The sequence below is a fragment of the Manduca sexta genome, chromosome 8, assembly GCF_014839805.1.
Source record: "Manduca sexta isolate Smith_Timp_Sample1 chromosome 8, JHU_Msex_v1.0, whole genome shotgun sequence".
Taxonomy (NCBI): Eukaryota; Metazoa; Arthropoda; class Insecta; order Lepidoptera; family Sphingidae; genus Manduca; species Manduca sexta.
Window position 1 is genome coordinate 1,430,239 of NC_051122.1, and position 122,341 is coordinate 1,552,579.

The 122,341-nt window shown below is 35.6% G+C and overlaps 4 protein-coding genes and 3 non-coding genes across 7 annotated transcripts; 3 read left to right on the top strand and 4 right to left on the bottom strand.

Moving 5' to 3' along the window:
* Positions 1 to 11,365: 11,365 nt before the first annotated feature.
* Positions 11,366 to 32,287, bottom strand: LOC115451984 (clavesin-1). Its single transcript, XM_030180411.2, has 6 exons — positions 31,845 to 32,287; positions 22,378 to 22,546; positions 16,141 to 16,235; positions 13,712 to 13,856; positions 12,979 to 13,172; positions 11,366 to 12,680 (listed from the first exon to the last, which is right to left on the bottom strand). The coding sequence occupies exons 2-6, from the start codon at positions 22,523 to 22,525 to the stop codon at positions 12,381 to 12,383; spliced, it is 882 nt and encodes a 293-aa protein (XP_030036271.2). The 5' UTR covers positions 22,526 to 22,546; positions 31,845 to 32,287; the 3' UTR covers positions 11,366 to 12,380.
* Positions 32,288 to 53,102: 20,815 nt separating this feature from the next.
* On the top strand, positions 53,103 to 71,818 carry LOC115448323 (clavesin-1). Its single transcript, XM_030175730.2, has 7 exons — positions 53,103 to 53,354; positions 62,708 to 62,864; positions 64,868 to 64,962; positions 65,244 to 65,388; positions 67,156 to 67,349; positions 70,612 to 70,763; positions 71,228 to 71,818. The coding sequence occupies exons 1-7, from the start codon at positions 53,349 to 53,351 to the stop codon at positions 71,370 to 71,372; spliced, it is 894 nt and encodes a 297-aa protein (XP_030031590.2). The 5' UTR covers positions 53,103 to 53,348; the 3' UTR covers positions 71,373 to 71,818.
* On the bottom strand, positions 64,089 to 64,205 carry LOC115448324. The gene has a single exon (XR_003939093.2). It is a non-coding gene; the product is annotated as a U5 spliceosomal RNA (small nuclear RNA).
* LOC115448325 lies at positions 69,344 to 69,460 on the bottom strand. Its single transcript, XR_003939094.1, has one exon. It is a non-coding gene; the product is annotated as a U5 spliceosomal RNA (small nuclear RNA).
* A 4,068-nt stretch (positions 71,819 to 75,886) lies between the features above and the next one.
* Positions 75,887 to 88,634, top strand: LOC115448322 (alpha-tocopherol transfer protein). Its single transcript, XM_030175728.2, has 6 exons — positions 75,887 to 76,026; positions 83,428 to 83,581; positions 85,815 to 85,909; positions 87,076 to 87,217; positions 87,817 to 88,010; positions 88,215 to 88,634. The coding sequence occupies exons 2-6, from the start codon at positions 83,440 to 83,442 to the stop codon at positions 88,509 to 88,511; spliced, it is 870 nt and encodes a 289-aa protein (XP_030031588.1). The 5' UTR covers positions 75,887 to 76,026; positions 83,428 to 83,439; the 3' UTR covers positions 88,512 to 88,634.
* A 1,559-nt stretch (positions 88,635 to 90,193) lies between these two features.
* Positions 90,194 to 119,325, bottom strand: LOC115448317 (neuroendocrine convertase 1). Its single transcript, XM_037436487.1, has 15 exons — positions 118,990 to 119,325; positions 98,737 to 98,838; positions 98,178 to 98,363; positions 97,947 to 98,093; positions 96,975 to 97,076; positions 96,764 to 96,881; positions 94,965 to 95,083; positions 94,708 to 94,787; positions 94,393 to 94,525; positions 94,160 to 94,260; positions 93,962 to 94,054; positions 93,745 to 93,867; positions 92,842 to 92,999; positions 91,462 to 91,595; positions 90,194 to 90,644 (listed from the first exon to the last, which is right to left on the bottom strand). Exons 1-15 carry the CDS (start codon positions 119,197 to 119,199, stop codon positions 90,327 to 90,329), a joined length of 2,124 nt encoding a protein of 707 aa, XP_037292384.1. The 5' UTR covers positions 119,200 to 119,325; the 3' UTR covers positions 90,194 to 90,326.
* On the top strand, positions 103,600 to 103,716 carry LOC115448326. The gene has a single exon (XR_003939095.2). It is a non-coding gene; the product is annotated as a U5 spliceosomal RNA (small nuclear RNA).
* Positions 119,326 to 122,341: the final 3,016 nt, after the last annotated feature.

A 122,341-nucleotide genomic window follows, 5' to 3' on the forward strand; every position in this document is an offset into this window, starting at 1 on the left:
TTGGTAGACTTCACACACCCTCAAAATTCCTATAGAGAACTTGTCAGGTATGCAGGTTTCCTCACGATGTTTTCCTTTTTCCTTCACTTTGATAATTTTGCAGTTACGAAGGACGGAAAGATCTGCTGCTGTATTGAAAATCAATTTAGATAGCTTTGTTAACACCTAATTATATAAACTTACAGTTTTTATTTTAAATGCGAAAGTATGAGATGTTAATTATTAATTATTTTGATAAATATTTTATACACATATGTAGTTGTGAGCCACACATTAGAATTAATAACATTTCTTTTACGTAGGTTAAGTGATTAATAATTTTTAGTTTTCTAAACTATTTTTTTTGCTTTTGAACCGATTTCAAAAAAGGAGGAGGTTCTCAATTCGATTCTACTTTTTTTTGTGTTAGTAAAAATGAGTATACTTTTACATCATTTTAAGTCTTCTGATATGTCTCCGAAGTCAAGGGTCCAACAACAATACAATTTATATGGGATCACACGGGAAGCACCAGCTTCCGAATAAAAAAAGCAACATCACAATCACCCAGTCAAAAGATTTGATGTAACAAACATTTAAAAAAATGCAATCTAATTGAGAACCTCCTCATTTTTGAAGTTGGTTAATAACAAGCCCGCATTCATGCTTAGAAATTAGGGTCTATAATAGTTTCCAATATGTTCCGTAATTTAGTACCCACAGCGATGGGAAGATTAGTTGCTTAAACCCGGGGCGTAATTACTTGTAATTTATCAGTGGTCCGCGATCTCCTACAGGACCATTTGCAGAACCGTATAGGTTACTAAGTTTTAAATAATTGACAGACTTAATGATATTTTATGTTTACGCGAATGTAAGGCATTAAAATTTTTTTTTCGGATTTTATCGTGGTTTTTATGTGTTTTGGGACATTCTAAGGGCATTGTTCTTTTTTATGTTTTTTTTACAGTAATTGATTTCTTTAATATGCAATATTCGCAATAAAAACGAGCAAATCATGATATGGAAAAAATATGATGTTTTGCTATATCACAGTAGATTAAGTTCATCACATGAGCGCAATACTTTTGTATGGAAATCTTCTAAATATCGCTCCTTATAATCTTAGAACTTTTTGGATTGAATAGAATGTTCAATGACGAGAGATGATTACCGGCAGTCAGGCAATATCGATCACGAGGTAGTGACGCGCGCCATATTCATGCTGACGAGCATTCGCCGCACGAGCTATTTGGGGTATGATATTCTATAGAGCGAGAACGTCAAGCTATCCGCGTCTGCAATTCTTTGCATCCGGTAAGTAAAGCAAAGCACAAGTAAAATGTTGACCAGGCGGAGTTCTAGTGTTTGTAGCAACCCTAGTACTCGCCCTGCATTTTTTTTTTAAATCAAAAACGTAAGTTTTTCTTAGACCCGAAAACATACACGAACAAAATTAACTGAAGTAGGTAGATCATAAAAACTACGTCAAATTCGTAGTAAATTACTACCTGCTCACCCCTTCAATACACAGGCGTAATATTATAGACGCACGAATTACCAGAGTACCTACCAGTGGCGAAGGGTGATTTTTTTCAAAAGTAAGCCGAGGCAAAAAAAAATCCTTAGTGAACCAATTTAACAGAAAACATGAACTAAGACAAACGTTACTAAACCTAAAAGGGAAGCCGGTAGGAATCGAGTTGTATGCACGCTTCGCCACTGGTACCTACACATTTCGAGTTCCTATTTTATTTGTCTTAAACAGATATTATGAATTCCGAAACCAAACACACCCGGCGAAGTTAAGGTTTGATAAGAGGGAAGGAGGGGGGGTTACCTCCAAGTGTATTGTTCCGGCTACATGACATTCGCGAAGGGATCATATGTGATGTGCTTGTGGGCTCTCGAGTAGGGATGGGGAAATTCCAGAAATTGTAGTGATGATTAAAGTTTCACATTTATGACTTTATAGGAATTTTAAAGGTGTATGCAGTCAATGATCCTGTAAAATATTGGTCGGTGTAATATGATATAGACTGTTATAGGTTAAAAACTATATTTTATTTGGAATTTACACATGATAACTCTATATTGATTTAATGCTCTTTTATGTATAAGGTAATTAAGAATTTAAAGGCGTGTGAAGTCAGTATCCCATAAAATATTGCATAATATAATCCATTATTAATAATAACATTTGTAATATAGTCTGGTGGCATATATTAATATAAAAACAAAGTAAAGTCCACAACACTTTATTATAGCGAACGTACAATGTAAGTAGGTACAATACACTATGCGATTGTTACAATGCAACGGACGGAACCTATTCGCGCGTTGCGTAGCTGCGGGCCGACTGACGAGCCGCGGCGACTGAGCGCGCCGCGGCTCGGGCGATCGCGGCGCGTGCGGCGCGGGTCGCGGGGACTGCCGAGCGAGGGTTCGGGAGGTGTCGGGACTGTTCGGGCGCTTACGGCGGCACGCTACAAGTACATTCGACTCGGCTTCGCGCCGAATGTCCTTGAGCGCGCTACAATCTCCCCCTCTAGTTCAAACATAGCGCCCTCGCGTTTGGACTAGCCACTAAACCTTCCGCGGCCTACCGCGACGTCGCTTTCCCCTAACAGGCGCAATCACGGGACCGACATACGGCGAGAGGTGCGAGGAGTGGTACTTGCCAATATCTTCGCCGGTGAGGCTTTCCAGACGGTACGTGGTAGGACTCGTCACGCTCTTTATCCTGTACGGCCCATCTCTGCGGGGCACAAATTTAGAGGAGTGACCCCGATCCGTATCGTTCAAGCCTTGCGTCTTCAGTAATACGAAGTCGCCCGCCTTGTAATCTGGCGCAGGGCGGCGACCTTGGTCGGCATGCAACTTTTGAGCTGCTTGCGCCTTCTCATGGACGTCACGCGCTTCCACGAGGACGCAGGATAGTCTCTTCAGATATGGTGTTATAGCGGTGTGGGCTATCTCGCTACTTATTATTGCCCTCATGTCGTCGAGAACATCGGCCGGAGCTCGGAGTTCGCGGCCAAAAGTCAAATATGCGGGCGAGTGACCGGTACTTGCCGTGACGGCGGAATTCATCGCGAACCGTATTGCCGCAATATGTTCATCCCAGGATGCATGATCCTGGCCAACGAGTATGGCGAGCTGAGGCTTCAAATCTCGGTTCTTACGTTCGATGGGGTTAGCTTCCGGGTGGTACAGCGGTGTCAAGTCTTGTTTGATGCCTAGTGCGTGGCATGCCTGCTGCATCACTTCGCTCACAAACTGAACCCCGTTGTCGCTAATCATGCGTCGTGGGACGCCATAGCGTAGAAAAACCTCTTGGGTGAGCGTCTTCGCGGCGTCTGCGCTCGTGGCAGCTTTCAGCGCGAACAACTCCACCCAGCGGGAGCATACGTCTTCAACTATAAGGATCCAGCGGTTACCGCTGGTTGTCTGAGGAAGTGGTCCGAACAGATCTACAGACATCACCTCGAAACGACGACTCATTGCAGGAGTCTGCAGGAGACCAGCGGGCTTTCGATTGTCGACCTTATATCTTTGACAGTCGACACAGCCTCTTACGTGGGCAGCAATCTGCGCTTTCATCCCTGGCCAAAAGTACCTGGTGCTTAAACGCATGTAGGTGCGATCAACACCTAAGTGACCAGCTGTCGGTGCATTATGGAAGTCCAGTAATACCTTCTCTCGCTCGTGCTGTGGGACAACCAAACAGGCGCTCTCTTCTCCATCCGCCTCGGGGCCGTATCGGTATAGCACACCATCGGACAAGACGTAGCCTCGGCTCGACCAGGCTCTCCCCCTGAAGTCGACGTCATCCGACTCCATGTCTTCGATGATCTTCTGGAGCTCGGGATCCTTGATTTGGTTTGCTCGAACATCAGCTGGACTCCTTTGTGGCATGTCGATTATCACCTGACACATTTCGCAGCTCTTCGAATCTTCATCGCAACAGGCAGGACGACTTAGTGCGTCGGCGATGACGTTTGACCTGCCCGGCGTATACTGTATCTGTAAATTGTACGCTTGTAGTGTCAATGCCCATCTCGCTAGACGGCCGCTGGGTGACTTTAAACTCATGAGCCATCGCAGCGGCTGATGGTCGCTTTTGACAATAACTTGCGATCCCTCAATGTAGCCTCGGAACTTGTTAACTGCCCAAACCACGGCTAAAGCTTCGCGTTCGGTAGTCGTATAGTTACGCTCAGCTGGTTCCAGCAAGCGACTGGCGTATTCCACAGGCCGCTCCTCCGGTCCCTCCCCCTGCATCAATACTGCTCCGAGGCAGTAGCTGCTGCTATCGGTGCTTAGAGTAAAGGGTGCCGTTTCGTCTGCTTGCCTCAATATAGGGGCCGTCGCAAGTAACTGCTTGATGTGTTGGAAAGCAGCTTGTTGGCCTTCGCGCCACACCCACTCTGCATTCTTCTTCAGGAGGTCGGTAAGTGGTTTCGCTACCGATGCGAAATTGGGCACGAAGCGTCGAAACCAGCTCGTCATAGCTACAAAGCTTTTCAGTTGCTTGATATTATTCGGCGGTAACATCTTCGTTATCGCCGAAGTCTTCTCTGGATCCACTTGAAGTCCACCAGGAACGATGACGTGTCCCAGGAACTTTACAGAGTCGCACGCAAAGCAACTCTTTTTGCGATTAACTCTAAGGTCAAACACAGCTAACCTTTCAAACACAGCTTCCAGGTCTTCCAGGTGCTGCTCGAATGTCGAAGACAAGATGATCAAGTCGTCGAGGTAAGCCAATATGGTGACGGATCTGCTAGTCTGAAGTTCGTCAGGTGCTCCGGTAGCTCCAGCTCTTCCCGAAGTCTTTTCTCTGACGGTCAGGTTGGCCTTGAACCTGTCGATTAACCTTTGAAACGTGGCACCTGAATTCCTGAGTCCCATGGGCATCCTCTTGAAACGAAACGTCCCAGATGGAGTCACGAAAGCAGTTTTGTCCCTATCAGCCTCGGCGACGCTGACCTGGAAGTAACCCGATTGCAGGTCGAGCGTAGTCATGAAGCTGGTGGTCTTGGCGGCGTGGAGAACGTCTTCTATCCTGGGTAGCGGGTACCGATCAGGTTCGGTCACCGCGTTCAGCTTGCGATAGTCCACGCAAAGCCGGGTGCCCCCATCCTTCTTGGTAACGAGGACCACATTCGCGGCCCAGGGCGATTCGCATTCTTCTATCACGTCGGCCTGAAGCAACTTCTGCAGCTCCTTGTGCAGGATCTCCTTTTTGCCTTGAGAGAGACGGTAGGGTGGCGAGGCGATAGGCTCTTGATCGTCGCTGACTCTAATTCGGTGAGTAGCGTAACTCGTCGGCGGCCCCTCAAGTGAGAAGCGATCTATCTTCGACGCGATCATTCGGTTGAGTTCCACCTTCTGAGTCGGCGTCAACGCACGACCTTCATCTTCGCGAAGCGCGAGGTCAACGTCGTCAACGTGCATCAGCTCAGCGGGGTTACCTAACGGTGAGTCATCTTCTCGATAGTCCACGAATTGATTCTTCTGCTCAGGGGAGTCGGCGAAATTCCAGACGCCCTGTGGTAAGTTGAGGGTGATATCGGCCTGTAGAATAAAATCTCTGCCTAGTAAGGTCCTATTATTCGCCCCTGGTAACACTATAAAGGATGTGGGGATGGCCCGTCCACCCAACACAACTAATGTTTCGCCAATGAGTACTTCTCGTATCCGCTGGCTTCCGTCGGCGAGTGTTACATGACGGTGAGTCGCCTCAAACTTAACTCCACTGTCGACAAGTATGTTGTAGAGGCCGGGACTTGCGATGCTGCGAGTCGCGCCGGTATCCAGCACGGCGACGCCCGCGCGATCGGCAATCACGACGCGTACGGTTGGGCACGATCGCTCAATACAATCAATGTCGGCGCTATGGAACTCAACGTTATCACGGTCCTTCCCTTCTGTACTACTATTACACGTCTCGCACCTCGACCGTATGGTACCTACACGGCCGCAGCCGTAACAAGATAAAGGACTACGGTTACTGGAAGCCGACGTCGCTTCGGCCGTTTTGGCGTCGTGACGTTTTGTTCTACACTCCTCTGCGACGTGTTCGAAACGTCTGCAGGCGGAGCATCGCGGACGGATACGCTTGGGCATGTTAGCACTATTGGGGGAGTCGTCGTTACGCGAAATCGAACTACTATGTATGGGGTTAACAACATTGCCGACTGAGGGCTTAACGTTTTCACTAGGTTTAGGTAAATTGGAAAGACTCACCTCGCTCAGCGATTCCTCTACATACCTGGCACGTTCGAGTAGGCAGTCGAGTCCCGCGGACACACACTCGCGTGTTACACGCTTTCTTATTTTACGATTTAACAACCCGTACACAATATCTAACTGCATAACTTCGGGGACGCTATACGGTAACCGCGCGAGGTCAGCGCGCACTCGCGATATAAACGTATCCGTGCGTTCATCCCCTTGTTCGCGCGCGAATATTTCTCGGAGTATCTTGTGGGCCGGGCGAGGCGTGCCGTACATAGCACGCAGACGACGTACTGCCTCGTCCCACGTCGAGATGGAGTCCTTCACGCCGCGCCACCACACGGCGGCTTCGCCCGTCAGCAGCATGGCGATGCCGCGCAGGGCGTGCTCGTCGCTGACTGCCACACATTCTTTATACACCGCCACGCTATCTATAAATGCTTCAAGCTCGTCGGCGCTCCGGGCGGCGCCGCTGAAGCGGGCCGTGCACCGGGAAAAGTTGCCGGACGGACTTGGTGTGCTGGCGCAACTAGCGGCGGGTGTGCTCGGAGAAGGTTCGTTCCTGTCGCTATTACACGATGGTGTGCCCACTCTCGATATCACGCCCGAAATCAGTCTCGCTAGTTGTTCCTCTGATATTCCAATTAGCTTGTCGTGGCGCGTGGAGTTCGGCACCGCAGTGGAACCCGACGGCGTCGGCTCGTCGCTTGGTAGGCGTCGCTCGTCGTCGTCGGACGCTTCGTTACTCGTTCCATCCGTTTTCTTTGTATTCAAACGTGTCGTCGGCGGCATGTTTGCTTCAATCTTGATAAAGAGTGAAAGAAATACCTACGCGGTACCTAACACGCTTGTTTCGCGAATATACGTTACACGTGCCGCGTTCACTAGCACTCGGTTTCGCGGTTGTTGCCCCACGTTGGGCGCCATGTAATATAGTCTGGTGGCATATATTAATATAAAAACAAAGTAAAGTCCACAACACTTTATTATAGCGAACGTACAATGTAAGTAGGTACAATACACTATGCGATTGTTACAATGCAACGGACGGAACCTATTCGCGCGTTGCGTAGCTGCGGGCCGACTGACGAGCCGCGGCGACTGAGCGCGCCGCGGCTCGGGCGATCGCGGCGCGTGCGGCGCGGGTCGCGGGGACTGCCGAGCGAGGGTTCGGGAGGTGTCGGGACTGTTCGGGCGCTTACGGCGGCACGCTACAAGTACATTCGACTCGGCTTCGCGCCGAATGTCCTTGAGCGCGCTACACATTTTATTTAAAAAATTATATCTTATTCGGAATTACAAATGGAGACAACATTTTGTTCCTTCGTAAGAATAAAGACTCTAATTAATAAAACATAACATTTCTATGCAACTAAAATACCAGCAACTCGTCTGATTACTAGTAATCCTATCTGAAATACCGCAGCAATTTAACACTACAACAATCAAAACAAAGTACTCAAAAGTTATTTGGCTAAATGCAGAGCTAATTATTTCTGTCAACCAAATTAATTAAACTCTAAAAAATCTCTGTAGTTTATTTGTCATTTCGTTAGCATTCTACTTAATAGAACTCAGGTTGTACTGAGGATAGAATATTTGTATGAACTCGGATACCTACCACTAATATGTAAAACTCATCATACTGGCCCACAAGATCAACCTCAGTTTATCGCGAATGTTCCGCGACCGTTCTCAAGGCGTATAGTAATACAGTTACTAATAACCTCTGTCCGTTTGAGTTTATTAAAGTACTAGCTTTTGCTCGCGGCTTCGCCCGCGTGAAGGAGTTTTCCGGGATAAAAGTCCCACTATATATTTTCCCGAGATAATATCCAATAACCTTTCCAGGGTCTTATACTATCTCCATACCAAATTTTGCTTTCTTATACCACGTCTTATGTCACGTCCCGTTCCCGTGTTAACGGGATAACAAGTATCCTATGTCCGTCTCCTGGTTCTAAGCTACCTCTTCACCAATTTTCAGCCAAATCGGTTCATCCGTTCTTGAGTTATAAATAGTGTAACTAACACTATTTTCTTTTATATATATAGATTTAGTTGCCAAAATATTTAGGTATTGAATATTGAAACTAATTAGAACTAAGCTGATTGCGATACCGATTTGAGTAACTAATCGTAACTGTAGATTATAAAAACGGTTCTGAGCATGCCGGCATAGTCGACTTGTACTATTCATTTGATACTCTTTAGGTCCAATAGGATCACTTTCCTGTAGCCGTAACAGAAATATAAATCCTTTATTGCAAAATGTAGGTACTAAATATACAGGTGGTTTAAAATATAAAAGATTGTTGCAATACATTCTACCGGAATAGGTACCGGTGTGCAATACTACTTTACTACACAGAGTTACTACTTTTACATCGTTTTTTTATATATGGTTCGCATTATATTTCTTATTGAGTCTTTGAATGTAAAGCGGTTTCCAAGCAAAATTATAATGACAGGCGAGCGACAATCATCTCTCCTGAATCTATATCTGGGTAATTTACGGTGTCCGTGTTTAGAATAAATATCGAATACTACGAAATTAGCACATCCCTAGTTTATCGACGGTTTACGAGTGTTGTTTCGGTCAATACGTGCCGGTGTATTTGCTTAGGCCTGTGTAATCTATCACAGCGTGGATTAACCTGTTTGTATCATTTGTAACAGGGTCTACTATGGCATTAGTTATCTTGCTTTGACCTTGTAAAAACTTGCTCTCTGAAGGCATTAGTTATCTCGCTTTGACCTTGTAAAAACTTGCTCTCTGAAGGCATTAGTTATCTCGCTTTGAAATTGTAAAAACTTGCTCTCTGAAGGCATTAGTTATCTCGCTTTGAACTTTTAAAAACTTGCTCTCTGAAGGCATTAGTTATCTCGCTTTGAACTTATAAAAACTTGCTCTCTGAAGGCATTAGTTATCTCGCTTTGAACTTATAAAAACTTGCTCTCTGAAGGCATTAGTTATCTCGCTTTGAACTTGTAAAAACTTGCTCTCTGAAGGCATTAGTTATCTCGCTTTGACCTTGTAAAACATGCTCTCTGAAAGCATTAGTTATCTCGCTTTCAACTTGTAAAAACTTGCTCTCTGAAGGTATTAGTTATGTCGCTTAGATCTTGTAAAACCTTTTGATGGTACTTCTAGGCTCTATGTAGATCTAATACGAGCCTTTTCTGGTTTAAAGGCTGCCGATGGATCAAAGATTCTGGCATTGTGGCGAATAATGGAATAGACTGCTGACACACACTGACACTTTATTGGACTACACTTATTGGACTCTCGCCCGTCAACACTTTATTGGAACGCTATTCCACCTCCATCAGATGCAGTGTAGTCACTGCGCTCTTGTATACAAAATAACAATATGCATTTACAAATTACTCATGATTAGGATGATTACTCAATTATCTGTATAAGAATTATAACATTGTACGACATAAGAAGCTGCTAACATTCTATCAAAAAAATGTTGTGTTTATTAAATTCCAATCATTCAGTTTTCATGTCGTAAAAATATAGTTATTTGATAGGAAATAATTGTGGAAACCGCAGTGAAAATAATAAAATAAAACATATTTTAAATATTTAATTATTAGAAAAGTGTTTTATAAAAATATAATATTTACTCGTACAAACAGCCATAGAAGTATGAACAAATTTTAAACTATAAACCGCTTATACCTACACATTAACTTAAATGGAAATAGGATTTTTTTATCTAAAATGAAGTAAATCCCTTAAATATAATTTTAGTGAAGAAAAATGGCGGTTAACAAGGTTTGAAGGCGTTTTGAAATTGTTTAGATACTTTTATGGCTGGCTGTACTTTTTATTTTACAATTACACCATATACAGTTTATTTATAATTTTTGTTTAGAATATCTTAATCAGGAACTTATATTTTGTACATATATTTATATGTGTAAATAATGACATAGAGTATCAAAATATTATTATCAGTAACCCACCAAGTAAAATATTTTCACTAAAAACGATTTTTAGACGAATTTTCATCTCTTTTTATAAAAATAAATTAAACTAGAATAGATTTATAACAACCACATCAAAATATACACAATATTACACAATTTATGGATTTTTTCCTCTTCACCATATAATATAATAACATATATATATATATATATATATATATATATATATATATATATATATATATATATATATATATATATATATATATATATATATATATATATATATATAACAAAATATAATAAAATAACCATTAATGAAACTCTTCTAAATTAGCAAATACGTAGGTATGTACAAAAAGACTTAAGGCGGTGCCTCCAACAAAACGTCTCGCTATAGTTATAGAAGCTATTATCATATTTATTCGAAATTTATAATACATATAGAAAAATAACTTAAATTCATATTTCTACAATGCTACGATCGACCAGCACATCAGTCCGTCCTATCATCATGAAGGCTGCCAAGTCTTCGGAACGTTGAGAGAAAATCAAAATAAAAAAAACCGCGGGAAAATCCGCAAAGTATTATTGCAATTTGTTTAAAAAACAAACTTACACTTCTAATTGCTCGATCCATCAATCGAATCAAAACCTTTAAGTTATACAAAGTCTTATTTTTAAAATATATTACTAAATAAAACTGCATATTCTGCTAACATTGTCTTAAAAATGATCCACGAATAACAAATATTTGCGCCAAAAATCCCGATTTTATTTTTCTGATTTCTTGATCATTTTTTGGTTTAGATAAAACATAGTGTGTATGAGTGCATTTCTGGTTTAAAGTATGATGTTGCCGCTCCGACAAATTCTCTTCATGTAATAGTAGTAGCCTTAGGGCATATAAAATTAAAATTACTATTTATTCGTTCAAAATGAAGACTTTTTATTTACTACGGTTAGAATAACATATAGTAGTGTTGTTTTTAAGACAAGTATATGGTTTTATTTACCAACGTAATATCAAAACCTGTATACAGTCCAAATCGACCATCTATGCAAACATCAATTATAATGAAAGTGAAATTGGGTAAAACGTGTCAATAACATAGAATTAATAGCACTCCATGACAAAGTTAATACAAAGACATAATTTAATATCACATACAAACTTCAAGCAATTTCTCATACTCGAGAATTTTGGCAAATTGTTTAACTTTCGGCATGATATTAAGTTTTGTCGAAAGTGGTTGTGACATCAAAATCAGTCTCACGCTTTGAGACTTTAGGCCTGTCTGGTATCGGCTTTTGAGTTCTAGAATAATTTTAGGTTTCAACATTATCACTGAGAACTGAAGGTGACATACACGTATCAACCTCCCCATTGCTATAATAATGGTATTAAAATACACACTTCAGATCGTTCACCCGCGTGAAAATAATTTTCGAAATACTTTTCTAAACTAGAAAAACACTAAAAACCAAAAACTAATTTTGGAGTCGGTGCCAAAAGTTCTGAGGCAACATAATAAATAAAAAAAAAACTGTCGAATTGAGAACATCCTCCTTTTTTTGAAGTCGAAAAAAGTAGCCTATAGCACTCAGAAGTAATATTCCCATTAGTGAAAAATAAATCTTAACCATTTTAGTAGTTCCCGAGATAAGCTATTAACAAACTCTTCAACTTTATATATTAGTATAGATTGGTGTAAAGACTTTTAGTGAAACCGAGGATATCTTGTTATAAAACACAGTCAAACTTTCCCGATCAAGTCGATCCCAATTGATAGCTCTAACAAAGGGTTTAAAGTTAACTAGTTCTGAATATTGAACAATTTCCAATAAAACTCCATTAAACCCGATGATCCGTTAGATCGGGAACGTTAACTTTATAAGCTGCGGAAAATGTTTTAACGTTATGGTTATTGGTTTTAAATAACGTATTTGTGTCCCGTGGGAGAAGTCTTCATATACTGAAAGACTCATTAAAATATGTTTGGCTGTTTAGTAATTTCACTTGCTTGTTTCTGTCTAGCAGTCATAACTAATTTCTTATCTAAATTGATCATATTTAAGGCACTTCATTGCTATATAATGACGTTGGATTCTGCATCCTTTAAATATAAAAAAACCATGACATTTTCTCATCCTCCTTCGAATCGAACAGCTTCAAAATGCTGTCTACGCATTACCGATAGCATCATAAATCTCAACTATTCTTTTATAACATAACCAAGGTCCTTCATTTCCCTATCGAACTTCTCATCTCTGTACTTCTTAACTTTCTTCAACCAGTGGGCGAAGGAGGCGTGGCTTCTGCATGTGCCGCCATATCTTGGAGGGAGGCAGTCCAGGGCAATATGCTGTTGAAGGGACTTCAGGTCGCTGCCGTGGAAATGAATTTGGTCCCACGCCTGTCGAGGGATGAACCGCTTGAAGAGATAAAAGAAAGTGTTGAGGATCCAAGAGTAGTTTATAAGATGAACGGACCGGAGTCGTGTTGGTGTTGCGAGCTGAAAAAAAATATTATAATTTAATTTACAATCGTAAAAGGTATGCTGTTCAGCAAATTGAATCAAGAAGAACTCTATCTATACGTACCTATACAAATACCATTCCAGTCTTTGGAATACAGTCATCAAAATTCTTGAGCCATTAAACTAGAGGTAGGTGACTTTGTTTTAAAGACCTCTATTAAAATAATTTCGCTATTTTATAACTTGCTTAAAGTCAAATCCTTCCAAGGCATGTCAAGTCCGACGCTTTCAATCATTGTACATATTAGTTACTTTCAATTGCTATTCCACTTACCCCCATCAAACAAACTATCTGGTAAGCCACGGTGGGCGTCAACGTCGCCACGTGCCTCAGCGTGATGCCCTCCAGGTCCACGATGACGGTCCCCCCCAAGATCTGCATTTTTGGCTGCCGCAGCCCGATTTCGCACATCGCCATGCCGGCCCTCACCAGGTCTTCCACTGGAAATTCTGATGGATCCCACATACCTTGAAATAGGAACAAATCTTTGTCATTTATCGTCTTACACGGTCATAGTTATGGTATTGGGCTGTTTAAGCGAAAACTGCTGTTAAAAATCTTTTCTATAATAGAAAAAACTGACTGACTTTTCCTGCAATATTCTGAATAGGTTGTCATGTGCATTGTAATGTTTCCTATGGGAACCTAATAATATATGTCCGAGTCAAGCCGCTGACCGCATTATTGAACTCATTGTATGCTAACCATTAACGTTTATTCTATAGACACAAAAGTCCATTTAAACTATTTGATCAAAATCTGGAGTTAGAATTAAAGTTCGCTGCAACACATCAATCGTCGTCTAACAAAACATGCATTGCTAAAGCACTTTAATAGAGTATAAGTAAAATGGTAACCAATACCCGATTGCAGTACACTTCAGTTGAACACGGCAAGTGTTCTGAACGCCAGATCTAATACGTAGTATATATACATATATCAATGATATTACCTTAACTTATAGTACTCGTGTTGGTATTCTATTCTCAGAAACATTACAACTTACCGAATCTAAATACAGAGAGTCTGCCGACATCAGGGTGGTCGTAGGTGGTGCCCTCATACGCATCCTTGATCTTAACCAGGCCCCAGAGGTCGACGCCTTCGTACAATTGACTGTGTTGTTCTCGGAATACACAGTTCCGGACTAGCTGCGAAAAGATTTCAGGTGGAAACATTAGAAAAGCAATTTCTTTGATATTTTACCGTAGGAAATTTATTTAATAAACTGTATAGAATCTTCTAGATCAATATAACAGTAATTCCTTTGTTGGTTTATGCTTAATATAATAAATCTAAATAAGATATAGCCAGTTTACTTAGGAATATTTTAAGTGGAAAAGATTTAGGTTAGGATGAGTTATTTCTGAAATATCTCATATAAACAAATTTACACACCTCTAAACAGTATGTCTATAGATTGTTAACTTATTCTCTAATTGGTTTCTCAAACAAATGTAAACAATGTAACCTTTATTCAGGAATAGAAATTCACATTTCCCTAAAGGTATTTCCGTTCAGCGGATGTTATTGGGACAAACCTATCTGCATATTGAGCACAATGCCAGTCGCAGACAAATCTAGTTTTCCAAAACGAAAAAAGATTTCCGCCATTGCAATGGACAGGCGCTTGACATGCTTGTGGAGGTACAGGATTATTCATATATGTTAACTAGGTCTTCACATCAGGTCGGACTGACAGTTATACTTTTTTTTACTGCTTTGAATAACGAGACGAGACTGACGTTCGCCTGATGGTAAGCGATACGACCATAGACAGTACAAACACCATCCATCACCTTGAATTACAAATTATTGTCTGGTATTCTACTGCGCTCGCCATCCTGAGACATGTGATGTAAAGTCTTATTATGTCCAGTGGTTACACTGGTTACAATGTCCTACAGGCAAAACAGGCTTACCATCAGGCGAACGGCAAGCTCATCTCGTCATTCAAAGCAGTAAAAAAAGTTTAACTGTTAGTCCGATCTGATGTGAAAACTTAGTTAACATACATGAGGAATCCGCTACATCCACAAGCACGTCAAGCGCCTGTCTATTACAATGACAGCCTTTTGCAGTCCACACCTGGCCTCTCCTAAAAATTTTCAGACCGTCAGACAGCGAGTTCTGCGACTTTCGCCTCTAATTTCTTCTACACTCTCCCGGTGGGTTTATTTGTTCTAGGTTAGCGTCGCGAGTCGTGAGCGCAGTTTACACTCTCATCTCGTGATTCAAACGAAATGAAATTGAATGAAATGAAATGATTCCCACTCATGCGATAGTGTAAATGAGCCATTAGACAGTGGTACCACCTCGGGTTATCCCATGCGTGGTGTATATACGTATTCCGTTTTGCAGAACGTAGCCTATGTTATTAAAAATAACTTTATCCAATAACTGTTATAATTACAGTGAATTATTGAGATCACATAATGTTTTGGGCGGTCGCATCACAATTTCGTGAATATTTTTTAAGAGTTGTATGTAGTGTAAAAATTAAATATAGACATAATATTAATACAGTTACATATATCAAAATGGATCCCTATTTCCCTTGGTCACGCCATCACGCGTGAACGACTGGACCGATTTCACTTTTTTTTGTTGTTGTGTTTGTTATTGTCAGGAGAAGGTTCTTATGAAAGAAAATATTCAAAAAATTGTGCGGAAAATTAGAAAAGTTAACGAAAATATTATTTTTATAACTGTCAATTGTTTGAGATAACTGTCAGCGATTGACAGAATGCGCGCTGCAAATTCATAGTTAAGACGGGACAACGTCTGTCGGGTCAACTAGTACAGTTATAAAACTATTTAAAAAATTACATAAATGCCAAGGGAGCAGCGCTGTCACGGTCAAGTGGCGGACCGTGATGTGTCATACATGACTGAATGAAACTTGACCGAGTTTGTTATAACTCATACAACACATTACACAAGGTAAAATACTTTAATTTGTTCCGCGTTGCGACTTAACAAACTGACATAGTAATACATTGTATTGCTTTGTTTTTATTGGTGGTGTAGCTAAATAAATTTAGACAAAATAACGCCGGGTAAAATAACTAATTCTTTTATTAATATTGATAACAAAAGGCTTTTTGGAGACATTTTGATTATTTCTATATAACGGCTAGTAAATAAAGAAAAGCGTTTTATGATTGACACAAAATGCAGTTATAAAAAATAAAGCATTTTTTTATATACAATTAAAATAGTAATGGCTAGACAACGAGATCCTTACTCTGTTCAACATAACAAATATTTCTTACGTGTCATTTGAATCCAAAATCTCTAGTATTCCCTACGACATGAGATACATATTAGGAAGTTAACACTGTAGTATTTTTAACATTCATTCACTAAATACCTCTAACGGATTACCACGTAAATAGAATAGCATCTTAACTCTGAATCAATTTGCGTACTGACCAGTTTGTGAGCTCTGGGAACTACGAAGTTCCGTGCACGTAGATATCTGAGCAGGAACGCGTCGTCTGTCCTCCAGGGCCGGCACTCTCCGCGCTCTGAAAGAGGTTAACTTATAATAATAATAATATCAGCCCTGTATTATATACTTGCCCACTGCTGAGCACGGGCCTCCTTTACTACTAAGAGGGATTAGGCCTTAGTCCACCACGCTGGCCTAGTGCGGATTGGTAGACTTCACACACCTTCGAAATTCCTATAGAGATCTTCTCAGATGTGCAGGTTTCCTCACGATGTTTTCCTTCACCGTTAAAGCGAATAAATTCACAAAGAATACACACATGATTTTAGAAAAGTCAGAGGTGTGTGCCCTTGGGATTTGAACCTGCGGACATTCGTCTTGGCAGTCCGTTCCACCCCCAACTAGGCTATCGCCGCTATAATGAAGTTAACATATTATGAAGAAATTATTATGGGCATCTACCTCCATGGCCTCTTTTTTATGTATTGGAACCCACAGTCAATACCGGGGGAAACCTGCGAATGGGATACTGGAATGCCTCGGCTTAGTGAATGCAGGGGCCTGGAGGAACGTTAAAAGGGGGTATCTAGGGAACGGAACGAAATCCCTTTTAGGATGGGCGGAGGGAGGCCAGGAAATATTCGCGAACCCTAATAGGCCTCAATGTGTAGTTACAACCATACCTGAGCGTATTATATGCTACCTGGTGCAAAAATGTTTCCTCGGGTTCACTTTTAAATTTTCATACCCATTGCCACTGGTATACTACACTGTGTGCCTTGGACCGCGGCTAATGTCCCCCCATGCATGGAGGAGTGTGAAGACTGAGCGCACAAGAAGGCTGCTGACTGTACATCGACGCTTGAAAGGCAATAATATCTAAGCGTCAAATATACCGAAAACGAATTATATAAATATTTTAATCGCCATTGTTTTCTGCGGCATTTGATCTAAGTTTTGTAGGTCTAGGACAATTTTAATAACATCAGACTATATCTTTATAAAATTAAAAGATGAATTGTTATGAATTTTCATATTAAAATCAAAACTTTAAAGCACTCCGCTCAAAAATTTACTGATTGTCGCTTAGATATGATTGCCTTTCAAGAGTCGACATAATTTGTTAAAATGCAAATGTTACCTCATCAAGGAAACATAAATGTAATATTCAAAACTTGGAGCATATACGACAAAACCCGCGCACGCCGTTTTGTTTTCTGCAAAACAAAACACGCCTTCCGCCACCGCACACAATGAGGACTCGTCCTCATTTCCACGTGCATACCACAAGCTACCGAAAACAAAAACATAACTCTCCTTCGCAGGGCGGGTAGGAACAACAAGCATCGTGTTTACCTCGCAAAGTTGATAATGTTTTTCGAAGAGCAAGGTTTTGTGTACTCTATTCACTATTATTAAGAGTGTATTTAATTATGGAGGTATTTATTGTATATAAGTACATAAGATATATCTACATATCGTACATTATATTTATGTTAATTATGTTTATTATAGTGTTAGATCAACTTCTTCTTTTAAAAAAAAATGGCTCTACCGTTTTATCGATGATTTTGATATGAAGACTTGGCTTTGGCCTTATCGTACTGAATCTCGTTGAAAGCACAGGCTGTATGGGCTAGAACCCTTTGCCATCCCAATAATAAAATGAAAACCAAAATTAAAAAAAAAATATATCGATGATTTTGTCAATGTCGAGTGGGTAGGATTTTAAGATGATGACATGAGTTTAAATAACTTTCGAAGTTAACCGAACAAAAAAAGCATATGTCAATTACTTTAACTTTATATTAACACCTTGTTTCCCTAATAAAATATTTATGTTTGATTTATTTTTCATGTTACCGGCATGTAACTGTCTTATTTATCTCTGCACTACCCTAATGTCGACTAGGAGAAAACGCCTATGGCTTTAAGTCTGCCATATACATTGGTATATTACGTGCAATAAATAAAAATCTCATAACCGTTTTCTCAGGACCCGCTCATGTCTAACTAACTACTCTCAAAATATCGATCTATACGTAAAATATTTCCGGACATATAAATCTCACGGGCCCGAAAAACCAGGATCGAGATTAGCGTAATCATGGCTTCTATCTGTATGACAAATATTCAACGGTTTTTTGACAGTTTACGATTATGCAAACATATTTACAAACTTTCATATTATTATATACCATCGCATTTATGCTATAAGTTCATCCATCTCATCTGGTAAAGCTCAGTTCCATCACAGTGCGATTCCAGAAATTATTTTTATTACGCACGTGTGCACTCTGAAATTAACTTCCTCCCACGGTTTTTCGTCGGCTCTGTGACTTGCCCGTCTTAAAACAAGGTTTAAAAACCTTTATATTCGATATATATTATATAAGTGGCTTTTTTGTAGGGCACGCGGGGTCACGCAGTCCCCGTGAAGATAAGTTTGAAAATATCGAAAAAAAACATACATAGTATCACGCCTCTATCTCATAAGGGTAGGCAGAGACTATAGATTGCCATTTTGCACGATCCTGGCGAAAAGATTGCTATTAAAAAGTACAGAAAGGGGAAGGAGGGAGTGGTAGAAAAACTTATGGACTTAAACTTTCTACAATTAACGTGACCCCAAAAAGAGTGACAAAAATGCCTGTATGTATATTATATTCTGATATTAATCGGTTTACAGTATTACATATAATGAGAATATAAATTCTAAAAAAAAAAACTTTATTTTTCTCGTAGGTGAACAAAATTGCACTTATGATTAATTGTAATAAATATAGTTATACAAGTATTTTTACTAAATAACGTTTTCATTAATTATGCAACTACCGACATTTTAAATTAAGAATAAATTTAAAAAAAAAAAGAGGCAAATCAGTTCTTCATCTATATATAATAATATAAATAATCACTTGTATCCTAGATATACATTGCCCTTGAAACAAAACGCTGTGTAGTAACAGAACCATTATATTGCAAAATTGAATCAACAATCAAGCACAATAAGATTGCAACTCGTACAACGACATGAAGGCACGTGTCAGAACCACGTGTTTTCTAGTGAGCGTAGCATATTGTACATGTATATACTAAGGTATATAGACTTTTTTATTTAAGAACTAGCGACCCGCCCCGGCTTCGCATGGGTGCAATGCTGATACTAAATACACTACAGAAAAACTGTGAATGTTGTATATAAAAATATAGCGGCCCGCTCTGGTTTCGCAGGGGTATAACATAACAAAATAACAGTATTTCTCCACTATTTAATGGATGTTACTTTACATATAAACCTTTCTCTTGAATCACTCTATCTATTAAAAAACCGCATCAAAATCCGTTGCGTAGTTTTAAAGATTTAAGCATATAAAGGGACATAGGGACAGAGAAAGCGACTTTGTTTTATACTATGTAGTGATAATGGTACTTGCGACGGCGTCTACGTGTTTTTATTTCATTTTTTTTTATACCGCCTAGCAGCAGTTTGTGGTCACTGTTATGCTCCAGTTTGAAGAACATTGTAGTCAGTGTAACTACTGGACATAATAAGACTTAACATCTCATATCTCAGGATGGCGAGCGCAATGAAATACCGAATAATACTTTGTAATTCAAGGTGTTGGATAGTGTTTCTACTATTTATGAGCGGTAATTTCGCTTACTATCAGGCGAACGGCAAACTCGTCATTCAAAGCAATAAAAAAAATGATATATCGTATCGCTAGGACATAGCATTTTCATACATAACGTTAGCGTTTAGGATTATAGAAAGTCATCTTGTTTACGACATAGCGGAACTTGCGACTAATTAATTCTCACCTAATCACGACTTATTATTATTTGACGTCAGATGGATTCTTAGAAGTAGGAGAGGCCGCGCCAGTTTATTTATTCCCTCTGAAGGCAGAATTGCTAACGGCCGACCTGGTAGTCATCGTCGTGTGGATATCGACAGTATCAGGACCATAGCCAAGCCATTGCCCACCGTACAAAACGTTTTTAAACCTCGTATCGAGGATATGTCAAGACTGCGTCTTCTTCTCTTGCACTGCATCCTTTGTTAACCTGACTACGTATGTTAGCCTGGCAAGGGCCAGCTTATTCAAACACACCGGACTTTTGGGTGAGCCCTATAGGCAACCTGTCTACATTTGATAGCTTGGCTAGGGCTGGCTTATACAAACACACCTCTGGGGCGAGCGCTTTAGGCGCTCGCAACCCTTGAAAAAGCGACCATGCTGAGGGCAACCTACTAAAGGGTTACGAACCTCGACTCAGAATGGTCCCTGGAAGAGGATGAGATATCAACGATTATTGACTCCATAATTGTGGACTTCTATAGAAATTGTTATGATAAATATTTAATACACCTCCTCCTGTCTAACTCATTTTGACTCCTTATTTTGACTATTACACAGCTAGAATCAAATAAAGGATTATTGCAATCATATCACAGGTAGACACCGTGAATTAATCGAAAATTTTGTTGACAGCTGATCTTTTAAGTGCCCTTGTACTATCTATCCACGTAGCGCGATGTTTCTGTGCAATGACCTTGTAAAATACTATTTTGTATTTATCGTCAAACTAACTGACTGTCGATCATAGGTTGCCATAAAATAAAATCTAATGAATATTATGACAACTCTTTTGTATTATTGTTTGAAGAGGTTAAGGATTTATTTTGGGTCATTACCACGTGTCTTACGTTTTTGCATTCGTTAAAAGTTTCTAAAATAAGGTTTTCGTACAAAAATCTGTAATGAAAATTACAATCAACAAATTTGACATGTAAATATTTGTGTAAAGACCTGAAGATACTAATGTGTACAGCATGAACGAGCTTAACCAAAACGATATCACAATTTAATAGAAAATGTATTTAGAAAAAAAGCAAAGAGAAAGATTTATTGTTAGGACCAACAATAGCAAGTTAAACATAAAAATATGTACTTTGATTTGTGATTCGAATAATCAGTAAGATAGTCAGATAACCAAAATCCCTCTTTCCTTTGTTTAAAAGTCAGCGAACTCTATACAATCTAAGATTCATGGGGTTTTATGGGTGGTAACTATTACGTTTACTATGTGATTTTATATATATGTTTTTTTAAAACCCGTTCGGATGTTTTTGGAATTTCCAGGTCTTTCATCAGATAATTTATTCAGTTATTATAATTCGTTTTTAGAAGATGGTTAGTTTTATTCTCTTACAGGCTCGCTGTCAATTAATGATATTATCATTAGGCTTTTAGCCTGAATCGTGCAAAGTAATTGACCTAGTTCCTAAGCAATTACGAAAGGTCAACAATAATAATATAAAGGTTTCTAAGCGAGCATAGTTAAGTCAATTATCCTCTTTAAATAAAATATAATGCTTTATTCATCTCATAGGCGAACATAGTTGCGTTTATGATAAGTCGAGGAACATGAGAATATTTAATTATTACTCAAATTAAGTCGCTTATATAACTACAGACATTTTATAATGGACATGAAGAAAGAGTACAAAGTAAACAAAGACTCCAGCTCGAGCTGGCAGAAAAGAAATAAAAAGAATGTAAATTATTTTTAAGAGTAGGTAATAACATTACCCATTGTAGTTGTGGCTTTCGACTGCATTCAACTATGTTTCACTCGCAAGTTCTGGTTTTCGATTTCATCATTATCATAAGATGTGAGGTCCCACTGCTGGGCATAAGGCTCTCTCATATTATGTCATTTTCCTCCAGTCGCCTCCAGGCTCGACCCGCGATCATCGCAAGATAGGTTGGGGTTTTATATTGACAAAATTCCTATGTGGCACACACAAACAGCTCATGATTTTACCCATATAACACTTAAAGCTTAAAGATTAACCCCCTTATTCATAGACGTTTTTTATCTAAGGACGGAGCATTGCTGTGATAAAAAGTCTGTTTCTCAGTGCTGACGGCATGGCAGCCTTCGCAGTGCGTAGACATAGGGCCGTTGTGATTGGCTAATATTGAGATACAACTCCAATCTAGTTGGCTGTCAGATAAACAAAGTTGAACAAACAGCAAGCTGTCAAATAAACAAAGCTGAACAAACAGCAAGCTGTCAAATAAACAAAGCTGAGAAACAGACCTATTATCACAGCAATGTTCTGCCCTGAGATAAATAACGTCTATGAATAAGGGGGTAAAGCTGTGTAATTTTTAGAAATGGTTGCTATTTAAAATATCTCTAACCGTATATCATCTGCCGCAGATCCGTGATCGCTGTGGCCCTGGTAGCTGGATTCTCGTTGCACAGCTCTTTAGCCAGTTCTAGCATTTCTTCGTTCTCTTCGGTGTTCAGTTCCGCCTCGTAGGCGATTTCGAGAAAACACTCGTACATTATGGTATTCTGGTAGACAACCTGCAACAATATTATGAAATATAATTATATATTACTAGCTTTTGTTCGCGGCTTCCCCCGCGTAAAGGAGATTTGCAGTGTAGTTCTTTTCCGACTTACATCAAGTAAGTGTCTGTACATCAAGTATGTATCGTTATATTATGACCGAATTACAAAAAATCATTATGAATTGTAGCCTATGTGATAGTCTGATGTATAATCAATATTACTATAAGTTTTATCCAAATCCGTTTAGTAGTTTATTCGTGAAAGAGGAACAAACATCCATACATCCATCGTCACAAATTTTCGCATTTATAATATTAGTAGGATTACTATATATATCTAGGTTTGTTAAGATTTTGCTGCTCTCGAAGAAAAGAAAAAGATATAGGAAGGCTGGAATAGCTTAAGGATAATTATCCCTACTTTTTACCACCTCTCTTTATATACTTTATCATCAGATATACTAACAGAAGAAATAAAAGACATACTTTATATCATTAAAGTAAATAGGCGACGAAAAAATATTCCGTTGTTTATTAGCAACAGCTCTAAGAAAGAAAAATATGTTTAGCATGACTCATACCTCAACATCTCGTGAAATATTTATGAGTGAGCAATAAATAGCGTTGACCCCAAACACACTCTATTGCAAGAGCCTCAAGGCACATCACTTATAGCATACTCACACGTGACACAACGTTTTTGTGTGCGATTTTAATACGTATTCTCAGAACGTACATAAGTTTTCAGTTTGACCGAGAATTTTAATAAGTCTAGCTATTAATTGTTGTTTTTTAATCTATAATAATATCAGCCCTGTATTATATACTTGCCCACTGCTGAGCACGGACCTCCTCTACTACTGAGAGGGATTAGGCCTTAGCCTACCACGCTGGCCTAATGCGGATTGGTAGACTTCACACACCTTCGAAATTCCTATAGAGAACTTCTCAGATGTGCAGGTTTCCTCTGGATGTTTTCCTTCACCGTTAAAGCGAACGATATGTTCACAAAGAATACACACATGATTTTAGAAAAGTCAAAGGTGTGTGCCTTTGGGTATTAAACCTGCGGACATTCGTCTTGGCAGACCGTTCAACACCCAACTAGGCTATCGCCGCTTTTAATCTATACTGACGATCAATCTAAACGTCGAACGTCCAGTAAATATTTTGTTTTCGATAGTTTCGTCAAGTCGCTCGATAAACAGTTGTAACGTAGATTTATAGTTTATATAGGCATATAGTTTTAATTTATTTAAAATCCATAGTTCAAGCAGTCGTAATGTACGTCTGTATAAATATAAAAGTTTTGTATACCATAGCCACTCTAGTAAACACCTTAGAACAGTGAACCGCCTTCTGATAACATACACACGGGTCACCTCACAAACATTATCGGCAAACACTGTTATCAAAATATTCGATATTGTATCTCAATAAAATTGTTCAAGTTAATTTGAACGCACTTAGTAGCGTTTGCAGTTGTCAGAACTTAAATCAAATTAGTGTAGACCTTTCAACTTGGCATAATATTACGTCAACATACTAATAAGTAACAATAACCCAATGCTTCTCAATGTTCTTTGGCATGGAAACTATAAATATTTACACCTAGTTAAATTTATTTCTACAACTATTGCGTTATGTTAAAGCGGTCCTCCAGCAAAACTGATATCTACTCTAAATTTATAATATATATCGGAAAACAAGTAAACATAATATTTCTGCAATACTTTAACCTAACTTTGATAATTTACATTGTTTTTTAATGTGGATATTGTTACCCTTATTTCATAACGAAAATGCCACTGAAATTGTCGATTCCGTGCATCTCCTAAAGTACACATTTTAATTTTCCGACCAAAATTTTTGTAGTTAAAAAATCATTTTTTTATCAAATTATTCGTAATGTTTGCCTATTTCCGCCCGTAACTCGTAAATGTATGAACGAATGCTCACGGCCACTTGCTCGGGGAGGACTTTAAACTAGACAATGGTCATTATTCTTGCATTAGGAAAACATTGTGCAAATTGTTTCATAATGACACTTTTTGTCTCTAGTGATGTTTAGAGCTGCGAAACGTTGGGGTTTCGGTTCAATCCCCATATCTCGCGATGCCTTACATCCCCGAAAGTGCAGGTAGAGGTGCAACTGGTAAACCCATTTTGGGTCATGTGTATTCAGTCCCATGATATGATGGGGGCGAGCCTATCACCATATCGGGCACAAATTCCAGAGTTCGGGCTTATACTGAGTAGAAACATGCAATATCACTGCCCGACCCGGGTATCAAACCCGAGACCTCAGCACTGCAGTCGTACCGTAATAGATTTACGCCATAGAGGCTGCCGAGAGAATTCTCAAACAAAAAAATCTAGGGTATGTTAAATCTGCCAGCCCGCACTAGACCAGTGTGGTGGGCTAAGGCCAACCCTATTAGTGAAGAGGAATTCCGTGCCCAGCAGTGGGCAGTATTTAATATAGAGCTGGTGAAATTATACTTGTATGTATAAACGTTCTTGTGCTCTCGACCGGTTAAAGCGTCAAAGATAAGGAATGGCATCTAACCCCAACGAAGATAATTGTGTCTGCGCATGGCAATCAAAACAAAATTACGCTACCATTAACCGGTTCGTAGATCGTAGATCATTGGCGATTGAATTAAAAATCTTTGATTAATTGATATTGTACGTCAAATTTATTATACAAATTAAAAAAGTGGTTGAGTTAATAGATTTAAAAAAAAAAAAAACGTATTTTATATAACAAAATGAAGAGAGTATCTAACCGCTCCCTGATGTGCGTCATAATTGTCCGTAATATTTAACTGGTTTTTGTTATCAAGATAATTGTATCCGTCTAGATAGCGGCCACAGTACACAATGTGATAAAGCCCCTTAACATTTTAGTTCGTTACTATCTAAACCCAATGACTAAATATAGAGAGGACAGGCCTCAAAAGTTAGCTATATGAATAAGTTATATTTATGTTAGGGAAATCGACGCAGAATTGTCAATATATATGTCTATCTCTTTTACTCAAAGCTTATTTGGAACGCAACAAAAAAAGACAAAAATAATTGCTTTCTTCGCATATGGCACTATTTCGTTTACTTCAACATACTGGGACCGCCTTGCGGCAGAAACGCCATTTTATGCGGGCTAGTCAGCAAGTACATGTAGTGTCAGACGATGTAAACAAATCTTCATAAATATTGAATTTAAAGTAATATAATCATATTCTCAATTGTTCAGTGTGTTTGTATTTGTTAAGTTTCGAAAATGACTCAGTGTTGTGTGAAAGGATGCAAATCGAATTCACGCAAGAAAGACCCCGAAATATCTTTTCATAGGTTAGTAACTGTTTTTACCGAAAATTAGCCAATATCTTTGTATATTTACTTTTTGGATGTCTTTTTATCAATTAAAATGATATGTGGATCTGGTTTGTTAAGCTTTGGACCCTTTTAGGCGTGATTTATACACATTAAAATCATTATGTTTGTTTACACACGAGCTTAGGGATGGGTGGGTGGATTTGTTTAGAAATTATTGATATCGATATTTTAACAGAGGCCCGTTTATCAGTTACGGTTTTTGTCTTTGAAAGAATGTTAGAGCACACATCAATATTGTATTATTCAGAACGACAAACTAAGTGAAATTAGAATATTTTTTAAGATAACCAAAAAATTTAAAAACCAAGGCAAAATGAATTGAGAATATTGAGCGACGTGATTGGAATCCTACACCAAATACATATTTCTTTACATTTTGAGAAGATATGCATAAACCACACGTTTAATTAACGCGAGTAAAGATAACTGTTTTCCAACAATATTCCCGATAAGTAAAATAGTAATGATTATTATACTTTACCTAATAGTAATATTACTTTAATATATTGCTATGAATAAAATTATAATTGTTACATAAAAGAATAGATAAACATAAAAGAAACAACATAAAGATGAAATGTAAGATATATTTTTACAATTGGCGGTCTTATGTTTCGAGCAACCTTTGCATGCACGGAAATAGATACATAATCATATTGTTGTTATTGCAAATAATTATTATAATTGATTATCTTAACCACCATTTTTACGGTCATTGATTTTAGTTTGCTGAACCATAGTTATGTTTCTCGATCAAAGAGCATAATAATAAAATAAAATAAAACCAACCAAATAATTGCTGGCTACGCTATCTTATTCCATTTATCATGTATTAAATAAATATCTTAATCTGTAACTTAAATTTTTAGCAAGGAATAGTGCAACATACAAATATAGATCAAACACAACTGGATGTTTGTCACAACAGGTACTGCTTTGTTTAACAATTGTTACTTATAAATCAGTTTCAGTTTGTTTGTTTACATTATGGTTTGTTATATTTATATAATGGTAGTTCCTAACCCCTTTCGTATTTGATCTTTTTGGGGCTTGTTTGTCTCTCTTAATTCTTCGATGTCGATACAAAATTTTCGGTACTAGCATATCACTATTGTAAGGGGCGGAGTCGGCACCATTTTATGCATTAAATGTGCCGCATGTCACGTGACCATATCACTCATCCTCTATACTTCTTTTATCATTGTCTAAACCCGATAAATTTTCGTGGACCCCCGCTTACTAAGTGTGAACCCCCATTTTTTAGTCACGCCAACGTAGACCCTGTCGATTCTCCGGTGGACCCCTGGGGAATCCACCTGGATTTCTTTGGGAATCAATTATCTAAACCTAACCCTCGCATAAGGGAGCTCAAACAAAGATATTAGTTAGGCTCTCAATTCATTTCCATTTATTTAATAATTTCTCATGATTTATCGATATAAATAACAGAATTACTTAGACGTAGAATTCGGTGCATTAAACTCTTGTCAAAATACATGTTGCCTCTGCTGAGTGACGACCTCGTCTAGCTTTCACTTATAAATAGATTGGACCTCGGATCGGTGAAAACATGAGTGAGACAAGGCATTGAAATGAGGCATCAAATTCACTCATATAAAGATGAATGTGATGTTAGAAGTAAAAACAAAAAGTGCTGAACAGTTTTTTTTTATACTCGCGCGGTAAAGCGACCACACTGCACCTGATGGTAAGTGGAGTGGGTTCGAATAGAACGTCGACTGACGAGAGATGATTACCCCGCGACAGTGGACATCATTATACCGGCCTGTTGCTATCGGATATACACAGGTTGATCCGGGAACGCAACACACTTACGTGGACCATCATGTTGGATTTTCATACCTTGTGTACGGTGGTATTACCACCAGTAAATGAATTGGATTGGATGAGATTCAATTGGATGAAATTTGGGGAATGAAATCACTACGTCTTCGACTTACATATAGGTTTGTTTCATTGACATTAGGTACACAGTGGAGATTTTAATTCAGACAAGAGCATTACACCGGCGGAGCCGCGAGCAACACGTAGGTAGATATCGATCTCTATTCTGAAAGAATTGCCTTCCAAATTATCCAATTATTGACAGTAGATACTTCTTATCATTAATTTGGAATAATTGAATATTATATTTAGACTAAATAAGATGAAGTTGTAGCTCTAATTTTCAATGTACCCATTGCCAAATATACAGATTGCTGGAGAATCAAATTTAAAGTTCAATGGTAAAGACGTGCTTACGACAAAATGACTCTTACGACATTATAATTCACACCGATGCAGTGTAATCTTAGTCAACCGGCATCTTTGACACTGCATCTGATATTTTGTTTAAATTTGCAACTTTCGTAAGGACTGACCTATTGAAACACAATCAGACTTAAACTCGTATTGCATAACAGTGACGAAGGCCGCTCGCTCCAAATGTATCGTAATAAGGTAATTATAAATATAAAGTAAGAAACAGTTACTGGTTTTGGATCACGCCTGCGTATAAAGTACGAGTACGTACTGACTTTCATACGAGTTTCCTCCCTACAATAGAATCCTTCAAACGGAGCGTGAAGAAGCAATTAAGTATACCGGCATAACTGTAACGCTCTGTGATGTTTATCTCACCGGTCGACATGTTTCTTGCACTTCGCTTACCATGAGGTGCAGTAAGACAACAGCCATACCAAAAATTCAACTTTATTGTCCACTTTTCGAATCCAGAAACAAACTTTATAAATTACTCCAGAATTTGAACTATTATGTGCTACATTACATCGAAATCTATTGAGGATCATGCATAATTCTCACCACTCATTTATTTATTTATTTCAATTAAAACGGATAAACCAATTACACTAATTAAGTTTAACATATAACTACAATAAAATATTAAACAGATCAATAATGTACATAACAATACAACTTCGCAATCTATCATTATTGTCAGGAAGTAGACGTTCATAGCCAAAAATAGCAGTTGTGAATACTCTAATCACCTTATTCATAGACCTTTACTCTGATAACAAGTCCGTTTCTCAGTGCTGACGGCATGTCAGCCTTCGCAGTGCGTAGACATAGAGCCGTTGTGATTGGCTAATATTGAGATACAACTTAAATCTAATTGGCTGTCAGATAAACAAAGCTGAGCAAACAGCAAGCTGTCAGAAAAACAAAGCTGAGAAACAGAATTGTTATCACAGAAATGCTCCGTCCTTAGATAAATAACATTTATGAATAAGGAGTAATAGTTCAAACGTTTAAAGGAATTATCCGACTCAACAAAAGCAGCGCCTATCTCGTACTTAGATCAAAGATCAAACCCCGACTTCTAACTTGACAGCCTCATTCTTCGCCAGGCACGCTAAGAACATTGTAATAAATCAATTTACAATACCAAACGACTTTTGTAATAGTATATCTCTAGTTGGCCTTAAGGAAAATGTTTAGTTCCATTCGTCAATTCTTATAAATACGAAATATCTGTCTGTCTGTTTGTTACGCTTTCACGCCTGAGCCACTGAACAGATTTCGATGGGATTTAGTATGGAGATAGTTTAAGAACCTGGGAAAGATATAGGCTACTTTTTATTCCGAAAAATCTTTTACGCGAACGAAACTAATTATTAAAGCTAGTATCTTATAAAAAGGAACTAGACAGCACCCTTGACATTATATATATTGTAAAAATAGAGATATTATGCATTCGTTGCTCTTGATATTCTGCATCGCACACACGTAAACTTGTTGCCGAGAAATAAAACATGATTATAAAACTGACAGAGTCAGGTGCACATTTAAGGGGGGGCAGGGATGGGCAGAGGTTTTAAAACTCGAATGAATTCACCAATTCTATTGTTAATATTCCGTACGTTCTGCACTGTTATTGTTTTTTTTTATATTTAACATTTTATCAATAATCCTAAGTCCTTATTTTTCCTATATTTCTTTCTTTATGTATACATTTTCTAGGCTTCAAATTTAACTCAAACCATAGGTGATAGGCGAAGCAATGTGCTATAAGGAAATTGACAGCTTTTAGCTGAATGGAGTGTTATCTATTAGTTGTTTCTGGCTCCCTTTGTGCTAACATGTATATGTCATCAAACGCACTCTGCCAAGCAGAAAAGCTTGTTGTTAAAGCGGGAGAAGGGCAGTGGGGGGGGATCATGTGTTCTCGACTTTACCTACAATTCATATCCCCCCCCCCGCTTTCTGGGCCATCGGCAGGCAACGTTCTTGTGCACAGGGACTTAGTAGTAGCAAAGGGTCCATATAACCCGATTCATGCCGGCTTCCCTTTCGTAATTGATGTAAAATCTAATTTTCATTACACTGATTTGCAGACCTTATTTATGCATATTGTTAGTATCTATAGCTAAGTTGGGTCGTGTTCCCTTTCGGCAAATTTTACCCTATGCCACTGGTACTTAGTTACGAGAAATGTTTAACACATGGGCGGTGCAACGAGAAACAACTAGTATAACTAAAATAAATTGTCTTGAAACAAATAACTAGTAATTTGTTTTTCTTATTAGTTAACCTTGTCTTCATATGAGAAGTAATATGTGTTGATTTTTTGTTCAAACATAAGATCCCAAAGTTTACGATGCATCGAAATAAATTTTAAAATGCCAGGAATTGGTAACTCGTATATAAACTCGCAGGTGACGCAGTATAGAATGGCGCAAACTTTGTGATGTGGAAAAAACTGTTCTTAAACATGAATTTTACTTCCCATCCTCAACTGTAAGGACGAAAACAATAGGATATTTCACTGTTTGATAGTCTGTAATTTAAAAAAATTAATAGCAATTAGTACAAAAAAAAACCCTTCTGTGAAAACAGCATTAAAATTCGATAAAAAATGAGGCAGTAATTAAATTTTTAAATATTGCTACGTGCAAGAGTGGGCTCGGAGTGGGGATATCGCTCCATCCCTTTCTTTCGCACGCATCGTAATAACCGCTGACGTCACATGCAGGTATTTCGTCCCTTTTTTGTTTTGTGACACTCACCCCTACCGCCTAATTTCAAAGGCGTATATTATGTGGATTATTCACCAGATTTCAATGTATTTTTCTGTTTCAGAATTTATACGATGTTCATGTACATATTTTATAAAAGTGAATAAAAATAAGTCAAATACCTAATAATGATGACAAAAATATCCTTGGTTCCTAATTAAATAAAGTATTAACTAAACTTTGTAAACATTTTAAAGGAAAAAAAGCCTTTATTATGTAGCTTTAACAAACATATTATGTAGCAAATAGATATGCCAAAATAGCATAAGATTTTTTAAATAGTTTAATTCAAACATACATATATTTTGCCATTTCTAAAACCGTGTCATGTCCCCATTCATCCTTAATTTGCAATGTACCACGAATCTAACGCCTAGTCTCTCCCCCAAATTGAATTATATTTACATCAATGTAGAGAGTGTAGAGCAAACAGCTCGCGTGTCCAGACGTATGTGTGCAATGTACTAGTACAATATAAAGCGGGGTTTAGATTAAAACTTGCAGAAATTGACTCTTGCAAGCGATTCTTTATACTATCGATCCTTGTCCATAGAATCTTTACTAATATATAAAGCTGAAGAATCTGTTTGAACTAATCTCAGGACCCTATTTTGAATTTTTTCACCAATAGGAAAATACATTACTCCTAAGTTCTGTAGGCTACTTTTTATCCAGGGAAAACATGAGTAAAGCGGGAATTTTATCTGGTTCAAGATAACTCGGGGTTAAGTTTAGCAAAAAACTTGCGAAGATCAGTAAGCGATTTCTCTGTAGAACATTTTAATAAAACTAATACATTATTTATTCACGTTCCTTAAGATATGTCGTCGAAGTATTTTAAAAAAGAATAAATACATTTATTAAAATACAAACCTTAATATTTTAAATTCAAGAACAATAATCCTTTAATTGATCCTGCAGTACGTCACACAAAGGTTACACTACACACAAAGAAACAGCAATTCACTAAACACAACTACACAACACAAACACAACTTTATGTATGCACTTAATACGATATCGCATCACGCTAACCGAAACTCAAATAAATTTTTATCTATTCATATTTCGGCTGAGACCGCGGCGCTGTCCGCCTTCGCACTATCTCGTTTGATCATGTAACATAAACTATGAATTATAATCGTTGAGCACAAGCTGGCTGATTGTAAAATTGGAAATTAAATAGTTTCTTTCAAATTTGAAAATCGAACACCGTTATATTTTTGTATGTGAATATTGAACAATTGTTAGCGTCAGTGCTATATAATTGTACCGATGCGTTGATTCGTATGCGCGTGGACCGTGTCAGAAGTCAATTGCAACTAACGTTCAGGGACGTGAGAACTGACGTGATGTTGCAGGATTGTCTAGTTTTAAGGAAAATTGTATTGAGTTCATGTTTTTCTGCGATATTGTAATTTATAATCAGAAAATCCATTTTATTCTTTAATAATATTGCAAATTAAGGTACTGTTAATTATTATTTATGTTAAATGCATGACGGAAACAGATTAAAAAACACAAGAAACTTTTTTAAATTGCTGTAAGGACACTTTAGTCTACTTAGTCTACACCAGTAGATAATAACAATGGATGATACACTTCAAATAAAACGCTATAATCTATTTTTTCAAAAAACTAATTCTTTTATTAAGCCTAAAATAAAACACCTATCAAATTATTGTCAAAAATCTAAAATGTGGTAAAGTTAGTGTGGTACTTATTGTTCCACAAATCAGCGTTACTAATCAATATTTCTCACGAAATTGCGAGGCATCAGTTTCTGACGCATAAATTAATCTAGAAACACGCAAAAATGTTTTGTTGAGTTCGTTTTTATCTAGTATTTAGTCATGCTTGCATCTGTGAAGTTTTGCAAATAAATTTACCCGATCTACATTTTTAGCGAAGCGGTAAGAGGAAACGACTTTATCATATCCAAAGGATAGGTATTTGAATTTTATGCCTCTTAGTCAGCTTTCCCAGCTTCTATATGAATAGAGTAATTAAATATAAAGAAATATATATAACTCTAGACGTTCTAACAATAGACCTATTTATAAGGTCGTCTTCATTGATTTATCGGTCTGTCTTGGTTACTAGCCTATTATAACTATAATGTGTGACCTCATGCCTTGATAACGGATTTTTTCTGCCTTTAAAAGGCTTTGTTGAGTCTAGTGTGTTATTTTACTATCAGTACCTCGAGTAGTGAGATGTTTACGATCTGTTCTCATTTTTTGTACGTAGCAACGTTACAAATCTCGGTCGCATGAGAAATTTCCTTTGATTGATGAAATTAATATTCATGTATTCTATAAAATATACCGTTATAAGTTAACCTATTTATTGCATATTCTTTGTACTCGGAATAGGTTATATTATTCTTCGATTTCCACTAAACTGTTTTTTTGCCAAAATTATTTAATTTCAACTGATTAAACTAGAAACTAAAGGGTGACAATAAAAGGTTTTCCAACGTATTTAGTAATATTATATCATTTAACTGCATTATGGTTCTTACTCTTACTAACCATCAGTTACGTCCGCTGACATATAAAAACTTTTTTACTCTGAGCTCTACTTAAAGATAACCAAAAAAATGTATTAAGAATACCGTAACGGAACGCGACTGTAAAAAGCGATCGGGCAATAACTTGTGCAACGCATTTTATAACAGTTGTGGAGGCCGCGCCGTCTCGCCTTGACTCGGACCTCTGGTCGAGAGCTCCGCGCGGTTCTGATCGCCTGGTACTCACAGATATCAATCAAACTAAAATGAAATAAATTGATTTAACTAATAATAATTATTACTTAATCTTTTTTATTAAGCATTTAATAATAATAATATAATACACTAATATAAAACTTTATTATTGTATAAAATACGCAACACGAAGTGAGAAATAACAACAAAAGTTTTATTTACAAGCGCCAATCATACAAGCATTGCATTCCTGAGTTAAGCCTCATTGAGAATATTGGCAAATAATTTGACGAATACGTGCAATATGACTATGATTTGAGAATTTATTGGTAACCAATTACACCCGAATAAGCTGATTACATACTTCTATTCTATTAATAAAGTAGAAAGTGGCTAAACGGATAAAGCGTTAAAATAAACATTTAAACCGTTATATTAGTGTTTTCTTATATTTATGCGAATGTTAGACATTGAAAATAAAAACTATTTTACAGATTTTTTCGTAACCATGAAGGCTGCAAAGTCTTCGAAACGTCGGGAGAAAATAATAATTTAAAAACCGCGATAAAATCCGTAAAATAGTTTTTATTTCCATTATAATTCAAGTTACAAAGCCGTACATTTCTTGAAAAATCCCGCATTTATTATAAAACAAATTAGCAAAACGGTCGTTTCTTTTTTCGAAAATACTCAATTAAACTTAATTTATAGGCAATTTATGTCAATCAAGTTATTAATTAAATTATTTTTCGGAACGAGGATTTAATAGCAAAGCTACGACCAACCTACATTTTGAGATAAATATTTTACGTAGATTATTTATGATTGTTCGAGTAATGAGTGAAATAGGTTTGAAATGATTTGGGATTGGGAAATAAGTGGAAGACATTTATGTGATCCTAGTAATTTCACAATTAGAACGAAATACAAAACCTCCTTGTACCATTGAAATAAAACTGGTTTTCGGATTCCTTAAGACTACGCACTATAATTTAGTTAGTTTTTTTTTTGCTATACCCAAAAAGACAAATCACACCACAGCGGTGCTCTTCGTCATATTTTCAAATTGTTTTTTTATTTTTTAGTTACTAACCCGTCAAATAATATAAACCATGTTGTATAACACTTTTTTTATTCTATGTTTTTCATTCTGAATTTCTTATTTGTTAGTTTAAACGCGCTTATCTCTGGAGATAGTGTGATTCTGAACCTACTATGTTAACTACATTGTCTTTACACGCTATACTTTACTTTTTTCGACGTAACCGCGATCTACTTTAAAAACTTTCAAGTTTTCATCTCAAAACTTATCAAAGAATTAATTCGATGTCCATTACCGAGGCATAGCAAGGAAGCACAGTATAGGAATTACGACGTAACAGTTGTTGATGGTAGAATATATATTATATCCGCGCGGATAGCGACCACCGTACACAAGGTATTAAAACTCACGACAGTGGCCCACGTAAGTGCGTCTTGTTCCGGGATCAGTCTGCGTAAACAGTTCCAACAGGCCGGCATAGTTGAGTCGACTTGCGAGGAGTAATCAGATCTCGTCAGTCGACATTCTATTGGACGCCACTCCACTTACCATCAGGTATAATAGGATCACTTTATCATGTATGTATAAAAAGAACTCAATGACGTGAAGCAAACTTTCAACTAATTTTAAAACGGCACTAACAGATTACCACACGAAAAAATCTTGTGTGACGGCCTTGCAACTGCGGTATTGTATTATTTCTTATATCGAGTAAAAGTCACGTTAGATGTTGTCAGATCATTTTTAAATAGACTGAGTACTTATTAACTTTGTAAGAACATTTTCAAAATTGATCCAATAATGACGGAAACCAGTGGCAAAAGATGGCATTTTCTGAAAAGCAACCCGACACAACATATAGGTAGTAATCAGTATAAATGTTGTATGCAAATCATTCTACTAGACTAGATTCTACATAAAAGGAAGACGACAGGAATCGGGTTATATGGACCCTTCACCATTGACGGAAACATATTTTTATATAAGTCGAATTTAGGACTTAGGATTTTTTTAGTTGTTTGTTTTTTATTTTCGACATCCTTAGAGGATGCTTCAGGGTTCATAGTGATGTAAAACATCTGGTATTTTTAACATTTAAGTGCGTATTGCATAGATATACATTTTTAAAAAAATTACCTTCCAAATCAGTACCGCTTTCATTGATTCCGAAAGTGGTCCAAGTGGACTCCCAGTGGCCACGGGAGATTTGACGGGGATCTACGTTGGCGTGATCAAAAAATGGGGGTCCAGAATTCGTATAGGATCCACGAAACTTTTTCTGGTTGGATAGTAAAGTACTAAAATGTTATCACTTCACCTATCAATGTAGGTAGAAAATATTAATAGGGGTCGTAAGGGGCATGGTGATCCCAACATAATCCTCTGCGATGGCTGGGCGGTAGTTGTAATGCATTTTCTCTGAAAAACCTAAAAAAAAGGTCCATTGGAACCAACATTGAAAGGAGTCTATGAGAAAAAAGTTTTGGAACCACTGATCTATCGAAGCTGGCTGTTTTGAAAATAATCATTTTCAACACAACTTCACCAGTCTTGCTAATTAGCTCATAATATAAAGTATCGCTTCCCGGGTAATATTATTTACGGATCGTATCTCATCCAATTAATTTCATATCTAGGTCGTCGTCCAATTAGCATACTTTATAATACAAGTTGTACGCCTTTATTATATAGTTAAGTTACAAAACATCTCCTTAATTCCCATTTCAAGCTAAAGGAGAATAAACGAACGAAATATTAAACATCTTACTTTATGAATTTAATTTCCTACTGCCACCGAGCACGGAGCCAGCGAGAATTATAAACCCATTGCGACGAACCTCGTCGGGACACTACAAGAATAAATAACAGCGCTTCATTATTCTGCTTTCCTGGTACTGTTTATTTGTCTAGGTGGGTTGTATGCAAAAATCAAAATAGAAAGGTGCCGCTTTGTCTATTTCTGACGCTAAGTACTTATTGCATATATAATACACACATCACGCATTTAACCCCGAAGGGGTATGCAGAGTAACCAGAGCACCCAATTATCGCCAAGTGTATTCCGTCCCATGATGTGATAGGGGGCGAGCCTATCGCCACATCGGGCACAAATTGCAGACTCTGGGATACTGAGCAGAAAAACCCAAATATTATTTACCCGACTCGGGATTCGAACTCAAAATCTCAGAGCGCTGCCGTACCGGGCATGCAGTACAACTACGCCACCGAGGCAGTCACCTCGATATAAAGTCAGCACCTGTAAAGATAAGTATATGCAATAAATCTCTGTACGGTTTGATTTTAAGGTCCTATATAATTACTGTGAAATTTAAGACCTTTGGGAGACGAACTGTTTAATGAATAATGCAATTTCTATCAGAAAAACAACTTGTTTAGTAGTTCAAAATAAATATATAAAAGTGTTATACGGATGTAACATTCAAAATATTTTTATTTAACGTAAATTAAGAACACTTGAGCAAACCAGCACAAAATATGTATTATGCAAATTGGATCAATTAACAAAAATGGCGATCTGGATTGTGAAATATTGCATGTTGCAACTACGTTATAATTACGCATGTCAAATTCGGTAATCATTGGTTGCAATTTACTTAGTAATTGAATTGGTTGTATGTATTGGTGGTATGTAATAAATTCAAGTTAGCATGCGCAAAGGGGTAGGCAGAGACTATAAAATACGTGCCGTTCGCGGAGTTTATTGCTGGACACAGATGGAGTAAAGTTAATATGAATACCTAAGTCTAAGTAGGAAAAGCCATTCCGTTACTATAAACACATGTTTTACAAACCGAAAAATTAAATAATTTGCGAGCCCAAACTGAGGGACGAATTCGGTCTTCGGTCTCACAGTTTATATTATCTTAGCTGCCATTACACTTATAAAGGAAAACAAATAAGTGTCTATAACAATTTGGTATTTTACTAGAACAGTTGTTTGTGAGTGATGGCAGGATATTTCTATCCGCCCGGATAGCGACCATGTACAATGTGGAAAACTCGCTTATATGTGACGTGCAGGGATCAGCCTGTGTATATCTGTTTTCAGACAGGCCGGCATAATAATGTCGACTGGCGAGGGGTAATCTCTCGTCAGCAGCACCTTATCTGGGCTTAACTTCACTTACCATCAGTAACGAGTTCACATTGCTGTGCTTGAGTAAAAAAATATGTAAAAAATATTGGAACAGGAACTCAAATTCCAGTAAATAATATTATATAATAATTGATATTCTGTTATGTTTTCTTTTAATTTACTGGCTATTCATGAGGATTCTTTAATTGTTTACGCAAGCAACAAAAAAAACATTATTTTTATCAAGGACGAAAGGGAAAATAGGGCAGTGGGCCATGTAATGGTGAACTCACGCCGCGCCGCCCATAAACCAAGGACCAATGGAATTCTTGATGGCATGATGCGTTGCTTTCGAATTTATTATATACGTGTTATTTGCAGTTTCGACCGCACGATATCAACTTGAATTAACGTGATATATTTCCGCTATTGGATCAAGCCAGCATTAGACAATTCCCGGCTGAAATGATGATTGGATCATGAAAGTTACTTTTACGACTCAACTGCAACCTCTTCTGGGAGCTTCAAACCTAGTACAATTTCCAGAAAAGCATAATGAACCTATCCCGAATTGCCAAATAAATTTAGACAGACTACTTCATATTGAAGTTATATATTAAAATTTCTTACATATGAATTAAATGTACTTTTACCAAAACGACACTGAAAATAAAACAAAAAAGTCTTAATACGCCAACTAGCAAGACCAAATCGCAAAAGCATGAAGCAACGGCACTTACAAAAATTATAATGCATGTACAATAGTCATTTACAAATTAGAATGTAGCAGAATTAGGGGCATCCATTATGTTGTTTATTTTTGTACAATACTCGATTACTTGATTCTTACTTTCAGAAGAATTTGTGAGTATGAGTTTTTAAATATTTTTTTAAGAAACTCAATTGTATATATGTTCTTATATCTATGAATAAATAAATAAATAATATAAGTAAATGATATTTCTTTTGTATGGGATATTTGTCTGAGTAGATTTTTAGCAATAATGGACGGATTTTAATGAACTTTGGCACATAGATAGACCATATCTAGGTCAACATACACGCTGCATTTTTACTGGAAAAATCTTCCACGCAGGCGAAGGAGCGAGCAACACCTAGTGGTCTATAATTGTTAATATACTTTAATCAATTCAAAATACTCCTCAAATAGAATTAAGATCATGCCTTTAAAGGCAAAGGATCAAATGGCAGCCGTTAAGGGGCCAAGGGGAAGCGTGTTCCGCTCGACAGTCGGCGCTGTAATTACATTCGACTGGTCGGGGCCGCCCGCCTTCACCATAACCGAACCTTTGCCTTGCTCGCTATATTACATTTAGATTCCGATCCTAACAAGATGTGAAGCACTTCTATAATATAATACATACATCATAGTTAGTACGTACACAATCTCAGCAAATATGGAACTATTCTGATTTTTTTTCTAATAGGAAAGTACATTATCTGTTGGTGTTGCGCTATTTTTTAATGACGTATTGGGACTGAGAACCGTTCTTGGACGAGTTTGGGATCTTTATATATGGTTTATTTTTTTATACCTTTGAATGCCGAGACGGGATTGCCGATCGCCGATGGTAAGCGATACAACCGCCCATAAACAGTAGAAACACCAAAACTTTGAATTAAAAAGTATGGTTCAGTATTCTACTACGCTCACCATCCTGAGACAAGAGATGTTAAGTCTTATTATGGCCAGTAGTTACACTGGCTACAATGTCTTTCAAACCGGAACAATACAATGACTACAAATGCTGCTTGGCGCCAAAAATAGTTATTGCGGTGGTACCTACCCAGGCGGACTTGCACATACGTATATGAGAGACCTAACAGTACCACCAGTAAAATGTAGAAATGAAACCAGACTCAAATAGTTGTTGTTGTCACCAGTTTCCTGGTTCTATCTCTCAGAATATTACTGCCTGTTACCTATAGGCAATAGTCAGGATACATACAGAGAGCAATTCTGTCTCTAGGGCCGTGAAGAGTAGAGGAACTAGATATTAATCCTTCATTGCGATGCAGTTGCAAAGTCACTTTGCGAAGTCAGAATCTAACTAAAGTACTACTGAAATGTAATTAATGTTGGAGGTGACCGAGTCACTTGGTATGTATTTAGTTTCTGATAATACTAACTGGTTTCAATTTTAATTATACTTTGGAAATTTTATTAATGTTCTTAGTAAGTGCTTAGATAGATTTCTTTTTGCCAAAATACGGTGGGTTATAATAAAGATGTTTGTTTATTCAAATTAATTTGGCAATCAAAATTTACACAAACATGGCTAAGCGCCTAGTTCTCATTTTCTATAACGATTTCTTATTTTTATGCGAATGTTAGACATTGTAATAAATATATTTTAATATTTTGTAAAAAAACTCACTTGAACTTTTTAGACAACCAACACCTTAGTCCTCTCCGTGACCATGAAGGCTACAGTATTCAAAAGTTGGGAGGAAATTATAATATTAAAATTCGAAAAACATTTTTATTTCAATTCTCATATTTTTTTTAAGTTGTACATGATTGCTATTATAATAAAGCCAGGCGCGTTGCATAATTTATATTATATTATTCGCAATAAGGATTATGATTCATTAAAATACTAAATTAAAAATCAGACTCCTCCAAACGACTATTTCGCTTTGTAATATTTTCGGCTAGACGTGCCTTTACTGTCGGTGATAGGTCGCGACCCGGTCGATATAATGAAAGTTCTTTAAATGAACCTTAGCTTTGGAATAAATTGGACCTAATAATAAAATATGTTTAGATTGCATTAGAAGAAATGAATGCATAGAAATAAATGTATGTGAATACATTCTATATTGAATGATATACTGAAAAATAAATCTCATTTTATACTTTAACCAAGACGCCTTATATACGTTACCTATAATTTACAATTAGATTATTTGGCAATCTAGATGTCAATCAAATGTTTATACAAATATTCGCATGTTTTTGGACTTAAACTTTCTGAATCTGTGACGTACGTAGGTAACTAATGATAATTCTTTCTTAGTACATGACTACATTATGTGTAAAACTCACGCGCACAATTCTGGTTCTAGAGTCAGTGGTTTGTCTATTAGTCAGTGTTAACAAGTTTGATTCGATGTAGAGATTAGGTTAAATGTATATGATAGAGTCTACGTAATAATTGACTGTTGGATGAATTCATTTATTATTTCTCTATAGGACTAAAAAAAAATATCGTAAATAAATTAATTCTAAATTAAAAGGGCTCATACATATTAACCTTACTCACATGTTCGATACTATTTAATTTAAAGTCGGTTCAGTTACGCAGTCTAACCACCTTCTGTACAACAGTACGCAACAACTCGACATGTATAGCAGAAAGTAATTGAGGAAAGCGGCAAACTTCAGATCTTTGCGACAAGTTAGAGTGACTACTGACTGCGAGTTCATTTTGACTTAAAGAAACCTGATTGAGACACCGCGTTCTTGTTTTAGATATGCCTTATAAGTTGTAGATCAGAAAGAAGATAACAGTGATGTTGAATCATTGGCTATGATTAAGCATGATTTGCAGCATCTTGCGTCATAGGCGTAGTCAGTTTTTAATTAATGGAGGAGTAATTCTTAAATTGTGATTCAGGGGGCAAAACAGAAATTTCATATCTTTAAGTAGTCCAATTACACAATAAAAATACTTTCATACTTTTGTTGATCCTAGGGCAGGGGGCAATTGCTCCCTCGCCCCTTCCTGAGAACGCCCATGTCCGTCACCGACTCCACCGAAATGCAATACTAGCAAATAGAAGAGATCATTTTATATACATTGTTAATAGCATCCAGAAATAAGTAATTTGTTCACTTAATGTTAAATAATCTTTGCCCATAAATAAACTCAATTTCCTCAACTTCCTGCTCTATTTAATGTCTTTATTCGTCACATGCCTGCCAATAAACAATAGCAAAGTGACATAAACACGTATTATAAAAACACTGCATGGACATGCAAACGTGTCTTTTTTTCGTGCACGGTACAATGACCCCACTGCGCCTGATGGTAAGCGGAGAGAGGTCCAATAGAATATGGACTGACGAGTGTTGATTACCCCTCCATAGTCGATATAACCATTCCGATCTGTTGAAACCGGATATACACGGGCTAATCCAAGAACGCGACACTTGCGCGGGCCATTATGACGAGTTTTAACACCTTGTGTACAATGGTCGCTATCAGGGCGGATATAAAATATATCCTACCACCAAACTAGCATTCACCCTGAAACTAAAGATCTTATAATAGCAACACAAGCTGGTATCACTTCTAAATTCAAACATAAAGCTCGCACTTTCATGGTGGCTAACAAGCAAATCAATATCACCTATCTATCTGCAATCTGATTTAAAATACCAATATCAGCCTTTGAAAATCTCATGCCAAACACAAACCTCCCATAACAATTTCAAAACCTTTCAAAAGCGGCCTGCATCCAACTTAGAATTAATTTCAAAAACATATAGACTGCAATTACATTTTACAAAATGTCAGATTAACAAAATAAACCAAAATACAGTTAATTATCTTTCATTTGAAGAATAAATTATAATTTACAACGTTCAAATGTAATACTTGACGTTTCACGCGTCCGTATAAAGTAAAATAAACAATGCAATGTCTAGACGGCAATCATTATCTATTTGTTTGTTTTGTGTGCGCGCATCTATCGCGATGTTAGCATTTGCATTTCGTAACAACGGTTAGTAATACTTCGTGTTAAATTACAGTAGGTAGTAAGTACATTTATTTGCATACATTTTACATTTTCAAGTATTAGTGGTTCTTGAAAAGATTTTTTTTAACTGTTGTCATTGAAGGAGTTAGAAATAAGAAATTTTGTTGTTTTTTTTCAGCTATTCCTTTTCACTATTCGAAGTTGATGTTAATTTATTATAGGTATGTTATTATACCTAAAATATTAACAATAAAAAAATTACATCTATAAATCATGAAAAAACTGTATCTTCAGCATATTTTTCTTAAAGAGTATAATTTTTTTTTTAGTATTTCCTATACAGGGTCATTGTGATACAAGTGTGCATTATTTAATTAAACTATATACTTATCTTTTTGTAAACATCACTTTACCATCAGTTATTCTACCCATAGATGTAAAATAAAAAAGTGTAAGCTTCGAAAAAAATAATATTTTAATTTTAATTTTACATGCGCACTACTGCCAAAACAGAATTTTTCGGAGCGCGAACATCATACTTCCCGCCGAACTAGAACTTTTTGCGAAAATATTTATTCATGGATTATTTATTCAAGGGATATAGATATTCATTTTTGGGCACAATGTTAGCAGAGGTATCCCTGTATATTAAGCATTATCCTATTTTTTTTTATTTTTCTTTCTCGACCTGACAACAATATCATCGATCTATTATAACTTAATATTATTAATCCTTGATATGCCTCCTAAAACTTTAAAGTAACGCCATTTTTCAAGAATCTGAATCCGAAAAATGATCGAAGTAAAATTATCAAAATAACCTTACAATTTAGCTAAAGGACAAAATCTTAATTTCGATTCGGTGTTGGGATGCGAAATTTTCAGGTAATCTAAATAATGTGGGCTTACATTATAGCTATAAGTTATAATATTTAAATTATTGTAATCGTAGTGCTAAGTTTGCTGGAAAACCTAATAAATAAATAAATATAATAAATGTGGGATCTAGGTGGAAGCAGCGGTTCCCTTCCTCCCACCTAACCTCTGATTCACGCTCATCATCGTCATCATTTCAGCCCTTGAATCGTCCACTGCTGGACATAGGCCTCCCCCATTGAGCGCCACAGGGACCGGTTCTGGGCCGCCCTCATCCATCGGACTCCGGCGACCCTCACCAGATCGTCGGTCCATCTCGTGGGGGGCCTGCCTACGCTGCGTCTACCGGTTCGTGGTCGCCACTCCAGAACTTTTCCGCCCCAACGGCCATCAGTTCTACGAGCTATGTGCCCTGCCCACTGCCACTTGAGTTTCGCAACTCTAAGGGCTATTTCGGTTACTTTGGTTCTCCTGCGGATCACCTCGTTTCTGATTCGATCCCGCAAGAAAACTCCGAGCATAGCCCTCTCCATTGCCCTTTGAGTGACTTTCAACCTTCTGACAAGGCCCATAGTGATTCACGCTAGACACTACTAATTGATTGGCCAACGGTTTCACGCTAGAATGGATCGCTTGCAACAATGATTTTTGCGAAATTGATCAATTGGTGTGCCTTTTGCGAACTGTTGACAGATTTATTAATAAAATTTCATCAAATGCATCATTTCTATGTAATGATAAAATGAGCAATGGAGACAAATATGCATTGGTAACAGCTCCTCTTGACCTATCAAAGTCAAAATGACCCTGAGTGTTAGTGGCGAAGGATCCATATAACCCGATTCCTACCGGCTTCCCTTTCGTCATGATCATCATCATCAGCCCTATATTATATACTGTCCCACTGCCGGGCACGAGCCTCCTACACTACTAAGCGGGATTAGGCCTTAGTCCACCACGCTGGCCTAGTGCGGATTGGTAGACTTCACACACCTCCGAAATTCCTGTAGGGAACTTCTCAGATGTGCAGATTTCCTCACGATGTTTTCCTTCATCGTTAAAGCGAACGATAAATTCACAAAGAATACACACATGATTTTAGAAATGTCAGAGTTGTGTGCACTTGGGATTTGAACCTGCGGACATTCGTCTTGGCAGTCCGTTCCACACCTAACTAGGCTAACGGCGCTAGAGGGATTAGACCAGTAATTTCCTTTCGTAATTTATATAAAATATAATTATCATTAGAACGATTTGCAAACCACATTTATGCATATTATTATAAATTATATGATGTGTCGAATTCCTTTTCGGAAAATTTCACTCTTCGCCGCTGCTGAGTGTGGTGCTGAGTTTCTTTAGCCGTTTCTCTTTCACAGCAAAACGGTCTAAAGCGGTGGTAGATACATGATGTAAAAGAGCTTTAATAATAAAGATTTCCAAATCATAACACTTAGAAACCAAAAGCCAACATAATTGACCAGTCCCTCCTTGAGGCTGACCGGCAGCGTATTCCGCTTTTCCCGGAACAACAAAAGTAGATAGAAGTCAAAAGGTATACAAGTATGTAGTACTAGGACTAATATAAAGTACAAAACCGTATTATTTATTTATTTCATCTTAGGAGAACCAACAGATTAATAGTTTTATAGATTAACAATTGAGGTCTCAATAATAGTGAATATGTAAATACGATCTCAATTATGTAAATAAATACAAACGAAAAGGTTATCATCACAGGAGCACAGTTCATAATCCCACTATCAGCAGCTTGTGAAACAGGTCATTCAACGAGTTCCATGTCAAAGCCGCATGTCTTACTATTCAATATTGAACTCTATTAACTGGACCAAATATTTGTTTTTAACAAAGTGACCCCACTGCACCTGATGGTATTGAGGGCCTGATAGAGTATCCACTGATGAGAGATAATTATCCATCGCCAGTTGACGCAATTATGCCGGTCGGTTGAAACCGGATAAACACAGGCTGATCCCGGAACGCGACACACTTCCGTGGGCCACTACGACGGGCTTTAACACCTTGTGAACGGTGGTCGCTATCCTATCATTGTACCATCTGTATTGGTGTAGCTATTTCGCCCTATAAGTTGTAGGCGTTATCAATCATAATTTTCAATGTTACTAATTACATCAAGCCTAATCCCTCTCAGTAGTAGAGGAGGCCCGTGCCCAACAGTGGGACAGTATATAATACAGGGCTGATGATGATGATGAATTACCTCAATTGAATTTTAGAAAAAATCACTGTCATTTTTTCTTAAGTAGGTTAGAAAACAGTACGGACACTTTTTCTAGATGACTTGCGAATATTTATCCAACGTGAACTTTCTTTTAATTTAATAGAGTTGTGTTAACCTTCATTTTTATTGTAGATGTTGAATGATAAGTCTTGGAGTCTGTTAAGTTACTCTTAACACTGTTTCACAAATATTTGGACTTCTTACTTTTATATTTGACTACTTCTTCTTCTACCAGATTATGGTATGAGAAAATCCCAGAAGTTATTAACAGCAAAGAAAGATAACTAAATCTTGCCACATCATTTCACTGCAATGTGGATTGGCTGATGGTAATGGCCAGCGGTTAAATACATATTATATGTTTGCAGATAATATAATCTTAGTTAGTAATATTATAATTGGGAAAGTCTGTAAAAAGTTTTTTGTTGTAAACGCAGGAACATCTGAACGTATTTGGATGAAATTTGACACAAGGTTAGATCATTGCCGGGATTAACACATAGGCTTTAATCCCGGTCATTTGCTTCCATGAAAATAATATATGCAGTGATATAGGGTTTGTTTACTCAGTATTAGCCCGGAGTCTGGAATTTGTGCCTGATATGGCGATAGCTTTCCCCTATCACATCATGGGACGGAACAGGTATAACGAAAAAATCGTGCCGTGACACCCCTGCCTACTTCTTTAGTAAAAGCGTGATGTGTGTTTATTACTTTGTAATAACTACCAAAAATAAATGAGAATAGGTTTCGAAATCTACCAATACCAATACATTTTGAACCCGACGTTGAACATGTATTGAAAACAATGTGAACAAGCAGTATTGTGCGCGTTTGTTTATTTTCCATTGTTCTAATATAATAGAAAATCAAGCCGGAAGTGAATGGAATAATAAACGAAAATAACCGACCACCGATATCCTTTCGACATGAAGGCTTTTGCTTGCGGCTTCGCCCGTTTGTAAAAGTTTTCCGGGATAAAAGGCCCGCTATATATTTTTCCGGGATAGAAAGCCTAGCCTTTCCAGGGTCTTAAATTATCTCCATACCGAAGTTCACAAAAATCCGTTCAGTACATTTTGAGAAATTCGATAACATACAGTCAAAAAGGGGACTTTGTTTTATAATATCTATAGATAGTTAGTAACTCTTCGAAAAAACATTTAAAGTATCGCAGTCAGTTTAACAGTTTCTGAACATCCCCACAGCCCAATACGAATATCATAACACCAATACAGTTCAATGGAGTTATTCCAAATTGACAGGCAATCAATTAACAAAGGACAGAACGTTATACCAATGAATTCGGGGTCGACCTGTTTCTATAGGCGAGTGAATTATTGTTCTCGATTGAGCTATTGATCCGAGATCTGGGTCTATTGTTGATTGTTGGACTATTGGTATACATTAATTAACAGTTTAATAATTATTGTGTGTTAGTTTGTGTCGGTAATTCCAAATTGCGGACCTTGTGGCGTAGTTGTACTGCATGGTACGGCAGCGCTCTGAGGTTCTGGGTTCGAATCCGGGGTTGGGCAAAGTCATATTTAGGTGTTTCTGCTGAGTTTGGAAATTGTGCTCGATATGGCGATAGTCTCCTATATCTCATATAGACAGAACACACTTAACAAAAAGTGGATGTCCTGGTTGCGCCTCTGTATAAACCCTTCGGAGATAAATGCGTGATGTGTGTGTATTATCTATACAGTAATTAATGTCAGAAATAGACAAAGCGGCACCTTCTATTTTGATTTTTGCAAACAACCTACCTAGACATATAAACGTCTCTTGCGTGAATATGAAAATAAAGTAAAAAGTGTGCAGATCTATTTCTAATAATGAGGTCGCAGGACTCGACTTTTTTTTATTTAGTATCACGGCATCGTACAAGCCCTCTCGTCTAGTGGACGGGTATGAGTTCAATACTGAAAGGTCCTGGGTTTGTGGTCGGGCCACACTTTTAGTAGATTTTCTAACATTGACGTCAGAAAAGCTGCTGGTCATAAACCCGTTTCGTTTCTTCAATATGACGAATGTAATACAATTACGCTAACCTACATTAGAATTAAATAAGGGTAAGTAGAAGAAACAGGAGTTTCTAGAATGGCAGAGCGACTCCGTTCTGGACCTAATATTAACTGCTATAAAGTCGAATATTGTATTTATTATACTGATTTATATCCAGCAATCAATAGGTAGTAAAGTAAAATATACCTTTTGCTATTGTATTAAAGATGGGTATTATAGATAAAACTGCTCTCGGGCTATAAATTGCGGCGGTTATATCCGGGATAATGTTGCAACACTCGCCAGCCTCCGCCATCAGTAGTTTACCTTATTGTATTAAATACAATAGCTTATGTATTTAAACATATATAAGATACTTATTGCCTAGTTAGCCTAGGTGGCTGTGGAATCGATTGCCGAGATGAATATTCTCAGATAAAAAACCGAGGGCACACACCTCTGACTTTTCTAAAATGATGTATTTCTTTGTAAATTATCGCTTGCTTTAACAGTAAAGGAAAACATCGTGAGGTCTGTATACCTGAGAAGTTCTCTATAGAAATTTTGAGGGTGTGTGAAGTCTACCAATCCGCAGTAGCTAGCGTGGTGAACTAAGACCTAATCCCTCTTAGTACTAAAGGTGACTGGTACCCAGCACTGGGTATAGTACATAATACTGGGCTGATATCACCTTACTTATTAGATGCTGTGCATAACAATTTAAATCTATCTTGCAATACTAATGTAAAGAGCCAAAAGTTTGTTAGTTTAAACATAGCAATAAATGACTATGGCTTCTAAAAATAATCCTTATATGTATAATGATATTTATAATCTATGAGAACTGTTTTAGATAATGTGTTGTTTAATTGTTTTTAATCTATAAGTATTATGTTTTTTCTGTAGTTTTCCAAATAAAGTAAAAATAATAATAATGTATAACAAAGTCCCTCGCTACGTCTGCCTGTCTGAAAAAGATAGACTCAAAAGCTACCGGGCAGATTTCGATGAAATCGAGTGTAAAGATAGTTTGAGTCTCTGGGAAGGAAAGGCTTTTTATCCCAGGAAAATATATAGCGGGAGTTTTGTCTCGGAACAACACTATCACGCGGGCAAAGAGCCGAACAAAAACGCATTTCACATTTTTAAAAAAGTTGCTTAATAGCTATTTGATTTCAAATAAGAGTCAATAAAAAAATACCATACACTATCTTATACAAAGTTATCAATACACACATATATACAAATTGTCTAGTAGTAACTTATTTAGCAACTAAAAGCGTCTATACTAATATGCTGACAAAATATTCGGTGTTTAGGCACGTTCAATTGCTAAACCACTCGCTATTCGACTTAAATACTGGCATAGTTCGAACTAGGCTTTATAAATTAATTGCACCTCAGCAAAGTGAAATCAAAGGAAGGGGTAACGACCTGTTACATCCTAAACAAAAGCTATTAGTGCCATGTCTTAATAACTACTGGCAACAACTATAAAAAATATTACGAACTAGCGCCGTCATATGAAGGCATTATGAAGATTAATTAAGCTTGTTACATCGTTACAAGATAGTCAATACGGTGGTTTGCGCATTTGGAGAAGGTGGATGATAGGAGACTGACAAAAAGGAAGAGTCGGTAGGTATATTGCTTTGAATGACGAGATGAGCTTAGCGTTCGCCTGATGGTAAGCGATAATACCGCCCATAAACAGCAGAAACACCATCCTACACCTTGATTTACAAAGTATTGTATGGTATTCCACTGCGCTCGCCATCCTGAGACATGATATGTTAAGTTTTATTATGTCCAGTAGTTACACTGGGTACAATGTCCTTCGAACCGGAACACAACAGCGACTACATACTGGTGCTTGGCGGAAGAAATAGACATTGCAGCGGTACCTACCCAGGAAGACTTAAATATGTAAGACCTACCACGAGTAAAAATATCACTAAACACTGCTGTATACAATAATTTACAAGGTAATAAACAAGGTTTTAAATCACTGAGTCCATTGCTCCTCGGGTTTCTCTATTATAAAGTTTATGTTAGTTTAACAGAATAATGAATGTACTAAATAAACTCCAAACATATTTTTGGCTCTTTTGAAAGCGCATTTACCAGACGGTTAGAAAGCCTTTGTCAGTCACTGATGGATTGATGGCTTTTCGAAGATCGAGAGTTGAAAATATGTAAGCAATACATACTCTTAAAAATATCACAACGTACTTAAATATATGAAACATGTGTGATCGTTAAAAATGTATATACGTTTTTATAACAATTTATTTTTTATTTCATTCATGAGGAAAAGAACACAGTTATACATTAAATAAGTAAATAGTAAAATTACACATACACTGCATTAATAAACATGTAACCAACACCACAGTTCACAGGTTAACAGAAAAATGTTACAAAGAAGCAACAAACGTCCGTTACAGGTCACAAGTATGAGGAAATCTCAAGCCTGTGATTCGGTTAATGATACATTCGAAAACAGTAAGTCATAAATAGATTTCTGTAAATTTTGCTTTGAATGAGAGGAAATATCAACACTATAGAAATGTGTATTATAAATTCCTTTCATATAAAGCCGACAACGGTACCATGATCAGTCTGTTATTTTTGTATTGTCTGAGTTTTCATGGGATATGGTGACCTCCTTGCTCGTCGGTATGCTATAAAATTATTATAATAATTATCAGCCCTGTATTATATACTGTCCCACTGTTGGGCACCGGCCTCTTCTACTACTGAGAGGGATTAGGCCTTAGTCTACCACGCTGGCCTAGTGCAGGTTGGTAGACTTCACATACCATCAAAAATCCTATTGATAACTTCTCAGGTATGTTGGTTTCCTCACGATGTTTTTCTTCACCGTTAAAGCAATCGATAATTCATAAAGAATACACACATAATTTCTAGTAAAATCAGAGGCAGTAGAACATACGGACATTCGTCTCGGCAGTTTGTTCCACACCCAACTTGACTATCGCCACATATGCTATAAAAACATCTTATTTTTTTGCAATGATTAAGTGATTTTAGAACCATTTTACCATCTTGTAAAGCACTAACAGCTCGATGGGCCAATTTGTCAGTGAAATCATATGACCTAGTATCAATTATTGCTATTGGCACCTGAATTTGTTTTATAATTTTTACAAAACCTTTACCGAAACTCGATAACGCGCGTTGGATTACGTAAACGCACATAGGCTAACTATGTAATTGGAGTTTACTATAAACGCGGTGGTTTGCGTTTGGCCTAATTTTGAAGCGATAACGTCGTCGTCTTACCTCTAGGCCACTTTGACATATTTTGGATATAATTATCAAATTGCCAAGCGGAATTAATATGAGGTTAATTCATATTTATATTAATTCCTCCTTAATAGTATGTTTTGTTATTAAACACTGAACGCTCTTATGCATAATTTTGTTTTAACTATTAAACAGTCTGATTAAGGTGCCCAGAACTCATTGGTTCGTGACTAGGGTTGCCAATTTTTTTTGGACAAATAAACTACATCGGTAAATTGAAGGTAGAAAAAAAAGTATTATTTTGCTTACAAACATATATTAAATTTGGGAACTTTTAACGCATAAAATCATCGAATAATATTAATATTTCACATTAAATTTCTTTTTCCTCTCGCAATTTGATATTCTCCATCAAAAATATTAACTCTCTCAGTGAGTGCTGGCGTAGGAGGAATCGGCAATAAAAATAAAATTAATGCATACAAAAAAATATATCATCAGGGTTATCAAATACTTGCTGCCATTTTACCGCTATTTTACGCATACATTCTTACGAGCAATACTAGAGGAATCATATATATAATATAAATAAAGTATTTCCGCGTACTTTATTGTTTATATTCATGAAGTACAATCCTTTAATATAAAGTACGGATGACAATCCTATTCGTGACCCATACAAGACCACTGGGCGAAAAACACGAGTATTATTAAAACACATTTGTTAAAATAACATTTAATACCTACCTCCCAGCAATTAAAACTTTATGCCTGCGAGTAAATTCATTACAACAAAAAAGGCAACGTCAAAATTATCTTTAATTATAATTGTTAAGCAAAGAAAGTTGGAAACATACCTTGTTTAGCATTGATTTATGATGTCTTTATTGACGTGTTAATTATAAGAAATGTTATAGAAATCGCATAGCTGTGATAATTGAATTGCAATTTATTCCGCACTTCGGTCCAGCTGCTTCAATCAACTGAGTTTTACTTAGCAACAATGTTTAGATTTCGCTGTATATGAATGATGAATTATTATTACCGTAGCCAGTAAGGGCTCAAACAATGGTTTCGATGCAATGGTAATGGTTTCGAATTGATTGTGGAAGCTTTTTTACTAAAGTCGCATGCAAATATTGTGATTATTATATAATAATATTAGGGGGGCTCCGACTACCGAGAGTGTTAAGCCTTTATGCACCACGCTGGCCTAGTGCAAGTTGGAAGACTTATAGGCATAAGCCGATGTATTAAAGAAACGAATCTAAAATGACGGCTTGTATTTGCGTTGACAGTACATTTAGCATATAAAATTTCAGGTCCAAGATTTTTTTTTCAAATTATCAATATTTAATTAGCATTCAATCATAAAAACGATTATTAATGAATATTACTTTTAACTAATTTATTAATACTGCCTATGAAACGGTCCTTCATTATACACTCATATTTTATAAAAATTGTAAAAGTATCAAATGTTAATAAATATGCTAAAGGCAATTGTGTCCATGTATCTATAGTATGAATGTAGTACCGCAGTAAGGATGATATGTGTCCAATATAAAGCTGACGCAAAGCAGTTGCATATTTTGTGTGGTCCGCGATATTATCATTCCCAAGATATCTCTATTTCATAACCTCTACTTATAATTCTATCTAGAAGAAAATCTAAGTGAATGTACAATGTAGGTAAATGTTACTAATATTTCAGAGATCTACTATTACGTTGATACTTTGCCATAAAACATTAATTTCCAATTGTTGAATAGTAACTGTATAACAATTAACAGAAAGCAAAAATCATCTCTTAGCTTTTTAGCTTATTTAGATAACTTTAAACAAACACACCTACGTCCTTCGTTGTTAATTTTTCGAAGAATCCACTATTTCGTTGATCTTTTCCCATAACAAAATCTATTTCTAATTGTTGAACAGTAACTCCATAACACCAAGCAGAAATCACCTCTTAGCTCTTTTGCTTATTTAGAAAATCTTAAACAAACACGCCATACGCCCTTCGTTGGCACCACAGCCGTGTCGACGAACTCACTACCGTTAGGCTCACCGCACGTGAACTGATAGACAATTCAACAACTCTCGTGCCAGCAAGGTCAATACCGTGTGGAGGAGGCCTTATTCTGCACCACAATAACCATTTGTCACGGAAACGCATGCGCACGCGCTCGTGTTAACCGTTAAAAAATCGATAAATAATCGATTATTTTTTATGTTTAAAAATCTAGACAATCGATTGATTGTAGGTGTCTTTTATATTGTGAAGTGAATTGTTTTCGTGCAATGGTTGATTAGTTTGTGTGAGTTACGTGGTTGTGTAGTTTACAGTACCAGGATTGCAGATTTGAAAGGAGATTACAAGCCCTATAATGAAGGTAAGACTTGAACTGGTTAGGCTTTGTAGTATAATAATTACCTGATTTAGACAAATGTAAGTCTACAGAATATGCTAATGTTAAACTGTTAATATTTACCGCAATAATATATTGACGTTGTGTTTAGGGAAACTTGACGTCAATATGTTATCACGATTCAAGTGAATTGACGTAAAAACTATTTATTTTGTAAGTCCACTAACGTTGTATAATGTTTTAATAACAATATTTATTTAACAATAACAAAACAATGATTCAATGTAAACAATCCGCTAATGTCTTTAGAATTAAATATTATTAACATAGGTATAATAAAATAAACAGAATCGATTCAAATCTAAAATTGAAAAAATAACAGCAATCAATTTATTAAAACAAATATTATTATTATATTCATAAAGAAAACGGAAAATACTTAAAACCAGGGTTATCTATTTAACCAATAGTTTAATTCTTTGCGGCGATAGCCTACTTGGGTGTGGAACGGACTGCCAAGACCAATGTCCGCAGGTTCAAATCCCAAGGGCACACACCTCTGACTTTTCTAAAAATCATGTGTGTATTCTTTGTGAATTTATCGTTCGCTTTAACGGTGAAGGAAAACATCGTGAGGAAACCTGCACATCTGAGTAGTTCTCTATAGGAATTTCGAAGGTGTGTGAAGTCTACCAATCCGCACTAGGCCAGCGTGGTGGACTAAGGCCTAATCCCTCTCAGTAGTAGAGGAGGCCCGTGCTCAGCAGTGGGCAAGTATATAATACAGGGCTGATATTATTATTATTATTATTATTAATTCTTTGCAATATTTTGCAACAAAAACATAGTAGAAACATCCCATAATTTCGGCTTTTTCTCCCGATTCTATCTCGATCGGTTCTATAACAGTCATTCTCAATCTTCCTCTCTCCTGTTCTTCTCTTAAGGGTTGAATTTCTAGATATACGTTGAACCCGTTGCAACAAAGAATAATCATCATCAAAAAAATCCTAGTATCTATTGTCCTATTCCAAAGATTAGTTAATTCATGAATCAGTTACTACTTTGCATGAATTAACAACTTATTTACACTATTTTATTGTTGAAAATAACGAAACTGAAAAAGCTAAAACAAATTGAACTTTGTAAAGTTCTCAAACAGTTCTGAAAACCTTGTAATTTAAACCGTTTAGTTCTAATAGAAGTAAAGAAAGATTAGAAAGAAAGAAAGAAAGAAAGATTTATTATTGGGACAATAACAGTATAACATGTACAATACAAGCAAAGACAAACAAAACATATACCTAGAGAAAAAATACAAAATTATACCTATTGTGCCAACAATGGGAACCCTCATTCAGCTCCATGCTGCAGTACCAGCATGACTGATACTGTAGCGCTGATTTTCAATGAGGGACCCAGGTGATATACGGACACTAAGTTGGTTAGATAGCAATGGTATAGAAACCTTTTCGTCTGAATTCATAAATAATACTCATAAGTCTTAAATCACTTCAAGTACACCTGGTTTCAAACTGTAATTGGTGAGACAGGGGCTAAATCAGCAAATCTCTTAGTTTCTTTTAAAGCACCTTATGCTATTTATTATCTGTACGGTATAATGAAGACCCCGATATTCATTTATATTCAATATTTATAATGTACAGATATCGGCCTGTTACAATTTTATTATAATATATTTGATTAACATTAAAATGTAGAACAAAAGTGAGCTGGCCTTAAAAGATAGACACGTGCTTTCACGGACTTTTTTTATAACTTTTCAAGAGGAACAATTCGCACACAGCGAACGCAACGGAAGCTTTTAAAAAGTATAAAAATATATTCCCCGCTTTTGCAACATTTTTCCTTGACGATTCGCTCCTTTGGTCATAGCATAATGTTATGATCGATAAATGAGTTATCCACCACTGAGAGATTTTTTCAATTTGAATTAGTAGTTGCTGTGTTTAGCGTGTTCAAACAAACAAATAAACTCCTTAGCTTTATATAACAATATAGATAACAGACAAACAATAAATGTTTGTTATTAAAGTATAAAGGTCAAAATTTACATACACCTACGATACTCTAAACTTCCGCGAATTAATTTAATACTAAAACAAGAAGTACTTGATAATGTGTTTATTTTTTATAGAAATAAATGATGAGACGAGCAGATTGCTCTCTAATTAGATTGAACTCTAATAATAAACACCAACCTATAAAGAATAAAAAATAGTAGCAACCACACTAAATTTAGATTGGAAGTGCTACATAAAACTTTAAAATGCCTCCTAGGCGTATTTCAGCCACTCAACAGAGATCAGCCAGGTGCGCAGGAGATATTATAGTACACAAGTGTGTGCGCAATACACAGGTGCACTGTCTGTTCCTTCACTCTCATAGTACAGTGAAACGGCAAAAATGAAATTATTGTCCTCCAGCACCAAAACTAAAAAATATTATTTTTCTACCGCTTGAAGTTCAGTAATTGTTCTTAGTACAATGTACTTTAAACTGTAATTCTACGTCCATACTGCCGATTTCTCGTAGACTACCCAGCCATCCAAGATTTGCATACTAAGTATGGTAGTATAATAGTAGGGTAGTAGAGTAGTACTAATTATAAACCATAATTAAGTGACTCTTAGTGGTCCAATTGCTACCAAACTTCACAAGATTATTCGCTAAGCTATACTGAGGTTTATCAAAACAATTGCTAAAGGCGTTTTAGAATACACACATACCGATTTAATATACATATAACCAGATTCCTACCGGCTTGCCTTTTGTAACTTATGTAAAATCTAATTATCATTGGAACAATTTGCAAACCACATTTAAGCATATTTATAATACTTATATGTTGTGTCGGATTCAATTTCGGAAATGTCACCTTTCGCCACTAATAGAAAAAATAAATATAATATAAAATATTTATATTTTCTCTTTCTCAAATATAAAATTAAAAAAAATGACAATTCTCGAGCTCGCTAAATTATCAAATAATCCTGAGTAGTCAGTTTCCTTTATAAATATTTTCAATTCTACTTATATTATGTTCATACGCGGACAATGGTGTGGGTTGTGTTTATAGTTCAAACATGAACCTTATTTGTTCCTAAATTAAAATAAAAATAGACACATTGCGACGTTGCCGGGCTGACTTGCATACGAAACCTATTGAATAAAAATGATGCATTCAATTTACACCTTTCTGTCTACCGACTAATAAAAGATTTTATAACGGCTGTCCAGCTGACTTTCTAAATAATAGCCTAAAGCTTCTAAAAATCTAAAGAAACTTTTTAGACATAAGATAAAAACTAATTTACAAAAACATAATCCTTTTGTATCAATGGCATTTTGATATAACCGCCGCGCAGTTAGAAAATAAAATTGAAATAGGCTAACAACAGTTTCTTCATCATAAGTATACTGTAAAATAAAATGTCTGTAGTTCTATATACACAACTTAATTGGACGAATTATTATTATCTATCTATATATATTATAAAACAAAGACCCCTTTTCTGTCTGTCTGTACCTATGTTATCGATTTTCTCAAAATCTACTGAACAGATTTTTATGAAATTTGATATGGAAATAGTTTAAGACCCTGGGAAGGCTTTAGGCTACTTTCTGTCCCGGGAAAACTCCTTCACAAGGGCGTTTAACATCAAAATATATGCATAAACTTAAGCATTAATACATTTACTATAGAGGTTGATTTAGTTTCAAAGTGAAAAACTGATATTTTTAATTATTTAATTTATTACGTAAGATCGATCGGCGCAAAATTTTTATCGAAAGCAATAAACGCGACCCGTTTTCCTTCGAATGCGAGAAAGTGACAATTACTTGAATCGAAATTCGCTCAACCGACCTTGATATTACAAAACAAAGATACTTCTGAATGGTAACACTTAGGTAACAATTAAAATGATTAAATGGACAACTTTACTTATAATAAATTATGAGGAGATTCCTTAATTTGAATCTCTAACCAATTGGCTTGGGTTTGAGTCTCGCTATCGGAAGATTTTTTTAATGTTTTTATATCCATCTATATTTTAAGGTAGATAAAAATTAAATAAAAAAATAACTGACAAGAAATCATCATGTATCACACACAAAACAGAAAATAATGTTATAATCAAACAGGGGCCTTATTCTCTATCCCGAGCGTTATGTTGACAGTGCGTAACATGCACGTAACACGACGCGTCATGTTTAGGACTATAGAAATTTGGCTTACAGAATACCATTCCACGCACATTTCTCGAAGATAACATGACACGGTCGCGTTACGCGTTTACACTATCATACAGAATAAGGGCCCTGGTGGTAGGTCTTTCATTTCAACCACCGCATTGTCTATTTCTGCCGCCAAGCAGCAATGTGTACTCACTGTTGTGTTCCGGTTTGAAGAACATTGTAGCGAGTGTAACATATAACACTTAACATATGTGTCAGGATGGCGAACGCAGTGCAATACCAAACAATACTTTGTAATTCAATTCGGTGGTGGATGATGTTTCTACTGTTTATGGTCGTATCGCTTACCATCAGGGGAACGGCAACTTCGTCTCGTCATAGAAAGAAAGAAATTAAATAAATAACGACAACCTAGGGTTCATCATATAATTCAGTTAAAATATTAATATAGATGTGGCCTCAGAAGTCTAAACAATAACATTTAGGTATGTGTTTGATTTGATATATATAAGTAAACCTATTTTATACATTTAAATGTGACTGATGACCCAATCTATCTTTCATTATCAACACGATACTGCGACTATCGTAGTACAAAGTCCGTATAAATCATATTTTGTATTTACTTACGGTTTCTTCACTCATTAATCTAATGAATAGGCTATTAAGAAATAGGAATACATATTGAAAAAGGTTATTTTATAACTCCAGCACAATTGAAAAGAATTAAGTTATAGTGTAAGTGAAATGTTTAAAGAATAACCAGGTAATAGTTACTAATACTAGAGATATTAATAGATCAAAGTGAAAATTGTATTAAAATAATGAAGTTAACGATATATATGGTCATTAGTGCTCAAATATTCTAATATCAAGATGACGTCTAAACGTTGTGTAGATTAGTTTGCAAATATCGCCTCCATGGCAAAATAAAATGCAACTTTTTCCTAATTTAAATAAATAATTATAACTTTTAGCAAATCCAATATCAATACACATAAGCACACATTAAAACACAAAAATTTACACAGGCAATAAAAATCCTATTAGTTGTAAGTTAAAAAAATATATAATAGGGCATTTACACATCGTGTCATGGCGCTGCAACGGAATAAAAATTCTATTAGTTGTAAGTTATAAAAAATATAATAGGGCATTTACACATGGCACTGCAGCGGCAGGGGCACCGCCAACATACGGTTCCACTGTATTACTCACCCTTGGATTTGTATGTTTACTATAGTATATCGAAAAGTTATCCATGCATACGAAACCGTGGCCACAGCTAGTCTATAATTAAAATTCCCTACAACCCTATCGAACACAATATATACGCAATAAATTCCTCAGCCACCTTCAGAATAAGTAAGAAGGTCATTAATATTCTCCACGATCAAAACTTCACATACATACACATGTTAAAATATCTAGAGCGTAAACCGAATGGGAACACGAGTAACGTACAACGCATCGTGTATTAAATAATTCTCACACTTGAGTGGATATCGTGGAGAAGAAAATATAGCAAACCGTGCCTTTAGGAAAAGTTGTTCGTTCTGGCGAGTATTGAAAAGATTAAGAACTAGGTATTGCTCGCGACTTTGCCCATTCAAACAGCCTTTCCCATTACATAAGCATTTAAATCACTGTCTCATAGCGCCACTGGTACGAACCCAGCGCCAGTACTTAAAAATTAATATAAAACTCAATTTATATGCCATGGAAGCAAATTATCGGTATAAAAAATAAGTAGACTTACGTGATAATCTAAGACATCTCTATTTATGTCCCAAAATATCATCCAAATCTTTTCAACGGTAACAATCATAACATGTTTACAAACTTGCGTATTTATAATATTTGTAAGATAATATCAACATCCTCTAAAAACAAGTAACAATCCATACATCGATAATATTGAGCAAAGTGTTATGGGACACGTTTTTCGTACACGGGGAACAACAGGTAGACTGAATCACCTCTTTCCTGAAGGTATTAGAGCGGGTGGTCAATAAACCCGAGCAAAAAAAGCTCGAGTCAGAAACAACACTGAAAGTGAAGTAAGATAAGATATAAGATAAAGTTTTTGATTGTTTCAAAGTCCTACTCGTTGGATACTTAAATATCAATATTTCTTTCACCAATAACCAATTACAAATTACAATATTCCCTAACGCTATATGTTTCTTGGTACCTCAGACGACTAGCAAGCCGAAGGCGATAAATACAAATTACAAAATCAGTAATTAACGTTAACAAATTTAATTTGAATTCATTAATATTGTCCCCTTAAGTATGTATACAAAGTACCTTTAATTGCTCACCAACTGAACGTCTACATTAAATTAGGTTTTCACCTACGAACTTTCTCCAAAATCTTGAACCATTGTTACTTTCACCAGAACAAAAGCATCAAGTATTGATGTGCTCTGTGGTACCGATGTATCAGAGTCTCATTGATTTTGGTATTCAAATCAATCGAATTTCGCAGTTCGATTTTAATATCGAGAAAATACATTTAAGATTTCATACACCAGGGTTCAAAGCCATAACTTCATGGTAACGTAGATGACAGTGGCGAAGAGAGGAATTTACCGAAAAGTAACCCTACACAATTAATAGGTACTAATAATGTGTATAAATGAAATCTGAAAAGCGTTGTAATGATTTTACATCAATTACGAAAAGGGGAAAAAATCATGTATGTATTCTTTGTGAATTATCGCTTGCTTTAACGGTGAAGGCAAACAACGTGAGCAAATCTGCATACCTGAGAAATTCTCTATTAGGAATTTTCGAGGGTGTGTGAAGTCTACCAATCCGCACTAGGCCAGCGTGGTGGACTAAGGCCTAATCACTCTCAGTAGTAGAGGAGGCCCGTGCCTACCAGTGGGACAGTATATAATACAGGGCTGATATTATTATTATTATACGAAAGGGAATCCGGCAGGACTCGGGTTATATTGACCCTTCATTACTGGTAAACGATACTCGTTTTTATAATTGAAATGAATTTTAAAATTTGGGTGTTACAAAAAAAAAATATAATATAGACCACTTTAAAAGGATAAAATTGGATCGCATCTGGGAAGACTTTCGGGCTGATGCCAGTGTGTAATAGTAATTATTCCATAGGTTCGAAGGATCAGGGATTGTTGATTGTGCAAACAACATGCTTAATGAAGCATAAGTAAACGGATGCCTTTAGAATAATATAGTTTACTTATCTTCGCAGACAGTGCTTACGATGTTTACAAATTGATCATAATAGGGTTTAAATCTAACGAGAAGGTGATTCACCCAATGTTGAGTAATTTCCATCATCCAATAGTAACATGGATATTTTACCGGCTATAACAGAAAAGAATTGGTATAAGAGAAGGGTAGGGTTACATGCTGCCAATATTTTTTTTGTAGTTGAATGGCATTTACCCTCATCACCTTAAGACATAAGAAGTAAAGTCTTTTAATATCCAGTAATTACGCTGGCTATACTGCCTTTTACAACAATGCATGGACAATAATACTCGGGGTCAGAAATCAGTGGTAACTTGTCGTAAGTAAGATTTTCATTAGCATTTTGACTTTTAAAAGTCTTTTAAAAGACAAAATGCTAATAAAAAAAGTAGTTTTCACTAAAGTTAAAATCGTGTCTAAAATCATTCGAAATCGTCTGCAGAATTAAAAACAATAAAATACATCCGCACGTACGGATATATGTAGCACAACTAAAAGATATAAGTTGAACGACAACTTCAACACAATATTATCAGCTATTCTTACAATAAGAGAGGTTAGAAATAATAATAATAATAGCAGGCAGATGTTCTTTTGTTCCCTAATGGTCCCTTGGGTATTTGGGTATTAATGAGTACAAAAAAGTATTATGAACCTTATAAACACACGTTCTGATGACGTTGCAATGGACATTGCTTAACATTGAATTTCTTAACATTTTCGCTTATAACTTTTTTATTTATAGTTCTACGACAAAAGTTACTAAACCAAAGTTGTAGAGAATTTAATTTGCAACAAAAAATGTGTATACATTTTTTTTGTCAGATAAATAGTTTAAGAGATACATCGTAAAAACCATTTCAACCCCTATTTTCAAGATGGCGGCCGTGGGACAAGGGTGGCGACCCCACAAACTTGGTTTTAGCTTTAGACTGACCCCCCCTAAACTTCAAAAAAATAAAATTGCGTCCTCTAAAAAACGCAAGGTAAGGCCTAAAAAATGTAACATTTCAATGGACTAACATTACTACCGCTGTTAAAAGGTTACAAATTTATATCTAAAATGGAAGGACATGTATTGCACACATGTATAGCACAGGAGAATGCCAACTTATCAAAACTTTTTCCCAGCATTGGCGCCAGGAATTAAGACATAAAAAATTTACTACCTAGAAATACTACCATTTTTATAGCTAGAGGTTTTTAATTAGTCATTTAAATGTTTATGTAATTTTATTATGCTAGATATGTTAGCCTAATGGCTATTACCCTTCCGACAAGTAAATAAATATATGAAAAAATGAAATTAGAATGATTTTCTCGGTCGGAAATGGCGAACTTTTATTGGTTAACGTGCCCATATGAATTAAAAGAAATACGTGCCCGTAACCCGTCATCCAGAGCCGGTCTTAGCTATTTAGACGCCCGTTTTCTTGATTTTTATGTCTTAACGATATTTTTATTGGCAATCTTAATTATGGCGTGCTCAAATTATTTTGTCACGTGCTATCAGATCACTATCCCTGGTCTAGAGCATTCCAAACGTTAAACTAAATTATAACTATAACATGATACAGTCTTAGATGTCCTTTGTCCTTTTAGTCATAAACATCATTTACATTTAAGTACATAAATGCAATTTACTTGCCTATGTATTCAAATGTAGTACGTATGGAGGCCGCTTACTGGCAAGCGCAGCTTCGCACGTCCACCCACGAGGTGGACAGATGACCTCATAAAAGTCGCAGGAGAACGCTGGATGCGCTTACAATAAGTCGATCTGTAAATCTTTGGGGGAGGCCCATGTTCAGCAGTAGACGTCCTACGGCTGATGATGATGATGTATTCAAATAAACTAAATAAAATTTGACTCAAAGTCCTTGTTCACTCTATAACAGTTTAAATTTTTCCTTTTCCAGACTGATATCAAGATGTGGTCGTTTGAGGAGATCGCCTTCCAGGCAGAGATGAACCGGCACGAAGATCCTGACTCCGAGGAGGACGCTTTCGTGCTGTGTGGAGAGGACCCTACCACCAGGAATAAGAAGATTGTGGAATTCAGGAATTTGATTAAAGGTTGGTTGATAAGATTTTATAATATAGATTTAATAATACAGCCCAAAAATGTTATATTGCTGTTTTATACAGCAAGCAAACAGGGCCCTTATTCTGTATGGTAGTGTAAACGCGTAACGCGGCCGTGTCATGTTATCTTCGAGTAATGTGCATGAAATGGTATTCTGTAAGCCAAATTTCTATAGTCCTAAACATGATGCGTTGTGTTATGTGCTTGTTACACACTGTCAAAATAACGTGCGGGATAGAGTATAAGGGCCCAGGCCATGTTTGTTTTACGTGTGGTAGGTCTGTTAAGGCCAACCATACAAAAACCCAATTTTATATTTACATATAATCCTCACTACATAGTATAAAACAAAGTCGCTTTCTCTGTCCCTATGTCCCTTTGTATGCTTAAATCTTTAAAACTACGTAACGGATTTTGATGCGGTTTTTTTTAATACATAGAGTGATTCAAGAGGAAGGTTTATATGTATCCATTAAATAGTGGAGAAATACTGTTATTTTGTTATGTTATACCCGTGCGAAGCCAGAGCGGGCCGCTATGTTTTTATATACAACGTTCACAGTTTTTCTGTAGTGTATTTAGCATCAGCATTGCACCCGTGCGAAGCCGAGGCGGGTCGCTAGTTGAATTATAATATATTGACACGGCAACAAAATGAAGGACGTGCGAATTTATGTACGAAGAGATAACAATGAATTAAAAACAAATATGATTTTACGTAATCCTACGAAGTGTTTTGCATAAAAATCCCTGACACGTTAAATATGAATATGAATCTGAATTCTCAGTTAATCTGCAAATTTTTTTTGTAAATAACAACTATGTTAATTATTTTGTTCTTCATATTAAATCTTTGGTCTTTATACGTCTGAACTCTCTAAGATAATTATAATTGTACACATTACCATATTTCGATCCAATGTTTGTCAGTTACTGATATTCAGGTAGTGCGGAAATGGTAATAATAATAATAAGGTAATGCGGAAGTAATATTACAATTTGAAAACAATACTTAGGCACCAAAACAAGAAACATCATAATATGGTCATTCCTGAGCGTTGTGTGACACTGTAAAGTCCAAGATTTTTCAAAGTACCATACTGTATGTACATAATAAAAGTTTAAATATAACTATGATTTCAAATGCTCGTAGCGACATTAAAAACCCATAAAATACACTTTACTACTGCCAACTCCAATTTTCAAGTACAATAAGCCCTGCGTGAGCAGAGCATTCAAAAATATTTAAAGACTCATTTGAGTGTTCCCCTCCACGGAAATCTTTAGTAAAAGGCGAAAGATTTATACGTTATGAAGGGAAACCAGAGTGACGAGACCGTCGAAGTCCAAACTACTCATAGTTTCGCTTGCAACCAAACCATAGCGCGATGTAATTTTGTACAGCGACATCTATTGGCATATACCGAAATACATGTCAATGTATAGAGGGCGCCACTAATCTATTATAATTTCTTTGACTTGTTGCTCGTTAACATTCTTTACAAATATGACCGTCAGTACTTCTAAGTAATTTTTATATTAAAAACTTTCATGTTTTCTATACTGGTTAAGAGTCTGAGCCAGAAAAACTCAATTTCTTAGTCAAATGCATCGTATCATCATCAAGCTTGCCAAACGGGAGTAGACCTAAGTCCCATAAAAAAAGCCATTAGACATCCATACACGTCCTTTATACAAATAGTGTGAATTATAAGTTTTAATGCATGCTGTATGGCGTGCTAGGCGGAGATTTTCACCACACATTTTGACTTATCGATTCCTCCGCTGAGAAGCATATTATGTAAATTGTTAAATGTAATAAATGACAATGTTAACATTATTAAACTATTGAGCGCAATATAAACAGGATGATATATACTACTGTGAGCTCAATAAAACCACAACAGCAGCTGTGCTGGCTGATATCACCTCAGTTCAGGATTACGAATATTAAGAGACGTGTATTATGTAATTATGTGTAATATTTTTTCAGAAAGAAACGAGTGTCACCCACACAGAACTGATGACGCGTATTTGCTGCGATTTCTAAGAGCCAGACAGTCGATACCAGCGCGGGCTCATCGTTTGGTGAGTCGGAAATATAGAATATTTTTTTAATTAATATTAAAAATTAGATATACAATGCTAAAATAATAAGTAAAATATATGAGTTAAATTGATAATTATAATTATGTTATTAGCTTCTTACTTACTTATACCATTTTTAAACAATTTTTTTCGGCGTTCCTCGTTCACCTTGCGCGGATTTTCGAGAACGCCATCTTGCGGGCATTTTATTTTAATCCGCCCGCGCATCCAGGAAGCCGAAACATTCAGCCTACATTTATATAAATAAAAAATATTTTCAGTTAGTACGTTACTGCAATTTCCGAGAAGCGAATCCGCACTTATGGCGAGACGTGGACTGGTTCGGCTTGACACGGCTCGGGAGCGTCTTCGAAGGAGTACTCTACGACAGACCTGATGTGGGAAGAATCATTATTTGCAGATTAGGTTAGTTCAAACAAAATTTATTCCTTGCTATCCGCATTTTGGCCACGACAGCCAATCTCAACAGTACCTCACCAAGTACGCAGGAGATATCATAATGCACAAGTGTGTGCGTAATACGCAGGTGAACTCTCTATTCCTTCACTACCATAGTCCGCTGAGACGGCAATCCGACATGACCGGACATTAGGCGCAGGAGCAACGTCTTTATATGCTTTCCGAGACACGGGGGTATCACACCGCCAAAATCCTGACTTCGAACAGTAACTGATTAAAGTTTAAGATGGAAGAACAATTATTTTGGCCCGACCTGGGTTCGAATCCCGGATCGGGTAAAAAATTGTGACTGGGTTTCAATCAAATAAACGAGTCACGCGAGTAGAGGCTTGAAATTCTTTAAAAATATGTCTACTTCATTTAATATTTATTCAGTGCGATATTGAACGAAAGATTATTAAACATAAATAGGCTTCGGTATTCTAATTAGGAGTTTAAAATACTATAGAGGCTAAGGTCGTTACTTTAATTCAACACCACTACATCCACCTTTGACACGTACATACATACATGACATCTATATTAATTATCGGTTGCTTTATTGACTTTATTATTTATTTTTTTATTAGGTCCATTAAACTAGTTCATAATACAAGATACACACTGTTGAAGGAATACTTCGTAAATCATTATAAAACCTTTATGTTCTACGAAATTATGTATTTGTACCTATTACTTCAGTAGCGTAAGTGTATAGCATGCGCGGTACGACCACCGCTCTGAAGTCCCGAGTTCAAATCCCTGGTCAGCCAAAGTGATATTGGGTTCTACTGCTCAGTTAACGTGGAATTGTAATTTGTGTTGATATAGCGATAGGCACGCTCCCATCACGTCCTAGGACGGAACACACAGGGTAAAAATAGGATGCCCTAGTTACGACCCTGCCTACCCTTTCAGGGATTACAGCGTGAAATATTATTGTTGTCTTTGATTTTTTTCATTCCATTATCAGTGTAATCACCTATAGCGATAATGTTTATCATCAGACCTTAACCTAAAATAAAACATAATAGTTGACGTAACGTAATGGATGACATTAGGCAACACGAATGATATGATTTTAATGGCAGCGTTGTATCCAAATGTCGTTTGGAAATCATTATTACACTTGAAACAAATTTGAACCTTGATTATTCGTGTAATGTACTTTGGAAATACTTCTGAGACAATTATGTAATAGAACTATTATAACTAAGCACGTAAAGCCGTTGGCCCTGCACCGGATCTCTTCGGTTACGTCGGATTGCCATCTCACCGGACTATGAGAATGAAGGAACAGAGAGTGCATCTGTTTATTGCGCACCCACTTGTGCACTATAATATCTGCTGCATACCTAACTGATCTCTGTCGAGATTGGTAACAATGGTCGAAATTCGGCTGAAAGGGATTTATAATTAAGCAAGCATGTTGAAACGATTTCCGTCTACGGTAATATCGTTTTGGTGATCATTGCTTCAGGCCACTAGATGGCATTTTAGGACCACTGTTTTGTTCCGGCTTAATGGCCGTCGTAGCCAATGTAATAGACAGTATGAGGCTAACTATTTAAAGCATAAGATAAATTCCAAGCAATATTTTGTAAAACGAAGGTGTAGAGGCTGTTGCTCATTTTTATACGCAGGCGTTGGACTTACCATTACGCTGGTCATGTATTTTTGCTCTTACACTTTATCTGCTTTATTAGTAATAACTGCAATGTCTAATATATTCAGGGTTATGGGACCCAGACAAGCTTCCAGTGGAGGACCTGATCCGAGGATGTCTTCTGCTACTGGAGATCGGCATCATGCAGCCAAAGCTGCAGATAGTGGGCGGCACCGGCCTGCTGGACTGCGAGGGTCTCACTATGAAGCACATGAGACAGTTCTCGCCGTCAATAGCCTTACAAGCCATGAATGTTATGGGGGTAAGGAGCCCAGAGAATATTGTTTACACAATTTTTTTTAATTGTTTTTTTTTTCTGTCATACCAGTATTAAAGGTACAATAAGAATTCATTTTCGGATTATACTAGTCCCAAATGATTTAAAACTAAGCAAGGATAGTGCATGTGTTACTTAATTGAACCACATGCAAACTTTGTAGAAAAACACTATTTTGGTTTCTTTAAGCGCTACAATCTATTGTATATAAATATATCTAGTTTTTTGAAGCATTAGCACTTACATTGAATCGACACTCAGAACAAGAACAAGCATAGAAGGAATCTAAATTACGCTCATATACTTATCCTATTTTTTCTAATAGGCCAAAACCGTTGAAAAGAACGAGACAAATATTATGTTGCTAAGGTCGGCTTGCGTACACTTTAAAATAATCAAATGATTACCTTTGGTCCACTTTATGATGCCGAATTAAAAAGCAAATAAAATGTCAAATGTTCCAACTTGCCAATCTCAAAACAATGTCACAAACGCGCTCACACAATTTAGTTACGTTATACTTCAGCGCGTACTTTTCTAAACTGGCTACATGTTATGTAAAATTATTGTTGTTAATTTTAATAAATACACATTGCTGTTTAAGTAAAATATAGCCCTAGGAACAAGCAATGGCCTGCGTTATTGTGGGGTGTAAATCTCATTCTTCTCGTAAAGAAAATGAAACTGAAATCATCAGCTTCCATCGGTGAGTAAACAAAAAACCTAATATATTTGCTTAAACCCTGTACATAAGTGCAAAAAGTGTTATAAATTATACTTTATTATGCTGTAGTCATATTATATTCTGCTGTTGGCCATTCGATCCAGTCATTATTAAGTATTTTTCATTTTTACCAATTTACGTAGTCGTGTTCAATAGTGTTGTGCTGCATATTCTTTCGATAACATAGATGTTGGTATATTGTAGTTTACTATTTTGCATAAATTGCCTTTTACTTTTAATATACGGTGGTGTAGTGGTAAAAGCCACTTGGAAACCGTGCGCGAAGGCTGGGGTCGAGGAAACTATCTGATTTTCATAGTGTGTTTCATACAATGTGTTTCATTGCAGATTCCCTACAGATGATGCTATGAGGCAAAAATGGATCGTTGCCATAGCTCGTCCCAATTGACATTGGAAAAAACAGCACCGTGTTTGCTCTAAGCATTTCGACAAAGTTTTGTTAACATTGAAATAAGTTATCAGACATATGTGACATGAATGATACCGCTGTGTTTTAATTTTACTGTCCCATTTTAGTAGCTTCTGTCAAATCCCACCTCTTGGGTATCTTCTAATGCCTAAGAAAGTCAGAAAAGAACAGAAGGCGTACTGGCTTTCTCCTAGACGAAATTCCGGCCGATTTCTTGTTTGTTACTTACAGCAGTTTCCATTCCTTCCGAAATTTCTAACAGTTTCTTAATTTAATAATCTAAATGCAAAACCATTTTTGTGTTTAGTAAATGACGTTTCGGAAGGCATGGAAACTGCTGTAAATAGCAAACGAAATTGGACAAAATTTAGCTCGAAGAACGCCGGTAGTTCTATAGTTTATTGTACTTTAACAGCTTTTTACCGAGTGCTTTTATATACCCAGACTTTTTTTGGTACTTGAATACCAAATCAGGGTTTTGATATCTTTTTTTAGCCTTTAACTAAAATAGCAATTTGCAACGGTTTGTAGTTGACTGACCGAAAAGTGTTTATTTTAGCAGGTCTGTGAATTTACCATAGCCGATAGACAAAGCATCTATCGATATCGATAAGATGTCAGAAGGGATCGCAACACAATTAAATTTCTTGCTGTCTAAGACACAGTACACTCAAATGTCATAGTGTTACTTCTATGCCTGTCATTGTTCTGAGAATCGACACAATATGACAGTAATACTATTATACTCGTAATAAAATTAAGAAAATTTTAGAACTTCAACACATTCTGGTTTCTAATTCTTAATAACAATTTTCAAGTTCAATAAGCCCTGCGTGCGCAGAGCATTCAAAAATATTTATAGACTCATTTGAGTGTTCCCCTCCACGGAAATCTTTAGTAAAAGGCGAAAGATTTATACGTTTTGAAGGGAAACCAGAGTGGCGAGACCGTCGAAGTCCAAACTACTTATAGTTTTGCTTGCAACCAAACCATAGCGCGATGTAATTTTGTACGAGCGACATCTGTTGGCGTGTAACGAACTACAAATACATACTCTAGTGGCGCCACTGATCTATTGTATATGTCATCATTTTCTATTACTGATTAGTTAGCCTTTATGTGAAAAGTACTAGTTAGACCGATATTAGCATTATGTAGGGGGTTATGCTTGGTCTACGTCACCTTAATGATAAATCTACTCATAAGTGATGACTGATGAATTTGTGTTATTAGTGGCTGCATAAAAATAGTTTGCTAAAACATTAAACCAAGCCTATACTAGAACTATATTTACAATAACATTGTAAATAGCTCTACTTATTAAAATATAAGAAATAATTATAAATTAATTACTTTTCCATCCAGAGCTGATAGTTGAAAATATCCGCTTTCAGTTATAAACAGAAGCATCATAGCAATGGCGCTTCATTACGAGTTAAATGTTACAATAACAAAACTGAGTTTATAAACTCCACAAAGCAATTAATTTATTTTAAACTTGCTAACGACGAAGATCTGACCAAAAATAATTATTCTTAAGGTGATTTGCAGTAATAATCATATTATAATTGCCAATAAAATAATGAAAATATTTAATGCTGAAATGATATTATTGAGCAGTGAAGATCAGGCGCTAAGTACTTACATTGTAAATGCAATAGAATATAATTCACGCATAAATGCTATTTGAAAAGCTACGATAATAGCATAATGGCATACCTATCCTTCATCAAATCTCCCATTGTTATAGCAATAGAATTGAACACACTATTTCTTCCTTCCTTTGCTGGTGGTAGAATACATTTTATTTCCAGCCTGATAGCGACCACCGTACGCAAGGATGTTAAAAACCGCGATAGGCCCACGTAAGTGTGTCGCGTTCCGGGATTAGCCTGTGTATATTCGGTTTCAACAGGACGGCATAATTGTGTCGACTGTCGAGGGGTAATCATCTCTCGTCAATCGACATACTGTTGGACCCCACTCTACTTACCATCAGGTGTAAGTCACTTTGCCATGCACGTATTAAAAAAAATCGTCACTCGCTGTGATTATACTGTACAGAGGAATTTGTTTTGCCATTATATTTACAGTACTCCTTCCCACTTCATCAACGCGGGATTCACATCATTAACTGCTCGAGGTTCTTCGAAACACTGTTCCCGCTGTTCAAGAGGCTCGCCCCAGCAGATGATCTCTGGAAGAAGGTCTACATGCACGGTTATGACATCACTTCCTTACACAGGTTCGTATATTTGCTTTAAATATGTTTAATGACGTAGATTCACACTGTAGAAGTAGAAGGTATAGAAATTATTGTTTCTTTTACGTGTATTTGTAAGAGATATGTTTCACTAGGTAATAGTGATAAAGCTAATTTACTGGTATATTTTTTCCAATTTGCAGTAACATATTTTTACTTAGTCTTGGTGAATACTGCGGTTAGAGATCTATGTGTCTGCAAAACAAGTTGATTTAGATTTAGAAATGGACTGTTTTAATGACTTATATAATGTAAATTCAATGCCAAAATGAGTAATAAAAACTTTAAAATTTGACCTCTCCCTTAGTCACGCACTTTCTTCTTTATTACCTTTCTTCGATGCAAATATCTGGTTTTTCTGTTTTATTACATATATATTAATGACAACAAACAAATAATCTCAATACTCAAGTCATAACAAGTAACAACCATGAATCCATTTTCAGGTACGTAGATCCAGAATGTCTCCCAAAACGGTACGGTGGGTATCGTGATCCAGTATCTTTAGAAAGGTGGCTCACGAAGATCAAGGAGTACAAAAATAAGAGCTTCGACAATGACATGAGAAATCTAGGCTATGGAGTTGATTAGGATAAGTCTGTATTTCCAAAACCTGATGACAACATTGCAATGGGCACTATCGTTATAGTACTTATGTACAAGCATAAAGTGACCTGGTGGTAGAATCAGGTCCAGGTGGAGTGTCAACCAATGTCGAAGAGTGAAATTTTTCGAAATAGAACCCGAAGCAACATATTTATGTCTATGCATGGCCGCCACCAACATTAGTTTTAGGAGGAGCATCTGCACCTACACATAGTACTATCTATATATATAAAAATCAATTGCTGTTCGTTAGTCTCGCTAAAACTCGAGAACGGCTGAACGGATTTATCTTATCTTGGTCTTGAATTATTCGTGGAGGTCTAGGGAAGATTTAAAAGGTGAGAAAAATTCGAATAATTGCCGGGAAAATCCTCAAAACAGCATTTTTCTATTTCCCATACAAACGTTTTCTAACTAATACGTAGAGTCAATTTGTAATTTATTACCGCTGCATAAAGTTCAAATTCGCGTGCGCGTTGGAGGATCTAATATCGCGTTCTGAAACTCAACAAAAGTGAAAGTGAATCGCGAACGCGACAAAATTGCATAGTCTCAAAATACATAGTACATAAATAGTGGTCGGCTTCGAGAAACTCAATTTTAGCTAACTTCAGTTGTTAATCTGTCCGATTATTTTTTAATAAGACTATATAGAAATCGAAAGATAAATCTTAAGTTTTGTCACAAATTAAATTATGAATCTTAAGTTAAATTTCTGAACGCAATCATAATATTTGACATTAGATTTGACAACCAACTAATATGTCAATCCATCCTGTCGCATTTCAGAGCACGGAAAAAGTATTATTACGATTAGTCATTGATTACGATATTATATCTATCTTTGTGGTTACGTGCGCGAGAACTTTCTTTACTTTGGTGATCCTTTGTGATAGTGACATTCCAAGTAATGTGCTTTTTTTTGTGATAGTGACACTTTACTGCTAAATGAGCGGGAAATTTTCTCACTTTGATTAATTACAATTTACGATGCCGAGGAGAAGACGACCTGACTTAGGTCGTCGTAGTCAATCAAATGTGCGAAGAGCTACCTCACGTGCTAACCGCACTGATGACCAGAGACAGACAGATCAAGAAAATAGTCGTATTGCTATGTCAGAATTGCGTTCTTTAGTGAGTGACAATGTAGGAGATAGGCTAAATTATTTATTCAATAAATGCTTTTTTTATTAAATACGGATTCGATTTGTTTCTTTTAAAATCATTTTATACAAAAGATTAGGTCTTTTATTTATCCATGAGGTAGTATGAAGTCTGCCGGGTCAGCTAGTATAATATAGATTTTTTCAAATTCAAATGATTCAAATTTGGAAAATGCTTTATCATAAAACCTCTGTGGTTGATAGTTCCCATTGTTGCAGATTTATTCAGTGACTTGTATTTTTTGAGATTTATTTTTGGGCGTATGACGGTTCCGAGCTATCTTAGAGCAACAGGATACCCCGGGGTCGTCCCGTATGCGCCGAAGTATGCCACCGCGGGTTTTGATTGGTATGACGGTGTAGGATATACTAGGGTATATAGGGGTTAGACCAGTATACCCTACAAATTGACATTCCATTACTGTGTGATGGACGTGTACCTACTGGCGCCCAAGTGTATATGCATAAATGCGGGCTGCAAACCTTTCTAATGATAATTTCACACATAAATTACGAAAGGGAAGCTGGTAGAAATCGGGTTATATGGATCCTTCGCGACTAGTATCGACTGACGATAATTGTCCCACGTCACCCGTACGCGCCATCGACTTTTATATTAACGTGGAAGTAGTTATTTAATATTCAGTGTATTATTTACTTTGACAGTTTTTTTTTACCGTATCTTTTCTTCGACATACATTATAAAATATGCTCTAACTTGAAATTTTGGACTGTGATAAAGTTACTATATAAGTAGATATATTTTGTAAGAATATAAAAGTGTATAGCAAAAATAATTTCTAAGATCTCAAGATTACATTTTGAACTTTTGTAATTTAGAATTTGTTAATAATATACAATAATAAAATTTGTAAATAATACTATTTTTATAGAATATATTAATGTTTGACAATAAATATTTGAACTGAATTCCAAAATGAACTAATTAGTTTTAAACGATATTTTGGATTGTTATTTGTTACACTTGTAGTATTCAATGTATAAAAAATGTGTGGATTGGTTCGCAGATACTTTTTTGTATCAGATATAAATGAATCTGGCGTGTTTCGAAGCATTTTGGTTAATAGCAGACTTTGGATAATTTGTAGGTTAGTAAATTTTTGGTATAATTGAGTCCAATTATAAACATACACAACATGTATTTTTTGTTAATTATACTGTGGAAACCAACTTATATGAATATATGTGAAAATAAAAATATATGAAAATAAAAAATACATATAATTATACAATGAATTTTCAAAGCCACTATATATCCCTATTCCTTTATCCTTATAAGACAAATAAAGCCGTTTTCTAATGTTAATATTTCAACCCATGAATACAAGAAACACGTTCAGTTATAACTGCGCGGTTAAATATACAGTTATTGTATCTGTGCGTGTAAAAGCAAACGATAAAACTGTTATTTTAACTGAATAAACCATGCGACATGTCGTTAAACCGGGTAGGTAAGTATCGGGTTCAATTTCTAGATCAAATGTTCTAAATCTAGACGATATGAATTTCTCGGTTATAGATAAAACCTAGTTTATGTCCTAGGGTTAAACTTACCTACTTCATAACATTTTTATTTTTTTGAATGACGAAACGCGCTTGCTGTTCACCTGATGGTAAGCGATACGACCGCCCATAAACAATAGAAACACCATCCAACACCTTGAATTACAAAGTATTGTTTCGTATTCCACTGCACTCGCCATCCTGAGACATGAGATGTTAAGTCTTATTATGTCCTTATGTGGAACACAACAATAACTACTCACAGCTGCTTGACAGCAGAAATAGACATTACGGTGATACTTCCCCATGCGGACTCTAACATGTGAGAGACCTACCACCAGTAAAATTTATATTATAAACATCAAAATCAATTTAGCTATGAAGCCGTCACCTACACAGAATTGATTTAATATTCACAATATCAATATGGATTTATAAGACAATACAGAGTACAAGATGCAAGACCTGCGTACTGACCTCACAAGGTAATTAAATCCAGAGAATGACTTTCGCTTAGAAAGTGGCGCTGACGACTTAGACATAAAAAAACTACAAACGCTTGCATAAGAAAAAAACCTTTTGAAATGGCGCTTTTTGTTTTTTTCATTTGGTTACTTATCTACAGCATCACTTTTATTCTTTACGTTCAAATGATTTTTATCATTTCTCCTAATAATACATTTTCTAAACTATAAAGGTACTCACCCATGTATTTGCTTGTATCTTTGTACTTACCATGGCTGCTGGCAAAATTACTTTTAGGGAGTGCATCTGTATACTTACTAGATACTTCATATAATATTTTTAAATAAAAATCACACGGGTATTTACTTATGCTAATAATAAAATCTCTGTGGTAAATAGTTCCCATTGTAATTCAGTTATTTTTATTGTGATTTGTTCCGGACAGCGGGCCCTGCACTCCCTTCCGGTATCCATGGTACTTACCATCTCTTGTTGACTACATGTATAACATGGTTACCTCATTAGGCTACGATTTAGCATTTTGTACCTGGATTTCATAGTTATAACTGGCATTGATTGGTTTGGTTTTTGTTTGCACTGACAGCAATAATATGTCCGAGGCTAGAACATATTGAATTTTCGGAAAATGAGGTAAAATAAATTTAATTTGTATGGAGCTAAAATACGTAATTTTAGACGAAATGTAGTGTTTGGTCGTCAAAATTCACTTTGCGTCACTTTTCACTTTCCTTTACAAAAAAAATATTGTATGAAAGTACCTATAACAAAACAATGTTTTTTGTTCCCGGCATTATTCCAATTGCATGAATATGTATATGTATTACCAGATTATTATTAAAAAGTTAGATAGGATGAATCCTCAAGTTGGTCAATTGAGGTCGGTATCATTTACACCACGTGCGAGCCGTGGCAGCAACCAACGAATGCAAGCAATAAATGATCAAACTTAAAACCCCATTTCGTACATTTAGAGGTTTATTTTATTAAATTTAGTTTAGTCAAAAAGTAAATAATTCAGTGTAATTTATTATTCTCGATAAATAATAATATTAATTCCAACCACTTTCGACCTCAAAATCCAGTTATAGAATTCTAAATTTTAACCTTTAATTAAGTCATACTTTACCTGGCACCTGACACTTATCATATGTTAACTAAAATCTGATATCCAAATCCCGACCCTATATATTTAAAGGGCATCATAAATTAGGATGAACCAATATAAATATTCCGTTTTAAACATGAAGATACGGAACCCTAAAAAGCTTTCCGTCAATCATTTCTAACGCCTCACTACTGCTTATGGCGGTTAGGTATGAAAGAAACAAACCGAGTGTGGGAGCGCGGCGTGCGCACGCGCAAGTGGCTAGTTCCGTAAACAAACGTCACGCTACATAATGCAGTCTATCGGTGATTTTGTGAGTTTTATCAATTAACACGGATTTGGATTTTCTGAGAAGTTTTAAGTAAGTGATTTATATTTCAAGCTAGTTTATTTCTTTCTACAATTTTATGTATGTCGGTGTTAAGATTTGGCAGTTTTAACAACCGGTTTTCTATCTAACGCTAAGCCTCTGGGATTCAATTGCGGGCAATTCGTGTTAAATTCTCATTTTTAGGCGGCCCACAAATTAGATGCTATACAGCCTTTTTCCAGTTGACCGAGAGATACTGTTGACTACTTTTTATTTCGTATGTTCATGACATTGTTTAAAGTTATAAATCTTCTGTAAGCAGAATTTGTAAGAAAATGCTGAAGTTTATCAGAAATTTATGATATTAACCGACTTCAAAAAAGGAAGTTATCAATTGAACGTGTTTTTTATTCAATAATTTATCAAACGATTTGGAAAAATATATTTGTTTTTTTTTTAATATATTTCCACATTGGTCCCATAGAACATTTATTCAAAATCAATTAATGTTTTATTATAAACAATATGAGTTATTATATTAACCAAATTAGTGGTTTTGACACGAATATTTCTTAAAGTAAACTTATGAAAATAAAATATATTTTCCTTATTCATTTCACGTAAAGTATCACACGTTAAAGCACCTTTAACCTCTTGCAATTACCAGCACCTGGTTGCAAAAACAGTACCTTCTAAATATGATGCCTCAATTCAAACTCAATTAATTGGATGTAAAAAAAAGAAAAAAAAGATCTGATTCAGTCCATCTTGTAGAGTCCGAGCACTGATGTGGCAAAGGGGCTCTGTAATTTAGCAACCATCATTAATATACATATAGCTATTAGTTGACCCGACAGACGTTGTCCCGTCTTAACTATGAATTTGCAGCGCGCATTCTGACAATCGCTGCAATTAACTTTTCTTAAATTATCTAACGTTCCGCTCAATTTCCTTAATTTTTTCTTTCATAAGATCCTTCTCCTGACAATAACAAACACAACAAAAAAAAATTAGTGAAATCGGTCCAGCCTTTCAGGTGTGATGGCGTGACCAAGGGAAATAGGGATTCATTTTTATTAATATAGATGACGTGACTATTTTTCAATCTGATTTCTATTGTAAGATACAAAAGGGTTGGTATGTTTTTGTGGACAAAAATCCTAAACAAATAATTAAATAAAAAATATGTCGGCCAGAGGTAGACGACGCGACGATCGCCAGAATTAGCAGACCTGTCAATTACATTGGCTAGCCGCGGAAAGCGCGACTGTAGGGGATCGATAACAAGTCAGATATAAAATATTTTAGCCTTTACACAGGTTACAAACATTTCTATTCTATTAGCTTCTTCCAGTTTTTCTCTAATACAGGGTCATTACGACATTGCATTACTAAATGAAACGACATACTTATCTCCTTGGAAAAAACACTTTACAAATAGTTACTTGAGCCGTAGATGTAAAATAAAAAAGTGTAAATTTCGAAGCAAATAAATATTAATAAAAAGTATTTTAAATTTTACGAGTCCTTATGCCACTACTACTGCTCTAAGAGAATCCGTCGCAGCGGCAACATTATACTTTCAGGAATACACTCACCCACACGACATATTCGCATTAAACTACAAAATCATAAAATAATCAGAAAACTAAAACCACGACATTTTATGAAAATATTCGTTATTAATGGATGATTTTTGTAATGTCAAGAAAGGTGAAGACGAGTATGTGGTTTCATGTAATAAATGAATATCAAAATGATCCTGTATAATATTCTTTCGCATTCATCTCATTTATTAATTGTACCAACAAAGTGAAAACAATTACAATCATAGGCACACAACGCCAAATTAAACACGGTCGATGCCAGCTATAAAAATATAATAATTATAAAAATAGATGACACGCTTGAACAGACAACATCTGTTTACCAACAAGTTCCAGAAAGGTAACATATCTACACACAATTAATTATGTTTATATTATTTGTAGTAAATTTTGTAATGAAATTAAGTAATCGGCGTATTTATGCATATTATATTAAAAATGCGGAAGATAAATTAATTTATTCAGAAAGGCAGAATTAACGTGAGGAAGGTTCGTCTTTTAGACATAAAAAAAGTTCTTCCTCTTGCTTGTGTGTTCTATAGGCGAAGATACGCCCTTGACATTAAATGCCGTGTAATAAAACAAGTGTACAAAAAGTAGTGTACAAGTTTTTACTTCATACACGGCATCGGAACGAATCTTTAATATGCAATAAGCAAACAATCCATCTTTATTACTTCGATTGCAAGTTTTGATTATATTTCAAAACCTTTGTCACAGAATTGTACACACCAGAAATTGTGTTATTGCGTGTAATAGAAACTACCATCTTGTCTAATATTTTGTTGGTGGTAGGGTATATTTTATATCCGCCCCGATAGCGACCACCGTGCACAAGGTGTTCCGGGATCAGTCTGTGTAGATCTGTTCAATTCTTGTTTCCAATAGGCCGGCATAATTGTGTCGACTGTCAAAGGGTAATCATCTCTCGTCAGTCGACATTGTATTGGAGAGACAGTGGGGTCAATTTGCCGTGTCAGGATAAAAATTGTCACCAGTTAAAGAAACATATACATTTTGATTTCACAATGATATCAGACCTATCACAATGAATCCAGTCTACCATTAATGACTGTTATTAGTTGTAAAAATTATTTACGTCTCATTTATAATTAATTTATTCTTATTGGATCGCCAGTAGTTAACACATTAAAAACAAAACAAAGCAAACACTCAAATCAAACTACCTAGTTCCAGGCAACCACATCATAAAATATCACATCGGACATAATTTACACTAAAGGTTTACAGAGTATTTATTTATTTCAATTAGAACGGATAAACTAATTACACTAATTAAGTTAATAATAACAATAATAGACCTAAGATTCCTACCCTACATATACTAATTATGTATCGACTCATTAACTTTATCTAGTGTTAATTCCAAAGCGTAATTGAAATGTTAGCGTAAGAAATAATCACCGGCGAGGCTAATAACCTTAACATGGGAGATTCTGAGACCACTTACCAGTTATGGGCCCAGTTCACGAGTGTTTTTTCACACAATCTCTGATATACATTCCTCTAAGATTTCAACGCGTTATAGAAACTACTTTTTTATCGCTTTGAATGACGAGACGAGCTTGCCGTTCGCCTGATGGTAAGCGATACGGCCGCCCATAAACAGTAGAAACACCATTCAATACCTTGAATTACAAAGTATTGTCTGGTATTTCACTCGCTATCCTGAGACGTATGATATTAAGTCTTATTATGTCCAGTAATTACACAAGCTACAATGTCATTCAAACCGGAACACAACAGTGACTACACACTGCTTGGCGGCAGAAATAGACATTGCACTGGTACCTACCCAGACGGACTCTCACATATGAGAAACTTACCACCTTCTTTCTAAAACCAAACTTTATATAAACAATCATAGTTCAATAATGTCAGATATATCCATAATGTTTGACCTAGAAATCCATCCCAAGACCTGTCAGTCTATAACCTACGTTGCTATGAGACCATATAGATGCCGTTGACCTTACTTCTAGACAAAATAAGTGAACTATACAGATGTATATATAAGTAAACACAATCTATGTTGTTGCGTCACCAGCGTCCAATCAAACTAATCAGATTCACGCCAATTACGATACTACACTCGATATAACGAGGTGTGCTGATCAATTCCCATAAGTGTCTCTCGTTTAGTGATTACGTCATAGCGCATCGTGATGAATGAATTAAAAAAGACTTTATTTACAGTAGATAAAGACAGAAATATGTGTGCACTAAGATTTAGAAAACGATTTTGGGAATGATTTGATTTCAAACTGCCTCAGTGGCGTAGTTGTATTACGATACGACTGCACCGCTGGAGTCTCTGATACGATTCTTGGGTCGGGCAGTGATTTTGTGTTTTTCTACTTAGCCTGGAATCTAAAAATGTATGACCAATATGACGATAAGCTCGTCCTCTATTACATCATGGGACGGAATACACTCGGTGGAAAGTCGGTGCCCCAGTGGCGCCTCTGGTTACCCCTTTCTGGTATAAAGGTTGTGATTGTGTGTGTTATCTGGTAAACTGATTACGTATACCATATTTAAAGCACGGAATAGAATAAACAAAGACAATTCTTTATTAATATGTAAAATTATTGTTCAGATCTGTTCATTAAAATTTAAACCGAAGACATTATCAATGATTGAAAAGGATACATTTTTATTTGGTTTTTATTTTTCGTTGCTGCTCACACGACTACCGACAAATCATTTATATATTTCTAGTGCCTATTCTTAAATAGTCTACTAACAACACTTTTGTAATAAAGTACGAAAATAATTTTTAGAAACAAATACTTTTGCAGACTTGCCCATTTCATTAGGTCTATATCCTTTCGTAATTATGGTGAAGGGAGACGCAATGTTTTTTTCCGAAGGTTGCGATTGCGTCCGTGTGTGTCCAATGACTAGTTTTTATTTGCTATAGTATGGTAGTATTGTTAATACCAACCTGGTATTTCGTATTAACAAAATATGTTATTATATTTTATTTAACTGCGTATTCTCTATGTTACTGTGGGAAAAGGTACTGGATATATTTTATACCTGGCTAGGGAGTGACCACACACCTCGTGAACCTACCATGGATCATTCCAGATCACCCAGTGCATACGTACGTAGTTACCAGCAGCGAAGAATTAAATTTTCCGAAAGAGAACACTACACAACTTATAGGTAGTAATAATATGCATAAGTGCGGTTTTGAAATCATTCTGATGATAATAAATTTTACATAAATTACAAAAGAGAAGCTAGTAGGAATTGCGATTGGTAATACATCTCCCATTGATCCACTGATAAAATGACCCTAAAATTAATGAAGCAACTTTCCCAAGCTCCATTGCAATAAGGAACTCATACTAATGACCATTAGGAGATACTAGGATTTCATAAGATGGCAGGTGTATATTTATAATAAAATATGCAATCTAGCCAGACAATCTTCCGGCTTATCACGACGATGATCTAATAAAGGCAGTTATATAACCTCTTGTTTTAAACGAAATAGAACTTGTAGAGTTGCAGTACTAAAAATAGCAAAAAGAAAGTATGAATGTTTCAAATCTTAGCAAAGGTATTTCAATAGCTTTCGTTTAGTTTAAAAATATGTCGTCTTATAAAATGCAGGGAAGACGCATTGCAATTTCCAAAAAAAAGGAGAATATAAAGAACAAAAAAAAAAGCAAAGGGGAGAAGGCTCTAAGCTATAATATATACGTTTGGAGATAATGTATTACATATTTTTGTAGGATCAAACAAGCTGCAAACACCTGGTGATAAGTTACTGCCTATTATATTCAATAAACTCAAGTATGTTTAGAAAATTATAGATGCGTTACGAACCAAATAGATTCAAAAGCCAAAACCAAAACAGTTTAAATAATATATTTAAATGCTCACGCTCTCTAAACCACCAACCAACTTTACTGTTTCCAAAATGGTACGAAATAATAGATAATAGCCTCCCGTCGCGCCGTAATAGATTTCATAGAAAACATGATATTGAGTGAAAGCCACAATTGGATAACAACTTGTGTAACAAAACTTGGACAAATTTAAGTTTGGTTAATTTGATATTAGTACCCCTTTTTTTTCGCGGGCAATAAACGTATTATCGCTACATCACTTGAGGGTGAGTGGAACGGTTATGTTGGTTTCATCGGTCTTATGATCCAATGTCGGCACTCGGGAGTATAGCATCATCCGATCGAGCATTGGACCGAGTCCCTAGCCCCTGTATACCCCAGACCGGCATTCCAACCAAAACCCGCGGTGGCCTTCTTCAACGCATATGGGACGGCCCCGGGGTATCTTGTTGCACTAAGATAATATTGGTACCCCTAATAATTAGTAGTATTTACCCATTCGTTTCGAGTAAGTTAACGTTTATAAAAGTTTGTTTGTTTGAACGCACTAATCTGAAAAACTACTATATCGATTTTGATTATTTCACTAATAGGAAGTTATATTACGTCTAAATGGTATAGGCTATTTTTTATCCGTAGAAATTATTTATCCCGAAAAACCTTTTTCACGCGGACGGAGCAGAAGGCTAAAACTAGTTGGAGATAGAGCAGAACAGGTAGAAGCAATAAGTGTAATATCAGAAAGAGAAACTAATTCAATGTAGAATTTACCTCTTCGATGACTCGAACTCAATGCTGACAAATAGTTTGGTGCAGCTATAAAAGAGAAGGGCGAGAACTTTGCAAAACAATTTAACTATGTATAACGAAGGTTAGTACCAAATGCAAACAAATATCTACCTATTTATGTCTATTAGTAGCCATTATTTAGAAAGAAAGATATTATTTGTATATCCTGTGCCGCACACAAACATTTATAACAAAGTACAAAATAAGAAATACATAAAGAATGCGGTCAACGTGCATCCTATAATACTGCCGAAAGGTTCCAGTTCTTGGGCTGGTTTTCATACTGGTACCTTCACCTAGTGGATAGTGATTCACAGATTGTATTAGAAAAACAAAATACAAGAAAAAGAAAGCAAATAGATACTATAAGTAAATGAATGGTGAGAGTTAAAAATAGACTGTTTACCAATTATTTACAGTTTACATACTTCCCCTTGAATGTGAAACTTACTTGAATACGATCTTTAATTAAAAACGTAAAGTTATAAACAAAGCATGCATGAAGGGTTCATTCTGATACTTACGTCGTAACCAGTATGACTACTGGACATAATAAGACTTAACATCTCATGTCTCAGGATGGCAAGCGCTGTTTAATACCAAACAATACTTTGTAATTCAAATTTTTGGATGATTTTTCTACTGATTATGGGCGGTCGTATCGCTTACTATCCGGCTAACGGCAAGCTCGTCTCGTCATTAAAAGCAAGAACAAAAGTTGTATTGCATGAGCATTCAGGCCCGTGATACTATATAAGTATAAAGCGATATTGGGTTTTTCTGTTCCGTGTCGGCCAAGCATCTAGAATCAGATATAGCTACAGACTCTGTATTCTATTACTTAAGACGGAACACAGATGGTGAAAAGTGGGTGCCTTGGTTCACCTCGATCTAGCGCTTTGGGGATAAAGGAGTGATGTTAGTCTGTTTTGTATGGCGAGTGAGATTAACGAATCTCAGACAACCATCCCTTTAGAGTTAAGACTATCAGTACGTGCATATCGTCGTATGGAGTTATGCGTGATGATGGTACACACATAATGACAGTTCTTGTTTGCCGGTCTAATGTATAAAAGTGTGTCGAAACACTTTTTATACAAGGTTTCATTATTGTCCAAAGCATCAGTTTGAACAAATTACAGACTTTTAAACCTTTAATTCTTTTGTTTCAGAAAGATATAAATATGCCTTTCATTGACATTGCGTTTCAAGCTGAAATCAGTAGATACGAAGATCCAGAGTTCGAAGAATTTGCGAAAAAAAACTGCAATGAGAACTTTGAAACAAGAGGTAAAGCGATTGACGAACTGAGAAGGATGATACGCGGTAAGTACGGAAATCAATTCGCGTTCATATTATTGAAGAGTTGGAAGATATGGAGTGCGTCATGGTTCATAGACCGCGGAGCAAGCCGAGTGACAAATCTTTTTGTCAAATTAGTTTCGAAATTATGGCGTGCCTATTGGTTAACACAGCGCGGAGCAAGCTGAGTATCAATTTTTTTCGTCAAATTAGTTTTTGTTGAAGTTGTTGCTTAGTCGTAATTTTTTGTCAAATTAGTTTCGACTAGACATTTTATGTAGCATATATTGCGTAAGAACTATGAGATACGTTTACTAGTGGCATTCTTACTATATTTTTTTTTATTGCCTTAAAAGACAATCGAGCGAGCGATTCGCCTGTCGGTAGCAGCCTCCAGCGCCCACGGGTTTTACAATGCCAAAGGCACAGCCAGGCCGTTGCCTACCGAAATACTTATACTAATATTAAAATATTTGTATGTTTATCAGAAGTAAACGCAGCAACCGCTGAACGTATTTGGGGGAAATTTAGCACAATGATAAACCATGGTCTGGATTACCTTTTAGTTAAATTACTTTTTATCTCATTAATATGGTCCCGTGGAAAATTCGATTATTTAATTGAATTTTTAATCTGATTGTTGAATAGATGGCGCGCGATAGATTGAGTTATAGATTTATTCACTGATTTTGTACTTCAATCATTCTATACAAATTGAATTCACCGCAAATCATGCAAATATCTTTACAAAAGTCAACCTGCCGTGATAGTTTGCAAGTTTTCTTCCTGATATAAACCTCGCTGAATACTACAGAAATACGAAACTGCTCGCTCGTATTCGCTGACCGACCACATCGATGTTTATTTTAACTATAACTTATTCTATTTTATGTTAAGCCGCCGACCATGATACCCAAAACAAACACATTGAATTTGGAAATTCTACAATAATGTATGCAGACCTTGTATCCTCGTGTATTGTGGTCAATATATAGCGGTCACGTGCATTGAAAGATAAAACGTGTAAATACAGGGTATTTTGAAATTGTAATGGAAGTGTAACAATATTAAGATTTTTTACAATTATCCCTAATATTACTAGTAATATTTGTAAATAGAATGAAGATATCTTTCAATGAACGATTCAATTATTATTTATTACTTGCAAATAAATATTATCTTTCAGTATAATTTAGAACAAGAAGTCTTCCTACTCTAATAGTAGCGTTAACACTTAGGGACTAGAAACTTGCAGTTTGATTCCCATATCGAACCCTACTTTATGTTGATTGAATAAATTTCCCCGACATTAGATCACGCGTAGGATCAGGCTAATCGAACATGCCTAAAAATGAACGTGGAGCTGACCCCACATTAAAATAAGTTGTGGCGAATAGTTGACCAATAACACATATAGACAAATCATTTATCAAGAGTAATTTAATTAATTCAATCGTGATGTAAGCTATATTTCCTATTAGATACCCTGCTGTACTAAGGAATCATAGTTTCAAGGAGGTCATGCAATTGACCCGATATCACAACCATGACCTACAAGTTGAAGCGTTTAACCTTAGACATCCTTTAGATCAACAGTATAGCTAGAGCGTTTCTTATTTATATCATGAACAGGTCACTTCATCCCCTAAGGTTAGCACTGGGTTAGTTAGATATTTATAAGGCTAGTATCGTCTAGTATATTTGTAACACATATTACGACATTTTATTGGATACGGTTTCATACATATTTAAAATCAGCATGTTTTTCTATGTTTCTTTAATATAGTTAAAATTTTTCCAAAAAAAAAAATGTCAACTGTCGATATTATACATTAATTTTATTTTTTCTGCACTCCCTTATGTCAAATCTCACACTCTTCTGTGTGCGCAGTGTGACTAAGAGGTACAACATTTTGTCTTCGTGTATTTAATTTATAGATCATATTACAAATTCAATTAATATTATAAATAATGAAGATTCGGAAAAAAGTGGGATGATTTTGGTCGATTAGGCATTAACCGATAGACTGATTTTGATAAAATTTAGTACACAGATAGATCATGTCTTCGATTAACACAGTTGCTTTAAATCCCGTAAATGCGTTGCCCTACGAATTATTTCGAAAGATTCAAGTTGGTAGGGTTGCGAACAAATCGAAATACCACCTTATGACACGTTTCTGCCTAAGTTATGTTATGCAATCCTGGTATATTGCAACTAAGATTTAATTACGATAACAATGGTTATTGTTCGCAGAGAAAGGCGAGTGCTGCCCGCGGCGGCTCGACGACGCGTATTGTCTCAGGTTTCTGCGGTGTCGCAGGTTCATACCGGCTTTGGCGCATAAATTGGTAATTAGATTTTAGGTTATTTATAGCCTTAACGTCTGTTCATTAAGTCTAAGTAGAGGCTACTCGTCAAATAATTTCTAAGACGACTAAATACAAAATCCAAGGCCCTAAATGAATGTTAAACGGAAGAATTATTATATTGTGCATTAACTGTATTATACATTAACTGATGGATATCATAGATTTGCGCACTGTGTCACGGATCCTTAGTATTGTTCTATAAAATAGATGTTTACAAATTAAGAATTATATTCTATAGTCAATAGGATACCCGATCCATTGTCAAATGAGCTTCAAGCTTGACTTACGAAAATGTAAGAACAATAATATCCTTTCTTAGTATTAAAATGGTAACAAGTTTGAAGCTATTGTAGAGTAAATCAGAAGAAAGAAAAGTAATTTATTTATCACAGACATGCACAGGTACAAACGTATAAAGGAGAAAAAAGTATAAGGGGTAGAAAGTGGACGCTGCATCATAATATTAACCACAATTAATGAATACTTCGATATAGTATGCTCATGTACGGCTTTAATTGTTTTGAAGAAAGTACCAAATGCTATCTTTTGAACATATGCCATCGAAATATTTCCTTCTGTACTTGTATCTATTATTATTCCGAAGTTTCAAGTTGGGAAACGCGAAGATTTATTATGGCAGCCAGTCACCGGGCGAACACCTTGACACGTAAACATAAATACCTTTTCAAATCTAATGCGATCATATTTACTGCGACTTACTATACTATAAATAGTTATAGAATTGCCAAACTGCCGTTTGAAAGGAAATTACCACGCTCAAATTGTCATTGTTCTGAGGCTCAAATATAATACAAAAAAAAATATATGAAAACATAGTTATTTGTTAAGACTTTGAGAGTATGAATTTAGGAAAGTATAAATCTATTTTATCGATAATATCATTATTTAGTAATTGATTAATCATTTGATTATCGATTTTAATTCTCAAGTACTAAAGAAAATTTAATAGAGAAAAGTTTAAAAATGTAGTCTATAAATCTACCCCCTATAATTGTTTTTTCGTTGACATAACCATTTTAATAGTTAGGTACTCAATTCTGGTATCCACTGGTGGGTTCCTTTGGGTTCCTGCTAGATTTCTGATAGATTCAGCCTCTCGCTTATTACTAAAATTCTCATTTCAGATGGTACGTTACGAAGAGTTTCGTCACAAAAACGCCTATTTATACAACTGTGATGCATTCGGGCTGCAGAAAGTCAAGGATGTATACGGAGGCACGTTGCCAGAGAGTCCGGACAATGGGCGAATAATATTAATGAGGTTTGGTAAGATATTACAGAGGTTACAATTCTACACCACGCTATGTCACTTGTTTGTAACTGCCTTTGATCTGCAAGTGAGCTTTCCTTATTAGCTGCAGTCTTGTAGGTGATATAAAAAGTATTTGATTGTTCTCATGCACATTTTACATTCAAAAAACATCAAACAAGTTCTTTGCTCGCTTGAACAGTTCACTTATTTATAAATAGTAATAAAACCATCTAAAGCTTTAGAAATTATGACATTACCCTATACTCATCATTCTGAGATTTTAGACATGTTTTGTTAGTTTCTAGTATACAATACTGGGCCCTTATTCCTTATCCCGTTCTTTATTTTGTAACGCACCGCGGCACGTTTAAGGTAATAGTAATTGGCATACAGAATACCATTCCCGGTAATTTCATCAAGATAACGTAACCTAGCCGTGTCTGAAGATTACACTGTAATAGAGAATAAGGTAATAACTCCAAACTTAATGTCTTGCCCTTTAAATTATGTCTACCAAAACAGACTGGTATATTGACACGGGAGATCTTTGTTTAATTACTGCAGAATTATCTAGGTATAGTCGGTCTTATCTAAAATATATTTTATTTTACAGGTCGTTGGGACCCTGACGCGGTGCCAATAGACGACGTGGTCCGTTGCGCGCTCATTATGGATGAGATCGCGGTTATGCAGCCCAAACTGCAAATTCTGGGCGTCACCATCATAGTAGACCTGGAAGGGCTGAGCTTACGACACGTGAGGCATTTAACGCCGACAATCGCCTATCAGATAGTCAGTCTTATGGGGGTACGAGAAAGCCTTTTGATTAAACTTACTTTATATACAACGCCATCTATTGATATAATATTGGAATTATTTGAACAGTGTTTACCTGACAAATTTAGTTTGTGCCATAAAGTAGAGATGGCGTTAACAGGAATAGAATTTTCTATTTTAAGAATTATGAGGTATTTATACTTCTTACTTATTGTTTTTTTTCATTTTGTACAGGTTTCGTTTCCTTTACCAATGCATGGGCTTCACATCATAAGATACAGTTGGATTTTAAACTCAATCTTCTACCTATTCAAGCAATTTATGCCCGCTGCCGTATGGAGTCGTCTTCATTTCCATGGCTCCGACATGGCCTCTCTTCACAAATATATAGACCCTGAGTATTTGCCACCGGAATACGGTGGAAGATGTAGGCATGTGGTGACCACTGAGGAATGGTTAGCTAAAGTGTACAAATACAGAGATGACTTTTTAGTACAAGAGTTGAGGGACCTGGGTTTTTATGTTAAATAAACTTTTATATTTATGAGTGTTTGTGGTGTTGTAGATAGATACATTATTATTTATATGTAAATAAAGGTATTGAACGAGAAAAGGAACAAAATACCCACTGAAAATAAATACCTACCAACATGCTGTTCGTTTTTCATTACCTCCAAGTTACCTATTCTATTATCGTAACTTGCAAAACAAACAGCGCCATCTTTATCAGTATTACAATGAGTTTATATCAAGTGTCCAATAGATGGCGCTAAATCGAATTAAATCGAGTTATGAATTACCTACTGCTCAGATATAGAAAAATGACTATGCCACCAAATCATATTATTATCATGAAATCGTTTGATATTCCTCGATCAATTTCCTCCATCCATCCTGCGTTTTCGGAGTTAGTTAAACAGTGCGTAATAAGTAAAATTCATAAATGTCAAAATCCTCAATTTCAAATTCGGTGCGAGAGGCGGACCTTATATATACTGATATTATGCTAATGATAAATCGATAGATACCTTATAATATCGTGTAGTTATGTCACTGCGACGGATAGACTTTGGTAATAAACACTGCAGCTACTCATATAGTTCTTTACTCAACCGGTAATTATTCTTAAATGCAGTGTCGTTAATCGCGAAAGCATTATGGGCATATCGCGCTATTCTTCTTAAATTGCATCTCTGCCTTTTATCAATATTATTGCATTCATCCAAAATACCATTATAAAAGCGGAAGTCGTGCCGTTATCGTAGTTTATAAATTCACAATAAGTCACTCGAACACCCAAAAAGTTAACTGTAAAACTGTGTCGATTCGATTTTAAATACAATGTCAAACTCGATACGTCGCTGTCAAAATGTAGTGAAGAGTGCCAAAATGTCGTCGAGATCGTGGACTCTATTTCTCTGAGTCTATTTCATTTAAATTCCACTAGAATCGTGCGCTAGTGTCGTGTTCAAAAGTACCAATTATCGTGTTTTGAGCTCAATCCTAAATTTCAAATGAAATCGAGTGTCAAGAGTAGGCCGCTGTTACCGGTCCCTGCCCGACGACGACGCTCTAGAAAGGGAATAAAATCGAAACTTAACTCGCTAAATACCAGGAGTGCATAAGCTGGAAGCAGTATAGTTGAACACGTTTAAAATTCTTTTATGTATTATTTATTTTATAAGAGGTAAATTATCCTCCTAAATTTTTACAATATTGTTTTTTTTTACTCATTACTAAGATATACATAGATAGATCATGCAAGAATTTGCGCCATCTGGTGTCATTTTTCCCTCCCGATTTTGCTTTACCCGACGTTAATTATTTTCATAATATGCCGCACGCAGCTCTCGCAACACCACTTTTGCGAACGAAATAAGGAACGTAGAGTCCAATCATGTCTGCGCGAATACTAAGGTCACATAAATCGTAGAAAGCTTGACGAGCTTGTAACGCTATTGGAATTGTTAGAGGGAGAAAGAAAGAGTAGAAATCATGTCTATGGAATTAAGAAGAAGTGGTAACATAATATAGGCGGAGCAATTTTACAAAGGCACCAATGGTGGAACATTGCGCAACGGCCTAGTAAGTTTCGGAACATTGATCGAAAACACCTGTTGCATGTATTTGTTGTCCTTGTTACTCTACGGGCATGCCTAATTGTGCAACGTAAAATTTTTTGCCAAAAGGAATTATTAATAATATTTCCAACGCTTATTTCTGTATTTATATTGATATGTAGCATAGATTACACCAATATTTTCTTAACAACTTTGTACAATAATAAATAATCTACGAATAAAGAGATCATTGCAAGCGCATATTTTCTTAATACTAAGTATTAATTTACGATGTTAAAGTCGTAGTGTATGTTTTCCTGTGATGAATTCTTTGTAATTCCTTTTCGACTTGCGCCAGCACTGCCGGATCAATCTCGTTGACATCTACTTCCCCGTAGTTATGCGACTCTGGTATAGGGGCTACAATGTCGGCGACCGAGTTGGCCGCGACCTTGCCCATCATACTGTCAAAGTAGTCGAACACCTCCCGGTAATTATAGCTATAGTTGTAGACCCTTTGCTGTCTCATATGCTCCGGCATTTTATGCGTCCCGTGTATTACCAGCGTAAACGATCCGATTTCACCAAAGTTGTTTTCGCCAGTCTGGTTAGATAGAAAAAATAACATTTTTAAAAAAGGTGGGATAAATAAAAGAGGTCCCCACGGCTAAAATTTCTGTCATTCTCTCATTAGCTTATTTTGTAGTTGGAAGTTAGAACTTCTATACTTGGTAAAATTTAAGATGAGCCCTGTAGCTGTGGACTCAGATACTTTTCATAGAAAAGACGATTATAACACGAAAAAAATATCTACTTTTTTGTGGCAACTGCAATAATAATCCTAAATCCTTTCCACTGATTATAAGTTATCGATTTAGCAAACAAAATAAATCGAATTGGAAAATATATTTTCAACAAAAAAGATATTTATTTGTACAACCTTAAAAACAAACTTTAATTAAAGGAATAAAAATGTCATCACTGCTGGATGATTTCTTTAAAATATTAGAAAGTTAGGTAAGTACTATTAATTATTAATAACTCGAAAGATGTTTGTAATCGATTAAATGTAATAAGTATCGATTCTATTTTACAAAGTATAGACCAACAAAGTTGTTGTAGCCGTGTATTATGTATGAGTAAAGAAGTGAGTTTTCCACAATAAATTAAAATATTACATAAGTATAGATCGATTTACGAAAGCTGGCACGTTCCCAGTACACACGGATGTAATTTTACATAGAATGTTTCATACTACTTAATATTATATTTGAAAGGGGACGGATGTTCTTGAACATCCTTTTAAAAACAGTTGAACAATTTGTTCACAGAAACTGCACATAGCTTACAAAAGTAAGTACCCGCCAGCAGATATTACACAATTATCAACTTAATTATTAAAATAATACATAGATTCTTACCTTGTCTTCAATCGTCACTTCCCAAAGACCATTTGGATTTTCTCCCCAGGTTGCAACGGACATGAGAGGCCAGTTCACAAAACCAGATTTCGATATGTCCAACACCCGAGGACTCAGCAGTTGTACCCTTGTACCTGGTTCGAAAATTATAAATATTATAATTATCAACAGATATTAATGCCTTATACCTAGGTAAATAAAACATTTAAATTTCATTAAAAAAAAGTACTACTAACTAAATAATCTCGAAAAAGCCTTTCGTCAAAATTCAAATGTTTATAAAATAATAAAAAAGTAAAATAAACGAAGAACCTATAAATATACAAAACTACCTACTTTCTTGTTTTTTTAGTCATTGTAAGCATGCGGTTGCTTACCGACGGTTGGTTGTTTCGTTTCCGTTCGTTGCGTTTCACAATCGAAAACTAAAAGTATTTTTCGTCCAATGTACTAGGGTATTATAAAATAAAGAAGATTTACTATGGGTTGGACCTGTGCCGTACCCCTGCAGTCCAGTCAGTGACTAATAAGAAATAATAATAAGAAATCTTTATTTGGAATAAATAATACAGTTTTTTTAAAAATACAATGTTCGAAAATATCTGCATTAGTTGGGTAACTGTGTCGCAGATATTAACGCCCACCTCCGTAAAGTCTATAGTTGTATTCCACAATGTAAAGATAACTTTCAAAAGGTACTTAAATCAAAACAAACAAAAAATTTGTGTGTGTGTGTGTGGTTGTGTGTGTGTTAGTGTGTGTGTGTGTGTGTGTGTGTGTGTGTGAGTTTGTCTGTGTGTGCGTGTGTGTGTGTGTGTATGTATGCATGTTTATGTGTCCTATTATTTTCCTATTTTTATGAATGATTCTGTATCCTCATATGAAAGGGTTAACAGCCATTTTGTTGTTACAGATTTACATTCACGTAAAGTAAGGGAATATAAGTTAAGAAACTTGTTTGCTTTGTTATATAATCGGGGTCCAATAAAATAAAAATGTTGACTGGATGCAGCGGTTCTACAGGTGTCTGATTGACATACTAAATCTCTTCTTCGTTTTTTGATACCGGGAGTAAAATGAAGCTCCGAATGTTGACGAAGAATAATTTGACTATCGAATATATCCAAATCATAATCATTATTACTATAATAACATAATAAAACAAGTAAACTTTAGTTGGTTAAAGAATGAATTATCCAAATTATTGCTAATTTACTACATTAGCCAAATTATCGATCACTTCTCCTTTATTTTGTTGTGGCCCAAGGACGGGGGCACGTCATGCGTGCAAATTTTTTATTTGTTTAGAGGCATCATCAATCAGAACATCTCGCGATCATGTACAAGGAGAACATAAAACTACAAAGATTAAATAATAACCTTGAGGTGACGTCAGGTAAATTTGCAGAGCTCCGCGTCGGCTGTATTCGATGTTAGTAACGAGTTCAATGTGTTCAGCGTAATTCACAACACACTCTTCTAATTTTATTAACACAGTGACGCTTTCTTTGGACGATATGCGGCCCTCGCCATCAATTCTGTGTATAAAAAGATATTTTATTGCGTTAACGAACACTAAAACATGTCAAATCAAGTATAAATAGGGCGTACCTACCACCTTACTGTGTACCTAGTACCTACATAATATCTATAATATATATAGTAAATTATTATAAAGACAACCTTTCTAAAACGCCTTCACATCGCTGATACTAGATAGTATAATCTACAGGTAAATTATATTTCTTCTCTTTCTATTCGAACCATAATATTATCATAATAACAACCTGCTACCAAAACCAGTTTGTATATCGAAAGAACCCAATCCATCCATCCATAGTCGATCACGACGCATTGTGGTCGAAAGATACCGACCACACGGAATAATCTATTAGGGCTGCATAAACCTAAAAGATATGTGTTAGGTAACGTATCGCAAGGCGTGCTTCGTTCGCCACTGCGTCGCGTCGTGGCAAGGTGATTTCATGATGCCTAAAATTTCTCGCTCTACATTCGACTAATACACCAATTAATGATGACACCACATTACGCACATCGTATGTCTAAAAGATATCTCTCATTAAACTGGTGTTTAGCTTTCGATAGTATTCAGGGGGGTCGCGACATTCCATCAGTCGAAACTTAACGAATATTTTACTAGGACAACATAAATGAAAAGAAGTTTATATCTGCGGCGTACTTTTGCGACTAGCGAGCGCTTTGTGGTACGGTTTCATCGCACTTCGCAATCTGGCGATTGTAATACTAGGAGAACATACTCACGGCGAAGTTGTCATACGACAAATCGATTTCTCGGGCACGGTCGTCCAGTTCAATGCTGCTGTAACGAGGCCGCCTGCATTCATGAGACCAAAACCAAACCGTATATCGAAACGTAACCCGACTCTGTAATTAAAGTTATTTAGATTAAGAATAAAATTAAAAAAATAAAACATAACAATAATATTACGAGAATAAGTTAGTAATATAACTAATATACCCGTTGGACTGCCATCCTGGATTAGCTGATAGTGGCGCATATTCCGACGTCCAAACAATCAAATGCTGAACATCACGCCATGTTAGATTTGGGCTGCGAAAGAGAAAAAATATTTTTAAAATTAGCACTGACACAACCAGACAACGCTGAATCATTTATCAGGAATACATGACATGCAAGAAGTATCCGCTTACTAACTTCGCTTGTAGAGCGAGAGCGATGATGCCAGCTGCGAGGGGCGCGGCTGCAGATGTGCCTGTGTGGTTTAGCGTACATTTGTCACTCGTGTCTGTGGTTGCCTGGAAGTAATTACACACTCAAGTCTCGATATTATAATATTCTTATGTAATATATATTATAAGTATACTCTGTTACTTGGTATACATTATATTCATACGTATAATCATACGTTTTGCTCAAGAAGTACTTACAATTTTTTGATCTTTGTAAGCGCCAGATGAGTAAGCCGTGGCAAGCGTTGACGAACAGATTTCTCCGTACCAAGGAAACAGACCGTGCTGGGAGGCACTGCCTATCGAAATTGTGTAGATACTTGACGAGTACCTGTATAAATCGTTAAAAAAATAATATGGAATTAACGCTCAAGTTAATTAAGACATGCCTATACAGTACGGATACGGAACAATAGAGTGGTTTGGCGTAAAGCCGTGTGGCCATCGTATAAATTAGATCAAATTATATAAGAATGTATACATAGACTATTAGTGCATATAATAAATTCTCACCCATCACAGTTGCAGTTGTCGCTATAGCCGCCTCCGTTTCCGTTCGCCCAAACATATATTGAGCCTTTTCCACCGCGTCCCTGTTAAATCAAATTAATTATTATGAATCTCGTCATTTTGTTATTCATATGTATGTATGTGTTGACCCTTTTAAATTTAAATTATGTTAAGTGACTATAAATTCCACTATAAGAAATCAATAACTCATAAATTACGAGCAAGTACTTATATTTTAGTGTAATTTAAAGAATGCCTACGTGTTTAATGCCGTGTTTGAACGCCCGTATGGCCAAACGGCCTGGTCCTTCGACAGTGCGCCCGTCGTCATTAGGGCCCCATGAAGCGCTGTAGATGTCCACCTTGTCCACAGCGTATCCTGCACCACAAAAATAATTAACTTCTTGCTACTTATGCCGCTCTAATATTCTGTTCCAATTATAATAGGAATGGATGATACTGGTTCTTCCTAGCTAATTTAAACAATTTTTTATTATTTATTAAGTTTTCCAAAATATTTAATAAATTAATTTTGTTTTACATATGGAACCTACCAAAATAATTATATAGAACTGCTATTCTATTATTAATACTTATTCATATTTTATAATGTCGTCCTAGTAATTGTGTTTGTTAAAGCGCTGTTTCAAGGCAATAAAAAAAATCTTTTGATATTCGAAATACTTTTGTCGGCGAAATCACAACACTAAAAATGAAATTCACGAAATCACCAAGAGACGTTAGGACTTGCGGCAAGCATTTATTTATTGGGAAATGCTCACTGCATCACCGGCATGAAAATGCTTATGCGAAATAAAAAAGTCTCGTGATGTTGTATAAACTTTTCCAAAAAAAAAAGCAAAGGTAGCCTACCTTTATACTTTCTTATCAACTTTAATCTGTACCCTTTTTTTTCAAAATAATAATGTTTTATGTTTTAAGGCCATGTTAACGTTAACAAACTGACAGACAGAGTTAGCATTAATAATGGATAGCATGGATAAATTGAGAGAATAATATTATTATTATTTCAATTCATTTGGTTTGAATACGATTCGCGAATACTCAGATTAACAACATCTATTTATGGCTTCCTGGTACAAAGCGACCGCGTTCCACTTGTTTCGCGCATCTTGACTTTCGGTCCGACGTCAACGTCAATAATCAAAGCCTCGCTAAAGACGACCTTAATTTCCATTTAATAAAGTACATTTTTGACAGGTGCAAATGTGCGCGAATGGCGACCTTAATTCACTGGCACACAAATAAATGTTAGGTGAATTGAATAATTTCAAGATTTCTTTATTATCAAAACCTTACACTACTACTACCTACCAGTTTTGTTAAACCGGTTTAAATAGTCATCATAACTTTTGACAATTGCTAATACTTCCACACGAAATTATAAAACTATTTATTTATGGGAGCACATTATATTATGAATAAAATGTACATAAAATATGCATGCATTTTCACGATTACGGCGGTGGAAACGGCAAACAACAACATCAAATGTAGTTAGTGGACATGCTGTTACGTCATTTTTCACTAATATTACCAGGAATTCATAACCGTCAACGAGTTCATTTGTGTCGCTAAAACATTTGTCTTACGTGGGTTGAGAGTTCATCATACTAGAGGGCGATACAATAATTATTATTACAACTTATAATTTCTAAAGTACTATATCAAAAATAACATTCAGCCCCAGATTATATCTTATTATATTTTGTATATTATGTAACAAGTTAAAACAAGAAACTACTACTGGTAAATAATTGCTATCAAGTGAAAGGGCAATTAATTATAATTAATAATAATTGTAATCAAAGAATAAACGCATAGCTATAAACAACATATTATTTATAATACATTTATTTTAGCATTAAATACACAAATAATTTATAAATAAAAGCTGTACAAAATAAACTCCCATGAATTAATCAGATCAGAAAATTTGCAAGAAAAAAAAACTAAACAAACAACACCCTACGACATTTTGATCTCAACATGGCGACCGAATACACCAGGACATCATAAATGCTAAGAGTTAATTTACCTATAGCTTCGCCTTCAATCATATCCGTGATTCGTCCGTCGAGCATACGTACTCCGCCCACCTTGGCTCCCCAAGCCACGCCCACTCCGCATTTATAGTTGTTGGCAGTCATCGCAATCTGCGACATGAATGAATTTTGGTAAGAAAGGCGATTGATTACATGTTTCGAGGCTCTGAAATAAATTATAATATGTAACAACTATGAACTTACTTCACCGGCACATCGAGTTCCATGTGAATTTTTCATTTTCTCTTCGTATCTGGGCGTAGGATCTGAATCTCCATCATTGCTGTCCCAACTTATTTCAGGGTCCTGCCGAAACATTAGTGGATAGGAAAAATACTAATAAAAACTATGTAAAAAAATAAATAAATAAACAACGTGACGCGATATTCCTGTCTGCCTCTTAGATTATGCGCAGTGGCCGCGTCATATCGGCCGCGAATTCACTAGGATAGCATAAACTGAAAGCAGTGTCGTGTTCGCACCGACGTCCGTCAACCAATTCGAATCGAATTTGCTTGTTATATGAAAAATATTATATTATGATTATAATAATTATTAATAACACTGGTAAGACCAGTTAGCAATTAAATTGATGATTGACTAAAATATAAATTATTTTTACCCCTATAATATGAAAAATAAGTAGTAAGATTTAAATTCTCAAGTTAATATTTTTTTATTCCTGAGAAATCAGTGGGGCGGCCAACCGAAACACCCGGTTACGACGTTTTACATCGGAAATACTAACCAAACACCTAAAAAGTACCAGGAATATATAACCATTTAGTACGGTATTCAACGCTCATTTAAATATTTCAATATTATTTACATATATGATGTGAATGACTGGAGTTGCGTTTAAGTTTATAACTGAAATGGAATATAATTTTGCGTTGATACTTATAATAAATAATTTGAAATAATGAGCAATAAGTAAGTAAGTATTGTTATTTAAAGTTATGAAATTTTCACTTAAAAAATAAAGAAAATAAAAAATTACATGGTCTCTATCACTTAGATTATTTTTTACTATCGAGCGATTAATGTGTTTTTGCTATCGAGTACTGTGTCGGTGTCATCATGATCAATCATCATCCATCATCATCTGTCAAAAACGCCGAACCTTGTCGAATATAACAATTCAACTGAATATTACCAGGGAATCATAACACTCACGTAGTTATCGCGGAGGTCGGTGTGCGTATGCTCGATGCCGTCATCGAGTACGGAGACACGAACTCCTTTGCCATTGTAACCCATTTTATATACGGGCAGCACGTTTAAATCCAATCGGGGTAGATAGTGAATAGTACGTGTATCTTGCTGTAAATAATATTATTTATTTCAATACAAGTATGTAATATAACTTTGTTTATTTATCATACAAGTTTCTTTTGGACTACCTACCAAGTACCACTGGTTGCCCCACAGTTCGTCATTGAATAACCGTTTTTCGTCCATTTCAGTCGCTCTCTTCTCTATCTTCGTGTCATTCACCTCTAATCTTTTGACTCTGTGCAGAGGTTGATCAGGTTCTGGAGTTATGTACCGTTTTACCCTAGATTTGGCGAACAGCTGTTCTGCCCATCTTACCTGAAATCACAACATTTCCGGTTAGTAAAAACATTCTACCGAAATTAAAAAAATATTATTGAGACATCAAATAAATGATTCAGTTTTACTTGCAGCATCGCCCGGGCCTTGGGGACGACCTTTCCCGAAGTAAAAGTACCATTGAAATTTTTTCCGGGACAAAACAAAAATCCAGGACACATGACACGTAGTATTAGAGGAAATTTAATTCTCCACAATCCAGTTACAACAAGTTGGATAAATAAAGACCTCGACCCACTTTCGTGCAAACAGTGTCACAGTTAAATTTAACTTGTCAGTTAAGTGCAACAGCCACGTGTATTCTCAGTACGCTGCTACCAGGCTGGCATAAACGCGAGAGAATTCCACTCACCCTGCGATCGTTGACTAGAGTCGTTGTGTAGCGGCTGGGCGCCCGCCGCTGCTTGCCATGCTGATATTTAGAGAAAACATATGTGTCGGGGAATCCGCGAATCTAAAACAAAAAAAAAAAAATCATAAATATATCAATCAAACTATATCGTAAATGTAATTATTCCAAAAGTTGTTCGAATGTACCGAGTTCCACAAGTCTGCACAAGTAACACAGCTTCGTCTATATCTTCGGTATATTGCAGTATCCGAACACTAATCACTAAACATTATTAGATTTAATTACATCCTACTATTAAGTCAAACTAAAATCCTGTTTCCTAGACTGCAGTCTTCATAGTCACGGAGCGCACTAAGGTGTAGGTAGTCCGAAAACTCAGTTACAATATCTACCTACTAGATTTTTTTTAATGACGTTTCGATCTACTCGGAATGAACTCACATTGTATTGAAGTCTGGAACGCAAAAGATCCGCTAATTGTCTTCAGTATTTTTTTTAAAGTTATATCATTATAAAATGTAGGAGGACATTTGTGACTGACTTTTTGGACGGCCAACGTCTCAGTCCGTCTCGTGAATCGCGCACCGGTTCCGCAGTGTGTATGTAAGTTCAAACTCGACAAACTTAACTTTTCTGTTCGATCTCCAAACACGGTTATTGCAGTAACGCAAGTAATAAGTTTGTAATAGTAAATTAGGTTTTTTAACCGACTTCAAAAATACACAGAAGGTTCTCAGTTCGACTGTATTTTTTTGTTATTAAAGAGCATATACATAAATATATACGGTTTTTAGATAATTTCTTTTACGTGTGCCGTAAAACATTGCTTCTTGCCAAATTGGAAAATACCCTATAGATTTTGATTCAGTGTGACAAAATCGGTCGAACATAAAATGTACCGTGTTTTCGCGTCGACTAACAAGTTTGATTTGAGACTGCAGACTCGAGTTTTTGATACAAAGTACAACTTGATATAATCAACGCGTACTTAAGAAAAAAGGCCTTCAGAGTCAGATAGCCGGACGGACAGACGGACAAATTGCATAAAGTAAGTTCATTTTGAAGCAGAGAACCCTAAAAAAACAAAATACAATGCCATAAATTGTTTTAAATCTAATTTCTTCATAGTCTACCTAATGTTATTTGTTTAATAGTCGATTGCTAAAATAAGGAAATTCATACACGATCTTACTACAACTATTTATTATTGCCTTTTGAAAACCCAAAATATTATTTTATAACTTTCCTGTAACTGATATTTCAAGTTCCACTTTAATATTAAGATTCATTTTTATAATAATTCGCGGTATATAAATGTGTTATTTAGACCTTAAATTATAGGCATTTTAGTCAATATTGGTTTTAAAGACTTTATTAACAGCAAGTTCCATGAAAATTTTGACAAATACGATTGGATTCTTTCCTTTTTCGCTTTCGTTTGCTATTTTTTGTTACCAGGAATACATGTCATATAAGACACATGTGTGCACGTGTACACAGAAGGCACAGTGAGGGAGCGTCGCTAGTCTATTTATGGAGGGTGAGAGATAAATCTGTACAATACAACTGTAATGCATTGGCCATTGTTAATAATATTTACCATTATATTCTATTATGGTGCGTAGGTGTTTCTGATGAGACGAGTTTTGTTTATTCGTTTTGAATATTTTTTAAAATCTATATTATAATGTGACTTTAATTGAGCGACCAGTTTGTAGCCCCTAGTTATTCTACAGGTCTCTTATAAAGCATAGATTTTATTAATGGAAAAGGATGTTTAAATTAATATGAAGATTTGACTTCATCTGGTTGGTGGTAGTTTAGTTAAAAATATAAATGTTTTATCCACGATGGATTACTGGTCATTTTACAATCTGATAGGAATTAAAAATGAATTTATAGATAATTCCATTATCTGAATAAATATCGAATAATGTTATCATTATGTTAAAGGTACAAATAGATGTACTCATTTACAGTTCAAGTTCATTCATTACAATTGCATGTCATCTTTATGCAAACGCCAAATCACTACAAACGTACTGTAATTACCGTTAGTCCAAAACGAACTCCTATCCCTTCATCGATTCCTGGTAAGAGACGTCCAAAACAATAGGATGTAGGCGGCGCCCTAAGCCACGTCCAACAGGACTCAGGGCGGATTATATTAGGGCGGCGTCCGTCCCTAATCTGGGTCGAACTCCGACCTAAGCGCCCAAATTTTAATACACAGGTTTTTTTTAAGGGATTCATTGGTTTGAAATACTCAATTAATTATTGACGTTAAAAGATGTTTAATAAAACTCCTCATAAGGTCCAAAAATTTATTAGCCCAAAACCTACAATGTGGCCCTGTGCGTCGACTAAGCTATTGCAATTATCTCACAGAATTGAGAATGCAAACGAAAAGGACAATATAGTGTTGGTTTTTGTATGGTATATGAGATAAGATTGGAATAATATATAGGAAAGCTGTAATACCTACACCTAACACAATATCTCTAATCCATACGAACTCACCGGCAATGCATTCAATACTCTATTGGAATTATTAAGTAGCGGATTACATAAGACCACTTGATAGTGGATACCCATTTTATTATTCAGACTAGGACACGTGTTCCCCCTGCACCTGTTATTAAAGAGTGAATTCCGGGGAAAATATCAACCGCCAAGACATAGCCAAAAACGCGGCGATAGCCTAGTTGGATGTGGAACGGAGTGCCGAGACGAATGTCCGCAGGTTCAAATCCGAAGGGCACACACCTCTGACTTTTCTAAAAAAAATCATGTGTGTATTCTTTGTGAATTTATCGTTCGCTTTAACGATGAAGGAAAACATCGTGAGGAAACCTGCACATCTGAGAAGTTCTCTATAGGAATTTCGAAGGTGTGTGAAGTCTACCAATCCGCACTAGGCCAGCGTGGTGGACTAAGGCCTAATCCCTCTCAGTAGTAGAGGAGGCCCGTGCTCAGCAGTTGGCAAGTATATAATACAGGGCTGATATTATTATTATTATTATAAGAGTTGAAAACATTCTTTGACGGACACCAGAATTATGCCGGCTTGAAGGACCCCTAATATTAAATAACACGTAAGCTGGTTTCGGATTGTGATATAAAAATAAACATCTGTACAATACCTCTGTAGTCATTGTGCATTTATTTGCGAGAAATTCCAACAAAGTAATGCGAATTAAAGTTATATTTATCTGTGTACTATACCTCTGTAGTTATTTTGTATTTATTTGCAAGAAATGCGCACAAAGTAATGCGAATAAAAGTTACCTTTTTAATAAAACCTTCATTAACGCAATAAAATTATTTGATGCTAAGATAAATGAAATAATTATTATTTTATGTTGTTGTTTTTTCTATTGTATTACTACAGCTTCAGTTAATATTAGATGTTATTTGTAAAATAAGAATATTTATACAAAAAATAGAAATAATTTACTAAATAGATATAAGTAGCTAAACAAATAATAGAAAAAGCTAAAAGAGCAAAAAATCTTTTATTGTATTAAAATTATGCACCAAATAAGCTAAATCTCTTTCTTTTTTCTGTTAACCTCTTTTATGGGCTTAAAAACAAATTTCCTTTAAAAAAAAACTAATTTAATACATCAATACACTTATAATTACTCGAATGGGAAATTGGGACTTGGACCTCTCAGTGTGCAAAAACAAAACGTTTGTCCATGACACTGTCACTTATGTCACACGTTTGTCATATTCGAAATGGATGCCGTCATGTGACGTTCAAAACACATGTATGTACTAGGAATGCATAAAGTAGAGGCGATAAATGCCGACGGCACGTGTGGATCACACACGCGGACTGCGTCGGGCGGAGATCGGGGTCATGTGCCTCGTACGTGATGACTGGCGGTAAACACTGCATGAATAAATTCGTTAATCTTTAGATACCATTTTCCAATTGTTATGTACTAAAAAGCTACGCATATTTTTTATTTTAATTTCAAAATAAAAAATATTATTTTTAAAGAACTAATAAAATAATTTGTTTACATTTTTATGATGTAACCCTACTAAAACGTATGTAGGGTATTTAGAAATAAACTCTAGGGAATTCGTTTGAAATATTTTTGTTTTCTCATCTTCACATGTTTCACAAACACTTGCTCGTCCATTGATAAGTTATTTACGTTTTGTACCACTACATCTACATATCTAAACTCACACGTGTACACCACACATGTGGTTATGCAACACACGACACGGAGCGTACCGGCGTTACACACGCACGTGTCACTCGTGGCGTCATGTGAGTTTCAACACTCACATGTGTACCAGGGTAGCAGAACTCGCAAAGAGTTTGCACTCACATACGAGTATGGGGTTAGCGCGGGACTCGGGCATGGGCGGGAACTATGTGGGGAAGCACGCTCTAAAGAAGTTTGTTCAATCGATACCTTGTATAATAACAACACGAATATTTATGAATAAGTTCATAATTTAATACAATGCAATCATTACAATTTATAGATTATGGATTATTATAATTAACAGATAAATAAAATCGTCCTGATATTTAATACAAAGATTAAGCACCATATGCACATGTACTATGAAATCAGTGCTTGTTCAAAATTTGATGTATGATAGAATACCGAAGTATTTCGCAACAATTTTCATATAAAACTAAGTAGGGATGTATAGCATATATTATGTGATAATATCGTATTTGGAAACATTAGCTGTATACCAGAAAATTATATTTAAAAAATATGTAAATATTAATTGTAGAATTATTCCGATAGATGTCGCTGTACAAAATTACATCGCGCTATGGTTTGGTTGCAAGCGAAACTATGAGTAGTTTGGACGTCGATGGTCTCGTCACTCTGGTTTCCCTTCAAAACGTATAAATCTTTCGCCTTTTACTAAAGATTTCCGTGGAGGGGAACACTCAAATGAGTCTATAAATATTTTTGAATGCTCTGCGCACGCAGGGCTTATAAAACTGAAAATTGATTGATGGATTATTCCAGATATCACAATTTACTGGTTACATCAGACATAAGCCTGTATTTCAGTGTCTATCATACCTTCACACTGCGTAATAAGTGATTAGAGATGTGCCTAACGTCTTACTCATCTATTGATGTAATTAACTCTCATAATCCATAAAATCCAACCTAAGGCAAAAAATCTAAAAATATCTAATTACTGAATGCTATTGCATAAAAATATGAATTAATTATATGCACTAGTTACACAGTAATTGATCTAATAAGATGCAAAATAAATAATTCTTATTGATTTATTTATTTGATGATTTCACGACTACTCATAGGAAATGTCATAAAAGTAAAAATCAATGACAAATATTTTATATAGTTCCAGCACATGATAAAAAGTATCTAATGTTACAAGGCATCTATATTATATCAACTAGCTTTTGCCCGCGGCTCCGCCCGCGTTATAAAGTTTTTCAGGCTAAAGTTTTCCGTTATAAAAGTAGTAGTTTCCCGGGAGCCTTTGTTCTTCCCAGGGTCTCAAACTGTCTCCATACCAAATTTTACCCTAATACGTTGGGAAGTTTTTGAGTTTAACACGTTCAGGCAGACAGATGCAGCGGGGGACTTTGTTTTATAATATATTTTTAGAACTTTTTAAGAGGAACAATCCCGTGATACATCATTGTTGCATCACTTTAACCGTTTACGCAGTGCACGCAACGGAAGCTCTCAAAACTAATAAATTGTCCCCGTTTTTGCAACATGTTTCATTACTGCTCCGCTCCTATTGGTCATAGCGTGATGATATATAACTAAGAGCACTCCACAAACAAAGGACTATTCAACACAAAAAGAATTTTTCAGTTCGAATCGGTAGTTCCTGAGATTAGACATTACTGCTCCGCTCCTATTAGGTATAGCGTGATGATATATAGCCCATAGCTTTTCACGAATAAAGGGCTATCCAGCGCAAAAATAATTTTTCAGTTTGGACCGGTAGTTCCTGAGATTAGCCATTACTGCTCCGCTCCTATTAGGTATAGCGTGATGATATATAGCCTATAGTACTCCACGAACAAAGGGCTATCCAACGCAAAAAGAATTTTTCAGTTTGGACCGGTAGTTCCTGAGATCAGCCATTACTGCTCCGCTCCTATTGGGTATAGCGTGATGATATATAGCCTATAGCACTCCACGAACAAAGGTCTATCCAACGCACAAAGAATTTTTCAGTTTGGACTTGTAGTTCCTGAGATTAGCGCGTTCAAACAAACAAACAAACAAACAAACTCTTCAGCTTTATATAATAGTATAGATTATTGTTATACGCTTGTGTAAAATCCATGCTAGAGTTAATTAAGAGTTTCTGAGAATTAGAAAGCCAACTTTAGTTAACAGAATAATAGATATTAAAAAATAAAAAAAATTGTATTCCGTATTAAAAAAAAATTGCGAAAATCGACATATTTGTATTTCGTCGTAAAATTATTTTTTTTATGTTTACGAAATTGTTCTTATTTTTTTTTTTATTTATTTAAAGGCTTTGTCGCTCAGCGACTATATCCTCTAATAAAAGAATGTTCTTATGTGTATAAAAATATTTAAGAAAACCTTAAAGGTAATAAATACTCCTGTCTGAAATAGTTCGTTAAAAAGATATTTTCGGTTCAGCAGAGGTAAAAGTCATGCTCGGATTTACTATCGAATGCCTTATGTTGGTCAAACTTCCTCTTTGCACTTGGACTCCTTTCTTGGGTGCAATGTGTCCCACATTATCAAAATAAAAAAATTTGGAATATATTTTAATAAAATTCCAATAACTTACTGATGTTATGATTTACTAACCCTTAAGACAGTTCATAATGAAACATAATAATTTGTCAATCTAATATGCAAATTACAAGATCCTACACAACCATAAAAATTCTGACGTTCATTAATTTATGTAAATGCGTTTTCAGAGGTCATCTCGCATAAATATGTATGGAGAGAACGCGTTCGTTCTGCGCCGACTCCACGCAACCCTCTACAAACTTATGAAAGCCTGTTACTCGTAGAATTTTTCTTGCGATTTAAGTAAAAATTACGTTATTTTTTTATTTGTAATTTAATTAATTACTTTTTATTTGCCTTTTTAAAATGTTTTGAAAAAGTTGTGAAATCGTTCCGCACGTGGTCAAGTTTACGCTGAGGTTACGTTTATTACGCCGCGCTTCTGTCGAATGTTTTATAAATGAAACAGAAGACGTGTTGACATTGAGAAATACATTTCGTAGGTTTATTAGGAGGAATTGAGTAACGTTTATCATATTTTAAGAAAATTTCGAGTCAAATATGTAACCGCGTCAATTTCTACATGGATTTACATTTTCAATATTACCATCGGACAATAAAGTACGTTACGACGGTTCGAAAACTATAGAAATATTTTTATTGAGACAAATAAACAATACTAAACGTTTTGCACTCACAATACATTCAGTTTAATAGAAAACGAACCAATTTCTTACAGGTGACGACATCAAACACAGCTAACATTTTCAGCGACCTAAAAACGAAAACATGTGGCGGCTGAAACATTTTACACAACAGTGACCTGAATAAAACAACGTAGCGCTCCTCTCTTTCTCTCTAACTCCTCCCCCTGAATGTCGCTGCTGAAATACTGAAAATATTGTTCCCCATGCTCATGTTCTCCCAGTAACAACGACGCTGAAACTACAGTTAGCGCCGTCTGAAAAAACGATTTCAAGCTAATGCGTGACTAAACGCGATGCGGTTAAAAACGCAGTCTTTTTGAGAATAGCGCCATCTAGTACGCAATAGCTGGACTAAATAGTGTACCGACGTACGAAAAGTAAAAACTGATTTACTTCCCTTGACTGTACGATTTACAGCGCCTCTAGCGGCAATGTTTTATAACATTTTATCTAGAATATCGGTTTTATACTTTTATTTGGTGTTATAGCTTTAACAATTAGTAGAATAATTAAATGCCTACATATTGTTTATAGAATTATTAGAATGTTATTAACATGGTACCTAGCAGACGTAGTAAATACAATAGTGACTTTTTTGTCAGTTTAGGCTTATTTATTTTTTGTACTTACTATAATATTGTAAATATATTGTTATGAATGTAGTTTCAGTCTTTTATTTATTCTAAGCCATAAAAAGCCAGCCCACGCAACCCTAATCTATATAAAGAAAGCACATCTAGACTGATTATGTTCTCTTAGTAATTGAACGCGATGGGCGACGTTGCGACGCTACTGCCGCGCGGTACCGCAGGCACACTGCACGCTTGCCACTTCGTTAAAAATTAACTAGAATCTTTTCTTAGTAACTGCGTAGGTTTCTGTCCGTAACTATTAACAGTGATTAGTACATCTGTCCGTCTGTGTTTGTGCATTACGACAAACAATTTAGTCGCAAATAAAAAACTGTGATAAAATGTTAATTGAGTCTCGTCAACTAATAGTAGTTGGTGATTATAATAATAATTTACAGGGATTAAACTTTGTGAAGCCCACGTTGATTCTTTTTTAAAGAGACTGCTGAATTCTTATTACGGGTGAGAATGATTACAGATACATTTTAATACTTTAATTACATACGTGTAGGATTGGTTGAAGTTTGCGTATTTATATTATTTGACTTCAGGCGAATTTATTGTCAATCTACTTTGGTGTTTTGCTACTATAATCTTTAATTTCTTGAAGATCATAAATGAACCGTAATATTTTGAATCATTCATCATAAAAAATAAGTGACCTTCGATTTTAACATGGGCATACAAAATTAGGGTGTCCACAATAGAGGAATCGATAACAAAATGCCATAGCTAATTTCCTAACCTCGAACGAAACATGTAAACAGAAATAGTCCAAACATTGCATTTTAGTTTTAACTAATTTTAGTTCCAACCTTCTACTACAGCGCGGTACAGTATCTACAAATATAGTGGGGCACAAATGAGAATTTATATTTTTAAAGGGGAAACTAAAATGTAAACATATAAGATCTCCTTTTTAAATTATATTCGGACTTGAAAATTATAGCGAACACGATATAGATAATCCAAAATTATATTACATTTTATTTTAAGTTCTTGGAATATGGTATATATTACCCAAACTTATTGCCAAAAACATAGGCGCTGAAATAGTAAATAAGCTATAATTTCCAGTCCCCATTCGTTTTACAGATACGTCGGCGGTATTGTAGGCGCTGCATACAACTGACAAATGATTAGTTCCACAAACTGATACAAATGGATCCAAACTAATTCCTTAACATTTGTCACCATTACGCATCGCCGGACAGCTGACGGCCGGCACGACACTAAACTAGCGAATATTGACATTTAGAAAATGAAGCTTGATTTTTATGTAGTCCTGGTAGCCAACTAATATTATAAATACGAAAGTTTATGACAATTTTGTTGTATATTTGTTTATGTGTAAACGCTGAACGGCTGTAAAGTAAGAAAATTAATTTAATATAATTATTTATATTCAGTGCCGGAAAATGCACAGTTGGATTTTCCGGGAAAAGTTTATGAAGCGAGGAAAAGCTAGATAGATAATATCTTCATCTTTAATACATTTAACTTGTTCCTGGGAAAAAGGGTCTTAAAGTCTTGACAAATGGATTGAAAACAAAACGATTTACAAAGGCCCGGTTTTTATACCAAACCCATTTAGGAAAGTTTATCTATAAAATTTTATTGCATTTCCTAGTACTGTTAAAGGATTAAGATATAAAATACCAAAATATTTAGCAATTTATACATATAATTTTAATAATCATAATTAAAATTTGTTCTTAGCTATTTTAAACATAAATTAATTGCCATAAAGAAGAAACACGTAAAACAGTTATTAATAACACCAATTATTTTTTTTATTCACAGGGGAACAATACATTTATGCACCTTTACTGTTACTCTTTCAAGGTATGTGGCGCATCAGTCCAAGGGGTCGAATTTGACACAAAACCCGAAACTTGGACTCTATATTGTTTCCAATTGATTCGAAAATTTATTGACAATCAATTCTTTTTATGATAAATGATGAGCGCGGAAAGGTGCCATGTACAGTCAGCCATAAAAGTAGCTGAACAAATTCAACATATCAAATCGAATTTAAACTTTTGTGTCTATATCAACAATATTATTTTATTCCACTTTGCAAGGGAAAAAAAAAAACAAAAAAAACGATGGAATATTGATAGAAGCGCTTTGAAGCTTTGAATTTTTTATCAACTTTTGTGGCTAACTGTACTTATACGACTTTGTGGTACAAAGACTGCTAAGTATAATCGTCTCCAAATAAAACTCCTAAAATCAATAATGCTTTCAGTAAACGTGACATATTATAATTTCTTGAGATGAATATAAGGTAAAGTCCCTCAGAAACCCACCGAAAATACCTAGCATTAAAGTATTGATTTATCAATAGCGTGGTGTCGGGACACAACCTAAACAACCATTTAATAAGTCCCCTTTCCCAAAACTTATTTATTTTTAAATTATAGTTTAATATGTATTTTCAATATAAATTGTCTTTGCTTATATAAGCTAATTTAATTAAGGCGATACCTCAAGGTCCATTTTCATACATTTTGTTTCACCTTTAATCTGGGTAACTAAACAAGTATTGGCGAGTAAAGAATTTTAATTCACGTCTAGTTAGTGATTAGTTCTCGCAGTTGAAAGAAAAACGTAAAATAATTAATAATCATGGATATTTCGGCCTTTAAAATTTAATATGACGAAATTTTAAAGGCAGAAATATCATAATTAAATATTCTCATGTACTTGAATTATCATAAGTGCAACTATGTTTGTCTATGTGATGAATAAAGCATTTTATTTTATTTTTATTTTTACGTTGAAAGAAAAAGGTACCCCTTTTAATTCAACGTTTGTGAGATTTGGCATCATTCAGTTCATATAGAGTGCAGTAAAATATTATATATGTATATGTGCTACAAATATATTAACCTAGCTTTTGCCTGCACGCTTGAAATAGTTTTTTATTTATTTGGTCAATAAAACAGTTTACAGTTTTTCCGGGATAAATATTTTCCCGGGATCCAAACTACCCTATACACTGAGTAGTAAAGAAGAAAAAAATTAAAATCGATTTAGTAGTTTCTAAGATTAGCGCGTTCAAACAAACAAACTCTACAGTTTTATATATTAGTATAGATTCGACTTTCGAATTTTACCACTGGACGACCACAAGTAATGATAATGTCCCTTCATCAACAGTGCTTAAGCGCTTGCGCATGCTCTCCTTTCGACAACATTTCATCACCTGTTGTCAGATCTACGAGCTAGATGGACAGACGACCTATAAAGTTTGCAGGAAGAGGCCTTATGTTCAGTAAAGAACTTTCAAAGGCTGAAGATAAAGAGTAATATTGGAAACTGGTCTAATATATGACTGAGAAGTTTAATTCTTCCGGATTATTTACAGGTAAAGTTTCTTACCATGGTTTTATCGTTCAAACGATTATAGTTGACCAAGAATACAAGAAGTTTCTGCCACCAAGCAGCAGTGTGTAGTCACCAAAAGAAAGAATACCAAACAATACTTTGTAATTCAAGATGTTGGATGGTGTTTCTACTGTTTATGGGAGGTCAGTATGGCTTACCATCAGGCCAATGGCAAGCTCATCTCTTCATTCAAAGCGATAAATAAACATGCATTAAAAAATCATTACCATTAAGATCCAGAGTCTAACATTTCAAAACTTTCCCAAAATTTTAATAAGATATATTAATAAGGTTCCCCCACGCAATCTGGGTACAGGTACCTTTCAGATACCATGAGTACCCACTCGAGATACGGCGTCATCGGAATTGAACCTTATCTACAACAAATAACTCGACGCGCAATGTTCATTAATACCGACACTTTTATTGGAATATGCAATGATAAGGATTTGGATTTGATTTTTAACATAGCTTAGCACGCGGGCTCGCTTGGAAGTCTTTTGTTTTAATTTAAGGCACTTTTCGGATATAGAAATGACTATATTTTTTTCAGGACTTCGGCTATTTTGTGTAAAATTTTACCCAAATCTATTCAGGTATGAATGCGTTTTAAACATACATTCAACACCAAAAAATCTTCACTAGCTGTCTTTAAAACGAATATTAGTACGATATTTCATGTCTCGCAAGCATGAACTGAAAATTGTTAGATTTAAATAATAAATTGTTTGCATCGCTTAAGGATAACGTAAATATCATTTTGTATGAAAAAAAATAGTTGATTCCAACTTACCTAAACAAACTCACAAACCAGTAAAATCTACATAATTTTAGGTTAGATTGGATTTGCCTGTTTTCGATAAGTTTATACCTACATTATATACATTGCAGGTAGGGTTCCGGATATATTTCGTACCCATATGGATTAGTTTTAGAGATATTATCTAAAGTTCGGATGCTTTTCGTCAATAGTGTAGCAGATTCACAAACATAAAAGTCTCTGCGAATTATTATATTTTATATTAAGTTTATATTTTATAGTATAAGTATATCTGTATTTATGTAGAATGTATGTTTTATATAATATATGCTTTGTCTTATTTATTTTTTTAAACTTACACCCACATTGTGTCATCTCAGTATCACCCAAAGGTTGACTGTTAGAAAATGCCTCAGGCATTAAGTCCACCTATACATAAAGTTTAAATAAATATTATCGTCACCGTCCTACATAATGACCCGGCATAAATGTATCGCGTACCGGGATCTTTATGTATGAAAATCTGGTTTCAAACAGGCCGGCAAAATTATGTCGACTGTTTAGGGATTTCTCGTTAGTTGATACTCTAGCTGGACCTCGCTTATAGTCAACTAGCAGTGGGGTCACCGTGGGTTTACCGTGCCCGCATTGAACAAAGTTGCCGTTTACTGTTGTCTCGTGTGATGGATGAGATTACCAGATCCAAATAATCCTTCTCCTCTTTCTAATATGTTCCTTTCTTATAAAACCTAAAAAGCATCCATGATTCTCTAATATTGCGCGCATTTATGAGCATTGGACATCAGGGACGAAGACACAATATAACCCGATTCGTGCCGGCTTCCCTTTCGTAATTCATGTAAGATCTTATAATCATTACAATTTGCAGACCGCATTTATGTATATTAGTACCCATATTACGTTGTATCAGGTTTCCTTTCAGAAAATTTCACCCTTCGCCACTGCTGGACATTACATAATATATTGTGGATACAGGCCGATTTTGATAGGTCCGTCTGGTAATATTTAAGGAGACTTATCTTCAGCAGTGGACTTACAAAGGCTGATGATGATGACATTGTGATAGTCATCTTAAGACATTTGATGTTATATGTCATACGCTCAATTACAATGCCTTATTTTTATACGGAATACAGAAATGGCGAAGTGTCTATATAAGTTGCCTATCCCTTAACCGAACTAATCTGATTAGAAAATCTCATATGACTTAAAATAAATATTTCGACATATTTCCCACCTGACGGCAGAAATAAACAATGTAGACCTACGACTAACATCAGTCTTGCGGATACTACCAATTACTTATAATAAATACAATAATAATATCAGTCCTGTATTATATACTGTCCCACTGCTGGGTACAGGCCTCCCCTACTACTGAGAGGGATTAGGCGTTAGTCCAACACGCTGGCCTAGTGCGGATTGCCAAACTTCACATAACCTCAAAATTCCTATAGAGAACTTCTCAGGTATGCAGGTTTCCTCACGATGTTTTCCTTCATCGTTAAAGCAAGCAACAATTAAATAGTAATACTCCAATTCTTATAAACGTTATTTTTAACGGTAAAAGGAATAAATAATGCTTTGTTTATAAAACTGGAAGCTAGGTATGTAAGCGTGGAACGAGACGGTCCGAGTGCGGTTTTAATTAAAATTTAAATTGTTTTGTTATTTAAAGATTTATGTTCTAAATTCAGGGCTTTAAGGATTATTAAGTACGTTCGGTTATTTGTAGGTTATATGGAACTGTTCGGAATAAAATTGTTAGTTACATACAGCTTTCGGGAGGATTCGGGATTACATTTCGATATTCGAAAACTTTTAATAGAACTATAAAGAAAAATAATTAACGAACTAAATATTTTTTTGATATGTACTATAGACAGCATAATTAAACAATTTCTTTTACATATTTGTCTAAGTTTAATCAGCAGTCAACAAGCCCATAAAACAACAAACATTTAGTCACCTGACGTAATAAAATAAAATGGATTTCTAATAGCATACAAATGCTTTTTTATTACTTTACTATTATAAGTTATATTAGCAGATATTGGTTCTGCCTGTCTTGGCGATTTGTATTTTTTCTTTATATCATAACCGACAAACGTGCAACCATATTTATCTTATAAAATGCACAATGGAAAATTATTGAGGATTTTTTTTATCGAGTAAGCAATGAGCATTGCTATTTCTGAACATTCACTAAACAAAACATCAAAATCCATCTCAGCCGTTTTTACGAACGCACAGACAGATTGTCAGAAAAATTATATATAATAAATCTGGAGTGCAATTAGACACATTCCAATCATATCTATTTTAACAGCCTTCAACATGATTACTGCCCAGCACGTTTTAATCCATACAGTGCGCAAATATTGTGTTAATCAAACATATTTGTTTATGTTTCAAATATTGGATGAATGTTTGAAAAATACAAGAAAATAACTTTTTAATATTTGTCGATAACTTAGTGAATAGACTTTTGTAGAATTGACTAGGTTTTGTCCGTGACTCTGCCGTGTCAAGAGCCTTCTTAAAATAAAAGACATTATATGCTTTATCAGGACAAAAAGTAGCCCAACGCCCTGAGGTCCTGGGTTCGAATTCCGAATCCTCGGAACCATTTTTCTGCCCGGTATCCGATCGCAGTTCGGAATTTGTGCTCATGGCGATAGGCTTCTATCACGCGAAACGGAACACGCATAGCGAAAAGTGGGTGTTTCTGTTTGTATCTCTGCCTACCCCTGCAGAGATAAAGGCGTGACGTATGTTTATTTTTGTACACGTCAATCCAGCATGGTTATTAGTGTGCCAAATACATGTGTACTTTTAACGCTTTTTGTGTTTACTTTTAGTGAACATCTAGATATCTTACAAAATCTCATTTATTTATTTATTTAAACTTTATTTACAATAGATGTATACAGGTGGACTTAATGCCTGAGGTATTTTCTAACAGTCAACCTTTAGGTGATGCAGAGATGATACAATGTGGGTGTAAGTATATGGAAAATAAATAAGACAAGACATATAAAAAACATACATTCTATATAAATACAGATATACTTATACTATAAAATATATATACTTAATATAAAATATAATAATTCCCAGAGACTTTTATGTTTGTGAATCTGCTACACTATTGACGAAAAGCATTCAAACTTTAGATGTGAAAGTGAACCTGTTAGTGGACGTCCTGATTTCCGAGAAGAGCGATTTATATGTATAGGATAAACAATTGTGATAGATAATTGTTTATTTGTTGAATTTTTTCGTAGGCTGCTTTAAGCGGTTTAATCTAAATAGCCATCTTGAAATTTAAGCATGACCTAAGTCATAAAATGACCGCTCAGTTTATTTTTTTTTATTCGCGTACGGCTGCACTTGACGGTAAGTGTCTAATAGAATGTCGACTGACGAGAGATTACCCTTCGACAGTCGATACAAGTATGCCGGCCTGTTAGCACCGAATATACACCAGTTGATCCCGGAACGCGACACACGTGGGCCGCTATGGTGGGTTTTAACTCCTTGTGTACGGTGGTCGCTATCCGCGCGGATATAAAATATATCCTACCACCACTTTTGATTTTAATAGATGTTAAAGGAGGCCTACACCAAGAGGGTAGAAAAAGACTAAAGAACAATAATACTTTATTTTTATAAAGTAAATAGTTTAATTGTTATGTTTTTTTATTAAATCAACACTTTAAAATGGTTCACTCGAAAGTTTACTAATGATCGCTTAGATATGATTGCTTTTTTAGCCTCAATATATATTCAAATAGTAACAATTACATTTCATACAGATAGGTTAAAAAACTAACAGAATCGATCGGAAATTCCTCAACATTTTACCTAAATCAGTTGTAAGTTTTTTTTTTATTTTAGTTTAATTTGTTTTCTTAGTGATTATAAATAATTTTGATTTTCGATTTCTCCAAATTATGGAACCGTCGAGGTAAAGATAAGTTAAAAAATCTAGCCGTTTTAGAAATTTATAAGAACAAACAGACAGAAAAAAGTGAGACGTAATCACAGACAAACGCGTTAATTCTCTTTACATATAGATAAAAAATAACTCTTTTTATGCCAACTTCATAACTGTTACGTCATTTAGACATTACTTCAATCCAATTATACGCAGAGGCAAATAACCTTTGGTATTTACTTACTTTTTGCAACTTTAAATAGTCTAAACGTACGTTGTTTTATAAAAAACATAAATTGTTATAGCAAAAAACTTGACCGCTAAATGTAAAAAGTACAATACATTTTACATATTATATACAAATAGAATAAAATTATGAGTAAAACCCGCAAATAATCAGATGAAGTAAAAATGCAGCCGGAATTTTGAAATGTGAATATGAATCAGTCCTACACATTGACGTATATTCTATACACGAACGTCCGTATAAACTATTTGTTCAAAATCTGAACTAAAATGGCGACCAAAACGTCACTGTTGTAATCTATTTATTCATTTATACAACAAATCATTTTACTTATTTGACTAATATTTTTTATTCATATCCAGGTTTGCACTTAGACTCGCGTTTTTATATTGAGCGCCACTCCGTACGCAACCAAAAGTATCAATATAGAGACCATGCTAAAATAGTTTGAATGGATTACAGTTCAATTCAGTTGAACACAATGAATGTTCGGAACGCCAAATCTATGTTTGTATCGATGGTTCTACACGACCTTATATACATCTTCTATATATATAAAAATGAATTGCTGTTCGTTAGTCTCGCTAAAACTCGAGAACGGCTGAACGGATTTATCTTATCTTGGTCTTGAATTATTCGTGGAGGTCTAGGGAAGGTTTAAAAGGTGAGAAAAATTCGAATAATTGCCGGGAAAATCCTCAAAACAGCATTTTTCTATTTCCCATACAAACGTTTTCTAACTAATACGTAGAGTCAATTTGAGCTTTATTGCTATTGTATAAAGTTCACTGTTGTCTAAGCAATGTAGGTGTGTTCCTAACATCAAAGCAGTGTGCGTTGGAGCACAGAATATAATAATGTAATGTCGCGTTCTGAAACTCAACAAAAGTGATATCGCGGACCCGACTAAATTGAACAGTCACAAAATTTAATATATCATTAGTTATTTGGTTGGCTTCACGATATTATTTCTTTTGTTTTACTTTAAAATGCATGTTTTCGTTATGGACAATTTTTGAGCAATTCTGTACATGAAATATATTTCCAAAATAACTGGGGGTGATTAGGGATCGATATTGATGCCAAAAATGCAATTAGTAAAATTTTTGTCTGTCTGTCTGTATAACCGTTATAGAAACAAAAACTACTCGACGGATTTTAACTTAACTTGGTACAATTATTTTTCATACTCCTGAGCTGGTTATAGTATACTTTTCATCACGCTACAATTAATAGGAGCATAGCAGTGATGGAAAATGTTGGGGAAAACGGGAGAAGTTACTCCATTTTAAGCTTCCGTCATTCGTGTGCAACCTTAATGGTTAAAAGTTCCTTCGATTTCACCAGGATCCCATCATCAGACCCGACCGGACAATCGGACCACCTGCATACCACCATAAATTAAAAAAACATTCCGACAAATTGAGCACCTTCTCCATTTTTGAAACCCGAAATCCACGCGGGCGAAGCTGCGGGCGGAAGCTAGTGTAATATAAAGAACATGACAAAGCTCATCATATAAAATTTTAACAGCTTGCAATAACTAAAATATTTAACAGCATTATTGTTAATATACATGGTATAATGATTTATTATATTTACGCGAATGTTAGACTTTGAAATAACACAATTTGTATTATTAACAATAGCGAGTGATAGTATTATGGTTATCTTCTTTTTTTTATGTTTGTATCATTTATTTAAGTTTTATTATATTCATGTATGGCATCCATACTGAGTTCTTGGACATGTCTTCACTTTTTTATTATTAAGTTCCTACTACTGTATACCGATTTGTTGTCTGTACGTCACATGGGCAACTCATTGTAAACCCGCGCTGTAGTATTACATAGGTGGTATTACAGTATATAGATAAATGGGAGGCCCATTGTTGGTGCAATAATTATTTATGTTATGTAGGATTTTGTGTTTTAAATTTTTTATCTTTATTGACTGTTCCAACAGAAAACTTCTTCTTTCTTCTTCTTTCTATTTTAGGGATTTTATTGCGGTAAGTATAACTTTCTCCCGACATTTCAAAAACTTTGCAGCCAGTCTGCCCCTGACCACGAAGGCTTCAAAGCCTCAGAAACGTCAGGATAAAATTATAATATAAAACCGCGATAACATCCGTAAAGTACTTCTGTTTCAACACAGTGTAATGTTAAAATTTAAATATGTTAGACTAGATGTTTCTGTATACTATACTTACAAGTCGGACAAGTTTTATATCGGATTAAACTAGTTAGATTCAAATCAAATTACAGATCTTTGACCTCTGAAACCTTGAAACCTCTGAAAAATTGACCTTCGAAACTAATTGTGAACTAAAATGGAAGACAAGAGAAATTGTACTCAAAGATTTTGACCCGCATCTGGGTACAGAACGTCTCTTATTTTTATGATTATCTTTTTAATCAGTCCATGGGGCATATGCAATGAAAAGTGGTATGTTGATAGTCTTGTTAGAGATTGAAGTACAAGGGCCAGACCTCAGAGAAAGCTCTTAAAAACATTTGCGGGAACTACTGGTGGCAGGTCTCTCATATGCGAGAGTCCACCTAGATATGTACAACCGCAATGTCTATTTCTGCCGCCAAGCAGCAGTGTGTAGTCATTGTTGTGTTTCGGTTTGAAGGACATTGTAGTCAGTGTTATTACTGGACATAATAAGACTTAACATCTCATGTCTCAGGATGGCGAGGGCAGTGGAATACCAAACAATACTTTGTAATTCAAAGTGTTGGATGGTGTTTCTACTGTTTATGAGCGATCGTATCGCTTAACATCAGGCGAACAGCAAGCTCGCCTAGTCATTTAATAATATAAAAAAAATCAACAACCCAATATACATTTTGGAATATTAACATTTATCGCATTGAGTGGACTTCAGTCTACATTTCTTCCCGTTATGTTAGAGTTCAATTATATTTACAATTTAGCTTGCTAACTCTAACTTTCTTTCAAGTAAACTGCTGAACATTAGATTTTATTAGGTACCTAAGTAGGGTAATAGTTATTGCTTATTGTGTTTATAGCGTAAGTTATTATAGTTAAAACAAACTTTATAATAAAAATATTTTATAACAATAAAATTGACATTTTATAGTATTCTTTGTAAAATGAAGCGGTTAACTAGTCTTAAAAATTATTAAACGGAAAAAATCCAAAAATATAACGCAAATTTTTATTGAGGCCATACGTGAGTTAATTCAATTAGTATTTATTTTTTGTTGTTCTCTTAATTTTAAAAGTTACTTTTTTATTTTTATGCATATTTTAAAAATAACAATACATATAGAAATTAAAAAAAATAATAACCTACGATGGCGAAGTTCAAAAGTCAAGACCAAAACCGCCGGCGGCTTAATTTCTAGGTTGTTTTAATTGTACAGAGTAAAGACTTAATTATTTGTTGTTAGTTGAAATAAAATATTGGCAATCATGGATATTTCTGCCTTAAAATTTCGTCATATTAAATTTTAAAGGCCGAAATATCCATGATTATTAATATTTTTACATTTTCTTCAACTGCGAGAACTAAATCACTAACTAGACGTGAATTTAAATTCTTTACTTGCCAATACTTGTTTAGTTACCCAGATTAAAGCCGAAACAAAATGTATGAAAATGGACCTTGAGCTACCACCTTAAATTAATTAATTAATTCTCTTAGTAAAAAAACAATATGAAAAAAAGACTTATGTAAATCGAATTATTGGGTAAAATTTATACATCACTGTAAAAGAATACGTATAGATAAAACCTTCCTTGTTGGTTTAAAAAAACACTTACCGGGCCACCATAAATATATCCGAGCTCTAACGCGACCAGCTGTGCTACTTCTTCCCCTCCAAGCACTTCCACACTCCACTCATTGACGAAGTTTTTGGCGCGCTCCACACCGTCGTGAACTCCACCGTACCCATAGTCTCCTGGTACATCATTGTAAATAAGTCGCGAGTACACAACTGGCAATAAGGCTATGAACATATACGCTAACATTTTAAGTTATTGAGTGAACATTCGCACTCGATGGCCTAACAAACACTGGCCGGCTGAAACAAGAGAGGAAAATTGTGATTTTTCCCGCGTTGGCGCGCTATACCCGACTGTCGTGCGACTCGCCGTGCACGGGGCTTAAATCCTTATAAAAGTTATTGGTGTTATTTCCGGAATATTTTACGTTATCGTCGCTGATTATGCGCGGGAAAAAATATAAAAACTGTAGCTCTAGGTCAATATCATATCTGTATGTACTACATATCATCGAATTTCTTTGTAAAATATTTTATCAATAAGTATAGTTTTTTGTATGTAATAGATAAAAGTTTATCGATGTTAAAAATATCCGATTTAACGATAATCGAACAAATTAATTCCATCTATTCTAAATAAAAAACACACAATATTATTATGCTACTCTTAAAAATTATGCACGCAAATTAACTTAACAATCATATAATAGCGAACATTATAATAATTATTTTGCTGTTTAAATGTCGACAGTAGAGTATACCTCAATTAGCGTCTACATTCTACACTATCCTTGTAAAGCGCGTGATAAATGACTTTCTGATGTACGCACTAATTGTTTATTTCATCTATAGATCATAATAAAAGCAATAAAACTATAATAATATTAGCATCATTGCAAATTGATGAAGACGTTAGTTTAGATGTAGATAGTATGATACTATGTGATAGTATGATGATAGTAGTGCATTCGGCTGAACAGATTTGGATGAAATCTGTCCCACTACATCGAGTTCTGAGTTAACATAATATACAGGTTATACCGTAAATATGTAAAGTGGGACTTTTACACAAAGAACCGAAAATATGCAAAGTAGGACTTTTACTCAAAAAACAACTTTCACAGGCGGAACTACAAGAAATATTTAAGTGATTAAATATCAGATTTTTTTTTAATAGGCTCGTTTTGTATTATATAGATAACATAGTCTGTGGGTATAACACCTCTGCTTACCCCTAAATGAGAAGTCATGAAGATATAAGCGTATATGTTTTGAACCAAGTCCGTAAAAACCCCGGCCATGTACTCTCTGATGAGTCATGAGCGACCGGTGTATCGCCAGTAAGACCGCGATTCTACCATCGAAGGACATCATATACCTCGTTTGGCAACATTGTTCACACATTGCATCATGGAGATAGCCAGCTTTCAACTCAGGGGAGAAGGGGTGGTAGAGATTTTAAATTTTGATCCAAAGTGGCAACATCATAGGATTCAATTCAACAAATTACCAAAAGTACGTACTTGTATTGAATCCAGGATAGGGCAGCTAACCTCCTGGGCATGCCTATGTATTGCATCACGCCTTTTTCAGGGGTAAGCAGAAATATAACATACTTTCTCCAGCTGTGTTAGGCTACGTGTAATGGGGACGAATTGTTACTTACCGAGTTCAATAACAGCTCCGGGCTGTTACAGAGTTGACAACCCCAATGTCTGCCTGACACAAGGATCCAACCCTTAGAATTACAGTTGTATAAGTGCGCCACCGAGGCAGGCTTTGTTTCAGAACATTTATTCACAAATAAAGTCTGGTAGAGTCACTAATAAAACTGAATCAAAAATTGTTATTTTTGATATAATGAAGGATGCGTGTACACGTACACTCACGCCTTTTATTTCCAAAGGGGTAAGCAGAGAAGAAATGATGCACCTACCTACATTCCCCCGTGTGTGTTCCGTCCCATGATGTGTGATAGGGGGCGAGCCTATCGCCATATAGGGCACAAATTTCAGACTCCGGGTTGATATTACGAAAACCCAATATCTCAATGCCCGACTCGGGGATCGAAGACCAGACCCAGACCTCAGCACTTCAGTCGTACTGTAATATACACCACCGGCTCGGTGGATCATATTGGTATGAAACGTATACCATCATAGTCAGCATGGATCATATTGGTATATAACGTTACTTTTTGCATAACCACGGCAAAGTGAATGCATCGCACCTGATGGTAAGCGGAATGAGAGCAGACAGTGTCATCGACCGTCCTTCGCAGGCTAATCATTCATCAATCATCAATTTACGATATTAAATTTTCCTTATTTCTGCCGCCAAGCAGCAGTGTGTAGTCACTATTGTGTTCCGTTTTGAAGGATATTCTAGCCAGTGTAACTACTGGACATAATGAGACTTAACACATCTCGTGTCTCAGGATGGCGAGCGCAGTAATACCAAACAATACTTTGTAATTCAAGGTGTTGGATAGTGTTTCTACTGTTTATGGGCGGTCGTATCGCTTACCATACGAACGGCAAACTTGTCTCAACATTTAAAGCAATAAAATCAATTTTATCGCTCTGTTAGGAACAGGATATATACAGGCTGATCCCGAAACGCGACAGACAATAGCGCCGACTCAGCTGAGAACAAGCTCTCAAATGCCGGCTTAAGCATCATTTATTAAATAGTACAATTAATACGATTACTTGAGACTTTACTCAAACTTGAGATTGATTTACTAATACGGCCATGGTAAATAAAACCCAGATTACTGATACTAAGCAATGAGACAATATACTGAGACGATCGCGCTAACTCGTTAATGTTATAGAATGCCTTCAAATTTCGTTCAAAAATTCCTGTTGTCTTACAAATTTCAAAATTCCAAATCGACTAAACCTTCAGTTTACTTGAAACATTGTTGTGGTGTGAAGTAAAGTAAATACCTTTAATTATATTTTTATAGCCACCACCACACGCGTGCCACTGGTTCGCCTACCCTGATGTATACCATTCCGAGGCTCACTAAAACTACTACATAAACTGTACTAGTAATTTCGACTCATAAATTGCATTTTATTCAACGAAAATATCCCGTTAACCAATATCCAGTCAATTATCTTGTATTCGATGTTAAGATTACTTGGAAGCGTATATTTGTTTAGTTTTATTCTCTTCCTTGGATAGTATAATGAACAAATTCTAAAGAGGGTGGCGTCAAGCGGTCGCTGAATAAAGCCCAATTCTTTCTAGTATACAGGGTCATTTTAATATCGCGTTACGTAATGAAACCACATACTTATCGACTTGGAACACTTTACAATTAGTTACTTGAGCCGTAGATGTAAAATAAAAAATGTAAGTTTCGAACAAAATAAATATTA

Bases quoted from the DNA above. Each gene is read 5' to 3' on its own strand.
- LOC115448322 (XM_030175728.2), top strand. From the start codon at position 83,440: ATGCCTTTCATTGACATTGCGTTTCAAGCTGAAATCAGTAGATACGAA. The intron at 83,582-85,814 runs GTAAGTACGGAA...TATTGTTCGCAG, and splicing joins ACTGAGAAGGATGATACGCG to AGAAAGGCGAGTGCTGCCCG. The intron at 88,011-88,214 runs GTACGAGAAAGC...CATTTTGTACAG, and splicing joins AGATAGTCAGTCTTATGGGG to GTTTCGTTTCCTTTACCAAT.
- LOC115451984 (XM_030180411.2), bottom strand. From the start codon at position 22,525: ATGTACGAGTGTTTTCTCGAAATCGCCTACGAGGCGGAACTGAACACC. The intron at 13,857-16,140 runs GTCAGTACGCAA...ATCTTTTCGCAG, and splicing joins TTCCCAGAGCTCACAAACTG to CTAGTCCGGAACTGTGTATT. The intron at 12,681-12,978 runs GTAAGTGGAATA...ATTTTTTTTCAG, and splicing joins AGATAGTTTGTTTGATGGGG to CTCGCAACACCAACACGACT.
- LOC115448317 (XM_037436487.1), bottom strand. From the start codon at position 119,199: ATGTTAGCGTATATGTTCATAGCCTTATTGCCAGTTGTGTACTCGCGA. The intron at 98,094-98,177 runs GTAGGTAGTCCA...TATTATTTACAG, and splicing joins GGGGCAACCAGTGGTACTTG to CAAGATACACGTACTATTCA. The intron at 96,882-96,974 runs GTAAGTTCATAG...TTCATGTCGCAG, and splicing joins GAACTCGATGTGCCGGTGAA to ATTGCGATGACTGCCAACAA.
- LOC115448323 (XM_030175730.2), top strand. The intron at 65,389-67,155 runs GTTAGTTCAAAC...TAATATATTCAG, and splicing joins AATCATTATTTGCAGATTAG to GGTTATGGGACCCAGACAAG. The intron at 67,350-70,611 runs GTAAGGAGCCCA...TTATATTTACAG, and splicing joins AAGCCATGAATGTTATGGGG to TACTCCTTCCCACTTCATCA.